Raw genomic sequence first — 106,592 nt, 5'->3', positions numbered from 1 at the left:
CAATACTCTCCCTCAAAATGAAACTCATTATTTCTCAGACACGGTGGATTTTAAATATCATCTTTTGACCTGAGTGCAGCTCCTTACCAGAATCTAAGAGCTGTTAAATTACTGATGGGCTGCATGTAGGAGAAATATTCAAGCCCAGCTCAATTACTGTGTGAAAAGCAGTATGTGAAGAGGTGTTGGATATCCTACAGAGCACCTCAGGTTTGCTTTGCTTTAGGAAAACTGGAGAAAAGGCTTTGCTTTCCTCTGGCTGCTGCCTTACAGACCAGAATGGGACTTAAGTGATACCATGGACAGAAGCATCGCTTGCATCCCTCCCTGCTGGTGCCCCCTCCCAAAGGAACAGGATTTCTTATTTAGCTCCCAACACCTGCTGCTCAGGCGTTTTCATCCTGGAAGGGGAGATATTAGAAAATATGTAGGGGACCCCATGTCTTTATCAAAGTCAAACAATGAAACCAGAAGAGCAGGCAGGGAGGACATTTAGTCCAGGGAACAGCATTTTCCAGATTGTACCAGCCAAGAGACAGCTCAGGGAACAGAATGCTCTGGGAGAGCTGGAGCTATGTGACAATTCTGTGTTTTGATTTCTTAAGTGCTGTTCCTTTGCAAGTTCTCCTTAATGAAAAATTATTCAGCTATCCTGAAGTAATACCTTCCTTTTAATGTCAAAATTACTACCAATCTGTTGTCCAACTGCTGATCAGAAAAGGCAAATAACTTCTGAGGCTTATGCACAAATATTGCTATTTAGAAAATCAAATCACTGAGGGACTGCCCCCTTCCTTGCTCTGCTGGGAGCTGGGATGAGCATGACATGCAACACAAGGTTTAATATTACTTTTTCTGAAGAGATCAGTACATTAAGACAGCTCTGTAAATGGTGAGCGAGAGCCCTGCGTGATCAAAACCACTACATCAAAGAACTTGGAGCAATCAGATATTCTGAATAAAGGTAAAGATGGAATTAATTAAGACTACAGCTCCCACATTGAAGCAGCAATGAATATGAGGTCATTAAACCATCTGCATAATCAGTGAGCATGTGTTAAAAGCAAGAAGTAATTTCTGTAAGGGAGAAAAGTCTAGAAAAAAGCCATTTCTGATTGAAAAGTTGTAATTGTTCCCAAAAAAATTGCTTAGCACAACCATATTAATTTTGTAATAAACAGATTTCAAACATAATTTTGTTTCCTTTGTGAATCCAACAGTTCCTTGTCCAGTGTGTTGGAAGCTGGATAATCACACCCACTCTGGCTGTACATTCATGGGGTGTAAGTAGCCAAAATGGGCATTTTCACATCCTGCAATTAGTAGCTCACAGTAAAAAACAGCAGCTTGTTAAGAACTTTCCAGTCATGGTGAGTTATAGATGTATTGACACATATTTATATATATTTATATATGCATTTATACCTGTGTATGCACAAGCCATGTTTCATTTTCCTTATGAGCCCACACTTTGAATTAGTGGCTGACTATCCACAGAAAATCTGGAATTAACTGGGTTTTGCAGTCACATTTGTTCCTTGCACATATGAAAGTGGGTTTTGTTTGTGTTGTTTTAATGAGAATTTAAGCACCCTCAGTTCTGCTGCCTTACACCCAGCTAGTTTCAATTAAAATGTGGAAAACAAAGGAGATCCACACATTTACAAGGGTCGCTCAAAGACAAACTGGCACAAAGCAATTTATAATTTACTTAGGAAGATGAACACCGCCTGCTTCTGGAGAAGGCGAACTTCCAAAGGGACAGCATTTAAGAAAACTTCTGGAGGGAAGTTTAATCTCAATGGTTCTCTTCTAGATGCTCCATCAACTTAATCCAACCTTATGAATTTTATCTTATTTTGCAGAACTACAAAACACAGCTGGAGAAATTGGATGGAGAAATTAGAAAACGAAGACAACTCCTTTTTTTTAATTATTATTTTTCTCCCTTTTAATTTCTCTGGGTATTTAAAGACTTTTAAAGACATGCTGGGGCCAAATTTAAGGCTAAGAAAACTGGTATTGGATAAGGCTAAAAGAACTGGTATTGTTCAGCCTGGAGAAGAGAAGCTTTGGGGTGACCTCACTGTGGCCTTGCAGTGCCTGAAGGAGCTGCAGGAGAGATGGAAAGAGAGGATTTACAAGGGATGGAAGGACAGGACACAGGGAATGGCTTCAAGCTGACAGAGAGAAGACTTGGGTGGGATATTGGGAAGAAATTCCTCCCTGTGGGGTGGGCAGGCCCTGGCACAGGGTGCCCAGAGCAGCTGGGGCTGCCCCTGGATCCCTGGCAGTGCCCAAGGCCAGGCTGGACATTGGGGCTTGGAGCAGCCTGGGACAGTGGGAGGTGTCCCTGCCCGTGACACCCCAAAATGTGAAGTGCTGAGCACCCCTTGGGCAAGTCTGTCCAAAGTCTGATTCCAAATCTATCATAGCAGGTCAGCACTCCTGAACATTTCCCAGCAACATCCTATTTTGGAACAACAAATAAGGGAGAAGCCCTTCGAGGAGCTCGGCACTGCTCCCCAGCAGAGCCCAAGGTCAAATTAAACCAAGCAAATTTTGGCAGCCAGAGGATGCTGTGGCTTGGGGAGCTCACTCCATGTGCAGAAGGTTTGCACCTCTCAGCCCCAGGTTGGGGCCAATGGGGCCGTTTGCAGGTGGTCACCAGGGGCAGGTGGATGCTGCTCTGCCACCCCTGGAGCAGGAACAGGAGCAGGAGCAGGAGCAGGAACAGGAGCAGAAGCAGGAACAGGAGCAGGAGCAGGAGCAGGAACAGGAGCAGGAGCAGGAGAGGGAGCAGGAACAGGAGCAGGAACAGGAACAGGAGCAGGAGCAGCAACAGGAGCAGGAGCAGGAATAGGTACAGGAGCAGGAACAGGAACAGGAGCAGGAACAGGAACAGGAACAGGAGCAGGAGCAGGAGCAGGAACAGGAGCAGGAACAGGAATAGGTACAGGAACAGGAACAGGAGCAGGAGCAGGAACAGGAACAGGAACAGGAACAGGAGCAGGAGCAGGAACAGGAGCAGGAACAGGAACAGGAGCAGGAACAGGAACAGGAACAGGAACAGGAGCAGGAGCAGGAGCAGGAACAGGAGCAGGAACAGGAACAGGAGCAGGAACAGGAATAGGTACAGGAACAGGAACAGGAGCAGGAGCAGGAACAGGAACAGGAACAGGAACAGGAACAGGAGCAGGAGCAGGAACAGGAGCAGGAACAGGAGCAGGAACAGGAACAGGAGCAGGAGCAGGAACAGGAACAGGAACAGGAACAGGAGCAGGAGCAGGAACAGGAGCAGGAACAGGAACAGGAGCAGGAGCAGAAGCAGGAGCAGGAACAGGAGCAGCAACAGGAACAGGAACAGGAACAGGAACAGGAGCAGCAACAGGAGCAGGAACAGGAACAGGAGCAGGAGCAGGAGCAGGAACAGGAATAGGTGCAGGAGCAGGAGCAGGAACAGGAACAGGAGCAGCAACAGGAGCAGGAACTGGAGCAGGAGCAGGAACAGGAGCAGGAGCAGAAGCAGGAATAGGTACAGGAGCAGGAACAGGAGCAGGAACAGGAGCAGGAACAGGAACAGGAACAGGAGCAGAAACAGGAGCAGGAGCAGGAGCAGGAGCAGGAATTGGTGCAGGAGCAGGAATATGTACAGGAGCAGGAGCAGGAATAGGTACAGGAACAGGAGCAGGAACAGGAACAGGAGCAGGAACAGGAACAGGAGCAGGAGCAGGAGCAGGAACAGGAATAGGTGCAGGAGCAGGAGCAGGAACAGGAACAGGAGCAGGAACAGGAGCAGGAGCAGGAGCAGGAACAGGAGCAGGAACAGGAGCAGGAACAGGAACAGGAGCAGGAGCAGGAATAGGAGCAGGAGCAGGAACAGGAACAGGAGCAGGAGCAGGAATAGGTACAGGAACAGGAGCAGGAACAGGAGCAGGAGCAGGAGCAGGAACGGGAACAGGAGCAGGAGCAGGAACAGGAACAGGAGCAGGCACTCCACAAAAGTCCTGTCTGCAGGAGGGCCTGGATTTGAACAGATCTAATCAGCAGTTCAGGCAGGGCTGCCTTCCCCAGCTGGCCACAAGTGTTTATAGACACAAACAATGTGCCAGTGTTTCCCTGAGATCCATGCTGATAAACTCTGGAAGGTAATCAGCATTAGGAAGCAGAACAACAAATAATTGCCATAGACGAGTACTGCAAAACAGCCAATTTGGCTGTGATTCAAATGAAAAATTACTATTACTCGGCCTTCATTTCCTATCTTCTTTATCAGAACCTGTTATTAATCATATTCGCAGTTCAGACTGCAGTAATAATACAGTTTAATACCCAGCAGGAAGTGTTCCATTGACATAATCACCAAGGTGTACATATTTTGGCTGAGTAATTGCTTTCTTTCGAAGGAGGAAGATTATGGCCCATCACAAATCTTGCTTTGACAAAAAACTTCCTTTTAAACAGACACCATTATGGGAAGAGTCACTCAAGTGGAAAAATATAAGCACTGGATTGAACAGTGCACATTAAATGGCAATTAGAGAAATTCCTTATTAAAAGCCAAACCCAAACCAAACCACAAACCCAAGACAAATTACAAATCAATTACCTCTTACTGTCAAGCACATGATAATTAAAGCTTGCTTGATGCCACACTGTGAGAGACTGGCAGGGGGTTTCTAGTCTGAAAAATGCTGCAAACCCTGACTTGTTACACTGGCCCACTTCAGTAACAAAAATACTTAAGGATGTCACTTAAACTCCAAAAACTGCTCCCAAAATCTGTCAGAGGGCTTCCCAGAGGGCTCAGTCTGCTGCTGGAAGCCTCACTGGGAGAAGAACCCTGACCAATGGGACTGGGAGCAGCTACAAAGCCACAACAGCAACACACGTGGCCCATTTCCCTATAGTCTGGCTGCTAAAATTCAGATGTTTACAACTCCAAATTCTCCATTTACATTCTCCAAATAAAATTAAGCTGCCAGCAGCTGATGGCCACGGACGTTGAAGGAAGTGTCCACGGAGAATGAATGAAAGGAAAGACATTTCCAATGTATCAGCATTTCTTATACTCATCAGTGATTCTTTTCATGCTGCTTTGATTGTCTTGGGTGATGCCAATTGTACCCTCCCTGTGCTTCCCTCAGGAAGCAGATTTGTGCATTGGTTGTGTGCTGGCTGCTCTCGTTTGTGACATGCTGCCATAATTCCAGATCCGTGCCTCTCATTCTCCTGTTCTTGTTAGAAAGTGCGGTACTTTTGGGCAATAGATGATTGTCCTCTCTCTGGAGGGCTCCTGCAAAGCAAAAAAAAACCCAGCTGTGAGGCTCACAGTGGTGTTTCTGAACAATAGCAAGAGGTCATCTAAGCTCACTCCAATTTACTCTGGCTGTGCCAACCTGATAACATTTTCACCTCAGACATGCTGCCACTTGAAACTTGCCATAGTGCACTGGAAAGGGATGGTTTTTTCTCCTCCAGATAACAGAAGGAAGGAAGACTGGAAAGATCCTGCTACTTCTGTAATCAAAAGCAGGCTTCATACACATTTTCCCAAAATTCATGCCACTTTTCAAAATGAACAACACAGGAGGGTTGTGATTACTGCTCCCAGCACTGCGTCTGAGAACAGTGTTAGATAAGGTAACAGGGGAAGGCTTGTGCCACACATGGTAAATATTTCATGCTGAATTTATCTAAGAGACCTCTTTTCCTCAGTATCTTGTTCCAGCTGGCCATTTTCCATACAGGTTCGAAGCAGCTCACGTGAAGTGCAGCTGCAGGAGAATTTCTGTTATTAGAGCAAGTGGAGAGGCCCAAAGCAAGAGGCCTCTTCAGCCCCTTCAGAAAATGCAGAATCAACCATTTTCCTACCACTTCCCAAGGCTTTTGATTGTTTTTGATGTTTACAAGTGGACTTGGCAATGTCAGGTTTACAGTTGGACTCCACGTTCTTAAGGGTCTTTTCCAACCTCAGTAATTCCCTGACTCCATGAACAGCTGTTCCAAAGGGTTACATCCTCTTTGGAAAGCACAACTGCTCCTAATCCATCCCTGATGGTGCAGCTCATGCCAAAGATCAGCAGCTCTGTATCAGGACTGGGAAGAGTTATAACAGAGATAAGGGACAGTTGAAGGCTACAGATCATAAAAGCACACCTTCCCTCTTTTAGCAGACTTCTTAATGCTTCCCTCTCTTCTCACTCAGTTTCCTTCTCCCCAGGAGATGAATTCATGTTTTATGAAGATATTTCTATGCTGCTGGGATAAGGGTGCAACTACAGACTAGAACAGTCAGGAGACACCAAAAGTTCAAAGAACCATGAACACTCGGTCCTTTTCTTTCCTAGGGCCTACTGACACAAAATTATGGAGTGGTTTTTTTTTCATTTTCTCACCTCTACTATCTGTGGCAAAGATCTTCCTCACAGCAGTTTCAGCAGGAGGAGATAATTGAAGGACATAACACAGAACTGTTTTCAAGACATTCATCGTGGTTGTGCTGACACAGCCAGGCAGGCACAGCCCTCCAGCAGGGACTGTTCTGCTCACTGACAGCTGCTGGAGCTGCTTTTATCATCTTTGAATATATAAATCACAAGCAAATATTTCTGGTTTGCTGCAGTCACAGAAAATCTTCTCAGTGTCCACCTGGTGCTGGTTACACACTCCAGGACCAGCATGCAGGAAACAGAAAGGAGTAAAGGCAAACAGTTCCTGTAGATTGTTTTTCATTATGGTGAAAATGTGATTCTGGATGGAAGATTCAAGCCGAGCACTACTTGGGTAATCATGGAAAAATTAAAGCTGGGGAAATATTTGCAGCCATTCAGTTCTGCAGCCCAGCACAAGAAATTCACCTCCACAAGAAAACCAGGTGAGTCCTTGCGGTGCCAAGTGTGGGTAAAATGTGTTGCAGACACTGCAGCCTGAGCAGCTTGGGATGAGCTCAGTTTTGGTGGAGCTTTGGGATATATCCAGGCCTTTTGCAGGCTCGATCACGGCAGCCTGTAAGTCACCCCTTCCCAGGCAAAGGAGAGCTGGTTACGTGTCTCTGATTGCCCTGCAAATCCTCCAGCTTCTCTCCCATCAGCACAGGCCTCAAGAAAGAAATAGCTTGCTGGCCTTGCCACTGATGAGTTCCCTCCTTCGAGAGGCAACAAGGAGTCCTTGTCCTTGTTCCTCGTCCTTGCTTCCAGTGACAAGCACCCTCACCATGCAGGGACAATGTGGTGTATCCCTTTGCTGCGTCAAGACATGGTGCTTCAACATTAACCACCAAAACGGAGGAATTTCTGTTGTTTTGCTCAGGCTTTTTACTGTCAAATCTACAATCCTTAACTGTAAATTTACAGCTTTCAGAAATCTTCCACAATCACAAATACATGCTAAGAAAACTCTTGTTTGCTTGTTTGTTTGTGGCACCTAAAGATAGAAGAATTTTTCATGCAAAAGTCAAGTGTTAATCCTTCCCCATGTCTTTTAGATGAACCTTATTCTATCTTCCAGTACCTAAAAGGGCTTTGAGAGAGCTGGAGAGTGACTTTTACAAGGACATGGAGTGACAGGGGATGGCTTCAAGCTGACAGAGGGCAGATTGGGATTAATTACAAGAAAGAAATTCTTTACTTACTCAGAGGGTGGGCAGGCCCTGGCACAGGGTGCCCAGAGCAGCTGGGGCTGCCCCTGGATCCCTGGCAGTGTCCAAGGCCAGGCTGGACATTGGGGCTTGGAGCAGCCTGAGACAGTGGGAGGTGTCCCTGCCATGGCAGGGGGTGGAGATGTTCTTTAAGCTCCCTCTCAAACCAAATCATTCTATGAATGGAAATGTTCCAGACAATACCATTTTCTGTTTCCTGTGCTGGTGACGTGGATGTTATGGCACACTGCACTCTAAGCACTTGCAGCAACCATTTAATGCTTTCATTTTTTTCATTATATGTAATTTGGGACCTCTGGACAAGGAAGTGGGGAGTACATGGACAACCAAAATAGCTAAAAGCTTTCAATTAGCTTGGTACATATTTCAGTGCAATTAACTTTAGAATGAGCTTGGATTTATAGTTTTTTAGGCCAGTTTATGAAACAGCTGCAGTACTTAACTTTTACAATCATTTCAGCATCACAATAATCTCAGAAGTCCTGCTGCAACAACGAAACTGAAGTAGGTTTCTTTCCACTAAAATCAGTGCAATTATGGTTGCCATAATGATGCCCCAAGCAGAGAGACAATGTGGAGAGAATGTGGGCATTTTATTTTCTGCCCAAGATCAAGTTAGAGGCCATTTCTCCCTCTAAAAGCCTCAGGGAATCAGGAAGTTTTATGAGAGAAGTAAAGTAACAAAATGGAGACTTGTTCAATCTCTGATCCACCATCCTGTGCCACACACAGACATAAAAGTCTTTAAAAGAGAAGAATTAATCCACGCCAAGGTGGAAGACATGTACACATCTCTGGGCACTCCCACCCGAGCTCTCCTTGAGGATGGCTCTGCACTCAGGGTGCTGGGTGCTGCTGGCAGGGTACCTAAGCTATTTGTACAACCTGGGGGAAATCAGATCCTTAAAACAGAACTGTAGATTGTCCTACAGGAGCCCTGCAGCTTCAAAACTGTGTGACATGACCAGACCAAGCTTTTTCTCTCACTGAGAGTCACCAGCCCCGCTTTGAGCAATACAAACTACCAGCAAAGCCTCTAAAAACACTCCTACACGCTGTTTAAATATTTTGCATTATTAATGAGGAAAAAAATCACAGTTTCATTAAATGTCAAGGCCCAATTAGACAGACAAAGCAATGCACAAAGGCACAACACTTGCACTGCTTTTTTTTAATGAGCTGCAAAATAATGAGGTGAGTCCTGATTCTGAGCATAACGTGGGATCCTTGAGTTTACCCAAACTGCCTTTTTTCCAGCTGGATCTGTTATTCCTTTCGCAATATAACTGATCATTGAGCTGCGGAGGATGCTCTGCTTTTATGTGCTCTCATCTGGCTGCTGCAGACTCCACTTTCCCCCCAGAGCATCCTTAATTAAAGTTACTCTGCATTGTATCCAGCCTGCCAAGGGACACAGGGATAGTGCACAGCTTGCATTCAAGCTCAGAGAGAGCCAGAAACAAAGACAGGAATGGGAATGGGAACGGGAATGGGAATGGGAATAGGAATAGGAATAGGAATAGGAATAGGAATAGGAATAGGAATAGGAATAGGAATAGGAATAGGAATGGGTCTTCCTGTGGGAGGAGACAGCCTGCAACCCCACAATGCCTGACCATAACCACCCTGGCAGCAGCATTGGGCTCAAGATATCCAAAACCCAAAAAACTCTTTGGTAATCTGAAGCATTTATTTTTTTTCGTGTACAAGCAATGCAGTGTTTAATCCATTAATTGGTTTAATTAACGAGTTATCGTGGCTGGGACTTTGCCCTCGTGGTAATGGTTCACTGAGAATGGAGAAGTCAATGGCACAAACACACGGGTCGGACACAGGGTGTGGAAGGGAAGCTGTGGTGGCTGGGTCACTTTTCTGTAGCTCGTGGCTACTCTGGATGTCACAGCCAGAAAGAAGAGAGCTCTGGCAAAGCTCAGCAGTATCTGAAGAATTTCGTTGGTGTTACAGAATCACGAAATCACTGAGGTTGGCAAAGACCTCCAAGAGTCCAACCTGTGCCGGATCCCACCTTGTTCCCCCAGCCCAGAGCACTGCGTCCACGTCCAGGTGTTCCTTGGACACCTCCGGGGCTGGAAAAAGCAGAGTGGCACCAACCCAGTACAACCAAAACATGTAAAGCCACAGCCCTCAAGTGACCAATGAGCTCCAATGCTCTGACACAATTGCCAGCATTCCCAATTTGTTCCTTAATTGCTGTGCTTCCATTTTTACACCGTAAACCAAGTGCTAACGAGCCTTGTCAATGGATGAGGAAATGAAAAGCTGTGTCACTTCTTTAGATAAGACAAACACTGCCTGTTGGATTGGAGACTCTCCTGGCACTCAGCTTCATTCTTTGCTCCCTCCTGATTCCATGGAGCTCCATTGACGCGACGGGGAGAGGATAAGAACAGGCAGGAGTGCCTTGTCAGCCTCGGCACTGAGAGCTCTTGTTAATCATCAAGGGACTTGTACAATCTTTGCCATTATTTAGGGAATAGCCTCATGAATGTGTCAGGTGCCTCCTCCAGGAGAGAGAGCGATTTTAGCAACTGGCAGAGCATCAGGCTCGGGAAATGACACAGGAATGGAAAACAAAGATCCTAGGAAAAGGATTTTTCCAGACCTGGTAAGGGCCTGCTGGAAAAAGGCAGCTGATCAGGGTGACTGTTAGCACAAGCAAGTTCAAATCTGCTGCTTCAACCTATTTATTGGGCTGTTTGGATGCAAAACTGAACTAATTTGCATTGATTTGTAATAATTTGCCCAAACTCACTCAGAAAGTCCAGTACTATGACCTAAAATATCCTTATGGATGGAGAATGTCCCGTTCTCTTCCTCCTCCCAGTTTCCAGTAACTCTGTCCTGGGAAGAACAGAACTGTATTGCTCGAGTTTTAGTGGGAGGCTACTCAGACTGGGGCAGCTGTGCAGATTTCAAAGGTTTCTGAATGAAATGAATCAGGAGATAAATGAGAATGAACTAACTCATCAGCATAATCAAAACAATGATTTAGTCACATTACAATTCAGACAGAAACAATGCCCAAAATGGGAAGCAGGATATAATTAGTCCTACTTTCAAGCAGTATTGATGCTCCTAACAGTCTGGTTAACATAACTGCTTAGCAATTGATGTATGCAAATTCAATGTTTCTATTGCCATTAATGAAGTTTGAGAGGAAAAGAGAAAATATATTCAAATTAATGCTATACAAGGTGAAAGGCAGAGCACTGACTGCTCTTTTAGCAGTCTGAATCCCAGCAGACACTGATTCAACTCCCACATCTCAGGAACAGCTGTAGGACTCTGGCCCGACCTGGGAAATGGATGAGTTTGGCCCTCATTTCCACTGAGTGGAGTCTGAACTACCTGTTAATGGTTAAAGCTTCTGCTAAATGCTCAAGAGGGTCAGGATTTCACATCCATCGAGCATTGCTGGTTTTCAGGGGAGATGGAATTAGATGTACAGAATCTGATGTTTACCAAGGGCGTTCTGAAAAAGCAATAAAAGCAATCCTGTATATTTTCTAAGAGCAGGGTTGAACAGGGGAGAAGTGAATTCATCAGACCACAGATGAATTTACTACACAGATAAAATACATGTCACTACCTGATCATCACATAAGATTCATCACAATGAAAAAAAAAGCCAAACCCAAACATAATTAAGCCAGTGCGCATATCAGATTCTGAATCGAGCAATTTGGCTGCACTGAGCCTAGAATTGAAATGATCTTGTCTGTGGATGACTAAAGGTTACTGCTCTCACAATTCAAATGGAAAAATGTGTTCATCAAAAACATATCTATTAGCTTCACAATAGTAAGCACTCTGTGAATACAAAGAAGTTTCTTAGGAATAGGTAATGCTGAAGGCTTACCCAGAAACCAGGGAGCTGCCAATTTTCAGAAACAATTACTCAATTTGCCAGCAAACATATTTTCCTTCCGAGCTCTGGAAGGAGAGGCCTGGTTGTACTCACACACTAATGCCTATGTTTGCAGCTCTATATACTTCGGTATTTTTAATTTTCTGGTAACTTGTCTTGCTATAATTTTAGAGATGCTACTAAATATTTTATAGAGCAGCCCATTGTAAATCAATCTGTGACATAATGTACCATTATTTCCCATAGATCATTTTCTACAGCTCAAAAGCATTTCAATAAAGCTCTAAAAGCCCTGGCAATGACAACACACCGTGTTGTGCATTGCCATGGCAATGCTTCAGAAAACAGCTCTGATTTGGGGTTGGAAAGATCAAACATTATATTAGACTGAAAGTACAGAGTTCATCTTGATACAACCTGAAACTATCATGTCCTAACTGTCGTGTTCTCAGCTGCTGAGACTGGAGGCAAGATTGAGGCAAGAGGAATCCTGCTGGATGCTGAAGAGATTCAGACCTTCAGTCAACAGGACACAGTCAGAAAGTTTAGGAGTATGTTTAAGGTCCAGTTTCCCAGAGCCAGGAATTCAAAGTTTGAGCCAGCCTATATCAAAAGGCAGGATTTCAGAAGAATTCATAAGAATTCAGAAGAAGAAATTATTCTGGATCATCTGTTGTGTACCATTTAAGCTTTCACTTAATCCTGAAATTATGCAGCTGGGCTGCCCTAAGGGGGTGTGAAGGGATGCTTTAGCCTTGGGTGTGAAAGAGAAAATAACGTGGTACATTGGAAACTTCTGTTGCTCCGTTGTCACCCCTCTCTGGATAACCCCTGGCTGTGACAAACAGCCCTGCTGTGGCCTGGATGTGGTTTCTGGTCCCCTGAGTGCAGATTCCAGGCCAAACTCTTCTGCAATTCATCCCTCCAAACTCCCAAGCCCACACAGAGCTCCCCCAAGATGGCAGTTGCACTGTTAATCTCAGGCCTAGAAAAGCATAACAGCAAGAAAACAACTTTTTTTACTGGAGGGGGTTGGTTGAGAAGATTTCTATGTTGTTTTGTCGTGGGTTGTTTGTCTGGGTTTTTTTAAACCACAGGTACTTTCTGAAAGTACAAAAAAAATCCCTGTTCGTGGGGTCAAGGTGGGTGCAAGAAACCCACAGATTATTTCTTCTTTCCTCCTCATCTCTTAGGGTAACTTCACATCTTGATTCAAAGAAACAGCCGTCCTTTCAAGTGGAGTGGATTCCTTCCTGCCCTCTGCCATGGAATAGTCTCTCCTCATGGCAAGGATCCCTCTTCAAAACCTCCTCTCATTCTCTCCTGCCACATCCAGGGCACTGAACCTCGGGGTGTTCCAGCACTCAGAGGCTGCTGCTCTGTGCAGGCAGAAAGTAATCAAGGGGTCAGTAGCAGGAACTTCTCTTTAGTCACACAAGGGATTTCTAAGGACTCTTCCAGAACCGGCAACTTGCAGAGGTCAGTCCGTCACCCCAGGGTACAAAACTGCAGGAGCACAGAAAATGGCAGAAGGGAACAGAAAATGGATGTGGAGGAGGCAGGGAGTTATCATGGGACCGTTACATCCCAGTTTGTGTGTGTGATATGGCTGCTTAAATTAAAAATGGCAAATACAAGAAGGGAGAAAAATCCTCTGTTTGTGTTAGTTTGGAAGCTGGGGTAGCCACCCTAGAGAGCTTGTGCAAGGTTTCATCAATGCAAGATGAAAATCAAACACAACAGACAAAGAAACAAATGACCTATGAGTGATACAGGGGAGAATTCATCAGTAATACTTAACTTAAGACAGGGTGACTCACATCCTGGATATATAAAAGAGAGATGTCAAGTCCTGGATAAACAAAACAAAAATTTAAAATACTCGCTGGTTCTTCCAGAAAGTTATCCCATCAATGTACTCTTTTATAAATACAAAAATAACTAAAATGCTAAGCATTCCCTTAGGCACTAAAGCCATGTTTAAGAGCACTTTCCAGGCTACATTCTCATCCAGGTACATCAAACGAGACATGGAACTGCTCATCCATTAATGTCAGCTTTGTAAAACCAAGAGATGATTTATTTACTTATTAATAATCTGCCAGACTATGACTTCTGCATGGAAAAGCCAGGACTTAATATGAGCTTTGCTGTCAACAGAGTTGCAGGATCAGGCACTCAACCCCTTTCCTCCCTCGGGATATTTTGGATGTACAGAATATCCGTGTGTAAACCTCTTCTTTGCCTTACTCAGAATCCCAGAATCCCAGAAAGACCATTTAAACCCGTGGGAAATCAGATTTCCTTCAGCTTTGCTTCCACTGAGCAGTCCAAAGCAAGCCAGAGTTTCTTAATTTTGAGAGCATTCTGTTAACTTAAAATTCTTTGCTCATTTCTATGGGCAGCTCTCTGTTAAAGGAGATGAGGTTTTTGTCTTTAACTCCCCGGATTTAAATCACTTCAGCCAAGGGCAGATTTCCTGATAATAGATGAATCACCTCTAGGTCATTAGCAGCTGCACCTTCTGAAGCTGACACTGAACTCCAAGGGAAATTTAAAGGAATTGGATGTTTTTCTCCTTCACCTTCTGAGCCTGGTGGTAACAAGAGTGTGACTGAGCTGAGCCAGGAGCTCAGGAGATAAAGCCCAGCGTGACAGTGGCAGCCTGAAGGTGCAGCCAGGCTGCTGAGGCTCAGGCACTGCCAGATCATTAATTAATCCTTCATTAAAGTTCGGGATCTGCATATGGGATTAATGCTCGGAAGCAGCTGGCCAGCAAGGAGCTGTCCCACATCGCCATGTGCAGCCAGCAGGGTGACAGAACTCAGCACCAGAAACAGCCCACAGCGCTCATTATAAAGCACATTAAAAAAATAAAATTTCATATGAATGTGGAAGCAGCTACGTTCAAACTGTTTTACAACAGACAAGCATTGTTTGGGTTTTTTTACAGGGCCCCAGATATGGCTTTAAAGTATTTGCTCACCACCAGAATTCTTTTTATCTTATGTGTCTTAAGAAGTCTTCAAGAATTCTTCTGAGGTACAATTAAATCTGAGCGTGAGAGCTCACAGTAGTCTTACACTGTGGTTTGAGAAAGAAAGTGAAGACAAAATCTGAATTATTTGGAAACCAAAACACAAATCTGTTAATCAGACTTTTTCCCATGCTCACACACCCCAAAAAAACCCAAAGCAAAACCAGTATTCATTACAAGTTATTAATCTGGGTTTGTGTTCTAGTTGTCAATCTTTGAGGATTCAAAAGTGCAACCTTTGGGTTCTTTTGTATTAACAAAGATATGGGAAGGTGACAAGTTCTGTAATCTTTATTAAATGTACAACTGCATGTTTAGAAGAAAACTGTGTATTAAGAAAAGAAAAACAGTTGGTAGTGTTCCATGATCTTCAAAAATTGTCCAGAAAATTGAATATTGGACATTCTTGACCTTTCTAATATACAAATGCTCCAGCTACAGAAGAAAAAATATAAAGTCAGCCCCTGGTATTCTACAGCAGGAAATAAAAAGCTGGACAAAGTAAGGATTTTTAAGTTAACATTAGAAATTTTTTTTCCTAAAAATAAAGGACCCTCCATTCATTTGGAGCATTTCTAACAATAAAAATAAAAGCATGCAATATGTACCCTAATTTGTGAGCACATATGGCTGCTGCCTTAGAAATTCAATTCAGATGTTGAAAACAACTAGTTAAACACAATGTAGGTCCCTGAGGAAATTACTCCAAATTTTATCTTCAGTCCACTCCATTTAAAGTTTTCAGGAAATTATTTTAAGCATTTTTTGAAAGCTCTAGTGGCTTATGCAAGAACCCCTGTTGTTAACGTAGATGGAAAACACTTTCCTAGCTGGCATTTCACCTCATTTAAAAAAAGATAAATCTACTGCTAAGCATGAAATTAAAATTTCAACTGGATTGGTATTGTCCACTGAAGTATTTCCTGTGAACTAATTGTCTCCTCATTCCTTCAACTAAAAATCCGAAGAGTCCCAAGGTTTTTCAAGCATTTCTTGCATTACACCATGATTTGCTACAAGGTCAGGCCCTACTCGGCTGTGTTTGGCAACGTGGGCAGAGGCAAATGTTGCCACGTGCTTCCAGGGTCACATTTTATATCTGTTCCAGCCTAAAAGGGAAACTTTCTGATAGGAGGGAAATTCCAGCTCCAGGCTGCTGGTGCTGTTCAGTGCAGAGCAGTTCAGAGGAGCAGGTGGGAGATGCTGCCTGAGTGGCACGAGGGAGCCAGGGCTGCGCCTCTGCATCTGGGGAGAACATCTGGTTCCAAGAGAAACAGCTGTGGGAGAATGGAGAAAAGAACTGCACCAGATGAGCCACTGTGGCCCCTCTCAACCTCCCCCATTCTGTGACTCCAGGGTAGCACAAGCTCAAGATTATTTCTTCCCAATTTCACATGTGTAAACTCGTTGTAGGTGACTCAGGAGCTGCATTATGTAAGTTATTGATCTGGGGTCTATCAGCTGCTAAAAATTCCTGTCTGCCAGTGGTGTGTGAGAAAATCTACTCAGGCATCACAGCTGGAGGACACTGTCACTAACAGTTGAGGACAGCTGACCTAGCTCTTAATTAACATTCCCAGTTTCTATTAATTTCATCATATCCAGCCCCGATGGTGATATCACACTGGAGCAACAGTGACCCAATTCCAAGTGACACTGCCCAGGCAGTTTCAGTCTTGTTGCATTAATAACAGACATTTTCTGTAGCCACTATCCCCTGGCAGCTGTACTGGGATTCTGCTTCTCAAATCGCTTCTGCCCCCATTCCCACCCTCTTCTCCCCTTTCCTACCCCCTGCAGTTAGCCAGGAAAAGGCAGAGGTGCTCAGCAGAGGGGATTTTCCAGGCTTTCCCTCCCTTTTTTCACTGTCTGTTTACAGGCTGGGTTATTATTCTGGGGTCTCTATGAGTGCTGAATGCTCTGGTTTGTCACTTCAGTGCCATCTCCTCAACTTCAAAATAGACCAAAGAGTTCATCATTTCCTCCTAAATTCTTGAGTTTATTCTGAAAACTAAAAAGAAGGAATCTGAACTAAGCCCGAGCCCTTTCTGCTCACTGAGAATGAAATCCTGATATTAAATACTGGCTTACAAAAGACTGCCATGGTCATCAGCACAGTTCCTCTGCAAGTAACGTGAAGATAAAACAGAATTATAAATGTTCATGTAACTTCTGTCTGCACAGTGCTTTCCTGTCACAAACATTTAGAAACACTTCACCCCTCACAAAACCAAAATTAAACAGCTCTGGGCCCTGTTGCGTCAGTGTGTGAACTGCTTCACACCAGCTTTTAGAATCAATTATTTTGGTGTAAAAATCCATAAAAGATGTGTACATTGTTCTTCCATTCTTTAAACGGCTTTTAATGTTATTTCCATGGAAACCACTTACAAGCACATGCCCAATGTTTGTGGGTTCAAGGGTCATCCAGGAACTCCAAATCCCAAGGCTGCATCACTAAGCTGAACTCCTAAGGTCTATTCCCAGCAGTTGATAACACTGATGTTTATTTACCTCACAAGCCAGCAGAAAACAAAGGTGCTTAACCCAGAGAAGTTTAAAGCAGACAGTGTCTATTTTAGGCCTTTTTCTCCAGTACAATTACTTTGCCTTCAGAACTGTCAGAGGCAGCTGAAGGCTTCTCAAACAACAGGCAAAATTGAGTTTTGTAGCCCCAAAATGAGGAATTCTTTCTTTTCAGGCCAGCAAAATTAATTCCCACACTGGCAGCAGCAGAACTTCTCCCAAACCAAAGTCTCTTGGTTAGCTGTGGTGAATGTCACATCCATTAAAAACCTGATTGTTCCACAAACAACTCAGAACAAAGCAGGTAGCACCAGAGAAAGCTGAGGGTTTCTGATTATCAGCAAAACCTTCAGTTTTTCAAGGGTTTAATACATCTGACACCCAATTAGAAGCAAAATATTCTCCCAATTTATTATTTTTCTTAATTATCTCGAAAGCGTTTCTAGAAGGCAAGTGACCAATTAGTCTGCGGGGTGATACACCACAGAAACCACTTGGGGTTTCCACAGGACTGGATCTGCTGTTGTGGCAGACTGGTAATTAAGGCACAGATCACTCTGATTTACATCCATTTTATAATTGCAACACTGTTCATGCCACTGAGCTGCATCCAGCTAAACTCAGAGTGTTTTCAGGTTGAGTTTTTTTAGGAGCTTTTGGAATCGGGTTATTTTTTAAAACTTATCCAGGCTTCTGGAAAAAGCAGATCTGTTCACAGACAGCTTTTCTTCTAACCTTCCCCTTCCAGTATTTCTGGTTTTTCTTCACTTTTTATGCTTCTTAAACTTTGTACAACATTCAAGATCCTTAAAGATTTCAAATTTTCAGCTCTCCTTTCTGATTTCCCTTTTAAATTCGCATTTCTCTGTCCTCTTGCTCTTCTCTCCCATTTTACCAACTCTGGGGTCACAACAGTGTAATTAAGAATTTGCCTCAGCAAGCTCAAGTGAGAACTAGTCTGTGACAAACCAATAAAATAACTAAATCCATGAATAATAAGTGAATTCTCATGCGCCATCCCATAGGATAACAAATAATGAAGAATGTAGCACTCGCTATTAATAAGAAATAAAGAATAATGGGATGTTGGGAAGGAATTCCCCCCTGTGAGGGTGGGGAGGCCCTGGCACAGGGTGCCCAGAGCAGCTGGGGCTGCCCCTGGATCCCTGGCAGTGCCCAAGGCCAGGTTGGACAGGGCTTGGAGCAGCCTGGGACAGTGGGAGGTGTCCCTGCCATGGCAGGGGGGGGAATGGGATGAGATTGAAGGTCCCTTACAGCCCAAACCAATCCATGATTCTCTGATGTGATTCCATGATATTCCCAGCAGATCTGCTAGTGCTTGGCAGTGGCTCCAGGCTGAGCCCAAGCAGGCTGAGCCCAAGCAGGCTGAGCTCCAAGAGCCCCTCTCTTGTCTGTGCACGCACAGCTGAGGCACAGCAAGCCGTGCTCCCAACGAGAACTGGGGAGTGAGGGCTGGCTGGGGGCCCAGTCACATCCCCGGACAGACCCCCAAGGCCTCTGCTCCACCCCTGCTCCAGGGAATCTGGCTGCTACTGAAGTAACCCCTTCCCACCAGCGTGCTTTTAAACTGAGCAATGAGTCATGAATGCGCTTCACAAGGCAGCTCGCAAACAAGCCCGGCTGTGAAAAGCCAGCAGTGCCATCCATTGACTGAAGGACGTATGGCATGTGCCTGGCAGGGGAGAAACATCCATCAGCAGGCAGGGAATATCCCTCCACTCTGCCCTCCTGCTAGTGCAGGTAGTTTGGCAAAGTCTTCCTGCGTTGGAGTCCGGTCCCAAACAAGTTCCTGCAATGCCTGTTCTCAAGCATCAGCTGCCAGGCTATTTAAAGGATTTCACTGATACAGACAGAACATCTCTGTTCGTACCCATCGTGAGGGATGGGCGCCTGTGCCAGTGTCACACAGAGAACACAGCAAGCCACAGGGTGGTCACACTCCCAGAGCCACAGAACAGGCTCTTTCCTCCTCCTGAGTACATTTAATAAGCACCACCATAAAGCAAGATCGGAACCAGGCACTCACGGCACTATAACACAGCTGGTAATAGGGCATCACATGCCCAGAGGCTCAGGAAAGGTTCCTTATTTTGTAAGATCTCAAAGCTGACAACCTCAGATGCAATGACTCTATTTATAATGGTTCTACTTCACCAATTCCCACTTGAAAATATGACAAAAATCTTTTATAAAGGATAGGTTATATGCTTTAAAAAATGTTCCCCATTGTTAAATGTTAGAAAGATCAGCAGACCAAAAAGCTGCTTATAGCTGTGGCTGTAATGGACATTGTTCCCTAGCTATGGGCTCATTATATTCTCACACCTATGAAATGCCTGTATAGATGCAATATATTATCACTATTTAAAGTTTGGTCATTCAAGTAGCTACAATTGTTGGTGTATCTCAAGTTCTGGCTGAAAAGAAGAGCAGAAGAAGACACCAGAAGAAGGCACCTCTCCTGCTGGTCTCAGGATACTTAGAATCAGAGAAATAGGGAATGGTTTGGGTTGTAAGGGACCTTAAACCACCCCCTGCCATGGGCAGGGACAACTTTCACTATCTCAGGCTGCTCCAAGCCCCGTCCAACCTGGCCTTGGGCACTGCCAGGGATCCAGGGGCAGCCACAGCTGCTCTGGGCACCCTGTGCCAGGGCCTCCCCACCCTCACAGGGAAGAATTTCTTCCCAGTATCCCACCTAACCCTGCCCTCTGTCAGATGCAAGAACACAGATAAGGTACAAGCATGGGGACCTCCCCTTCTGCAAAACACACTTGCTGTTTGTTCTCCTGAGTGTAGAACTGGCAGGATTTGAGGAGCCCTTGGTCCCTTTCTCCTGCTTTAGGGAAGTTCACAGGTGGATTTTTCCTTATGGCCAGTCCCACCAGAAGGTGTTCTGCAAAGCAGAGGTGTCTGTCCCAGGGCTCCAGGCACAGTCCCTCCCCGCGCTGGGAGCGCAGAGCGTGTGCGTCACTCCCCCGAAGGCCGCGTCCCAGCGCAGCAGCAGCACAGCCACCTGCAAGATGTGGCAACAATTTCCAGTAACCTCGGACAAACAGGGGCTAATCACCGTGCCCAGTAATTCCCAGCAGCCTTTCTGAGTACGTGGCAGATTGAATATTGCATTGCACTGAAGCGTTTGACCAGAATCTCATTATGGCATTATGCAGTGAGAGGTGGAAAAGAGGGGATCTGGCCTTGGCTGTTACTTGTTCCATCTAAATGGACTGACAATTGGCTTTGGAGCAATATTGGTAAGGAGCAAAGGGCAGGAAAATCTGCCCTTGGCAATGTGACTTATGGGCTGCTACAAGAGGACGTTATCAACTATTTACACAGCTTTTAAGCCTGAAGGGGAGGAGGACAACTGGCTTTTATACTGTGAAAACAATTTGAAATTGCTGAACATTTAGAAAAACATAAACCACGTAGAATGATTTGGGTTGGAGGGGACTTTCAAGATCATCCAGTTCTACCCCCTGCCATGGGCAGGGACACCTTCCACTATTCCAGGCTGCTCCAACCCAGCCTTGGACAATCTGTTCCCTAATTGCCTGGAACATCTCTTGCCTAATTTTTCTTAAATTCTCATGAAGCTAAATTATCATCAGTAGTGAGAGGCATCAAAAATTAAATATAAATAAGAAGTTTTTAAATCTAAAGAAGAATCTCTCTGCAAATTTGAAATTCCATGGGAATCAGATGAGGTGTGAAACACCTTGAGGAGGCAAAGCAGTTTAAACACTCAGCTTCCAAATTTGGCCCCATCATTTTTCACTTCACAAAATACCATTTTGCCCATTTTAGTGGCACCAGAAGTTAAACAGGACTCAGCAAACAGCATCATTTGCATGCCTCTCCGTGTTTAGTATTCAGCACAAGACACTGCACTTTTGCTGGGCTACTTGACTTCATCTGATTTAGAAGTTTGAAAGCTCTTTTCCAGAGGTGCAGGTCTAGAGCAGACACCTCTCCTTAGAGTGGGCTGCACTGAATGATAAATAAATAACCTTCAAAAATCATCTCCAAATGCCAAACCCCAGGTACTGGAGTGACTGTTTGCACTTCACTGCAACATAAATATCAATCTAAGGGTAGAAGATGATCAATTCTTCACAGACATGAGTTATGGAAACTTCGCTGGGTACCCAAAGAAATGAGTTATATGTTAAAGCCTGCGTTCCAGTGGGGAATGGGTCCATGACAAACACAGCTCACAGAACCAGCAGTGGGTACAGCAATTATTGCTCCTCCAGCGTAACCCAGGTGAATGCTTACACCAAGGTGAGAGCTGCCAGTGCTTCTGTGAGGGGAGTTTTGTGTGTCCTCAGTGCTCCAAGAGACAGGGCAAAAGGAGCTGTTTGGACGTGGAGCTGAGCCACCCCGTTAGGGTGACACACAGGGGGTGCCAAGGAAGAGGCTTCTGCTGTCACTCCCTGCAGTTCAGCTGCTCTGGGAGAAAACAACGTCCCTGCTTTGCTGGGGCTATCAATCCCACACCTGGCAGGATGTGATTTGCACTTACACACATCCAGAAGGCTGCACATCACACCAGCCAAATGGAAAAACATCTCATCAGAGGATCACTGGGGAGGATCTTGTGGAGAGGAGAATTAATGCTGCTGGCTTGTGTCAACCAAGGGACAAAGATGCCAAAAGAATTCTGCTTCCTCCATGGGAAAAGGGGCGAGCCACACTGCTCAGCAGCACCAGTCTGCTCCCTCACACACACGCACAGGGAATCAGCAGCAGTTCCCACCAACATGAGCAATGTGGATATTCTCACTTCTATTTTCTTCTGGTTTTACTTTACACCCGTTTTTGCCCAACCAGCCTAAGGGGTTAAAGAGCAAGACCTGCTGAGTAGGGGACATTCACCTTTGTGCAGAGGCTCCCACAAGTCATCACATAAATTGCCTGATTAAGTGGGATTTGGGTTGAAGCCACAGTTCCCCTTGCTTGGACAACCACGGATTCCCACACATCTCCAGGACAGGCCCACACAGCCCCATTCTTCAAGGATTTCCAGGTAAATTAAGCAAGTAATTCCTTCTTTGCTCTCCTGTTTAGAAATTTTTCTTGCCCTCAAGTCCTCTCAAAGATGAAAATACCTGGGCTGGCTTTCCTTGGATTTAGCAATCCTAGCACTGCAGTCTTCTCCCATTCAAAGAAAAGACACCAAGATTTAATGACTTTTTACTGGTTTTGCTTGAGAAGAAAGATGTCCCTGAAAGCTGATTGTTTGTACTCAAGGATTCATGATACAGAACTTCCCTAATAAATATGTTTATCATTTGCATATGGATACTCCTTTCCTGGTATCATTTTAATTCTTATTCAACTTATCAACTAGCCCCATTATCTCATCTTCATGATTCAAACACTCTTGGAACATGATGTGAAAAAGCCAATGTACTAAAGAACAGGGCCACTTAAAACTAGTTCACATGCCATGCCCTAAGTTTACTATAATATGAAAAAATTTACCTTTGGTTCTGTTCTAAATGAAAGTCATGATCAGTTGCCAGCTCCTCTCATTGTATTTATATATGCATGACATTACTACATTTGTAATGATGATAAATGACACAGCTTCCAGCACGAAGAAGAAATTGCCTCCCACTCTCGCACAGGAACCAATTCCTACACGTCCACTAGAAGGCATTAAATTTTGGTACCGGCACATTCACAATCCCTGAATTATTTGTAGATTAAATGATCTGCAAAACGTGTAATGAATCTGCTCTCATGCAATTTAGAAAACTTAGCAGACTTCTAAGATTTCTTCATCATCAAAACATCCTTGTAGATTGGCTAAGACATTCTCACAAGCTATTACTGAATTACTGATCTCATTTATCCCTGTAAATGGATTTAACTCCTGAACCAGCTCACTGCAGAGTCCCACAGGCATCAGTGGCTGTGTTTAGCTGGGACACTCAGCAAACCAGAGATGGAACAACTCTGCATCCTGGATTTCTGGTTACAGAAATTGCACATTAGAGCACACTTCAGTTTTGTCACTCTTCCTACAGCACTGTCAAACCAAGAGAGATTTTGACTTCAGAAAGTCAAATTATGGAAGGGAAATTGTTATCTAAGAGCTTTATAATAGGTACCTTGATAAAGAGTACCTCCTATGTTACTACATTATACACATTCTGATGAAAACATGACAAACCTTTCTGACAAATTACAGAGAATGGTCATTATGGAAAAGTCTTTGCCTCACAGGAATTCAAATGCATCTCCTGGTGACATTATACCTACTGCCTCTTCAATAGCTCTCAGCTCAATTCCCAGCTTTCCTCTTACTGATGATAAACAGTGACTGCAATAACACAAATAACACAAAACCAGAGCAGCAGTCTCTGGCTGTTGGAAAATTGCAAATGGAAAATAAGAGTAAATATAGATAGAGACAGGCTGAGAGATGGAACAGGAGTTCAGACAGAGCACAAATAAATGCAGTAGATAAAGTGCATTAATAATTTTGGTTTATTTTTAAATAACAGATCCATGAGCCATCTGGATTTGGGGTTCACATCTCCACACCCTACGCTCTTGTTTCAGGACTGCACAACACACTGTTGAGATCTGTGTATTTTTTAGCATTTTGTAGCACCCCTTTTTTCAGTTTATCTTATATTTAGTGTAGGCACCAAAACATTTTGAGATGTGTTTGTAAATATGTGTGTCTATGCAGAAGCATTTTCTTGAGCTGTTTCTGAAAGCTGTACCGTGTCCCCTTTATCTTAGTTACAATGAGCAGGACAGAGCTAATGTCTTTTTCCCTGCACTTATAAACCATCTTCACATTAAGCTGTCTCCAGCCTGGGTGTTTGCTCCTTTTTCACTGAGCATATATCACTGGGTGTTTATCACATTGTTCCTTCCTGCTTCCAAGCTAAACCTCCCACTGAGATTTGGAGGCAGCAGACAGCCAGGCTGTGCATATACAGCTGCCAGCCCTAATGCTTTCATGCCTCATTAAGTGACCTCCTGCTCTTTTCTGCACTTGCCCAGGATTTTTGGATGTCCAGCAGCAGCAACACATCTGTCACAGGAGAGCAGCTCCGTGGTCTCTGTCCCACAGCAGCTCTGATGGATCTGCCAGACAAACACAGGGAAGTACCCAGTGTCCCTGTGCAGAGCCCAGAGCTGCCACTGACATCTCCTTTATTGAGACCAGAGTTAACTCCTGAGATTTTTTTATTATTCAGAAAGAAAAGGGACAAAACTGTAGTGTGCTCTGCTCAGAGCACTGCCATGCCAATATCATGTCTGCTCTGGTGGTGCAGGTGTGTGTCACAGAAAACACACAGCAAATTGCTTTGGAGCAGTAATAAACATTGAAATTGTATTCTGAGAAACCATTCTTCTCAAAGCATTCAGAGAGGGGCTGGATTTATGAAGCAAGAACTAAAGGCTGGAACTGGCAGTGCTGTTAAGACAGAACAGACCATTTCAATGCAAGCAAAGCTCTCTCCCTCTCTTCCCCTGAGATCCTCCTTGAAACCCATCTGTTCTGTGGTGCCTCGCACTTAACAACAGCCGCCCACCAGCCCTGCACCACCCCGTGCTGTCCTGTGCAGCTCCACTTTGTGCTCCTGAGCTGCAAGTTCTTTCCGGAGGGAACCCGTCCTATTTATCCGACACAGTTCTCCCATTGTCCCCAGCCCTGTGTGCTCACATGGCTGCGGAAACACAGCCATGAAGAGAAAAGGCTTTGCCGCTGGCAGAGGGTGGGATTTTACTGCTCGGGCTCGGCCCTGGGATGCAGTTTCAGGGATATTCACCCTTCACCCTGCCATGAGCAGCCGTGTCTGCGATGGCGCGGAGCCCTTTCGGAAAAATGCAGCTTTAAAACCCTTGTGATCCCAGTTATGAGGGCACCCTCTGACAGTTTGCTGACAGCTCCCAGCTGTGCAGGGTAGTCACGCACTGGAGGAATGGGATGGCATCCAGAGGGACCTGGAAAATCTTCAGAGGTGGAACTGTGTGAACCTCATGAAGTTCAGCAAGGCCAAGTGCAAGGTGCTGCCCTTGTGCTAGGACCCAGGGAACGGCTGGAGCTGTGCCAGGGCAGGGTCAGGTTGGATATTGGGAAAGGTTCCTTCCTCAGAGGATGCTGGGGCACTGACCAGGCTCCCCAAGGAATGGGCACAGCCCCAAGGCTGGCAGAGCTCCAGGAGCATTTGGACACCACTCCCAGGGATGCCCAGGGTGGGATTGCTGGGGTGTGAATTTCCCCTCTCTCTGTTTAGAAGTGCTTCCCCCTTGCTGCATCACTCCAGTTCCTGAGGAAGAGTCCTTCTCCTTTGCTGGGGATTGCTGGGCTGTCCTGTGCTGAACATGATTCTGGCAGGTCCCTTCCAACCTAGAACAATCTGTGACTCTTGGGGCTATTTACAAGTGCCTGGAGTGACATGACATGGGGATAAAACTTCAAAATGAAAGAGATTATTAGACTGGATATTAAGACGAAATTCTTGGCTGTGAGTGTGGGGAGGCCCTAGCACAGGTTGCCCAGAGAAGCCGTGGCTGCCGCATCCCTGGAAGTGTCCAAGGCCAGGTAGCACAGAGCCTTGGACAGAACACATCCCTTCCTCACGGCCGGGACCGCTGCGGCTTTAAGGAGGCGGTCGGGGCGTGTGCCCGGCCCATCGTGCGCGCTGGGGAGGCCGGGCCGGTGCCGCCCCGGTGCCGCCCCGCTGCCGTGTGCCGGCGGTGCCGCCATGTATCGCGTGTGCCGCCTGTCCCCGCTGCTGTCCCCGCTGCTGGCCCCGCTGCTGGCCCCCGTCCCCCCGCGCTGCGCCCCCCGCCCCGCCTGGGCCGCGCTCCCGCCGGGGCCGGGCCCGCGCCGCGCCGCCGCCAAGGTACGTGTGAGGGCTGAGGGGCCGCCTGCCGCGGGGCTGCGCGGAACGGCACAAAATGCCCTCATCTGAAAGTGTTCCTCAATTTTGGAGGTGTCTTTAAGTTTTTTGGAGGTGTCTTCACCTCCACCCCCTCGCATCCCCATGGGATCAGTAAAAAATCGTGTTTATCCCGGGTTTCTGTGGGAGCTGGTTTGCACCTGCTGGTGGTCACATTGTCAGTGTGAGCTTTCCGGGATGCCTCGTCTACAGTTTAATTTCTACGGTTTAATTTGCGGCGTGGTTTCTGCTGCCTCGTTGCGAAGCATCACGGGGTGGTTTAGATATGTTTTCATGCTTTAAATCGCATGAATGATGCGAATAAAATCGGCTTTTTAGCTGAAATATTGTAGCAGAATGACATGGAAATAGGCAGCAGCTTTACTTGCTAAGCTGTACATTATTCCGTACATGACTCCCCTGGGTACTCCAAATAGTATCTGTTGAAGTGGTTCTTTTTTAACGTTTTGCTTCAATACCGTTCCTGGTGTGTGAGCCTGGGAACATGGGTGAATTGGAATGGACTTGGAAGATCAGAACAAGCAGGTTTTCAGTCCTTATGATCCATCCATAAGACCCAGAGCTCATGAGTCACAAAAGAAAAATCTAAAATTATCCATTATGCTTGAAAAATTTAGATACAAGAATCAGGAGATGTTTTATTCCTGTTAGTATTTCTTCTCTGGCGAGCATGGGGGGTTTCCAAGGGCTGCCTCATTGCTACCCTCCGCTAATGTCTTTTCAGATTGCTTTGGCATATAGTTTAGTGTGAAGTTCTGCGCTTGAAATGTACTCAAATAAAAATCTGTCAATGACTTCTACTGTGACAAACATTTTCAGTGCAGTTGGACTCTTGACACCAGCCCTGGCATGTCCCTGCAGTTGTTGTCTATGCCGTGGCAACAGAGTTGCTTGTTCCTGTCATCACTTGCAGTTCCCGGTTCTTCCTTTTATCAGCTCATCCATTAAGAATGATTTATAGGAATTTAAACGTTGGATCTCTTCCATCAGGGAGCTGTTACTAAGTGGTACCGGGTGGGCTTCCAGTGCCACTGGCTGCTTAGTCCTGGAACAAAAAGCTGTGCTCCAAGGAGTCGCTGGGTAAAGCTGAGCAGTGGGTGGAAGCAAATAGCTCTGACACCTCAGTCTCGTGTCTCAAGCAGCTGTGTGGGTGTGCCTTGGCACACATTTGGATCAAATAATCTGGTTTTAATTATGAAACTTGAATTGTGTAAGAATTTATGCCAAGCTCAGTGCATCCCTTTGACAGGAATAGTTGGGAGAAGGGAGCTTGCCTGGGCTCTGCCACAGCATCTGCTGTGCTGATGTGGAAGAGCAGAAGTGAGTTACTGTCTTCCCAAATCACTGTGTGCAAGACAGTTCTTTCATTATTTCAGACTGGTTCAACTAACTGGAATATGATCTTGTGCATAATGCTGATAAATACTTTTAATGGTTTTCTTTCTAGGATGCACATGAACCCCTCAAAAAGACAGCCACTGATCCCAGTGCTGAAAACAAGAAACTCAACAAATCCCAGCAGCTGAAACAAGTTTTTAAAGAATATGGTGCTGTAGGAGTTTCCTTCCATGTTGGAATTTCATTAGTATCTCTGGGAATCTTCTACTTGGCTGTGTCAAGGTGAGGTTTGTACAGCTGTCTGCCACCTCTGGGTAATGGTAAAAGTAAAATACATTTACCATTGTGCTTGCCTCTGGCAGGAGACAGGCACCTTATGCCTGCTAGATCTATAGTCACCTCCTGAATTTTGAGTATGGATGGGTCCATAAATGGACCTGATCTCCCATCAGGCATGAGACGAGAGCTGTACAAGGTCTTTTTGCACAGGTTCATCAGCAGTGAAAACAGCAGACACAGCACCAACATAACTCACTGGGCAGAGAATGTATTTGTTTTGCAGATATCTTTTGTTCTTGCTTGGTCTGGAGAGATAGAGCCATGCAAAAGTGCTGGGGCTTAGAGATAAACTTTTTTTTCTGGGTGTTGAACACAGTTTGTGCAGTGGAACTGCAGAAAACAGCAGCCACTAGAACAGAATTACAGTGAGAATGTAACAGAACTGCACGGGAGTCAGGTGGGGAATTTTGTGTGTGGCTTTGTGGGAATGCATCAGTTACATGAGGTGTTCCAGCTGAGGAGACAGGGGAATGTGTTGTTTTTCCAAACATTCCCTGCTGCTTATTCCTGACTCCAGTGGGGAATATGTGAATGCCTGATTTCTCCTGTTCACTACATCGTGGGACAGGGTAATAACATTTTTTTTTCCTTAAGGTATGGTTAAATCCCTGATGAAATCTGCTATGTCTATATTAATGAATTTGGTGGATAATGCTCATTTGAGATCTGTAACACTTCCTTCACTTGCTAGATTTTACATAATTTGTCATTTTAACAGCTTTGTACTCCTGTGTTAGAACACTAAGCCTAACAACAGGTACCTCGTTTGGTTTGCATTGGTCTGTGCTTAGGTGATAAATTTCCCCAAGACACAGAATAGAATTGAACGTAAAATTGGGGAAGATGAAGTTCCAATACAAATTCACAGTAACATTTTGAGAATCACTATGCAGAGAAATTTTATCTCTAAAGGCTGAGTTGCAAGCACGATACATTAAATTCCCTGAACGAAAAACAAGCGCTTTATCTTTTCTATCTTAAACTAAAGCCCTCTTCCCTCTTCCCGCAGCGGTGTGGACATGAGCGCAGTTCTGCTCAAGCTGGGCTTCACTGAGGCCTCGCTGCAGTCCCGGATGGCAGCTGGCACCAGCACCTTCGTGCTGGCCTATGCTGTGCACAAGCTCTTTGCCCCAGTGCGCATCAGCATCACCGTGGTGTCCGTGCCCTTCATCGTCCGCTACTGCCGCAAGGTCGGCTTCTTCAAACCCCCTGCCTCCAACCCCTGAGCCCTGCCTGGCTTTTTGTTTTCCAGTGCTCCACATCCACGTAGCTCTTCAGGTGCAAAGTTTAAAGGACTTATTTGGGTTCAGGTTGACCTCGTTTTGCGTTTCTTACTTGGTCTTTCAGGTAATTGTGAGAAGTGCTGTCCTTGTCTCCTTTCCCTTTTGCCACTTACTCTTTGGAAAAACCTGTTCAAATGGGATCTGGTTTGCACTTCAAGTGGGAATGTAAATGCTTGACAATGAGCACAGTTCTGGGTCTTTATAATCCACCTTTTTGAACCTTTTTTTTCTTTTTCAAAACAGTCATAGCACTCATTTATTACTGTGTAGCTGAGAAACAGTGAGATTCTCTTTCCAGTAGAATAAACAATATCTCACTACAGGGGTAGTTCTCTTGAAAAGGGTATATATTGGAATCTAAAGTGGCAGGTGGGTGGTTTTTTGTTAGGAGAGGCTTTTATTATAGCCTCTCTTGCAGTATAACACAGGCACTGAACTCACTTAAGTAGGAATACCCATATGATGGATTATTGCACAGTCCTAATTGGTTTAGTCACCAATAGGTGATGCACTGTTCTGAAACTACGTGTAGTGCTTCCATATTCCAAGATTTTATTGTCTGAAAATGTGCTGGCTAGGAGCCAGCCTTACTAAAGTCCTTTTTTTTTTTTCTCCTAACGTCTATAGACTCAGAAGAAATCCTGAGTCTATTGAAGTCACTGTAACCAGAATTACCTCTGTGAACATACTCCAAAGAGCATCAAGGCAGAGATAAGCTGGTGAAGGTTTAGCATTTTGAGATCTGACTTTGTACTGGAAACACTTTTTTTTTTTTTTTTTTAAAGTAAGCCCAGCAGCTCTCTGCTCCTGTGGGTGAAACTCAAATCTGCACGTGAAGTCCAAACATTCCAACTTGCAGCATCCCAGGAAGAATTCCTGTGCTTTGGGTGGAGAGTATAGCAATGAGGGGGTTTTGCCATTCGTTATGGGGACACTGTTGTGTTGGAATGTATCATCCACATTCCACCTTCCAGTTAACCCAAAGACTGATCCCAAAACATAAATGAGTGTAACACTGGGCTAAGCCTGGGTTTGGGGCTCAGGCCTGTGCTGCTGTGAGTTTGAGCCAGATCTGGGGGTGTTTGGGACCTGCTGTCTGCTCTTTTCACATTATCTTTGTGCTTGCACTTACCCCAAGGTGGCTCTGATACATCTGTTCATACAGAGCTGTGATTTAAGTAAAATAGCAGGAAGATAGCCTGATGCTTTTGATTTTTGCTAAAATTTAGTGAATTAAATTGCACCTTAACTCCTTCCGTCCCAGGAAGGCCCAGCTTTCCTGTGTACCAAGGATAAGAATTCCTAAATAACTCTTGAGGCAGCCTTGTGTACTTCAGAATCATTTCTGAGAAGTTTTGTCTTAAACTGGATAGAGAAGGTATATTCAGAGCTTCTTTTTCAAAATCCTGTGTAAAGCTGAACTCCTTCAAAATAAATGTACCTAAGTCAGTAGAAGGCACCAGCACTCAACTAGAGATTTCGTGCTGTAAAGAAACAGCTTCAGATAAATTATGGCCAGACTTCTGATTAGTTAAGGTAAATAGGGTTGTATAAACTACTGGCAGTTTGTTTAGATGAATTTTTTTGCAAAGTATATTTTAAATTAATTCAAGAATATATTTTGAATTCTGGAATCCTTACTTGTAGAAGGATCATTTTTTAAAATTGTTTATAAAATAGCCAAGTCTTATAGTGAAAAGACAATAAATTGCTTTCTCTTAGTTTGCTTGAAGTGTTTTACTGGAAAAGAGTTGGTCTCTTTATTTTGGTGGCAAGGGGCCTGACCCTTGGTCCAGTTTAAGGAATGTCTTACAACATCTGGTGTTGTTAGTTCCTGTTACACCACATCTGAAAGTACTTCTGAGAGAAAGGGCTGGAAGATATCAGATGGGAGATGTTTGAATAAATTCCTTGGAAAAAGGACAGAGCAGGCCAAGCTCTCAATAAACCAACCAGGTTAAGTAGTAACACATTTGGTACTTACTGGTAATCCTAAACTGGGATTGTGGGATAGTAAATGAGTGTGTGAGCTTCCTTTTTGACAGGTGGGAATTACACTTGTGGGAATTCACCTCTGGCACCAGGAGTAGTTCAGCTGTGCTAGTGCCAACCAGTGCCCACCCACAAGGAACCTCACCCTGCTGGGTGCAGTATAGGAAGTCTTTATTTTACAAATTGAGTGCTCACATTTAAAACTAGAGACAAAAGCAATTGCCACATCATTTCTAGAACACTTGAAAAAGGCATTCACCTCGCTCAGTTTCAGGTTACACCACAGGTAGGAGACCCTGAGCAGCCCAGGGAGGGAGGAGCAGGCATGGCCAGGATATTGCACTGTTCAATAAGCCAGAACAACAACTTCTCTTGGTGGAACAACGCATCATTTTCAGCACAGACCACAGCACAGGAGCCTGCAACAGCTTTACATCAACAAACCTGGCCCACATGGAACTGGATTTCAAGTACATTAAATATTCCCCAAGCTCTAGCTAGAAGTCAAATAATTTGATGCTGCAATTCAAGTGTAAGACATCAGCCAACCCAAGGATTTGCATCCCAATTGCCACTAGATTCCAAGACCTGCTTTTCCTATTGTAAGTATTACAGTAGTCACAGTACAAGGCTCCTCTTGTTAATCCCACAAGTCACCCTCCTAAAACTATGTTTTGGATGGGGCAGCACCATCACTCTTCTTGCTGCTGGGAATCTTCGTAGAGTTTGCTGTGATCCAGGGATGGAGAAGGACATCCTTCAGGGGCAGGCGATGGAAGGGGTTATGCTTCAGGAGCTTGGAAATTAAATCCCTCGCACCTTCTGTTACAAATGGAGGAAACTTGAATTCCACCTAAGGAGAAAGGACATTAAAAATTACACAAAAGTTCTTTAGCAATAACCAAACTATAGAACCAAAGGGCTCTAATCAACGTCCAAGTTACACCTTGAAAGCTTTGCCAGCCTTGCAGGCTGTGCATCTTCTGCCTATTAAGAAGACACCAAATCATTTCATCATAATCCTGGTTCATCATAATTCACAGGTTGTAGAAGTATTTGTGTATTATTGTGTTTGTTTTCTTCATGCTTCAAACTTAAACCTTTCTAGAACTAAAAGCACAACCCAGATAAGCACTGGCACTTACCCTGGAAATAGCTCTGTAGGTTTCCTGATAGGTTGCTGCTTCAAAAGGTGGTTTCCCTACAAGGAATTCATAGCACAAAACGCCAAGGCTCCAAACATCCACCTTTTCATCATGTGTTCTTCCCTCAATCATTTCAGGAGGCAGGTAGTCAAGTGTCCCACAGAGAGTTGTTCTCCTGAAGAAAAATCCAAATTAATCATTGATGAAGATAATTATAGGATCTATTTCAAGAGCCAGATAAAGACTAATGCTGGCAATCATCTGCACCTCAGTGCACCCACCTGAATGGGCTCAGCAGCACAACAGCTGGGAAAGAAAAGCCAGCAAGACATTTTCTACTTCTCCTGCAACTAGTCTTAGCTCCTTTCTTCACCCCTTCAACACCTTCTTCAACTTGCTAGAACAAATCTGTTCCTCTCTTGTCGGGTGCAATGTCACACTCTCTAAGAAATAACCAAACTGGCAGTGTAATGTTTGAGTGCAAGTGCTGGTTTGTCATCTCAAGGACCATGGTAAGCCTGCAGTAACCTACATCTCTTTCAAGGTCAGCAAGGTTTGCCCTAAAAATCAGGATAACAACACTCCCACACCAGTTGACTGTTAGGACCTCTGTTGTACCAGCATTTTTCACCAGTATTTTAAGAAGTTCACATATAACCTCCCTTCCACAACTGTGACACAAAAACTAACACTGACTACAGGAGTTCACTGCACAAGAGACTGAATTCTCACCTAGAAGATGGAGCATGCACAGACCACCCAAAGTCAGCAATTTTTAACTCTCCATTTGATCCAAGCAGCAGGTTCTCTGGCTTGATGTCTCTGTGGATCACACTCTTGGAGTGACAGTACGAGAGGGCATCTGCAAGTTCTGTGATGTACTGGGTGCAGAAAGAACAATCTTTAAGCCACAATGGCATTGTCACCTGAGTTTATCTGGCTGCAGCACAGCCTTTTTGAGGCATAATTATAGTTTTAAGTTAAAGCAATTATTCCTTAACCCTTGAAGTCTGGCAATACAGGCTGTGCCTTGCAATATTAAACAATTCTGAACATAAATTCCTGCACAGCACTAAGTCTTCCCAGTTACTCCCTGTCCCTATGCCAGCTAGCAGCTAAGGAATCTTAGTTTCTCCAGCAGAACACAGAACGTGATCTGAAGAGCTGGCACTATCCCACAGATATCCCAGATACACAGAGTAATGATAGGAAGCTGGAACAACCTACAGTAGCAGTTCTTGGCTCATCAAACTTGGTGAGCTTCTGAAGTTCCCTGTAGACTTCTCCACGAGGTGCATGCTCCAGGATCAGGTAGACTCTTGTCACATCATGGAAGTAGCCATATAATCTGAGAATGTTGGGGTGCCTGCAAAGAGATTTCAATGTTCTTCTGAACCAGGTGTTTGTCCAAAACCTTTAATTTCCCTGTCCTGCTCCCCCCTTTCAAGGCAAGCATGGGAATTTCATCCCGTAAGTGTTCCTTCACCTCACAACAAGGAAATCTTACCATAAAGGGAAAACCTTATCATAATCAAGGTTACTTTATTTGGATGCAAACAAAGCAAAGTATTTAGTCACTAAATTTTACCGAAGATGAGACTGTATTTCCACTTCTCTTCGTAGTTGATGTTCTACGCCAGCTTCCTCAAGTTGTGTTTTAAAGAGCACTTTCAGTGCAAGAATAAATTTGCTCTGTTTTTCACGCGCCAGGTACACATTCCCAAATTTTCCTTTCCCCAGAGGACGACCAATTTCAAAATCATCAAGAGACCATTGCCTTCTGCAAGAGGAAAGTTAAAAGCTGGATAGTTGTGTTGGCTTTGACTCAAATTTATAGTTTGTAACATTCCTGTTCAAAAGATGCTAGGGCTCTAAACTAGACTTTAGTCTGTAAGAAAACACCAAGAGAATCAAGTAGGCATTGACATTTTTCAAAAGGAAGTTCTGAAAGCTATTTTCTTTGTTCCTGAAGCTTTTGCAGACACTACCCCAACCACACTACTACAAAATGAAATTGTGTTTGCCAAGCTGGGCTCCTTTAGATACTCTTAACCCAGCCACATCACTAGGGCATGGCAAAACAATTTAAAGTTGCCATAAACAAATCCAATTTCATCCCACATTAGACTCCAGCCTCCTGCCCCAATGAGGGAGGCTTTGTTTTCAGGAGTACCTCTCATGACTGGGGCAGCAGCTATCAGTGTTCTCCCATGGGAAGAGCTACTCTGCATTTACCAAAGCTTTCTTTAGATTACAGCAAGTCCTTGTTCCTGACAAATTGCCAGGTCCAAGGCAGCTTTCCTTGTGTTGTGCCTGCAAAGTGTGAGGGTCACCAGGCTCCACAACCAAGGGAACTCCAGCAGGGCTCAGAATTTAGGCATAAAACTTACTTTTTAGTCTCTTCACTTTTCTTTTTAGGCTCTTCAGTTTTCTTCTTAGCAGGCTCTTCAGTTTTCTGTTCAGAGGTGCTCTCAGCTTCAGGGTTTTTTGCTGTGTACAGAGAAATAAATCAGTTTATGAACCAGACCCACAAACACAACACAGACACACACATAGGAGCAAATCAACCCCTGTGCATCATCTGAAGCAGCTTTTAGAATATATTCAATGATATTTTATGCAACCTACCATAACTGACTGCTAGGAAAGGAACAGCACTGGCAAAATGTAATTTTAAAAGCTTTCTGAAAATAAAAACCCATTAATTCTCCCCCCAGAAAAAAGTATTCTTGTACATGAATCTCAGAAAAACCTGTAAGGTCTGAGTGCCAGTTATACTAACTCCCAGCTGGCTGCTGAGCACCTGGAAGTTTTTAACAGCATATTGGCTCTAAGTAGTTAATTTAGAGATAAATTCACAAGGATGGTGCAGTGACACGGGAGGTGAATCATGTGCTGCTCTTCTGTTTGGGGGCACAACCAGGAACTTCCCTCCAGGCCTGTTGCCAGCCCAGCAGCAGCTTTAGGGAATGTCCTGAGTGTCACAGCTGCACACACATGTAAATCATCCTCAGAATTACCAGGTCCTGCAGCCTGGGGAGGTTTTTCACTACTCTTGCTTGCAGCCTGAGGCCTCACAGGGGCTTGCTGGGGCAGTTTGGGTCGGAGCTGCTGCACTGTTTGGTTACTGGACAGTTTTTGGGTTGACAGTACAGGTTTTTGGGATTGCACAGGAACTCGCCGGGCAAAGTTTGCAGGACACAGAACACGTTGTGCTGGAGCTCCACTGGTCAGTAACCGGCTCTGGGCTGAATGCTGGGACACAGGGACACGTTTGGGGCCATCCCCAATGGGATTTGCAACCTTCAAAGAGAAATGATGACGTGTTAATTGTACAATAGCACACCAGAATCTTTACAGCCCCATTCAGGATAGCAAAAACCACACAAAGCATATTAACAGAAACACTAAAAATCATGTATTAATAGATTAATTAAAAAGAAGTTTTGTTTTTACTGTTCTAAAACCTTACTAAGTCTACTTGATTTTATGTTAAAACATTGAGAAAGCACCTCTGTTTCTAAATAGAAAAAGATATGTAATCAGGGTGATCTTGGACACTGCTGCACATGTGTATCAATAGTGACATTGACACAGTCCTCGGTTTTAAAACCTGTATCTGAAATAATTTGACTATACACACTTGCTTACTCTTTAAATGATCTTAAGTACTTAAATTATAAGGAGGCCTTCCCCATTTAATAAGACATACTAATATTAATAATAGTAAATAAAGAAAGTCAGCTCTGGGCACTGTTTTGTCCAGGAGAAAGCTACTGAAAGATAAATTACTAATTTGAAACCTGTAGCGAATGTGCGATAGGAGAAACGCAAAAACCGCCACTCCCTGAACAGACCAGACCTACAGAATTTTAATGGCGAACTCCCAGGCATCGAGACCAACGATCCAGTAGAGGAAACTGCTCAGGAAGACGAACATAAACCGCGCATTTCAGGCCTTTACCTTGGCAGCGCGGCTGGGGTACGCGGCGTGGTTCTCTTTCATGTTCCTGTCCATAGCGCCCGAGCGGGAGCGGCACGCACGGCTCTGCCTGCGGGCGAGAGGGAGCCAACGGCGGTCAGTGACCGGAGTACAGGAGGTCTCGGGCTCTTTATCAATCACCAGCCCTTATTGATAGCAATCCCTTACTAACACCCCCCTGCCCGCACCCCCATCGAACCGGGCCAGGCCGCGCCGCTCACCCCGGGCCCGCCACCTCAGGGCCGCTGGAGCTGTTTGAATTCAAACCGCCGCGCCTTAAGTACCCCTTTAAACCCCCGCCGCCCGCCATTGGCCGCCCTCGCGCGGTCCGCGCACGCTGATTGGCTCCTCCTGCGGGCGGCCCGCCCGCCCATTGGCTGCCGAGCGCGCTCCGCCGCGCCGCGAGGGGCGCACGCGCCGCGCCCGCCCGTCCGCCGGCGTTGTCGCCGCGCGGCGCGTTACGCACTTTGCGTAGCGCCGCGCCCCCCGGCGCGCGCCGCCCGCGCACTTCCCGCCGGCCGAGCCGCCGCTTCCGCTACGCAAATCGCGTAACGCGCCGCGCTCCCACCTGTGGCCGCCGCCGCCTCCGCTCCGCCCCGCACCCGGGAGCGCCGCCAGGTCAGTCCCGCTCCCGCCAGACCCCCCCCCCGAGACACCCCCATCCACCCCCGGGCAAGGCCGGGGAGCGGCGGTGCTGCCACCGCGCGTGGGGCCGAGAGCGAGCGGGGCCATTGTGTGGGTGCCCCCCCGGACGGGCCGAGTAGGGCCGGAGCCTCCCGGTGCGTCCCGGCCGAGCGGCCCCGGGCAGCGCCACGTGCCGCCAGCGCTTGAGGGCGAGTGCGAAGTGCGAAGGCACCGCCCGGCCTGGCCCGAGCGACGCGCGGACCCCTCGTGTCGCAGCCCCCGACAGCGCCCAGACCCGCGCGGCTCCCGAGGAGACGCCGGGACAGCGGGAGCGCGGCCGGTCAGCGAACGCGGCCCGTGAGTAGCGCAGTGAGCGCGGCGTGAGGCGCTGCTGCCCCGCAGCCCGGAGCCCCCGGGTCCCTGCGAGGCGCCGCGGAGCGAGGAAACTCCAGTCGGCACTTGGGGCTTGTGAAGAACTGCGATCCAAGGCAACTTTTCACTGTCTCCGCGGTGCTGAAAACAAGAGCGAAGGAGACCCTGGTTGTGTGTGTTGGTGTTTACAAGTGGTTCAGGATAGGTAAAAAGAAGATGTCGGGTCGCCGTGTCGCTGCAGCGTGTGACAGACGACAGCTGCCCCGGGGCATGGGGAGCATGGCAGCCCCGCTGCTCGACCCGCGCCCGCTCCGGCTGCCCTTTCTCGAGGCTGACGTGAGTAGGACTCGGGGAGGGGACGGTTTGCGCTGGGGACGGGGCCGGGCCCGCCCGCAGCGCTGGACAGCAGCGCCAGCAACTTAATTCCCAGCCCGTTCACGTCGCCGTGTTTGGGATCCGGGGTCTGGCGGAAGCGGCGCTTCGGAGCTTTGCGGCTGCGACACAAAAGAACCCCCGGGCTCCCCCCGCGCCCGGTGGCGGCCGGGCCCGCGCCGCTGCCCCGCCCGCGATCCCGCCCCGAGCGCGGCTCTGCGGCCTCCGCCAAGGCCCTGCTGCTCCGGGAAGGGGGAATGGGAATGGGGAGAGGGATCCCCGGAAGGGGGAACGGGAGGATGGGCCCTCGGGATCCCCGGAAGGGGAGGAATGGGGAGAGCGACCCCCGGGATCCCTGAAAGGGAGAATGGGGAGCGGGACCCCTGGAAGGGGAGGAATGGGGAGAGCAACCTGCGGGATCCCTGGAAGGGAGAATGGGGAGCGGGACGCCCAGAAGGGGAGGAATGGCGAAGAGGGACCCCCTGAAGGGGGGACGGGGAGAAGGACCCCGGGATCCCCAGAAGGGGGGGAAAGGGGAGCGGGGCGCCGGGACCCCCTGAAGCGGGGATGGGGCTCGGGACCCCCGCCATGGGGGGGTGAGGGGGGGGGGGGTGACTCCCGCCTCCCCGTCACGTGATGCGCGGGGTGTGGCGGTCACGTGACGCCGCCCCGTTGTGTCGCCCCCCTCCTCCCCCCCAAGAGCCGCCTCCCATCGATGTGCGGGCGCTCGATGCAGCAGCCTTCGCGGAGGAGCGTCCTGCGGGCCCGGCCGCCCCCGCCGCTGCCGCCGCCGCCGCTCGATGCGCTCCGCGCTCCCGCCGCCATCTTAGGGGCAGAGCGCGGGCGGCAGAAGGAAGGCTCGGTACGTACCGGCACCGACGGGGCCGCGCCGCCCGCGGCTCCGCCAGCGCCCGCCACGGGGCTGCGGGCCGCCCGCGGCCGGCGGGAGGGCGGGGAGGGCGCGGGGCCCCCTCAGGGAGGGCGGCGGGGCCGGCGCGGTGCTGTCCTGCGCGCCCCGTGCATCCATCCATCGGAGCCCGGGCCCGCCGGCAGCACCGGCTGGGTCGTTTCGCTCGTGCCGCGGCTCCGCTGCCGGCTCTGGTGCTGCTTAGCACAGTCCGGGGCGGTTTATGGCGGAGATTTTCATTTACATAGCCAGCAAGCGCAACAGGTTTTTCCTCCCCTTTTCCTTCCCTTTCCCCTCTCTTTTCCTCCCCCGTTCTCTCTTCTTTTCCTCTCTTTTCTGCCCTCTTTTCCTTTCCTTTTCTTCCCCTTTCTCTTGCCCTTTCCTCCCCTTTCTCCTCTCTTTTCCTTCCCTTTTCCCCCCCCCTTTCTCCTGCGTTTTCCTCCCCTTTTCCTCCCCTTTCTCCTGCCTCTTCCTGCCCCTTCTCCCTTTTCCTCTCTTTTCTCCTACCTTTTCCTCCCTGTTTCCTCCCCTTTCTCTCCCCTTTTCCTCCTCTGTCCCCCCCAGTTTCCTCCCTCCATCTCTGCTTTTCACCAAAACCACAGCAACATTTGGTGCCTGCACTGAGATTTGTTCCAAGGTGCTGGTGGTTTCATGCAACTCTCTTGTATGTGATTTTTGTTCTTCATTCCAGGCCCCCCCAAGGCAGTCCCTGCTCACAATGTATAGGACAAAAGTCAGTTTGAAAGACCGTCAGCAACTTTACAAACTGATAATTAGTCAGCTGCTCTATGATGGATACATCAACATTGCCAATGGCTTGATAAATGAGATCAAACCACAGTCTGTCTGTGCACCCTCTGAACAACTGCTGCACCTAATTAAGTTAGGTAAGCCGGAATCAAAAGCTGACATAAAAGTCTAGTTTCTAAATCCCCAGTGAATTAAGAGTTGGTGTCACTGGAAAGACACCTTTGATGCAAAGGTGGTGTCTGGTAATAGCACAACACTTGTACATTTGGGTACGGCCTTTGCTTCTGTGGGGTTTTTTGAAGGGCATTCCTGTTTCTTTAGAAACAAACCAGATCCCTGAGTGTTGCCCAAATCTGCTTGAACTCCTCTAAGGACACTCAGCATCCTGGGTGAGTGGTAGCTTTCTCAAAATATCCCAGTAAATGGGAACACTGAGCCCACAGATCGAGGGAAAACGTCACCTTCACAGTTCTGCTGACTTTAAAAGTAATTATTTCTATCTGGTTGTTCCTGACAGTGTTGGAAAGGGAGCAGGTCCTTCCATTGGCAATCTTTGCTGGCTTTTATATATCAGTCCCCAGGAAAGAGCTTCACAGTCTGGGGCCTCAGCAGGGCTGTCACCTGTTCTCTCCCTGTACTCCCTCTGGAAGTGCCACAGCGTAGGGAAATCAGGGAAAACCCCTGAGCTGCTGTTGGAACAAGCTGACCAAGTCCTGGAAGAGCTCTGGCCATGACACTGTGTGTAACTCAACTGGTTCTGCTGCCTGAACAAGCTGAGTGCTGAGGGTATAAATCTGTGAAGCCTTGTGTCTGTTTGAAATATAAATTTTAGACTTGAAATGAGCAGATGAAAGCAGCAAAAACATCAGCACTGGGCTGAAAACTCTTTGTGTCTGCCCTGTTGCCACTTCCAGTGCTGAACTCTCTGGTCTGTGGCTGCATCCTGGAAATAAAGATAAAAATCTCTAAAGTGGGTTTGAAGAACAGTAACATTTTTCCCTTGCAATGCTGGGATAGTTTGGCTTCAGTGCCATAAAATAGGAAAAGAATCAGTAATTGCCTTTGGGTTTTTTGCTTTAAAACTCAAGTAATGATGTTGGGGCTTGTTATTCCCCTGTGAAAAGCTGACCAGAGGCCTGTCCACAGCCAGTGACTGATTCTCAGTGCATTTATCAGCACTTTCCAGTCTCACTGGGGTATTCCCACAGTTAAGGAGGAGCTGTGCCTGCCCCAGCGCAGCCCAGCTCCCATTCATTCCTCCCCAGTGCTGTGTGACCAAACCTGCTCTGCCAGCTCAGCTTCACCCTCTGGGCTGCCTTTCCCAGAACCTTCCCCGGAGCCGTGGCAGGGGCTGAGGAGAAGGGTCCCTGCCCTGAGGGCGTGCCCTGTGTGTCCCCAGGCATGGAGAACGACGACAGCGCCGTCCAGTACGCCATCGGCCGCTCGGACACCGTGGCACCGGGCACCGGCATCGACCTCGAGTTCGACGCCGACGTGCAGACCATGTCCCCCGAGGCGTCCGAGTACGAGACCTGCTACGTGACATCCCACAAAGGGCCCTGCCGGGTGGCCACCTACAGCAGGGATGGACAGTTAATAGCCACAGGGTCAGCTGATGCCTCCATCAAAATCCTGGACACCGAGAGGATGCTGGCCAAGAGTGCCATGCCCATTGAGGTAAGGGATTGGAACCACTCTGGGAGTTGTGTTCATGGCATGCCCAGCAAGGTAAGGGATTGTCATACTGGGAATTCTGTCCATGCCATGCCCATTGGGATAACTCGGGAAATGTAACCACTCTGGGAGTTCTCTCCATACCATGCCTGTACCTTGTGGCTGCCTCAGTGGGTTGGACTAAATACCTGTCTCAACATATTCCCTACTCCAGCAGCTGCTTGTAAAGTCCTGTTGAAGGAAGAATAACCAGGGCAGGGACACTGGTGTCACTCCTGGCAGCAGGGAGAGAACTGAGCCAGAAGTGGCTTCTGCTGGGTGCTGATCATGGCTGTATTGTCTGACCAGAGTTCATGCTGAACCCACCTGTGGCCTCTGCAGCCCCCACGGCCACCCATGTTTCCACTGGGTATTTCAGAGCTGTTTCACACACTGATTTGCTTCATCTTTCTCCAAGGCAGTTAGCAGGTGGCAACGAAAAGTGGGATTTTTTTTGCTCAGAGCACACACCAAATGGTCAGCAAAGAGCTGCAGTTTTGGTGCAGCTTCTCTCGATTCTTCCAGCAGTCAGTGTTTTGCTTTGGGCCCTTTATGAAGGTGATGTTTTCTTGCACCAGTTCTCTGCCACTGAAACTGCTTTGTCCTTGAGCCAAGTAGTTTTGACCTTCATAAAGACACAGGGATCTTACTTGTTGACATGTAAAGGGCCTTCAGATAATGAAGGGAACAGACTCAGTGCCTGGTCGTGTCAGAAAGGAGCTGCTGTTCATTCACTCTGGCAAGCCTAAAACCTACTTTTCTTGTCAAAAACCTGCTCTATTTTCCAACAGCAAGATGTTAAATGTTCTTTGTAGGTCATGATGAATGAGACAGCCCAGCAGAACATGGAAAACCACCCGGTGATCCGGACTCTGTACGATCACGTGGATGAAGTGACGTGTTTGGCTTTCCACCCAACAGAACAGATCCTGGCATCTGGGTCGAGGGACTACACACTTAAATTGTTTGATTATTCAAAACCTTCTGCCAAAAGAGCCTTCAAGTATATCCAGGTGAGATACTGTTCAGAGCAGCCACAGCTCAGATGTTTGAGTGCTGAGGTGTTGTGAGCTGACCTGTGCCTCAGGGTTTCGGGGTGCAGGGGGACACAGGTGCAACACTGGCAGACATTACAGACATTGTGTCTTGAGTTTGTGCATCATGGACACCTGTATTTAAATGAGTGCCAGTCAGCTTTTTGTTCATTAGACCAACTCTAATATGAATAACTTGGAAGTTAATTTTATTATCTTTGTTTTGGAGGAGCATTTGGGATTAGGTGCTGGTGGGCTGGGGCGATGTGATATCCCAAAAATGAGGAGGCACTGCAGGCTGCTCTAGGACAAAAGCTACAATGCAGCCACAGGCAGCCTGTCCCTTCAATCCCATTATTTGTGCTGATAATTTCAGTAGTATTTTAGCATTTTAACACCACCAGCACTAACCCTCCCATTTCAGATTTTTTCCTTCCTCACCCCACTGTGCATATTTAATCCAACAGGAAGCAGAGATGTTACGCTCCATTTCTTTCCACCCTTCTGGGGATTTCATCCTGGTGGGGACCCAGCACCCAACATTACGCCTGTATGACATCAACACCTTCCAGTGCTTCGTGTCCTGCAACCCCCAGGACCAGCACACGGACGCCATCTGCTCCGTCAGCTACAACGCCAGCGCCAACATGTACGTGACGGGCAGCAAGGACGGCTGCATCAAACTCTGGGATGGGGTCTCCAACCGCTGCATCACCACCTTTGAGAAGGCACACGATGGAGCTGAAGTCTGCTCTGCCATTTTTTCCAAAAATTCCAAGTATATCTTGTCCAGTGGGAAAGACTCTGTAGCTAAGCTCTGGGAGATATCCACTGGTCGGACGCTGGTGAAATACACAGGTACGTAGCAGGTGACCTTCCAGCCTCCTTCTTTTCCAGGTGCTGAGCCATGGCAGGGCTGGAAATACTGTCAGAACAATAATGATTCCTAAAGGCAATGGAGAAACTGCTGCTTTGAGGATAAATTACCCCAGATTTTTGAAAACACTTCCTGTAGACTTAATTCCAGAAGAGAAGCTGTGCTTGTGTGTGTCAGTGTAAACGTATTTAGTCAGAGTAGATCTGGAGAAGTTTCTGACATCGTTACTCCATTGTTTTGGAGGGAAGTTACCACTGAATTAGGGAAAAATAAGAAACACTGAACCTACTTCAGGGCAGTTGATTTAACCATTAACTCTTGTGGCTCTATAGCCATTGCAATACTCTGAAATGTACCTACAAGCTTCAAGTTTGCAGTTGTGTGCGAGGTAGTCATCCTTGGAGCATGCTTGGATCTCAGCAGGATTTAGGGAATAAGGAAGGCTGTGGAAGCTTTGCATGTGACAGCAACTGTGGAGAGCCTTTGGGGTCAAGCATTGATGTGCTTAAGCAGTAGGAGCACAAAAGATGCCGAAGATTGGTGTGTGTCAGCTTTGGGGTTTGTAGCTCTCTTTGCGCTCCTGCTCCCGGCCAGCAGGGAGCAGCACTTTCCCGGGAAACCTGTGCGGGATCCCAGGTAGGATTTGGTGTGTGCGGTGCGCTGTCAGTGTCTGTATAAGAAGCACATTTTATCTGAGGGTATGGCCAAGACAGGTCATACAACGTGTGCCATGTGATAAATACACTGGAAATTCCTCAAGGATCACCAGAGTCTGTGGGTTCTCCTCTCTGTGCTCTTTCCCCTTCGTCACAGCTGAAAGCCTCAGGCAAAAATACTCTTAAAGGTAAAGGCTTGGACTTGGCACAGCTGCAGTAGGTAGTTTTAGAATATATACATGGACACCAGGAGGAATTTCCCCATGCAGAAGGTGGTCAGGCCTTAGCAGGAGCTGCCCAGGGATGTTTGGAGTCCCCGTCCCTGGAGGTGTCCAAGGAGGGGCTGGATGTGGCACTCAGTGCTCTGGGCTGGGTGATGAGGTGGGGATGGGTCACAGGTTGGACTCAAATCTTCCTGGTCCTGTAACTACAAAAGAATATTCATCCCTGCATCACTGTTGCTTGTGGAAGTGGTTGGACAGCAGAGAAAATACAGCTCCTTTGTAGAAAGTTGATACTTACAGAAAATTATTCTTAGGCATTGCAAATTTCCTAAAAGTCACTATTTTGCTGCCTGTATTTAGGTGCTGGTTTGAGTGGCCGCCAAGTACACAGGACTCAGGCTGTGTTCAACCACACAGAAGATTACGTGCTGCTCCCAGATGAAAGGACCATAAGTCTGTGCTGCTGGGATTCCAGAACTGCCGAGCGCAGGAACCTCCTGTCCCTGGGGCACAACAGCATCGTGCGCTGCATCGTGCACTCGCCCACCAACCCCGGCTTCATGACCTGCAGTGACGACTACAGGGCCAGGTTCTGGTACAGGAGGTCCACGACAGACTAAAGGAGAGCTTTGCAAGCAGAGCTGCTGCCGCCCTGTGGGATTGTACTGCCAACAGCTGCCTGCGGGGAAGCCGCGCTGGGCCCGGGCTGAATTCTGTCAGATGTGGCAGGAGATAACAAAATACTGACGCTCTTCACCCCACACTAATTTTTTTATTAGTGTGCGTGGTTTAATTTTTTAAGTCATCTCTAATTGTACTGAAGGGAGGGGGGTGGAGAATAAAATGATCCTGGCAGGAAGGGCTAAGCTTGTTCCCCTGCCTTTCTGAATCATACAAGGGATAATGGGACTGTGTCTTGCTCAAACTGGGCAGAAGGAGCCAGTTCTGCTCTGAGTTGTGTTTGTGCAATCCCACTGAACTGTGGTAGAGAAGAGATCACACAAAGAGCAGCAAAACTTGGTGTAGATGTGTTAATGAAGCCTTAAGCTGCCTTCAGCCACAATTCATTGTTTGTAAAGCTCTGGTTTGTATCTTTCAGTCTGGGGTTTTGGTGAATTCTTTTTTGTGTTTTTTGTTTATTGGCCAAGTGGTCCTTCAGTTCGGAGTTGTGCCATAAGAATTCAAACAGGATTTTAAACTGTTCAGATGAATTCAAGAAATGGTCTTCTAGTTCTGGTGTTAAAACTCAGATTTCATCTCATTTTGAATTTAGCTTAACAAGTGGGACCTCAAAGTGAATTTCTAATCGTTTTAAGGAATATCCACATTGCAACTAAAATGTGACAGTGCTGCTGCAGGTGAAAATGACAATAATTTTGCCTTAGAGACCTTTAGTATCCTCTCAAAGAAAGAAACTTGTGCACCTGAATTTTTGTGTATGTACCTCAGAAATGTCACTGTTCCATTTGACCGAGAAACCTTCATCTATATCTGTTACACAGCACTTGAATTACATTCTTTTTTAATTAGTCACAAACCCAGTGCCCATCGTTAAGAAACTGTGCTTAAAACTTCTCTAAGTTGGAAAATTCATTACTTGTTCTCCCAGAGATCTGCCTGAGCAGAGCCTTAAACTTGTTCTTGGAGGCCTCCTCGTGCAGAGCTTTTGGGCATCACAGGTGGGAGCTCCTTTGCTCAGAGCTCAGCACTTGCCTTCATGAGGGAATTTCGATGTGAGGTGGTTCTTGCTGCTGGATTAACTTCCCATCACACTGAGGAATTGTCAAGGGCTGGTGAGGGTACAGGTTTTGTCTGTATTTAAATAAAGATTGCTTTTTAAAAAGCTCTTTGATACATAAAAGAGGGATTGTATTTGTTTTCTATATAACAAAAGAGAAGTGGATCAAATATGGGAGGCTGGGGCTTTGGGGACTTGGGAATGATGAATTTGTTGTGTTACACCTGAATCAGGTGCAATTATAGACTCCAAGTGGAGAATGTGGGATGTTCTTTTTAAAAGAATGAAATTTCATTTTCTCTTGAAAAGCTCCCTGTATGCAAAACATTTCTGAGGCTCAGTCCTCTTTGCTCCTCTGCCTCTGAGTTTCTGACTCTTCAGAAGCAGTGGTGGCAAGAGATAGTGATGCTGGTGGCTTTTTTGCTGGAGAAACAAGGAGAAGCAGAGCTGGGGGAGGGAAAAGGGAAGTCCTGACACAGTCACTGAGGGTGATGTGGGGTGGGTGACAGCAGTGGCTTTTTTTTTTTTTTTTGGTGCCACCTTTTTTAATTCTGCTGAAGCACCTGTCCATAATTAATGCACTTGTTCTTGGTGTTTGGAATCTACTTTTAGAACTCTCTTGGTGGTTTACATGTTCAAGCACCGCTGTGGTTGTGAACAATGTGTGAGCTCTCACCTCGGGCTTCCTCAGTTCTGTGGGCTGTAACTTGCAGTGCAAGTGCAGAAAGTTCCTTTGTTAGCACAAAACCATCCTGCCCTTGGCACCCTGCTGCCTTTCCATGTCCTGGACATCTTCTGAGGCCAGAAGGTCGGTGGGTTTCTGTTGGAGAAAGAAGGGCTGGGAAAAACTGAACTCGTCCTATTGAGGGAGGAAATGCAACCCTGGGGTGAAATTTAATGTCCAAGGGCAGGTTGGAGGGGGCTTGGAGCAACCTGGTCTGGTGGAAGGTGTCCCTGCCCATGGAATGAGGTGGTCCCTAAGGTCCCTTCCAACCCAAACCATTCCATGCCTCTCTGGAATCACCTTTCCCTGTGGAAGTCTGGAGGTGCCTTGAGTGCCCATTCTTGATGGGCTCCTGCTTCCTGCTGCCCTCAGGGCCATGAAAGCTGAGACCACTTGGAAAGCCAGGAAAACCTGGCTGCGAAATCCTGTGGCAGCAGTGTCTTATCAAGCCTGTGCAGCTCCTTGTTGTGCCATAGCCTTGAGCTCACTGCTGCAAAAGAGGAAACACAGGAGCATGAGCAGAGGGCTCAGACTTCCCACTGCTTCACTGCAACAAGTTGGTGGCACGCAGACCAAGGAAAATCCCGCTTGCGCACATTTTTCTTACTTCTAGTCGCCAAAAGGGTTTTTTTTTTGGGTTTTATTCTGTCCTCTCATCTTCTGTTGTCACAGATATTATCTTGCATGATACCTTGTTTGCAAGTTGTCGGTGCTGTTAGGGGCAGAGCTGTCAGATGGACTTTGCTGAGGCGGAGTTCCCAACACGCGGTGCCTGTGCAAGGCTGAAGTGTCCCCATCCCACTGTGATTCTCTGTCTTACTCCGAGTGGGGAATGACAGCAATGGATGCAAAGCCAAGGAGCAACACAACTGCACAGGTAGGTCTGGTTTTTTGGGTAGGGAAGGGTTTGATGCTTTAATTCAGTGGGATTCTTGGTGATGTTGGAAGTAGCACTGATGAGGCTCTTCCAGTTCTGGCCCTTCATGCCAAGAGAGACCTTGAGGGGCTGGAGCGTGTCCAGGGCAGGGAACGGAGCTGGGAAGGCAACGGAGCCCCAGGAGCAGCTGAGGGAGCTGGAAAGGGGCTGAGCCTGGAGCAAAGGAGGCTCAGGGGGGACCTTGTGGCTCTGCACAAGTCCCTGGCAGGAGGGGGCAGCCGGGGGGGTCGGGCTCTGCTGCCAGGGAACAGGGACAGGAGGAGAGGGAACGGCCTCAGGCTGGGCCAGGGGAGGCTCAGGGTGGACAGCAGCAGGAATTTCCCCATGGAAAGGGTGCTCAGGCCTTGGCAGGGGCTGCCCAGGGAGGTTTGGAGGTGGCACTCAGTGCTCTGGGTTGAGGACAAGGTGGGGATGGGGCACGGCTTGGATTCAGTGCTCGCAGAGCTCTTTCCCAGCCTCAGTGGTTCTGTGACTCTGTGAAGTGTTTGGGGGACAGAAGGCTCTTGTACCTCATGTCCCCCTGTGCTTTTCATTGTGACAAAACCACTGACTGGGGAAAATGTCTTCCTGGGGTAGATCCTGAATAAAGCGGGATTCAAAATGAACAGGCATCTGGAAATGACCACATTTGTGAAATTATAAAGATAAAATGTCAAGGTTCCACCTTACTGCTATGCTGCAGTGACATTAGAGACACAGATCCTTTGCCAGAGACTTTCAGTGGCAGCCCTGGTGACCTCTTCCATGACATAATTCCTTTGTTACATGCAAACCAGAAAGCCTTTTGAAACACTATGTATTCCTATTTTGAAAGACTTGAACCAGAGTATAAGGTTTGTTACATTTATTTCTGTATTCATATTCCATCTAGATTAATTTTATACGGATAAGAGGCCCTGCTGCAGCTGTAAGGGTTGGAGCATGCTGAAATCTTGATTCAAAGTCAGTGCCTTGCCGTCCTGCTGTCTGCAAGTCTAATAAATGTAATGGAATTAAGATTTTCATCCTGGATTATGATCTCAGTGTTTACCATAAATAAACTGCCTCCTGGAAATCTGATAGAAAATGTGGGGAGAAACCTTAACAGGACTTCAATGAGTCATTGTTTTACACTCAAAATTTTCCATCGAGGCTTGTAAAGATTAGGGGGCTACTTTTCACACTGAGTCATCAGTAATTGAGGCAGGACATTTTTCATCTCTGTATAGAGGAATTTTCTATTTCTAGATATATTTCCAGTTCTCTTCAGTGGATTGTCAATAAATCAATGTAATGGTAGCAAACCCATTCCCTGTTCTGCTGTGAGCATTTTAGACATAGCCAGAGCAACCCAGTCAACTTCAGCTGAGTAATAAAAAGCCAAACTTATTTCTGCAACATCATTTCTGAACTGTTTATAAGGCCCCTGCTGGCCTGGCAGTATCATATATTTGAATAATATAAAAATACAAAGGGGTTTTTTTGTACTCTCTGCACTCCTTGAGGCACCAGCCCTCGGCAGCGTTACTGTGATGGGAAATGCTCTGCAATTATCCCTGTGCCCCAACTATTGCACCTGCACAGGGAAAACACTTCCGAACATGATTTCAGTTTGAGTTTAGCCAGAAAATGGTGTTGTTTGTTTGTTGTTGCGTATCCAGTGGCAGCACAGGAAGCGTTGCACCCCTTGGTGCAATTTCAAACCCCGTGAGCTCCACGGGCTCCTGCTGTGTAACAGCTTTGGCTGAGCTGCTGCCCCAGGAAAACAGGAGTGTGTTTGGATGTGCATAAAGTGGATGTGGAGTTTATCTCTCCTAAAATGCCCAGTTCACATCTTCCCTTCTCACCCACAAACATGAGTGGGGAATGACAGAGATTCTGCCCCTGTGTCCCACTCAGGTGAGATCCCACCTGCAGAGCTGCCCCAGCCCTGGGGCCAACAGCAGAAGGACGTGGAACTGCTGGAGAGAGGCCAAAGGAGGCACCAGGATGAGCAGAGGGATGGAGCAGCTCTGCTGGGAGGAAAGGCTGGGAGAGCTGAGATTGTTCAGCCTGGAGAGGAGAAGCTCTGGGGTGACCTCACTGTGGCCTTGCAGGACCTGAAGGAGCTGCAGGAGAGATGGAGAGAGAGGATTTCCAAGGGCTGGAGGGACAGGACACAGGGAATGGCTTCAAACTAAAAGAGAGGAGGTTTAGATTGGATATTAGGAAAAAATCATTCCCTGTGAAGGTGGGGAGACCCTGGCACAGGGTGCCCAGAGCAGCTGGGGCTGCCTCTGGATCCCTGGCAGTGCCCAAGGCCAGGCTGGATGGGGCTTGGAGCAGCCTGGGACAGTGGGAGGTGTCCCTGCATAGCAGGAATTCCCTCTGGGGTTCCTTCATGGGAACGTTTAATTGTATTTGAAAGTAGTTCTGTCCCCACTAGATGTGGGTTTGTTGCTGATATTTCTCCATCTTTTCAAATGCTGGAGCACCTGAAAAACTCCAGGGTAGCAAGGGAATGGCTCTTTATCACCTGCATGAAGTGTCTGAGGGGGTCAAACTGCTGCTTCTAATGTTAAAAAAAGAAAGAAGAGAAAGAGCACGCAGGCATTGAAATGGGCTGCTTTTGCCAGGAATCCTTTCTCCTTTGGACAGCAGCTGGTTTGCTCCCAGCCCAGAGCTGTAGATTCTGTTGAGGAAGCTTTTCAATTCAGCATTTTCTAGTCAAGACACTCAAGGCTTTTCTAGCTACATGATTGTGGCTTTGGGAGCCAGTGTCTAATTTAATCTTGAAGCTGCTGTGGAAAGAGGAAGGAAGAAGCTTTTACCAGAGAAAAGCCAGCACATACAAAGGCAAAACCAGTAAAAATTTGCAAATGCCAAGATACCACAAATCCAAAGTGGTAAAACCTGTGCACCAGCATGACCTGGACTCAGCTGGGCAAATAGCAACCATGATTAATTTAAATAACACTATAGCTTAATAACATTCAAGGATTTTTTAGATTAGCCCAAGAAACAAAACCCTTCCGCTGCAGGTCATATTTGGCTTTCCTCCTCGGGTTTTCTGCCTCTGCAGGGTTTTGCAGGGGGTTAATAACCACAAAGGAGATCTGTTCAGTTTTCAAGAGACAGGTTGAAAGTGTATCCAACCTCAAACTAGTGTTAATCAAAACAAAACAAAACAACAAACCAGGAGTAAAAATTGCTGCTGCAAAAATGTTTCTAAATCCAATCCTTTTCCTGGTCCAGCCCTGCTGCCCTGGCTGTTCTGTTCAGAGCAGGGCAGACACTCCCTGCAGGGGGGTCTGTGTGTCCTGCACATCACCAGCTGCAGCCCAGTGGCTCCCTGGAGAGAATTCTGCTATGTAATGAGCTCCCCCCATTCCCAAAGCTGCTTTCCTGGGGCTCCCAGCGAGCAGGAGGTGGCAGAGGCTGAGCCTTCCCTCTCCAGCTTCCAGCCAGACCCTCCAGAGCTGCCTGATCCGCTGACAGGGCTGGGGAGATCCTCCTCCTCCTCCTCCTCAGGCGATGGACTGACAGGGAAACAGGCAGCAAAATGAAGGTCAGTGTAAATACTGGGTTTTTTCTTTCTGCTGCAGTTAATTCGATGACTTTCCTGATTTCATTTGTAGTGTTCAGAGGGTAAAATCTGCATCTGGCAGGGTCCCTTTGCAGTGTGTGTGCTCAGCTGATTTGCACATCACTAACAGAGCACGTGGTGCCGATTTTTAAAATATAATCCAAATGAATCCTTTCTCAAGAACAGCAGTGTGGCTGAGGAGGGTGAGGGTCGGTTCTGTGGGTTCTGTGTACATTGAGTAATAACAAGCTTATTAAAAACGATCATGAGTGACCCAGACGGGTCACTTCCACATTGTCTTGGAAAAAATGAGCTTAACAGTTGAGCTGTATATTACCTCAAAAAAGATGTTTTTGCATTGATTCCTAGAAATGGGAAATGGAAATGTTGAAAGAATTGAGGTCACTCTGTGATGAGGAAAATGCCAAGTAATTTCAGTCCGAGTTCTGCGAGCCTGGGAAAGCCTTTGCACTCCAGGGTAAGGACTGGCCCCATCCTGCAGAGCCGTCTGCAAGGAGAACTGAGGCTCAGAAGAGGAAAGGAGTGCTCTTTTTCAGGAAATACAGTTTTCTCTGCTGGTGGAGGGGAATCCGTGATGGATCAAATCCATTTTCCAGCCGCTTGTCACTGTTTCTGCCCCCAGCCCCCAGGCTGGGCTTTGTGCTGAGCAGGGGGCTTTGGCTGTGACACAAGTGAGTGGCTCGGCGGGTCCCAGCTGATCCCTGGCAGCCGGGCAGGGCAGGCTGTGCTCTCACCATGTGTCCTGGGCTAATGACAGGGAAGGAGCAGTGTCCAGCTGCTGCCTGCACGCGGGGATTCACGCCACTGATTAGGGCAGGTGGAAAACCCACTTAGCCCAGAGAAATGTTACAGTTTCGGTGATATTTATTCAGAAACCATCCATTTGTCAATTTATTCCATGCATTTAATTCATTTGCTCAGAAGCACGAGCTTTGCAGGGCTGTCCAGAGGGCAGGGTTAAAACAAGAGCTGTTTGTGGGGGCTGATAAGAGCAGCCAGAGAGCCCCAGGAAGCCGCAGCTTTGGGAGTTTTGTGGTGCTGCTGCTGATTCACTGTGAATCAAAAACCCCCACCCTGACCTCGGCCTCTCCACTGCTGCCACAGCCATGGAGAAAGGGCACGGCCGCAGGGACAGCACCCGGCCACCTCCAGCAGCAGGAACCCACGGCAGGAATTCCTGCCGAGGAAAAACGTGCCTTTTGCTCCTGCCGAGGAAAAATGTGCCTTTTGCTCCTGCCGAGGAAAAATGTGCATTTTGCTCCCCTGCCCAGCTGCCCTGGCAGTGTTTCACCTGATGCACAGGCAGGGAGAGCAGGGAAGGTGAGGACCCTGCTCTGAGGAGGACACTTGCACTCATCAGGACTTTCAGTATCTGTAAAACCACGTTTAGAAATGAACGTGCTCAGATGTAATTAAGATCCTAAAAGGTTTAAAAAAGTCAAAAGAAACCTAAAGTGATTGGATGCATATGGGGAAAAGAAGTTTGAGGACCCAAGCCCCAGGAATGCAGCCAGGGTGAGAGGTTGGAACAGCAGGAAGTGGCGGCTTTATCTTCCCTTGAACGTGGGCATGAGAGCACTCGTGTAAAAGTGAACTGAGTGGCGTGAAATCCTGGCTGCACTTGCCACTTCTGGAGATTTTAACACAGCTAGGATTTGATTAACTTTATTTGTGGAGAAAAGAGCGTTTGGGGAAAATGAACACAACTCCAGCTTGTAATTCCCACCTCTGCAGCACGGCCTTGTGTGAAGCTGCAGGAGTTGTAAGCTTGAATTTTTAAAGTGGTGATTCTGTATTTGATCAAAACTGATCTGACCATTTAGAATTCAAAACCTGCTGGTCAGCACCTGCTTCCACCCCCACAAATCAATTAAAGCAATAAAAGCAAGTCCTGATGTTCATTCCTCCTTGAAGCTCACAAAACTTCTGTATGAGCTGAACATTTCCAAAATACATAAAACAACACAAAAAAATTGCAGAAGGACCTTCTGCAAGTCACAGGAAATGTTGCACATGCAGGTAGAGAATGATTTGAGCTTTCAAGGTAAATTCTCCTTTTCCCTGTGGATGTTGATATGAACTCTCTACAATTAACTGGGCAAAATTTAAGTGACTCAGCGTGGTCTAGGGTTTAGAAGGGAATTCTCATGGCAGCCTGTTCCCAGCTAATGGATGATGGAGAATGTTTATTTCTCCAGCTATGTTGGGAGGTGAAGAGATTAACTGGAAGCTGCTCTGTAAACATGTCAGAGGTGCCACTGATGCATGAGCAGCACTGTTTAGCAAACACAGGACACTGCTGTATCTCTTCCTCCTCAAATATTTTAAGTCCCACTTTCCTGCAGTAAAATGATTACACGTGTATTGATGTGCAACAAGAGAAATATTTCTCTTGATCCACGAAAACTCCCAGGATTTAAACTGTCTCTTTATTTACATGATGTCAGTAGGAGTTTTTAAGAAGCAAATTGAAGACAATAAATGAAAAAATATCTTTTTTATTTGAAATGCTGTGAAATAGTGCAGTACCCATTCACATGAAATAATACAAGGGTAGTAAATTGAGATTTCCAAACACAAACTGAGTGGGAAGGGGGCGTTGAGAAATTATTTTGTGAGGCTTGTGGGCAAGATGCTCAAATTGTCACGTGCTGTAAATCACTGGGTATCACCTGGATTTTTCTAGCAATGTTTGTGTATATTTTATAAGGTTATTTTTTCCTCTTGCATAGTCCTGTAGGCTGAGGATAAGGCTTGGCATAGGAGAGGTATCAGGAGATTTTAGTAACAGTGGGATGTTTTTTCCTTAGCATCAGTATCTATTGTGTACACAGAGCACAGATGTCAGTCTGAGGGTGTAGAATTTGACATTATAGAACTGTGCCCTCATCAGCTTTACTGCTCTTAATTACAATTTCTCCATTAATAAACATGAGGTAGCAGCTTTCATTCCTATGACTCCCAAGGGCTGTCAGGTTTTATAGAGGGACCAGTGCAAACAACAAAGATGTGAAAAGTCCAGTTTGGGGGGGAATTACTCTCTCCACATCTGAGCCACAATCCAGTAAAGGAGATGCACTTCCAGCTACACGAGAGCTTTTGAAGTGAAGCTGTTCCGGAGACCCTGCTCTGTAAATCCCTTCAGTGTGTGACCCACTTGCTTTGCCCTCGGGTGGCTGTGGGCTCGGGGGTCCCGGTGCCTCGGGGAGGGGCTGCAGGGGACACTTTTTTCCTCTTTTCTAGGTCCATGCTCTGTCACCAGCTCGTTAAAACCCTCTCAGTGAGAGCAGAGTCCCAGCACTGCCTCTCAAGGTGCTTTTTTTTGGGCTTTTAGGATGTTCTTTATCTTAGGAAAAGTTTTACAAGGCTGCTGATGGGGATGAAGCAGCAAGCAAATAAGGAAAATCACTTTGACCTCGCCTGTGTTGCTTTAGTGCTTTTTACACGTTTGTTATTTAAGGGCACAACACACAAAGCACCAGAGAGCTCCACAAGCCCTGGCCGGGGAGGACACACTGGACAGCCAGAAATGCAGCTCCCACTGCCCTCCCAGCACAGCCCCCTCCTCGCCGAGCATCCCTCAGGGCTCTGCCATCCTGGGAATGCAGCGCTTGTTTACAGTCACGGGCAGGTCAGGGAGGCTTCTGCTCACAGAGGGGAAGGGGCTGCCACAGCGATCCCTCACACACGCCCCGGGGAGCCGGGAGTGCAGCCAGGGCCTGCCTCTGGCACACAGCCCCACGCTGGGTGATGCAGAGCCTGCACTGCAGATAACCTCACCCTGCAGACAGACGTGGTGGGAGCAGGCACCCACCTCCTGCAGCTTCTGCCTGTGTGCTGTGCACTCTGCTGAAATACTGAAATACCAGGAGTGGATGGCAAAGATGTGCTCTCCAACTCCAGAGTATTGGCTCTTTGTCCTGAAACATGGAATTTAATTAAGCCCTGCCTTAGCTGGGAAAACCTTTGGGGTTTGGGGTTTTTTTATTTTTCTTTTTAACCTCTTCTTTTTGACAGCTCCACTGACCCTGCTTGTCAGAGGTCTGACAATCTCTCAGTTCATTCATGTTCTACTGGAATTTGGAGCTTGTTTCCATCACTTCTCTACTCAAAGTCTTCATTTTTCCATTCCAGCCCTCTGGATGGGATGTGAGATGATCCATGAACAGATCTGTTTTCTAGCTAGGTCAGGTTCTCCAGAATGCCCTATGAATTAATTGATTAATTCATTAATCTATCTCCTGCTTGGCTTGATTTGGGATGATTTTAGAGGTCCCTGGGTTCGTGTTGATCACATACTCCAGTGTGAGCTCTAGAAATGCAAAATCTGAGGCACCATGTTCTGCCTTGGCCTGGCCTCTGGCTGGGGGCTGCTGGCCCTGGGATTTGCACACCTTTACTGGCCAAACCCAAGGAATGTGTGTTGTGCCCTGAGTGAGGGACCCCTCTGATGGAAAGGTTTGTGTCTCTGGTTATAAAATTAGGCTCAGCAGCATCTTGAGTGTGCTGCTGCCACAGGAAAAACTTGTCTGGGGAAGCGTCAATATTGAGATGCCTTCTAAAACCACAGTGTGAACCAAATGTTCCTCTCAGCTGTGTGGGTGTGAGTAGGAAGGGCAGCCTTGCTGTGTGTGCCCCAGCCAGGCTCAGATCCTCCCTGCAGGCTTCCTGGCCTTTCACCCACTTCCTGCATGTGCCTGGATAAGGCTCTTCATGTTGGAAAAGGGGGAGAGTCTTCCTCTGCCCACCCTCCTCAGGGCTGAAGAAGAGGCTCTGTCCTTCAGAAGCGTGTCTGTGCAGCATCCAAACCCAAGGATCAAGCAGGATTGATGACTAACAGGAAAAGTTGGCTGTTCTCCCTTTTTTTTTTTAATATGTGGAGCCCAGGCCTGCCCCAGGGTGGGATTCCTGGCTCCAACATTTGGCATTGTCCAAATCAGAAGTGGACTCCCATGTTCAAGGCAAAAGCCAGGTTGGGCCATGAGGCCAGAGGGGCTGTTGTCCACCCCTGGCAGCTGCCCTTGTCCCACAGAAAAGCCATTGTTCACGGCCACCCCGACCACGAAACGCCTGCAGCCAACAGTGGGCCCTTGTCACCAGCTGAGCTGACAAATTGGGTTTCTTCTGCTGCAGCTTCAAGCCAGCTGCTGCTTCACAGCAAATGCTCTGGACAAAAATACAAGGCATCACGTTTCCTATTTGGGTGCTATCTCTCTGGACATTAGTTGCACTTTCTGGTAAGAAATTCATGCTGAGACACAGCCAGTGTCCCACTGACTGGGAAGCAGACGGTCCCATTTTGAAGCTGAAAGCAAAATCTATCTGGTACTGAAAAAACCCTACAAACTGCCTCCACAGCTTTCTCTACCCTTTGCACAAACACCTGGGGTGACTAGAGCTACCTGCAGGCTCTGGCTGCCCCATCCCTGGAAGCATCCAAGACCCGGTTGGATGGGACTTGGAGCAACCTGGGATAGTGGAAGGTGTCCCTGCCCGTTGCAGGGGTGGGATGAGATGATCTTTAAAGTCCTTTCCCACCCAAACCATTCCATGATTCTATGATCTTGTAATGAGTAAGTATGAGATGAAGAATTCACAGGACAACAATGGGAAAGCCACCTATTTTTCATATAGGGATGTTCATAAGTAATCACAGAATCATTAGGATTGAAAAGGACCTCTGGACACCACTCAGTCCAACCCTACTGCTTAGGCAGGGCCATCTGGAGCAGGTGACACGGGAATGCATCCAGGTGGGTTTGGGATGTCTCCAGAGAGGGAGACTCTACACCCTCCCTGGGCAGCTGTTCCAGGGCTCTGCCACCCCCATGGAAAGAGGTTCTTCCTCATGCTGACATGGGACTTCTTGTGTTTTAGCTCATAAATCTAATATAATGAATCTAAATAATGAACATTAGCAATGCTCTTCAAGAGCCTTGGGGGAAAAGGTGAAGAAATAGATCACAGTAATATTTTTATTATTATCTATTGCTTTAGTGCACTGAATGCAGCAGACATAAAGCGCAACAGTTTAACTCTGGCATCGATGCTCCAGAGAGGTTGTTCAGTGTGAAAAGGGGTGGGTGAATTAAATGGAGCTCGAGGTGGAAAGTGGATCTCAGCAAGGTGGAAACACCAAGCTGGAAAGTAAAGAGCCCTTGTGCGGGTGTGACAATGTCGGTGTCCTCGTGTCCCCAGCACAGCCTGGCCAAGGCGCTGTACGACAACAAGGCCGAGTGCTCGGACGAGCTGGCGTTCCGCAGGGGGGACATCCTGACGGTGCTGGAGCAGCACGTGCTGGGCAGCGAGGGCTGGTGGCGGTGCTCCCTGCACGGCCGCCACGGCCTGGCCCCCGCTAACCGCCTGCAGCTCCTGCCGGCCACCCCGGCCCAGAGTGACCAGCCCACGGAGCCGCCAGCGGGACACAACATCTACCAGGTGCCCTCCGTGCCCAAGGCCGCGGTGCTGTCGGCCACCTACGAGAAGATGGAGGGCTGGGTGCAGGCCCCGGCCAGAGGCTCGGCCGCTGCAGCCCAGGCCGTGTACCAGGTGCCGGCCCTGGCGGCGCAGCTGCTCAGCGAGAGGACCAAGCGCTCCGTACACCAGGTGAGAATAAAAACAGCTCTGCAAACAACAGATGTTGTTGTTAAAACAATCGTTGGGAGTGGGAAATGAGAAAGCTTGAGATTTACAGTGGAATTTGCAGCAAAAGAATGATGGTGTTTAGGAAACTGCCATCAATTTATAGCATCATGTGGGAAATGCTGCTCTGGGCAACAGATGACAGCGTCTATATTCTGTAGTCCCTCACCTTTCTGGCAGCTTAAAAAGGCTGTAAAATAGGGCAGGAAGTAAAGAATATACCATTTGTCTGGGAGAATCTATAAATGATTTACAAAGTTAAAGTAACAAGACAGAACTTTCTCCTCTGATGGGTCACAGCACGCGGCCATCCACAGTCCTCTGGGCACATGTGGGGTCTTTGCATCCATCTGCACAGGAACACGATTCATAATTTTTTTTAATCACCCTTTGGTGTGTGATTGCTGGGTTTGGTCTGGTTTTTAGTGTCTCCAGCAGCTCAGCAAGCTCAGAGTGCTGCTGCCTCTCTCTTGTGCTGCTCGAGGCAGTCACTAGGCTTGCACAAAATAGCAGCCCCTGTCAGACACGCAGGACACAAAGTTTTGCTGTGTGCCCTCAACCAGTTTCTCTCCCAGCCCGTTTTTGCTGCTGCTGAGACGGTGACCAGGGTGTGCAGGATGAGAGCAGCCACCAGTGCCCCCAGTCACAGAGGAGAACAACCCGATTTTCCAGGGTTTCATTACAGCTCCCTGGCCCGGCTCTTCTTTCTCCCAGTTCCTCGTGTTTGACATTCAAATGGAACACGTACATGGAACATTTTGATTACATGTTGCATCAAGTGTCTTAAGATCAAAACCTTGTGCTTTCTTCAGGAAAAAATGAATGGGGAATGTTTCATAATGAAAGGGAAATAGAGCAGGTGGGGATGGAGTTCAAGTGCAAGGTTTTGTTGAGTTCCGTGAGCTCTCCAGCCCTGCATGGCTCTTTATTCTGTGTACAGAAATCACATTAGAAATTCTAATTGGAAAAGGAAAAGGAAGAAAATTCAGCTTTCCAGTGTTTTAGGCTGGTTTAATGATCATTTGATTTATGGGGCTCACTCAGCCACCTTTCCTCCTGCTGTGCAGAAGGCGAATCATGGAAACCTTGCTGCTGCTTCCTGCTGGGTGGCAGGTGGGTGCTGGAAAACAACAAACTCAGGGCATCCCTGGTGACCAAAACCTCATTTTCAGCTCTGCAGCTGCAGTGCACAGCCATAACTCAAACTGAGTACAGCTACAAGACTCCTGCACTTGCTGTGAACTGATTTCGCCACATTCCTGACACTAAAGGAGCCATTTGCAAACTGAATCAGAGATTGGCATGAATTTTCCATGTTCTGCCAGCAAATCAGGTGGAAAATGTCATCTATTCATTATGTGGATGAGTGGTCTGGCAGAAGAGCTCCTTGGCTCTCCCTGTCTCATTTCATGAATTTATCCACCTGTGTCTAGTCTAAGACCGAAAAAGAAATGTCCCAGCCTCTGATTATTATCCAGAAGTTCAGAGCGGGGCTGCCTGTGGCACAGTGTCCCAGCTGTCCCCACACCAGCTGCACCCTGGTGGTCACCAGCCGTCCCCAGGCAGGGGAGCTCAGGGAGCACAGAACGATCCAGACCATCCCACAGAGATCCTGTGGCACAACTGGCAAAGCTCCTGGCATACTCAGCTGTCCTCTGAGCAGCTGGGAAAAGCCACTCCGAGTCTTTGAGGGAGCTGATTGAAAGCAATGAAACAAAAAGAAATCCCTCAGAGCCTGGGTGTTTTCACCCCACAGAGAAGCCCCCTCTTCTGCCTCACACACAGGGCACCTTCTGGTTCTACTGTCACTGAAAGGACTTCAAAAAGGAGTAAGATGTGATATCCAGTGAGTTTCCTTCTTGCTATATTCTCAGATTTGTCCATCTGGAAGCAGACCTGGGCTAAGAATGGCTTTCCTGACACCTTTTATGTTTTGCCCTTTCACTCAGGGAAGTTGTGCCTGTGTTGGCAAGTAAGATGCTCGTATTCAGGCACAGGTTGCCCAGGTTGCCCCATCCCTGGAAGTGTTCCAGGCCAGGTTGAACGGGCTTTGGAGCAACCTGCTCTAATGGAAGGTGTCCCTGCCCATGGCAGGGGGTGGAACTCATGGTCTTTAAGATCCCTCCCAACCCAAACCATTTTGTGATTCTGTGATTCTTTATCACAGAGCGCTAAGGGGATTTGTCTTCACTCCTCATTCCCTGTTTTCAGATGAGAGCTGAAGCAGGCAGAGTGAAGCTGCAGTCTTCCTCCTCTACCATATTTCCCCTAACTTTAGTTGCTGCAGGACTTACATGATGGAAATCACTCCCTGCAGTCTGAAATCATTTTGTGCAATATCTCACCCCAGCATTGTTTCTGGAGGTCAGTGGTTTGCAATGGCCCATTTATAAATTAGCTGAGGGCAGCCAGGCTAAAGACAGGCTGGATGAAGAAAATTCCATGTTTTGGTGGTTGATTTTAAAAAAGAAAAGTCCTAACCCAGCATTCATACTTTGTGACATTAATTAACTGTTCCACAGATCTGGTCACGGCTGCTCAAATTATGTTTTAATCAAACAAGAGAATCTGACTGCAGATGAAAATATAATGCCCATATTGGACTCCCCTGCTTATGGAGCTGGACAGGACATCAAGGTTTACTCCTTCTAAATGAGTCAGTCTTTCATAACTACAGAATAATGCTCAGCCTGCACATTTTTGCTGCTCTTACATTAAATTGGCTTGACCCAATGACTCTGTGGGCTTGGAGAAGTCGAAATTTCCCCACTTCCTTTTTTAAGTGGTTCTGCTTTTTGGCAGTCTAAAGATTTCAGTGATAACTGCAGCTGGATTTTCTCCAAATCTTTTCTGTCCCACAGTTAGTAAGGCAGATTGTCTTTGATATGCATGTCCCAGTAATGATCTTATCTAAAATGTAGCAGAAATGCTGGCAAAGGAGAATTATTTGGGAATAAACATCCTATTGCTTGTAAGGTCACTTTCTGTCTCTCACCTTCAGTGAAGAGCTGAAGGTTTTTACCACTTAAGAGTGATACTCCAACAGTGGATTATCCAGCTACATGACTTTTCAGAGCTGTCCTGAGCTTCCTGCCAATGCAGTTTTATGATAATTGTTTTTGCTCCCCTCCAAGCACCTGTTCACTCTGCCGAGAGCCTGCCGGGCTTCAGCCCCAAACATCAGGGGTGAGGTGTACGATGTCCCCTCCGCACAGCGCCGTGGGTCCCTGCTCACACAGGTGAGTCCTGCCCCGCTCCCTCCCTGCAGCTGGCACCCCAGAGCACCTCCAAATAGATCTGGAGGTCAATTCTACTGCCACCCTGTTAGCTTTTTGTAAAATTGGGAAGAAAATCATCTATTTTTTAGCTCAAAACCTCAGTTCTCCTGAGTTTCTTAGAAATTTAGAGCAATGTGTCTTAAATCTGGTCCGTTTCCCATAAACATTTCCATTTCTTCTGTTAGTAAGGCATTTCCCCGTGGACTCCAAGGCAGAGAGGTTGACAGTACTGATGTCTTACTGAATTCTCAGAATTAGAGTGCAAACCTCTCTGCCTTGGAATCCACGAGGAAATGTGGGGTGTCATTTGGTCGGGGTGATTTGGGGATGTTTAGAGAAGAGTCACAAGTGCACGTTCAACAAGAAATTAAATGTCACCCCCACCACCCACCTCCTGGGAAAAACATGCCCTGGATTTGGTCATGTCACCATGACGTGTCCTGTTACACAATCTTGCCCTCGGTACTGTCCCACTCCCCTGGGAACAGTGCATGTCACATTTTCTCCACCCCTCAGCCTGTGCAGGTCACCAGGATGGGACAGGGCGGTGAATGTCACATTTCCTCCACTTCTGAGCCTGTGTAGGTCACCAGGATGGGGCAGGCACCAGCCCCCAGCCCTGTGCTGTCACCTCCCACACAAAGGTGTGCGTGGCACTGGAGCATGTCCAGGAAGCCTCCCCACACCGCTGCTGCTCCCTGGCAGTGCAGGGTTGAGCCCAGTCCATTATTATCAAGTTATCCACAGATTTCCTGGAGTCACCTGCCTTGTGTGAGGGGCCGATCCCTGCTCAGACCCAAACCTACTCAAGTATGGCCCAAAGCCTTTCATCCCACTCAAGGCCCCAGTGGGCTCTAAAAAGGATCCAAATAAACCTTTTTTTTCCTCTCTGAGCAGAGCAGTGCCACTCCCCCCAGCACACAGAAGGGCTCCGTGCTGGGCAGATCCACTGAGAGCTTCCAGGAGGAGCAGAAGCAGCTTTACAACATCCCATCCAACCCAGAAAAAGCAGGAGCTGGCAGCCAGAAGGACTCAGCAGCAGGCAATGTGAGTAAGGCTTGGTGGACACAGGAGAATAATCTGTCACTGCTGGCATGCCTGGCTTGGAGCAGGGGCAGGTTTCCCATCCCTTCCCCACTGTTTCTTATACAACAAATGGTCCTGAACTTTCCTTTTCCAGCTTGGACTCCAGCTGTACACACATAGATCTGTATCAAGCCAAAATTTAAATTCATTGAAGGTGTTTGAGCAGAGTCAGTGGTGTCTGTTGGTGATTTATTGTTTGCCAGGGTGTGCATGTGAATGGGAAAAAAACAAGTGTCTACAGTTTTCACTGGCTGGGGACTTTGCTGTATGATCTAATCACCTGTGCTCCAAATATTTTACCTTTCATATGTGCAGATTGTGCATTTTAGAAAATAAAAAACAGTGTGCTGTTCCATTGACATCAGGGGAGTTGCACACATTTAAGTGCTCTGAGAACTGAGTTCTGTTTCTCATTCTTGTTTAAAAAGATGGTTTCTAAGCCCTCTGTGCTCTGTTGCAGTTATATGACGTCCCTCCCAAAAGAGAACTCAATGACTCAGAAAATAAATCTCAGAAAAAGTGCCGGGGCCATTACAACACTTTGCCAAACCCTCGGAAATCCGAATGGATCTACGATATTCCGGTATCCCCTGAAAATTCTGGATTCAAAGCAAACCCTCCTGGCCAGTCTGTGGAGAAGCAGGTGCTGTATGACATACCCCCAGCCAGGTACAAGGCTCCAGCCACAACCACGGAAGCCAAGGCTGGAAATCCACAGTTATACAACATTCCACCGAGCCAGCGGAAATTAACCCTTCCAGAAATCCCCCTTTACGACGTTCCATCCTCACGGGATGCGCTCCCCTTGCCACAGAACGGCAGCTGTGAGGTGCCCCTGAGTCTCCTGGCCCCCAAGGCTGAGAATCAGATCTCTGGGGAGAATGTTTATGACATTCCCAAAGGTTTGCCCAGCGCTGGGCACCCCAAGAAAGAGATGGAAAACAACAGCGATGGCTCTGGAGACCAAGCACGCGGCGCTTCTCCACAGCTCTCTGGGGACACCAAGTCAGAAAATGACCCTTTTTGTGTCTCTAGTGTGGACAGCAGAAGCAGCACTCTCTCCTCATCCTCCAGCTCTTCTGCTGAGTCGTTTTCTACTCTGTCAGCATTGCCAGAGCCTGTCCAAGAAATTAAACTGGAGCTGGAAGAAGCCATCGAGACCCTGACTCGGCTGCAGCACGGAGTGTCCAGCTCCATTGCCAGCTTAATGATCTTTGTGAGCAGCAAGTGGAGGTTGCAGGAGCACCTGGAGAAAAGCCTGGAGGAGATCCACAGAGCAGTGGACCACATAAAGGTGTCACTGGGAGAGTTCCTGGCCTTTGCTCAAGGCCTGAAGGGAAATGCCTCCAACCTCACTGATAACAACCTGCAGGCCAGGATTAAAAAACAGCTTGAAATCCTCATGAACTCCTACAAAATATTGACAGAAACAAGGGAAGCTCTCAACAACTGCAGCTGGTCCCTGGAGGCTTTGGTGCTCAGGAAGCCCCAGAGCAACCCTGATGACCTGGATCGCTTCGTTATGGTGGCCCGGACAATTCCAGACGATATCAAGAGGTTTGTGTCCATCATCATCGCCAACGGGAAGCTGCTCTTCAGGAAGAGTGAGAAGGAGCAAGAAACGAAGCAACCAAAAGTGAACCCAGAATGCAAAATGGCAAAACAAATCCCAGTGCCAAGAAGAGTAGAAATAGAGTCACTCCAGAGAAATGCTCCTGATAAAACCATCCAAAGCCAGGTCCCTTTGGAGAAACCAGAAGAAAATTCCACTGAGGATTGTGATTATGTCCAGTTACAGGTCAGTGAAACTGGGATTTGCCCTCTGTATTCTTCACCCTGTGCAGATATTAGGCTGTGAACTACCAGCACTCTTTTACCTTTGCACCAGTGCCACGTTCAGTCTGCACTATGTCCCGTTTTCCAGACTTTACATGGATCCAGCATTTTGTGACAGTGCTGGATGGCACATGTACAATGAGCAGTAATTTTAATCAACAGAGAATATAAAACATTTTTATCATCTTGCCAGTTTAGATTCATTTGGGAAATAGGATTTATCTGGGAGTTAGCAAGTCCTCACTTCTCTTTTCCCTCACAGTTCTCTTCCTGCCACTACATTGTGTTTGGCTCTGGCACGACAAGAGATGTTCCTTCCTAACTTGAGGTGTCATGAAAATCCTGCTTGCATAGAACTCAAACTCTGTGAATTATCACATTTATTTGTTAGAATAATTCTGGGTGATTTTTAGAATCTCCTTAGAATTACTAAAATACCTACTAAGAATACCTCCCTTGGTTTCCCAAAGAAATGCTGGCTTGTCCTTAAAATTTAGGGTACGTTAAGTTGAAATGTTTTGTTGATGTTGGTTTCAGTCTTAAATCTTGCAGGATCGGGCACATTATTAGTAGGAAAAAAACTACATCTCCTTCTAATAAATTCACCATTGCTGTCTGTAACGTGAAGGCTGCAGAGCAAGTAGTTGTTTCCCCATGAAAGAAGAACACATTTATATTTAAATACTTTATGTAGTTGTTTCAACTTTGCTTTCATTTTAATTTGTAACAGGCACAGAAAGTCATTTCAGGTAAAGAAGTAGCAATGAAGAGTACAGAGTCAAACCTGAAGGTATTTTTGACTTTGAAAATATTATCTATGAGGGCTTTCAGTCCCTGATTTCTGTGCTTGCTAAAATTCAGAGTAATTTGCACTCAGACACACACCTCTACAAAGAGACCTATTTGCTTCTCAGAGATCATTTTCCCAGAATTGCTGCTGAAAACCTGTGAAAAACATTTATTTCCAAACAAACAACTCCAGTTTAAAGTCATACTGTTTATTTTATTGCCTTTCAGCATCATTTGGGATAAGGCTGTGAGAATCAGTATTTCAAAATATCTTGTCATGCACTGGCACAAAATTGCCTCTTGTTTTGTGCATTTTTATCATTCATAACCCTGATTAAGTCCATTAAAGATCAATGTTTTCTATTATTTTAAAGCTTCAAGCCCAGACCGTGTAAAGGATTGGTGTTTGGCTGCAGCACTTTGTGTGCTATCCATTATTAAAACTGTATTTAGGGGGAAAAAAGGCAATCAGGAGAATTTCCAACACTTTATGGAAAGACAAATTACTGTAAAGGCTCCAGGATGGGGCAATTTGGGGACCACAAGAATTTAGGGTAGAGTGACCAAAGAAACAACCAGCGTGTGACACCAGGCTGAATCTGTTTTAATTTTAACCCTTTCTCCAGGTTTTGCCATGTGCAAAAAAGACTCTGAATCCCAGCAGGCAGGACCTTGGCAGGAAAATCCCCCTCCCAGAGCACTGCAGGCTGTGCTTCGCTGCCCTGCACAAGGCGATCGGGGTGTTCACCACCAGCCTCCGCAACCAGCAGCCGCCCGAAATCTTCATCTCCCACAGCAAACTCATCATCATGGTGGGGCAGAAGCTGGTGGATTCTCTGTGCCAGGAGACCCAGGAGAGGGACGCCCGCAGCGACGTCCTGCACAGCAGCAGCCGCTTCTGCAGCCTGCTCAAGAACCTGGCCCTGGCCACCAAAACCGCAGCCCTCAAATATCCCAACGCAGAGGCCACCAGGGAGCTGTGGGAGCAGACGGAGGAGCTGGCCAAGTACACCCAGCAGTTCAGAGCCATGATGGACTGAGGGACCTGGTTTTGCTCCTCTGGACACCAATTTGCACTCAGAATTCCTGCCAGGAATTCACTGGGTGCTGGTGCACTGTTAGCAGGTGAAGATCCCCACAGCAGCTGGTGCAGAAAAATTCAATCTGCACTTTCTTCTCCACTGTTCACATCCCACCTGGAAATGTCATTGTCACAGTGACTGGGTGGGAATGTTTGCTGTGTATTGGAGCAAAAGTTGTTGATTATCGGACTGATTTCTTCTTTTTTTGTTCTCTATGTATGTCAGATAAATGTATTTTCCTTTTTTATTTCTTTTTCTATTCATGTAAAGTCTCTCTTTAAATGTAGCTGCACAATGTTTTGTAACTTATGATATCCCAGTATCGACTGTTTCCTGAGGACTTTACTCAAAATTTGTAATTACAGGGGTTTTTTACACAGCTGCAAAGCTAATTTTTGGGTTTAATATACAAATACAACACAGTACAAAATCTGGCCAAGGTGTCAATGCGAAATGCTCCAGGCTGGTATTTGAGCATAGAGGAAAACTTTGGGACAAGTCTTGACTCCTGATAAATCTACAGGGAGCACATCAGCCTCTGTCACAGCCCAGAGCTGCTGGAGCATTTCTCCAGCAGGGAAAATATTTATTTCAGTCACTAAATGTGCAGAGCCTTTGGACAAGCTCTTCCTACAGCAGGAAAGGTGATGATGTTACTCCCTGCTAGAATCCCAGCAAGTTACACCCAGCGCTGGGGAGGCTCCCAAGGCTCCATCCCAGCCCTTGCTGCCTTGGGCAGCGCAGCTTTTGAACTTTATCCCCCAATTTTCTAGATGTGAAAATTTCTGGGTGTGACAAAGACCCTGCGGCGGCACGGGCAGGGCCCGGCTACATCCGTGTCAATTGTAGCTCTCTTCATTAATTTAATTCACGGTTTGCACGCGAAAGGCCAAGGCGATGTTCGCCCTCAGAAGGGACAAAGAACGCCCTGAGCAGCCGCGGGGCCCCGCTCCCCTCTCAGCATCCCCTCGCTGCAGTTTTCCTCGTCACCCCCGTGTTTCTGGCGTGATTTATCGCCCACATGAGTCCCTGTTACTATCGCTGTTCGCACACTCAGTGCAGCGTTTGCATCCCGGCTGAATTTGTGTGTGTGGATTAAACTCGCTCCCGGTACCACCCATGTCCGTGACATTGCTGAGGGCGGGACGCGCCCTCTCAGCGCCCCCGCCAGCCCGAACCGCCTCGGCAGCGCCTCGTTTGGCCGTAAATCCTCCCGAAATGGGTGTCCCGAGGAACTTTCTCATGAAAACAAGGAATAAACCTGCGGGAAAGGGGCGGGAAGGGCGCTGAGAAATCCCCCTGGCCTCCCCCCTCGTGCTCGCTTGGTACGTTCCGACCGCCCCCGCTCCCGGCGCGATGGAATCGCCCGGCGCGCCCGGTGCCGGTGGCCGCGCCCCCAGCTCCCGTTGCTAACCAACAGTGATGTCGTCATTGCGGTGCGCCGGAAGTGGAGCGGCGCAGCCGGAAGTACGCCGGAGGAGAACCCGGAAGCGCGATGGGGTGCGATGGCGGCACCATCCCCAAGCGGCACGAGCTGGTCAAGGGGCCCCGCAAAGTCGAGAAGGTGCGAAGGGGCTCCGTGTGTGGGGGGCTGCGAGGAGAGAGAGAGAGCCCCGGCCCGGCCCGCGGTGCTGCGAGCCGGACATGGCGCTCCTGGCGCTGCAGCGTCGGGGCAGCGGCGGGGCCCGGCCTGCTGGGCTCTGTGTGCGCTGTGGCGCTGGTGGCGGCTGCAGTGCGGGTTCTTTGTCTTGTGGAGGAGTTTGGACATGAGCTTCAGCAATTCCAAGGGCCGGGTCCTGCACTGCGGTCACAACAGCTCCGGGCTGGGGAAGGAGGGGCTGGGAAGCCGGGAATGGAGCCGGGGGTGCCGGTGACAGCGGCGGGACGGGAGGCCAGCGGGACAGGAGGCCAGCGGGACGGGAGGCCAGGGGGACCCGACCTGTCCCAGCCGTGGTGTGGCAGCAGGAGCAGTGAGCGTCCCTTATACTGGCCCTGCTGAGGGACCTCGAATGCTGTGTCCAGTTCTGGCCTTTGCTACAAGAAGGGCACGGAGGGGCTGGAGCGTGTCCAGGGCAGGGAACGGAGCTGGGAAGGCTCTGGAGCCCCAGGAGTGGCTGAGGGAGCTGGAAAGGGGCTCAGCCTGGAGCAAAGGAGGCTCCGGGGGGACCCTGTGGCTCTGCACAAGTCCCTGACAGGAGGGGGCAGCCGGGGGGGTCGGGCTCTGCTGCCAGGGAACAGGGACAGGAGGAGAGGGAACGGCCTCAGGCTGGGCCAGGGGAGGCTCAGGGTGGACAGCAGCAGGAATTTCCCCATGGAAAGGGTGCTCAGGCCTTGGCAGGGGCTGCCCAGGGAGATGGTAGAGAACTGATCATGAATTTTGCCAAAAACTTTAGGTGAAGTTATTTTATGAATTAACTTTGAGTGCGGGAATCAGGTTTGGTAAGAAACCTGGGGATTTGATGAATGCTTCAAGTATGATGGGATTTTATGCTTAAATAATTTACAAATATTTTAAAGTAATGAGGGTTTCTTCCCTTCCAGGTTGACAAAGTTGCAGAATTGGTGGCCAGGTGGTTCTACTGTGCCCTGAGCCAGGAGAAGCTACGTCGGCCCATCGTGGCCTGTGAGCTGGGCAGGTGGGAATGTTTCCACAGACACCTCAGGAGTAAAAATAAATTATAAATACAGAACATTATGGCAATCCAGTGTAACCACTGCAACTTTCGTGTTACAGGTTGTACAACAAAGATGCCATCATTGAATTTTTGTTGGACAAATCCCCTGATAAAACCCCCATGGAATCTGCATCCCATATCAAGAGCATTAAGGTAACCAGGTTGTGTCTAACATGAAAAGTTAAAATAAAAGGTTAAAATCGTGAGTGGAAGTTCAGTCATGCTGTAAAATCTCCATTTCCTTGTGCTCTCACTACGTATTAAAAGGTTTAAAACAGCAAAACACAATCAAAATCAGTGGGGCAAAAAGCTTAAGGTTTGCATTCTTATTTTTCAGAATGTGACCGAGCTGAACCTGGTGGATAACCCAGCCTGGAGTGGGGACAAGGAGAGCATCAAGGGGGACAAGTACGATGACCTGCAGTGTGCACGGTTCATCTGCCCCGTGGTGGGGCTGGAGATGAACGGCAGGCACAGGTCAGCCTTGCAGCCTGGAAAGTGGCCCCTGGGCAAACTGAGCACACAGCAGGGCAAATTGAGTGGGTAATGGTGTCAATCAGGTGCTAACCCAGGCCTTGGTGGGGCATCTCTGTGTCTGTCTGCAGGGAGTTCAAGGGACTTCTGGGTGTCCTTTCACGTTATATTCAAGAGGAAAGATAAAAGTTAACCTTTTCTTGAATGAGTTTAGATGTATAATAAAGGAGTAGACAGAGGGCAATGTTGGTAGAAAAAAAGTGATTAAATGTTGTTTGGGGGCTGAACCACAGGAGATGGGATGTGAGCTCCCTGTGAGTCACATCGAGCAGTTGGAATCATGGAATGGTTGGGTGGGAAGGGACCTTAAAGCCCCTTCAGTGCCACCCCTGCCATGGGCAGGGACACCTCCCACTGTCCCAGGCTGCTCCAAGCCCCAATGTCCAGCCTGGCCTTGGGCACTGCCAGGGATCCAGGGGCAGCCCCAGCTGCTCTGGGCACCCTGTGCCAGGGCCTCAGCACCCTCACAGGGAGGAATTTTGTCATAATATCCCATCCATCCCTGCCCTCTGGCAGTGGGAAGCCATTCCCTGTGTCCTGTCCTTCCATTCTTTGTAAATATTCTCTCTCCATCTTTCCTGCAGCTCCTTCAGGCACTGCAAGGCCACAATGAGGTCATTCCAAAGCTTCCCTTCTCCAAGCTGAACAATCCCAGCTCTTTCAGCCTCTCCTCACATTGTAACCCCTCCCTGTGTTAGGATCAGAATGGAGATGGGCTGCCTGTTCCAACCCTGCAATATCTCTCCATTTTGTTGCTCTGGGGCAGGGAATTTCCTCACACCCAGGTTACTTCTTTGTCTGTCACCTGAGGGATGAGAAGAGGATGAGTTCACAGCTGAATGGTTCACAGCCATTTCTTCCTCCAGAGAGGGATTAGGCAGGAGATACTCAAGATAAAAAACCAAAATGCATGTTGTGCTTTAATGTACTCAATATTTTTCATTGAATTCTTACACTGTGCAGTTTAATAATTAATTAATTAATTACCTATTTTAATGTGCTGATAGTTTGATTAAGGGCAAGAACTGTAAAGAAAGTGAGCTGTGACCTGCCAGCCCAGTCAGCACTGCACAGATCTCTCTGAGTTTTCTTAAAATCATTGTGTGTTTTATCTTTTCTTTGAAGGTTTTGCTTCCTGAGAAACTGTGGCTGTGTGTTCTCTGAGCGTGCTCTCAAAGAAATCAAATCAGAAGTTTGTCACAAGGTGAGTTTTTCCAGCTGCAGAAGCAGTGGGGCCATGTGTGTGTAGATACAATTGCAGTCGCTGCTCTGAAGAGGGAGTTTTAATCTGAATGTGCAGATTGAAATGGAACTTGTAAAAGTTCTGTTCTGTGATGGCCTCAAGTACTTCTACATGGCCTTTTTTTAATAACACAATGTTTTTAAATAATTGTAAAAATAAGTATTTTTGTTCTTAGAGTTGGATTTTGCTGTCACTACTTTAGAATTTCCATTTTTTTCCCAATATTTGGTTCTAATTTCAGTTTTTAAAACAGTGATTGCTTTGGTTGTGGGGTTTTTGTTTGATTGGTTATTTTTGATTCCTGAATCCATATGGCTTGTGTCTTACCAGTGTCTGTTCTGTGTTTAAACTGGCTGTATTTTCAGGATATGTTTTGACCCCTGAATTTTTAAAGGACATTGGGTGCTGCTTTTTTACATTTTTCAGTGGGGCAAACTTTGTAGAATTCTCAGCAGTTCCATGATTTATTGTAGAAAATACAGACTTCATTTCACATTGCTGATCTCATTGTGCAGGTTTCTAAGGACAATGATGAAATTAGCAAATACTCTTTTTTCCTATCACTGCTTTCATTATCAGCAAGATTTGTGCTGGAGTTGCCACACTTGAGCAGTTATTTTTCTGTGAACACCCTGATGTTGGATGAAATATGGAATATATTTATATTAAACAAGACCTGTGAAGGGAAAACTTGTGTTGGTAAATTGTTGGCTATTGGATAGAAGGTTTATTCTCATGTTGCTGCTTGCAGTGCTCATTCTGTTCTGTCCTAATGGCTTCGTTTCCTCTTGGCAGATACTCATTTATTTTTAATGAGGTGTTTTTTGGTTGGTTTTTTTTGGGGTTTTTTTTGCATCCAAATTTTTGTTGATGGATGGGTGTAACCAGAGCAGTAGATGCAGGAATGAGATATTTTGTCCATGGTTTGGCCAGACTGATAATCTTATAAAAACCAAATGAATCCCACATGGTTTTCAGTATTTAGCTTTTTTCAGTATTTAGCACAGCCACATTTCCATGAAGCTGGTTTCACCTACATGGGAATTCTTCACAATATTCAGAAAGATTCTTCTAGAAATAATTAAAGGGATATAATATTTAGTCTGTCATCTTCTCATTAGTGGATTTTGATGCACAAAGACAATGTTATCCAGCTGAGAGAACACATTGATTAAGGTCAAAGAGTGATTTGGTCGATTTTTGGGTGTATTCTGATACTGTTCTCCTTCAGAATCAAGGAGAGTAGAACTCTTCTAAACAGGATCAGAGAGAAGTGGTTGCTGTGCTTTGTGGCATCTAACAATTGGTTTATATCCAAAGCACTAATTAGCAGCACATTCTGCATTTATGCAGCAATGGGACATACAGGAAAATGAACCAGAACTAATGATGAAGGAAAAGTGAAGTGTTGTGCACTGTATATGCTCAGATTAGAACCTGTTACCAGTTAATACAGTCCACTTCTGATACATGCTAAAAGAATTTAAAGTACAGAATGTTAGAATGTTATGGGTTGTCTCATAGACGTTCTGCTGCTGTTAACTGTTGTGTTTTAAGAGTTGCAATGGTTTTGGAGCAAAATGCAGCCTACGTGAGCCACAGCATTTTCTTTTTCCTGGCCTTGCCACTGTCTGTGTTCAGCCTGTGCCCATCTCACTTGTGTGTGCCGAGAGTGACATGAGGAAGGTTCAAAAAGGATAATTCTGTCTCGCTGTGGGACTCTGTATTCAGTTCTCAGCCAGCAGAATCTGTGTTTTGGCCTCATCCCGGAGGTTTGCAATGGGTGTAAAACTGGAGAAATGTCAGTGCTGGAGCTCTGTGGCCATTCCCATCCCCACAAGTGTGGAATTCAGGAGAGCTCTTCCAAAACTCTCAAGGAGCTCTTTCAAAGCTCTTTTCTGGGTGTGCCCTTCTCCTGTGAGCCCCCAGAGCAGCCTCCCCAGTCTGCTCCCTCGTAAACAGCAGTGATTTCCCACAGGACTTTGGACAGAGATGCTGTAAGGATACACTGAAAACATTCCAAACTGAATGCAGGTATCCAGCAGACCTCTCACTGCTCAGTTTTGAGCTCAGTTTTTACTGTGGCAGCTCACACATGAAACAGAGAAATCCTTTTGCCCAGTGGTGTGCAGGTCACCAAATAAGTGTTCAGGACAAACAGGATGCACGTGCAGATTTTTGTCTGATCCAAGGAAATGGGAAACACCAAGACGATGAAGGATTGAGCATTCCTTGGCTTCTCTCAACAGCCTTTGCCACAGTACTGGATTTGAAGGAGTTTATGGAGTCTAGGGAGGAGGAACCAGGCTTTCAGAGTTCTCTTTCTTTTGCCTCAAAGAAACTTTACATGAAGAGCTGGCAATATGAAATACATGCATTATCTGCTCTACTGGAATTGTTAAAAAGACTGTAGTGGTAGCAGAGGAAAGCACAGAAATGGGAGAGGAAACTGTCATGGGTGGGGGCCCATTAGTAAAGCAACTGTAATAAATGCGTGAGACCATTCTTGAAGTGCTTTACCTTGAAAAGAAGCTGTTCTTTCTTCACATCTTAAGTAGCATTTTGAAGGATTCACCTAAAAACTAACATTCAAATGTGAAAACTCTAAGCCAAAGGACCAGTCAGACACTGGAGCAGTGTTGAGAAAGATTGTCTCTCATTGCCTGCAGGGTAAATGCTTTGAACTGTCTTGCCAAGATATAAAACTTCATGGGTTTGAAAGATTTGTTGAAAGAGCAATGAGAATTTTTTAGTGCTGGTTTAAGTTGGAGAGCAGGCTCGGTAGATGAAATGCTTGGGACAAATTTTATAGCTTCTACTTAGGTTTAAAAGAGTTGGAAAAGAGCTTTTGTCTGAAACAGAGCAACTTAGGAGTGCAAATACATCTTGTAATACATTTTTACACAGAAGTGGATTTTGTTTGAGCCATATTTTTGAGCTTTTGATCAGTAAGAAGGGAAAATTAAAACTCTTAACACTGTCACATGCTAAAATGTGACTTAGTCACATTTCAGTCAGCAGGAAGAGAAATAACTTTGCTTCCAGATGTGGATTCTGTAGCAGCAGCTCTGCAGATTGGGATTACTGCTGCCTCCTGCTTCCTGTTCCTCAGGAAGAATTATTTGTGATGGAATCTGCCAGTTTAAAATTTGCACTTTGGAGCAAGCTGGTTAATTCACCAACAGCCTAAAATCAAAAGAACAAGCAAGACTGTCTCTGCTCCCTCTTTTTGTATCTGATGGGATGTTGGAGATTTCAAGTTTGTAGTGATCTGTGGATTTTGGTGGTGCCCAAATATTTTGGAATTTTTGTGTCTCCCAGGTTCTTGCATGGGCAGTTTTTGGTGCCTGCTAACTGGAAGTCTGCTATTTGACAGAAATTATGCTTTAATCTGGAAGCTGGCTCTCTTAAGAAGTTCCTATGGATCTAAAAGTATGCTAGAAGTGGTTTGGAGACAGGACAGAGGTCATGGAATTGGTGGTGGAAGTCCTGGGAGTCACTTTGAAAGTTAAGGACAAGATTACATTTAAAATGTACTTTCTTGGATCACTTCAAAGTTTATTTTGGACTTGTTTTCAGAGTCAACTAAATACACACTTGAAATGGTGCCCTAACTACGAAGCTCTGTGCCATATCAAACACTTCATGCCATGTTTAATTTAGATAGAAAGCTTTTTAAAACAGAATTTACGCACGTGGCTGTCAGATCCAGAGCTGTGTGTGCAGCAGTGGTTCCTGGAACCAGGGTCACTTTGGCACTTTCTGCTCTTAGGGCACCAAAATTAGCAAACATTTGCTGAGGTCTAAAAGTTGTGATTGATCTACTCTTAATAACACAGAATTCATGAAGGCTTTTCATGTGTGTTTCAAGGAGGTAATGTGGTCATGGTAATCACAATACTGAGTTGAATACTATTTCTTACTGATTGAGAATGGTTCGACGATGATTTCCCTAAAATTTTGTTTCAAGTACAAAATCCTTTAAGCAAAGAGGGTCATGCTGCAGAGATTTTCCTAGATTGATATGGGTAAAGTCATACCAAAATGGTCTTTTAAGAGGCCTTCTTGTGTAGGGTTTTTGCCTGGTTCAATTTCTGCAAAAGGAGCCTGTGATATATAGTGCCTGGCTATTGAATATTTAATTTTAATTCAATTTGGAAGTGATGCACAGTTGTTCTGTGTGGTGGTGCCAGGGTGAAAGCTGGGGACTGGATTTGCTGCAATGATGGCAATAAGGAACGTTCCATTCCCGTTTTAAAAGACATCATGGAGTGGATAAATGCTGGCAGTGCCCTTGAGTGGACTGGAGAGAAATTAATTATGAATATTGCTATGATTAATACATGCCAGAGACCCATTAGCTTCAGTAATGGTTTGGAGAGAGACTCTCAACAAGCTCAGCGTGAACATGTGCGTGCCTTTTATTTTCCTTTTCTTTTTTAGCTTTATTTCCCTCCATAAAAAGCATCTCCAGCAATATTTAGCCACAAGATAAGTCCTGGATTATCCATGGAACTGAGCACACGCCTTTGGGTTGAGTTTGTAAATAAATAGGGACCAGATGGCCTTTCTTTAGGTTAAAGTTCATTTGCAAGAAATGATGTTTCCAATAAACTTGTGTGGGAAAATGAGGAGTAAAGGCCCGGCAACCTGGGAATAAGTTTGTAACAAGAAACTTTCATGTCCTGTTGTTGGGTCATTTGATTTTTCTGGGAATAGGCTCGATCTGTAGCCAGTTTTCTTGTAAAAACTCAGCGATGTTTTGGGTGCATATTGAAGATTACATTGAAATTGCTCCTTTTTAAAATGTATTTGCATTTATTTATTTTATTTTTATTTATGATTTGTAGTTCTTAATCAAGTGAGTTTTCCTGGTCCCTGCCATGTGTTACTGCACTTGCTGCAGGCTCTCTGCTTCCCTCAGTCAGGTACACTGAGATGGAAAAATGATTGAAAAATGGCTTTTTGCTCAGTTTTCCTGCAATCCTTGGCCTCAGATTTTCCCTGTCTCCTTGCCCTAAACTCCTGCAGAGACTCAGAACAGTGACTTTAAGACAAACATGCATTGCAGGATCCCTCTGTTGTTGGGAGCAAAGCCTGGGAAGGGCAGCAGTGATGTTGCCATGCTACAAAATGAAATTAGGGATGCAGCTGGCCATGGGAAATAAAAACAAACCCACACCCCCCCGGTGGCATGGGCTGTGTCAGAAACTGGTTGTCACTTATGTACAAGCTCGGAAGTTTTAGCATCGTTTAGCAGCTTCGTTATTCAAAACACTTCATAAGACATTCACTGGCCGTGACTTTAATTTGTTATTTCTCCATATTTTGTCTTTGTTCAGTCACTGCTTCCATTTTATTACTTTCATGCCAGTTAGTCATGCTTTGGCTGTGAACATGAGGAACATTGACTTTTCCAGCTAAAGAAGTCATTTAATGGATTATGAACTTCCCCCCTGGTCTTCAGCATAGATTCAGACATTCTTTGGGAATGAACCCACCGCTACTGGAATAAAGAAAACCTGTTTATTTCTCTGGGAGTACAGCACTGTGCTTTACCCTTCGAGCGAAGCCTGTGGCTATAAATGTCCGTGTTTTCTGCCAGGATGCTGCACATTAAGTTTGGGAGTGGGTTAAGCTCCCCCATCCAGCTGCATGTTGAAGTGGCTGTGCTCCTGCAGGCGCCAGTGCTCCTCGATGGGCGCCTGAGCCTGGCGCAGCGCCTTGAGCCGCAGCCGCCTCTCCAGGCACTCCATCGCCAGCGGGTTCCGTGCAGGCTCGAATTTGTTGGCAAACAAATGAGGGGACTCAATAATCCACTGCAGGTCCCCCAGGCCGTAGATGCAGATGTCTCTGACGTAATGACCTGCAGAGACAAACGGGAGGGAGGTGGCAGCAGCAGGAAGATGAACTGAAGCATTTTTTTTAGAAAGAGTTTTTTCGCCTTTTGATTTCTGCTAGAGCATCATGGAAATGGAGCTGGAGGATAATGCTACAGTATTATAAAGACAAGGGTTTGGGTTTATGTTTGTTATGTTTGTTACCTCCAGCTGCTTCCCTGCCATGTTGCTCTGCTTAATAAAATCTTGTAGTTGGGCATCAGATGCTCTGATCTCCTTATTGGGATTCCCTGCACAATCACACCTGTGCTCAGCTTGCACACTTAGAGATTTTAATTATTTCTGCATGCTTTCCATGTGCTCAGCACTATTCTTTTTTATTGTTGTTCAAATTGAAGGGATTTAACCCAATGTTGATGGAAGTACCTGACAAACATCCTTGTCAGGTAAAGCCCCTCCACTGACAACTGCTCAGTCAAATCAGTGCCCTGGTAATTAGGGGCTGCAGGAAGGGTTGTCAGTGTATGGCTACTGTGTTCATCTCCAAATATATAAAATATCAGTAATATTTTATTATAGAAAATACGTAACTAAGATATTAATATAATGTATATCTCCTTCAATGGATACGGTGCAGTAATTTATAGGGTGCCTTGTTTTATTCAATACTTCCAAAATAAATTATATATGACCACTGAGGCACATTTAATAGCTGGTTTAAATAGTATGTAATCACCAATTAATGCTCATCAGTGAATCAAACTTGAGTTCACGATCAAAATTCACATCACCTTTGCAGCCCTTGTGTGAGGCTCCTTCTTGATCTTTCCATTTAATGGCTCTTAGGTCTCCTTGCCAGCCTGCATTGGGTGTAGCCCCTGGAGCATCTTTAAAAACAAAAGGCTCTGATAAGTTCTTTTTTACTTATTATAGGGGAAATTTTCATTGCTGAAGACATTTAACTGTAGTGAGATTATGGCTTTATTTGCAGATATTTATGTTGTAACAACAGACATCATTGTCAGTATTACTGCTCTTTTTATTCCTTGAGAGCAAAAGCTTTCATGCAGCAAAGAAACTTTTTAGCCAGCATTTTTCTAGCTCATGGTCTGCACTGCAGCAGCACTTCCCTGCAATCAAGCTTTGTTTCTCAGCCACCAGATGCGACTTTTCAAAAGGGCAGCACCAAAGCTGAAGAAATGACTTTATTTCTGCAATTCAGCGCTGTTAAGCTCCGAGTTGGAGCTCAAAGCCTCTCCCTGCCAGAGGCCTTGCCCTGCTGGGGTTATTTGTGGCAGAAATGACAAACTCTTACCAGGTAAACGATTGAGGGTGACCCAGTAGTGCTCATCAGGGCTGTAGGTGTCCCTTGACCACTCCAGCAGAGCTTTTGCCCGGGCATCACTCAGTGTGAACTCCACAAAGTCTTTAGTGAGGATGTAATAGGCACTGCCAAAATATATTGTCAGGTTATGAGGAGGTTGAGCTTTCCTGATCTTTGCTGGATACACGTATGGCACTCCAGAATGGATGTATTCCCTGTAGCTGACCTCTGTCCTGTGTTTTATGTGAAGTGGTTGGACTATCCCAGGAGTGATATTTTTACCATTCCACTTACTTTTTATGTATTGTATAATTTCTTTATTTGTTTTCAGGGGGTAATCTTGACCACACAGGTTAATAACGTAATTCCACTGAACTTTGGAGTTAACGAGGTCTCTCATGCAGTTAATATCAGCTTGTAATCTTGAAAACCCTGCATAAACAACATGTTCTCTTTTTGAGGAAATAAAAATATTTTCGAAGCAGTTAACAATGTTCTGTACAGCAATTTTATAATCTCTGGGCGACTTTTCATCAATATGGATGCAGTAAATATTCTGAGGCATATAAATAGCTCTTAGCAGCCTCACAAACATTTCCAGCTCCTTGTGAATTGTAATAATGTACGCCAAGGAGAAATTTCCTTCTTCATCTGACAGGGGTCTGGTGATAAAATGCAGAGTCTTCAGGACTGTGGAGCAGCTGCAGGAAGTGTGAATGCAGCTGAGTGGTTTGGACTGGTAGGACTTCTGACAAAAGTTTCCAATTCTAAAGGCTGCAGGTTTCCCCACAAAAAGAGCTGAGCAAAGTTCATCTGGGTAAAAACCACACTCCGCTTTTTTGACTTGGAATTTTTGGTCATTTGGCTCTTCATAAAGTGGAACCTTTAGGTAGAAGAAGGTGTAGATGAATGTACAGACAGCAACGCACACTAAAAATCTTGATTTCTTTGCATGAAGTGGGTTCATCTTTTATTTCCAGATCCTGTCTTCTTATCATAGTCCAATTAAACATTCAGATCATCTGCAAGGAAAAGTGAGATAGAGCGAGCAAGAGAACCTTTCTGTTTATTGTTTTAAATGGATGCCATGTTAGTGCTGCATTTTTAAATGCTGGGATTACTACCAGGAGCATCTGTGTGTGCCCATGCTAAGTGCACTCAGCCTCTGGGAATGCACAGCCATGAGGTAGGAATTTTGTCTTTCCAGGACAAAACTATCTCAAAATGATAGAAAAGAACCCAAAATGGCTTTGAATTCTTCACTGCTTGCCCAAGGCAGGGCTCAGCCCATCAGGTGGGAGTTTTCTGTGCTCCGAGGTCTGGGTGAGCCCAGGGCCCCAGGGAAGAAGTGAGCTCTGAGTGCTGAGGAACAGCTGCTGCTGAGATTTCCTCAAGGCCTGGGAAACCTGAAGTTCCGCCAGAGGATCAGAATTCAGTAAATTAAATCAACAGAAAACTTATTAAATAAACAGAAGGAAGAGACTAAAACGTAATCCACAAAATACACTGGGTTTTATCCTTATAAAGTCAGCAAATGTTTCTGACTCTGAGATTTTTTTTTTTTTCCCTCTGACATCTTTGTGTTAGTGCTTTGGAAAACTGAACATGGGGACAACGCTCATTTCTTATTTTTGGCATATGTGCATAGCCTGAGCTAAGGACACAACTGCCAGTACTGGCATTCAGAAATAACCAATTTACAGCATATTGGCACAGGAGTTTTTCCATTGTGGTTTTTTCCTTACTTTTACCTTGCTGAACAGTCAGAAGAATAAGAGTGCAGCAGTCCTGAATCCCACAGCAATTACATGAAGTCTTTGTCCTTGAAGCATTTGGTATCAAAATTCCTAGAGAAAAATACCAAAGAGAAGGTCTATCGACTGCCATTAAGCTTAATAGTTAAATTCTAACAGATTTTCATTTTATTTTAAAGGTAATTAATTTTCTCTTCTTTTAATCAATGATTTTTTTAAACAAAATTCTCATTTCACCTTGAAATATTTTACATTTTGCAGCTGTCAAAATCATGTAGTATTTGGCTTTACATGGGAACAGAGAAACATGGATTTTTATAAAGATAGTTCATTAAAGGAATGCTGCTGTGGTTAGAAGCCTCAAGGTTTTCATTAGAAGGAGGTGGAAAATACTTCTTTTTATTAAAAAATCAGTATCTCCCTTAAAAGCTTGAAAATAAAGAGGGCATTGTAGTTAAAGTAGCAACAAGACATAAAATTTCAAAAGCTTTAAGAACACAAATTGAACCAAGAGAAGGGATACTCCATATTCCCACATTTTTAAGATCCTTTTAGGCTTATGGGAAAGAATGTATTTATCTTTTGGTCCATACTGGTATGCACTGGATTTCATGCTGGAATGGTGCCTCTTTTCCACTGAGCATTCCAGAAAGGGGAGTTGTATGTTAGGTGGAGGACTCGTCCATTTTCCTGGGATGTTCTGTCAGCAGCTCAAAGAAAAACATGAGGAAATCAGCTCCCAGGAGAATATTTTTGCCTTCAAGCTCCTCAGGGATCCATCTACTGGGTAAACAACCTTGATGGGAGCGTTCCATCCATCTGAACAAAAAGCTGCAGCAAATCCAGTCCGTGTCAACCTTTCGATGCTGTGCAGAAAGCAGGAGAACAGGGATGCCACTGCAAGGTGAAAAGCAGGATTTTTGCAGTAAAAATGAAATACATCCTGTGCTTCAGCCCAGAGGGGGTTTCCAGGAGGACCATTACGTACCCAGGGGCTGGAATTGGGGAAACACTGATTTCTGTGGAGCTGGACTCGGACAAACTCTTTATTCTGAGGGAATAATTGCAGGAGGAACATTGAGATTCCTGAATTAGTGAATGTCACGAGATCTCTGGGATGTCACAGGGAAGGTTCATTCTGAATATAAGAATTACACTAAAGACAGTAATATTTCTAGCTGTAGAAATATTTGGGGTTTTATACCTGCTAAAATATAAAACATCTTAACACCAAGATTGTGGGTTCAGTCCCTGTACAGATCATTGACTTGAGAGTTGGACTCAGTGATCCTTGTGGGTGCTTTCCAACTCGGAATATTCTCTGAATCTGTCCAGAACGAGGGTGCTTGGCAGGTTTTTTCCTTAAATACAGGTTGCAAAGTGTAGTTCTAGGGAGCCAAGCTGGAACCTGCTTGTTTCATACACTTGAATTTTTATTACCCTTCAAGTAATAGCTTCTGGGGCTGTTTCGGGCTGTTAAGTGTTTACTATGGATTTTTTCCTACTGGACTGTGTGACAGCTAGAAATTGTATTTTTATGGCAGCATAAAAGTACACAAACACCCCATAATCAGGTAAGAGGTAGCAATTCCTCTGCAGTGTGAACATGTTTATGGAGAACGGCTGAATGATGAAGCCTGGCCTGCAAGAACAGAATTTGACATCTTTCAGCCTCAGGGGATATTATGGAATGAAAGCAGTGGTGTTTTGGTAGTGTTTTACCAGATTTAGAGCTGGAGTTGCAGCTCTCAGTGCCACTGGATATGAAATTTGTTGTTTAGCAGGATCCTCTCACCCCTGTCTGCTGGCAAGGATTATTCTCCCAGGTTTCCTCCTGCCCTTGAGGAGCAAGAGATCCCGTTGGGAATGTCCACTGTCCCTAACCCAGTCTGGGACTATCTTGCCCTTGAGTCTTATTATGCAAGAGTGCCATGATAGGTATTTTATGTTAGCAGAATGTCTTTGAAACTCAGCATTTCTTATGTTACGCACAGGTTTTCTAAACCTGGAGGATGAAGTTGTATGAATTTTTTTTAAGAAATAGGGATTTTCGAGCACCTTCGGGGATGCTTTTAAGGATATTACTTAACAGAAAATTGTTGTAAGCCTAAGATAGTCCATCTCAATTAACAAAGTAAACTCCAGAGGAAAGGGGAATTATGATGATGCCTGGAAAAAGCCTGTGAAATGTCAGCTCAGCTCACTGAGACCCCATTAGCACATACTTGGCTGTGCATTTTGTTGTAACAACTCGTTTTGCTTTTTGCTGTTTCTTCCTGCCATTACATTTAGGACTGCATCACTGCACCTCTAAACGTTCTGTTTTCTCTGTGCTCTTTGCATTTGCTTAATATTAAAGTTTAGATAAAGTTTGTTTTGTATGACCTCGTGATTTAGTGAGACAAATGACTTGGGAATGCTTCATCTTCTAATAATATGCTGAAAAAGCATTAAATACTTAATTCAACTTTTTTTTTTTTTTTTTGTTTGAAAGGTATTTATGCAGTCACTAATGTAGACATTTTATAAACGGGGAGGACTGATTCAGTCCTTAAAAAATGTTAAAATAAATGTTTTTAAGTGCTTTTTCCATTGTTTTGTTTTTTGTTTAAACGGGTGTCAGGATACAGAGTCTGCTTCTGGGTTTTGAGATGCATTGAGTAAAAACATTTCTCCATCAAACCCAGTTATTTAAACCATTCTGATTTTAAAACACTGCATTAGAATTGACATATTCAACAAATTTATGGAGTTTTAGTGTTCATGTTTGCTATTTTTCCTGTTACGTTTTTCTTTTTCCTTGTGTATTTGACCTCATAGTAATTTAAAACAAACACTATGAAAGCTGTTTAAACCCTTAAGTTACAGGGCTGTAAAAAAATTAAGTTGCATAAATACTGTGAGTTTTAGAATACAAACAATTAGAAGTAATGATCTCCATCCTTTTGTGCATCCGTGACAAGGTGAAGAAGGGAAAAAACATTAACCTTACTGCAGATTTGGGTATTTTCTAAGAAAAATTGCCACTTTACATAAGGAAAAAGCAAAAACCGAAATGCTGCGATGCAACTGATGCAGCCTTACCTCGTCCAGAATTAGCCAGGAGACGGCAGCATAATAAAGATAAATCCAGGGTCTCATTGTCCTTCAGCAGGAGCCGGTGTCCCTCATCCCGATCCCAGTTAACCATTAAACGGGAATGTTTTCACCCCGCCTTCCCTGCAATGTTTAGCATATTTATCCCGCAGGAATTCTCGGTAGCTTCAGGAAGCGGGGAAACTTCTCCGGCCGAGGCAGCCTGGAAAGGGCTGGAATCAGACGGGTGGATGCGGAGGAGGAGTATTGCCGAGGAGCAGGAATAATTGCTGTGCCCCCGAGCCTTTAACCTGTGCCCCTGGGCTGTGACAGCTGAGCCCGCTGGCTGGGAAAACTGGGAACCCGCCTCCTCCTCTTCCTCCTCCTCCTCCTCCTCCTCCTCCTCCTCCTCCTCCTCCGCCTGCCCTTAACTGTTCGCCTGCCGAAACTTTCCAGTTCGGAGCCAAGAATTCCAGCAGGGAATTGCTGCTGCCGGGCATTTGCAGTGGCTGGAGGCTGAAATGAGAATAAATGGAAGGTCTCCTTGAAACACAGACCTCGCTTGGGATAAGCACCTTAGCGTAAGTTAGCGAAAGAATTGAAGGTGTAAGTTAGCGAAAGAATTAAGGGTGAGTGCCTCTATAAATGTAACCACTTCTGCAAAACAGGGATGAAGCCCTGAGTGGGCTAAGGAGGTAAAAAAGGAAGGGGTTGAATGTAAGTGCTGCCACTTCTGCAAAACAGGGTCTAACCCTGGTGGGGTAAGGAGACAGGGAGGAGGCTTAAGTGTGACTGCTCTGTCTATAAACGCTTCTGTGAGCAAAGGTCCAGCCCTGCTGGGCCAGGAAAATAAGAAAGGGAACTGATACAAAAGGCTAGAAAAACAAATTGTGTTGTAATGGATAGGAAATGGAATATAATCAATAAAGCATAGGTACATACAGAATAAAAGTCTTCTAACAGTAAAGTTAGGTGTGTGTGATGAATCTCTGTGATAGGACCATGTGCCGTGTTTGTAACCCTGAGATAAAGAAACCACAAGTTGTGTAAGACCCCAGCCCTTACGGCTCTTAACTTTTAGGTAAGCAAACAAGGCACATGCCAGAATTGTAAAATTATAAAAGTCTGTGTAAAATGAACCACAGGCAGACACGAACATGGAGGTGTTGAGCCCTGCATGTTCTCTGGTGCCAATAAAGGTGTGCTTTACTTTACTTTACAGTCCCTGCTATGGAGCAGCAGATTGCTTTGGATCATCCTTCACACACAGAGGGTTTGCTGTTACAGCCTTTTAAATGTTCTTAGGGGGTTTAATAAGTTGAAAGCTGAGCTTAAATGTACTGGGATTGGGAGGAAACTTTCTGATAAAAATACCATGTTGTTCAGAAATAAATGGAGAGAAAACCTCGAAGTAAGTTACAGCACAGCTGCAGGTTTGACAGGTACAAAATTATCAGTGATTTTAAGAGAAACTCTGTAAATTGAGGCTTTTTCTTGGACTGGTTTTGAAGTAGATGCTGCAGCTGCTGAGCGGAAGTTCATGTTCTGTGAATCAGTAGGTGGGAAATTTCCACTGCTCCCAGGTTGTCCTTTACTCTCTGACCCCTTGCATGTCTGGGTAGGGTGACAATGTAAAAAACCATGTTCTGCAAATCTGACACTACTGAACTTTTAATGGCTAAACCTCTGGAAAATTCTTTCTCTTAAAACTTGTTTAGTTAACTGTGGCAAGCAACAATAATCTTTAATACACAAGTTTGTGTGGCTGGGAGATGAACAGTGAGATGATCTGTGATGTTCAGTCCTTTTGCTAAATACCTGCCCTGTTTAAAGAGGGACAGTCAGGTTTTGGCCATCCATGTCCCATATCCTGGTGGGAATTGTGCATTTCCTAGTAATGGTCATGTTCAGGAGCGCTGCAGGAACTCAGTGTTTAAAATTTGGGAAAGAGTCTTTAGGTTTCTCTGAAGACATTAAACTGTAGCACTGGTGTAAACATTTAGATATGAAAACGTATTTGCCTGTTGTTTATTTGTATTATATTAAGACTGGAGTAGTCATGCATAGAACTACATTTTAGATGCTATAAAAAAATCAGTGTGTCAATGTAATTTACACAAAGAAATAGTATACAACTCTTGTCTTAGGCAGCCGAAACTGTAAACTCTAGAATTCAGGAAGTCATCTTAAATAAAGAGTTCATTATTTCTTAAAAAATTCCGTGTTTTATACTTTAAGAAAGATAAGAACTATCTCATTTAGGAATGTCCTCTATTCAAGGTGCTAAGAACTATAGCAAGTACCTTCATATATGTTTAAAGTCCCAAAATAAACAACAGCAAAGGAGACGCTGTGATATCATAAAACAAACATCTACCCCAGGACCTTAATTAATCTGAAAGAGCAAACATCTGAATTTGCAAAACAGAAATTTCTTTCTGCTTTTTATCTCATTATTAAAACACTAAGATGTTTGGAAGGATATGGTCTCTGACATAATCCAGTGTTGTCATGGCAAAAAATTACCTGTTTCAGGGAATGGAAAGAGAACACTGTCTTTATTTCCCTGTTTCTTGTAAATACTTTTCAGTTTTGAACAATTCCACCTGTGTTTTCCAGATGGGAACCTGGATTTGGTTGCTCTTTCAAAATGCAACATTTAATAAAATTAGAATCTACTGACAAAATAGGTTTGAAAAATGCTGTATTAGGAAACACCCTAGAAAAGAAATTGTGGGCCTTCTAGAACTGAATTTGTGGGGTTTCTTGATTTTGTAGCCTTCTCACTCCCAAGTGTGTGATCACACCAGGCCAAGACTTCTCACTGAGTAGAAATGGAAAAATATTTGTTGTGTGTGACTTCTCTTCCTGCCTGCCCTCCTGTGCCTCTCTCTAACCCTTGCTTCTCCTCTCAATCTGACCACTTGGGTTCAGGTTCATTTTTGAAGCTGTGCTCAGCTTTTGAGCAAAGTCCTGCCCATATGTCCTTTCATTTGTTTAATTCCTACTGCAAATACAGGAGTAACCTTTCGAAACCTTTGTTTAGAAAAAGAAGAAGAGTAATAGCAGAGGCAGGATTATAAATTAATCTTGCAGATTAGCAGAAAGCTTCTGCATTTAACAAAATAACCCAAACACCCCCCCCCCCCCAAAACCAACCAAATAACCAAAAAAAAAAAAAAGAAAAAAAACCCAACCAAAAAAACAAGCAAATTGAGATCTTGGACAAGAAAACATCATGGTCAAATGTGCTCATACATCAAATGATTGCAAATGTGCACAGGGAAACATCTGTGCCTTCAACCATGAAATAAATGTGGAAGTACACAGAGCACATTACAGCCATTATCCAGATTAATTTATGAAAGTAGTTGGAAACTTGGGAGTGTTTGATAAATCAGATAAGGGTCTGCTCTCTGTGGTACAATCCAATGAGACAGCAAGGCAAGGGTAATGAATTATTCTGCTTTTGTGACCCCTTTTTATCCCCACAGTATAGAAATAATAATAATAATAATAATAAGTATAGTACAACACCTTCACGTTTTCCTGTCTACCAGCTGAAGAGAAAAACTTGCAGTCTGTTCCACATGTAGAGGAATAACACCAAAGGTGGTGTCCCTGGTCAGTGTAAAGGAACTTCTCCCATCAGTTTTTGTTTCTTATCTCACTAAGCTGAAAGACAAATTCTAGAGCAGAATGGCATCAAGGTCTTAAATGCATTCATGACTGAAAATCAGAAAGTGCTTTTGGGTTTTAGCTGTGAGGTTCAGAAAATGGAGTAGATTCTAATTAGGAGTACTTTTAAGTACATTTGTGCCAGTAATGCAAGGAACCCATGAACAGAAAATACACTAAGGGACCTTATTTTTCATGAAAAAAAGAATTAGTGCAGAGTGTTGTTTATAGGAGACAGAAAAATAAATATGCAATTTTGTCCTTTTTTTTCATCAAGTGTGGTGTTCCCTTTCAAGAGGAAGATGTGATTATCCTTAATGGTAATAAAGAAGATGTGGAAATCCTGAAGAAGAGGATGGAGGCGAGAAGACTTAAAAGTAAATTAGAAAAGGTAAGATTTTTATACATTATTTATTACAGAATTGGAAGAATTCTTGTCTGCAATGAATCTGCTCTTAGATTTGCTGATCTTTATGCAGATGGAGGAATTTACTCTGTGAGCTGTGTTGTATTTAAGCACTACTTTGAAAAGCAGTGGGGTTTTTTGTGTGTATTTTGCCAAGAACATCTTGAAGTTGTACATCCTCAACTTTCTTCTGCCCAGCAGGCAATGCCCTGTGCTCTCAAAATGAACAAAATGGACTCTGTGCCAGCAATACTCCAGGGTTTCCTTGAAATGAATTACCTCCAGTAATGAGCTACGTCATCCCTGTAGTTCTTGTGGCAGTTCCTGATGATGGCATCAGTTTTTTGATCTTATAAAATAAGATGTCTTTTATTGGCCTCTGCCAGAAACAGGATGTTGGGATCTGTGCATTCCTGGGCCGATGATGTAAGTGTGGAAATTTATCATGTTTTGTGGTTTTCCCAGGCAGTGCAGCAGAGCTGCAAGGACTTGATTCCCACCTAATTCCCACCATGCTGTTGAGGCCTTTGCATTTTTTTATCTGACCAGGTAAAATGAGGTGGAAATCAAGTCCTTGCAGCTCTGCTGCACTGCCCTGTGAGGTGGGAGCTGTTCCGTGGTGCTGAGCTGTCAGATGACACTTCTGCATGTGGGAATTTTTTCAGCACTGCTGTTTTTCCCTGAACTGCTTCCTGGAGGATGCCAAAGCAAGCAAACCTTTAGTGCTGACTCAGGCCAGGGTGCTCAGACTTAGCTGGATCTCAGGAACGTGAGCCATTGTCTGATGCTTTCAGCATCTGAGACTTGAGATGGAGGTTTCATCCCTTGATTTTGCCATGCAAATATTTCCCTAGTTTGTTTTAAAACAAATCCTTGTTTCCTTGCCAGGGAGCATATGATTCCTGCTCCTCACAGGGCCTTTATTCATCTGGGCCAGTACAGCATTGCTGGGCCTGGGCAATACATCCAAAGGATGGTTTTCCATAAAAATCCTGCTGTTCTGTTTCCTGTTTTTCATAGTCTCTGCATATCATGTCTTATAGCTTCTGGCATAAGAATGATAATCTCATGGTGTCTATTCAGGTGGGTTTTCTTTTTTTTCCCCCCCTCAGTACTCAGTAGTTAAAAGTTTTGGAAGAAAATTTTTTTAATTTGATGCTAGACTATTGCAGATCTTGGCAGATGAGTGCTCAGCCCCAAAAGCAGTGGTTGGTTGCACTTGGTTTGCTTTAGGAACAGGGTCCTAGCAAAGCACCTGTAGCTTTGGGTCAAATAATTTTGAATAATCTGAAAGTTGATGCTGTCCCCAACTTCTGCTCAGCAGAGAAGTACCTGAATGTCCAAGGCAGTTGTGGCTTTTAGGGTGACAGCACAAAAGGACACCGTGCCCTGGTCTTGGGGCTCTGTGCTGTGGGGGAACATGCAAATGGGATTTGTTTGGTTAGATGAGAATTTCAGGACAGGATTTGCAAATCTCTCAGCAGCCTCAGGTGGTGACCTTGGTGCCCCAGCTGGTCCCTGCAGCTGGAACCAGCCCCTGCTGTCACTGGCACCATCTGAGACCTGGGAGCTCCATCCCAGTGTCAACACAATTCCCAGTTTGTTATTTCCTCCTCAGTTCCTTCTGAGCAGGCTCAGTGGACTTGCTGTGTTTGGAGCAGGAAGCACAAACTCCTTTTCTTGATCCCCATGAGACAAATCATCAGGAAGATGCAGCTGGCATTAATACGAAAATTTATTCAAGCTCAGCTCTGCCACTGTGCCCATAGTGAAACACCTCTATGAATACACACATCCATAGAGCTATAGACGTCTGGGATGGGACTTCTCCTTGGAAATCCACCCGTAACAAAAGGTGGAAATCCCCTGCACTGAGGTTTTCCAGGTACCTGAAGGCCAGGCTGGATGGGAATGGTCTATGGAAGGTGTGTGTGCCCGTGGCAGGGGTGGAATGGGGAGCTTTAAGGTCCTGCCAACCCAGAACCATTGAGTGGATTTCTCACACCAGGAGAGCGACGTTTGCAGGCAGAGCCGTGATCCTCTGCCACCACCTCCTGGCTCAGCTTTGCAGCAACATTTGCTGGGGCATTTTTTCCCTCGAGCATTAATCCTTTGCTTCACAGCAGGGATTCTCCTGAGTTTTAGAACAGAATTAAATATATTTATTTTCTTTGAGGTTGTGCAGCTGTCTTAAAACATGTTCACAATTCAGAATGTATCCAGTGAGAGTAATGCTAATGACTGTTGTAATACATCTTTCTTTTTCAGCTTGGCATTTATGTAATCAAAGCCAGTAATGGGATTCTTCTTGGTTTTTTCTGTGTTTTTTAATCTGTACAAACATAAATTAATTTGGAAAATCTGCTGCACAGATGCTTTTAAAAACTTTAGATTAACTACATGCATCCTGTCTTCCCAAGCAATGCTACAACAGAGGGTCCAGTTATTGGCTGGTACCCAGGAGAAATTTTTTTATGGACCAAACAAAATTTAGTGAATACGAGATTCAGGATTCTCCTGAAATTTTTCTTGAAAAACATCTTTATTGGTTACAATTAATTGTGTCTTATTAATGTACAATTTGCTGCCCTGCTGTGTGGGTTCAGATTATCAGTTAATGATAATAACACGCCCACCTTTCAAAGTATGCAAAGCAAAATATTAAATCCAGACAAATCCAGTTTTGTCCTGTAGTTTTCTTTAATGTAACTGCAGGGTTCCCAAGAGTATTAATTTTTCCATGTAGAAATAATACAAAAAATGTGGAAAGAAAAGCTCCACTGGGTAAGAGATAAAAATGTACTGAATTCAATTGTGTGTTTATCAAATATGAGTTGGGAGTTTTATCGCCTTTCAGTCCCTTACCAGGCTTCTGCTTGTGTTGTTTCAGAAATCAAAGAAATCTAAGTCAGCAGGAGCAGCTTCTCAGCAAGAGACCTCTGCAGGTAATACAGCTCCCAATTCTGTGTCACCTTCTGAGTCTTGAAGCTGATTCAGGATTTCATTTTTTTGGCTTTTTTTATTCTTTTAGATTCTCCAGGTCCCTCAAAAGCTAAGAATGGAAAGGATTGTGTCAATTCCAGCTCTGGGGAAAACAGGCAGATTGTCTTCACCAAAAGTTCAGGTTGGTGGTTAATCTTAATGTGAAAAATGGGACCAGATCTGCTTGGTTTTGTCATTCTAATACTGCTTTAGTTTGGGAACTTGAATGGATGAGCTTAGAAATTCTTATTTGCACGGTCCAGGGTTTGGCATGTCTGTTTTGTTGGCTGCGAGGTGGTGGAGGAGAATTTGCAGTTTCCTGATGTATAGCTGGTCAAAAACTATGTTATGGCACTTTATTTGGATGAACTGTGTTAAAAATCCCTGATTATTTAACTTTTAGTCCTCGTTTTATCTGCTAATTTGCTATGTGTCCTTGGGAGCACTGGAACAGAACTTCAGGATGCACTGATGAACCTACAGCAGCCTTGAAGCTTGGAGTAAACTTGGCCGCCCTTAAACCCAAGGGATGGTGCCCTCTCTTTATTTAATATTTTTCTGCTATTTAATGTCCCCATACTGATACTTTCACACAGAATGGGTACATTTTTAAGGTCAGTCTGAGGTTTCTGTGAGAAGTATTAAATCTTCTATGTTAAAAAAATCAGAATAATTTGAAGAATCTGACAGTGATGATCCATAGATAAACTGGGAGAAGCTGAAATTCTGTCAACAATGCCTGACCTGCCCTCTGCTGTCTGCTTTTATACAGGAGAGACTTTTAAAAATACTTCATCCCAGATGATGATAATTGCTCCTGGATGTTGAGCAGCCTCATATTTGTAATAATGAAAATGAATTCGTTATTTTCTGAGGGTGTAAAAGAAAAAAAAAAGTGCCTTTTGAAACTGCTGTTTCTGGCTGCTGTTATAGTGACCAGCAAGAGATTAAAAAGAGGAGAGAGAGGAAAATAAAGGAAAATCCATGAAGAATGGCAGTAGCATGGGAGTCAATTTGTGAACACGGCACCCTGAGGTTTCTGGGCTTGTATTCTTCCAAATCCAGGGTTTGGCAGCGCTTTCCAGACGACTGTTGGTGGCATTGCAAACATTCTGCAAAGCTGAACAGGATCTGGTCTGTGAGGATTTGGGGTTGCACACACAATTCTGTGAGGATTTGGGGTTGCACACACAATTCTGTGAGGATTTGGGGTTGCACACACAATTGTGAGGATTTGGGTTTGCACACACAATTCTGTGAGGATTTGGGATTGCACACACAATTGTGAGGATTTGGGTTTGCACACACAATTCCATGAGGATTTGGGATTGCACACACAATTCCGTGAGGATTTGGGGTTGCACACACAATTCCATGAGGATTTGGGGTTGCACACACAATTCCATGAGGATTTGGGATTGCACACACAATTCTGGGAGCCCCTGTGCCTGAGTTTCACTCAAGATGTCGAGTTTCTGTGTTTATTTCTTTGCACCAGACTTGGCTTTTTCAAATACCCTTCTGCAGCTTGGGAGATGAAATAGTCAAAAAAAAACCCCTTTTTTTTTTAATGTAGCAGTAGATAAAATACACTGAGAAAAACGGTATCAGAAACAGAGGATGGGCATTTCCCTACTACGAATATAAAATGATGCAGACCTTTGTTGTTGGTCATAACTTTGCAAAGAATAAGGGGAGCAGAGGGATTCCCTGGGGAAGGTGTGGCACAAGTTCTGCTTTTGGCATTTGATAGCTGATTTCTAAACAATACTGCAGGCTGCTGGGGGCTTTCATGTTGCTTCAGACCAGAGCTCAGAGCCGATTTTCACACAGAGGAATAAATGTTGTCAGTACTGAATTGCAGCTCAAGGGATTTACAGAATTCCTCTCTCAAGATTTCTAAATGTATTTTGAGTATGAATTCTAAAGGCTGTTGAGTCCAGTTATGGGAGCTATTTATGAGAGACCTGAAAAATGTGTATGTTTTAATTTTCAAACACTGTTTTTCATCTTTGTTTAAATACCTTTGTACACTGTAAGCTGTCATGCTTCATTCTATTCCTTCTTCCCCTCAGAGAATGGAAATCCATCAGTCCCAGGAAAAGTCAATAAAGCTTCTTCCACCACCACCAAGAGATCCATTGCAGACAGCGAGGACAAGTCTGAGGCTTACAAATCTATTTTTACAACTCACAGCTCAGCAAAACGTTCCAAGGAGGAGTGTTCCAACTGGGTTACTCACACAGCTTACTATTTCTGAAACCATGAGGAGCCTCAGTGGAGCAGCCCCTGCTCTTCTCCTCCCCCAGGGCTCTCTGTCCAACTCTGATACAGAACTTTCGTGGTGGTCTCATCCTATCTGGAGTTACTCTCTTTGTAAGTTGTTTGTAAACCTGTTCACAGCTGATGAACCTGTGTTAGCTGGATGGCTAACACATTCTGTTAAATAAGAAGTAGACCAGCAGAATCCATGTTGTAGCAGCAGATCTCATTCTGAAATGTTGGATTTTTTGCACAAAAATTCTCTTTTCTCCTCTCAGTTGGATGTTGTGATCCTCAGTCACAGGGCTGTGTCCTCAGGAGGAGCAAGGAGGGGGAAGTTCCTGCTCTCCTGTTGATTTGTGCCACCACTGTAATTACAGTTTTCAATGTATAACTACAGAATTCAAACCCTCTGAAACTTTCTGACAGCAAAAAGATAAATAATGCTTTTTTTTGTCAAGCCAACTGGGCCCTCAGTAGAACTATATGCTTCTGAAAGGTCTGTAGGTATTTTCAAATAATTTACCTTTTGACAGAATAGATGAGGGCACAGTCATGAAAATGTTTGTGCAACATTCTTGTCCATATTGCTGTAGCCTGTTTTTAACAGCAGAATATTCCCTTGTCAATGCTTGAATCCCATAATACCTACATGGAATGACCAGAGGGAAGGTTGGAAGTTTTTCACTTTCCTCCCTCTTTTAAAATTGAAATCTGCTTTTTAAATCTTGGCACAAACTAACCAGAGGAGAAATGCAGAAAGGAGGAGGCTTTTAAAACCACTGCATGAAGTTACCTTGTTACCTTTGTGTGTGAAAATGATTCATTATCCTTGTAATTTATTTTTTAAAGTGTCCCCATTTATAATTGGCAGTAGTTACCTGGAGATTCAAATGCTGTGTTGATATTTGCATAGGTGGTCTCCATGATTCAAAGAGGTTGAATGAAACTGCTTGGATTTTATTATTATTTTGATGGGTATAATTAAAAATTGGCTTGCTGTAGAATTTGTGTAGTGGTAAGAATTTTTGTTTTCCAGAGATGTCAGCACATCAAACAGTTTGAGGTTTGCTGGAGCTTCCAGGAAGCATTCAGGCACATTTTGTATGCATAGCTAGGAATCAACTTTGTTCTCCTTGTTCTGTATTCTTTTCCATATTATCCTTTATTATTTGTTGCTTACAGATAATGAATTTCTGCACTAGAGGTGTCCCATAGTAAGGCTTTTATTTGCAGTCTAATTCTGTTTGACAATACATGTTAAAATCCTATTAGTGTTTTATAGGACTGCACTTTTCTTCTACTTACAGCAGTTATAAATCCTAAAGGGAATTAATTTAAAGCTTTTGATTTAGTTTTTACTTTGCTAAAAAATACACAGGGAAACACAATATTTAGTTTTGCTTCTCTTTTCTTAGTGATATCAGGCAGAGTCCAAGCTGTTGGTCCCAGGTTTTCCTGCCCACTGGGCCATAATAGTGACTCCTTTTCTGAGTCTGATCTGCTCATCTATTAAAACAAATTCCTGGCTAATAAGTTGGTTAATGTGTAGATTCTTCCTGTACCCCTGCGTTTATCAGCTCATGCTCTGCCTCTTTGCCATGGTTGTGTCCAATATTCCTCCATCCCCACGTGGGGGATGGAGCTCTTCAAACACTTCTGGGTTATGGAAGTGTTTTCAGTGGGGACTTCTCCTTCCCTTTCCAAAACTCCAGCTGTGAAGGAATGTGATGTATTGTTGGCATGTGAAACACTGTTGGAATGTGAAATATTTCTGGCCTGTGGTGCAGTTCTTGCCACAGCTGGCGTCGAACAGGAGCGCAAAGTGCCACTTGTGCTGTTGGCAGCCCGGGATGGGCAGCGGGCACTGGAACGTTGACTTGGCAACTTTTAATGGATTCAAGGGAATAGTTTGCTGGAGGATGTTTGCTTTGTTGTGGTTTGCTTTTTGTTGGAGAGGGCAATTTAATTTTCTTTTAATGTAGGTGAATTTGAATGCTGGTGAAAGTTGAAAACTGCGGAAGTCTTGGAATCTGAAATCTGGGGTTTTGAGATGCCACATGAGTCTCCTGCAGCACTGCGTCCATGGGGCTGTTCTGGGGAATTCATGGGACAGTTAGTTTTGTTTCCATGCTGTTCAAGCCTTGGCCTCTCTTCTGAAAAGCTCAAAAAAGCATCCAGTTAGTGCCAGTTGTATAATAGGGGGCTGTTTTTGTGGTGTGGAACCTGCGCTCTGGGGACTGCACTGAAATGCAGCAACTTCCCCACACACTGGTGGTGAAACCTGGCCCAGGCGTGCACGAGTGGAAAAGGCCTGGAAGGTTCTGTGTCCTAAATCACCGTCCTGGGAGCTGCCTGGTTGTCTGCACACGGGAACAGGTTCAGTCCTTTCCATATTGGTGCCTCTGAATCCCAAAACCTAAGGGTGTTCCCACATCCAGACCTGCAGAGCTCAGCCCGCTCTCAGTGGTCAGAACTGCAGCTTCATTTGGTCTCCAGCTGCCACACCATGAGATCATCACATGCCACTCAAATTGGCCAAAAAGGCTGGAAGTTCCCTTTAAAACATGATGCTTGTTAGATTAAAATATTTCTTACTCATATCCTATTCTTAGCTAAACTGAACAAACAGAGTTGTCTGTGAGTGTCCTGCCTTGCTGTGCAGCCCAGACCCCTGTGCAGTTGGGAGATTTTACTCTAGATTCAGACCCTGCCAAATAGTTTCTTGGTTGCATTTAAAAATAAAAGGGCTGTTTAGACATTACAATCCACAGAGGGTCTGAAATCAGTGTGTCCTAAGCTGAATACAAATCACAGACAAAAAGTGTTTTGTTGGGAGGGTCACAAATGGAACTGATTACTGCTAGACTGTGGATTTCCTTCTGGAGGATGGAGCTGATAGAATTCCTTCCTGACAGTTAGAAATTATAATTGAGTTGGGGTTTTGCTGTGCTTCAAATTTAACCAAGCTTCAAAATGAGTAAGAGGGATGGAATCCAAATCCATCTGCAGTTCTGCCTATAAACCAGGATTTTCATCTAAATATCCATCCAAGTGCCCAGTTCCTGGGGAGGTGCTGCTGCCGGTGTCGGAGTTGTGGCTTTGTCAGGAATTGAGCTTCATGTGGATTCAAGTATCTCTTACAGGTCAGTGACAGAATTCAATTTACAGACAGACCACAGATCCCATTTGGGAAAGAACCGGTTTCATTATGGCTTTGAGTAAAATGAAATTCTCTTTTGAAAATGTTTCCCTGCCAGCTCTTTCTGACACATCCAGCACAACCCAACCTTTGTGGGGTATCTGTGAGAGGTTTTCTCAAAAGCCAAGGGCTCGCTGGTGAAGAGCAACCCCTCCCCTTGCAGAAGTGTTCAGCTCTGACTGCACTGCTACTTCTTCCACAAAGTTGTTCCCTTGTTTCCTCTCGTTTGCCTCTTTCTTTCTGCTGCCTACAGAAATTTCCTCAATGATAGAGGATGGCAGGGAGTGGGGAATGATGAGGGTGATGATGCTCTGGTTTTTCAGCCCCTTTGCTCTTCTGGGGCTGATCTGCATTTGTGCTGCAGCCAAGACGGGGAATTTTCTCCTTCTTCCAGGCCTTGTCTTAAATGTGACATCAGTTGGAGTCAGGATAGACTTGGAGTTTGTCACTTCTTGATCAGGAGAAATTCCTTGCTGGAAAGGGTGCTCAGGCCTTGGCAGGGGCTGCCCAGGGAGGTTTGGAGTCCCCATCCCTGGAGGTGCCCAAGGAAGGCCTGAACATGGCACTCAGTGCTCTGGGCTGGGACAAGGTGGGGATTGGGCACAGCTGGGACTCCATGATCCTGGAGGTCTTTTCCAACCATAATGATTCCATAATTCTATGCAAGGCTGACCTGACTCTAAATTCTATGTTGTTTGCTTAAAATAGAAACAATATAACAGTGTAAGTTTTCCTAACAGTCATGAATATCACATTTGTGCCATGAGTTTCCTCTTCTGGTTTTTTTGTGTTTGTTTTTTTTTTTTTTTTTTTTTAATTAAAAGCAAATTTTTTTTAATTAAAACTAATTCCAAGGAATGCCTTAGTCTCAGTGATAAGTGAGGTTTGCCCTGCCTTGGAAGGGCTTCTGTGCTGGCCGGGATGGGTGTAGCTTTCTGCAGCTTGCCTACAAAGCTAAAGAAATGCAAAGCAGCTTATTGCTCAATTCTGCTGACTTTAGCAACTAGGGAGGACAAATTAAAAAAAGAAAAAGGGAATATCTAGTCTCAACCTGGGCATTTAATGGGTCCCAAAATGTGCTGAACTCTTTAGTCTAAATGGGCTCTTTAGTGTGGTGTCAAATAAGTTAAAAAGCGAGGGAGCTTTACAAAGCTGCCTTCATTGTTTAAACTTGTTTCACTCATATTAAGGCTAATGTACATTTATTCAGACTGACAAAGTGCTGAATTTACACAACAGGGATAGTAATAATTAGGTCAGATACTTTTCAAATGGCAGCGGGGGGTGGGAATACTTGGCTCTTTCATGCTTATGAATGGCAATGATTATTAGCGCTGGCCAGGCCAACCACAATACCTGCAAATGCTCCTCTCACCCCATGGATTCCCCTGCCCGGCCAGTGCCACCTCCCAGCTCCCTCCCTGTCTGCTTCAGCTGCCAGCCAGCCTCTGCAGAACGTGGAACTGGTGAGAATGTGGCACTCCTTATGGGAGTACATAGATTTTTAGTGAGCCAAGAGCTGTCCTTTGAAGCTGGGCTCCTCTTCCCTGCTGGGATCTGACTGGGACCAATAAATTATATTAACAAAATTGAAAACTCGGCCATTAAATTGCATTGTCTGCTCAACTGTATGACGTTGAGCTCTAATCTTTCACTTTAGACTACCCAGTTCTTATATATTTATCGTGGTGCCCTTAACCATTCACACCCCTGCGGTCCCTGGGGAGATGCGGTGTCCGTACCTCGCACCTTTCTCAGGTATTTGGTGCTGGTGACTCCCAGGACAGAACGCCGGATTAGTCACTCCGAGGAGCTCATCCAGCACAGCAGGAATTGTTTCTCCAAGAGCTTTTTTTCCTTGTCTTCCCTAATATATGAACAAGCGCTGTTGTTTAATTCAGTGCCGCCCAATCTGCTCGCATTTGAATTGCGGTCAGCAGGGCTGTGCTGGGCTGCTCGGATCCACTAAGCTGGAGCCATTTACTCCCCCATTGAGATTTAAGCTACTCCAAGCTCATTTGGTTTGCATGTTCCCATTCCTTAAGGAATCATTAAACAGCTCCCAGCGCTCCGGTCCCCCTTGGATGCAGTGAGGAGGCTCCATGGGCACCGCCAGCCCGGCGCTCCGGTGGGCAAAATCCGCAAAATGAGCTGGAATTTCACTGAACGGGCGAAGTCTCAGTGTCCCATACACCTTTCCCCCCAACTCCCTGCGAACGAGCATCTGTAAATGAGTGAGGTGCGCTCCTGGGGATTCACCAGGATGCATCCCGGGGAATGCGGGATCCACAGCGGGGAGCGGGCGCGGGGGCGTCTGGAGCATCCCGAAAATGCTGTGAAATGCATCGATCCCGAAGGGAATGGCTGGGCTGGAGCCGCCGCAGGCCGGGGCCTGGGCGGGATTGAGTCTCTTAACGACTTGTTCTTTTTTTTTTTTTTTTTTTTTTTTTGCTTTTTTTAAGGAATTTGGAGCCAAATGCCCGCGGCCTGAGGCCGGGCTGCGCTTCCTGCGGGCGGCCAGGAGGGGGCGGCAGCCGCCCGGGCACGGCCAGGGGGAGCGCCCCGCGCTGGGGACAGAGGGGACAGAGAGGGACAGAGGGGACAGGAGGGGACAGGGGGGGACAGAGAGGGACAGAGGGGACAGAGGGGGACAGAGAGGGACAGAGGGGACAGAGGGGACAGAGAGGGGACAGAGAGGGACAGAGGGGACAGAGGGGACAGAGGGGACAGGGGGGGACAGAGGGGGACAGAGGGGGACAGAGGGGACAGAGGGGGACAGAGGGGACAGGGGGGGACAGAGGGGACAGAGGGGACAGGGGGGGACAGAGAGGGACAGAGGGGACAGAGGGGACAGAGGGGACGGGGGGGACGGGGGGGACAGGGGGGGACAGAGGGGACAGAGGGGACGGGGGGGACAGAGGGGACAGAGGGGACAGAGAGGGACAGGGGGGACAGAGGGGACAGAGGGGACGGGGGGACAGAGGGGGACAGAGGGGACAGAGGGGACAGAGAGGGACAGGGGGGACAGGGGGGACAGGGGGGACAGAGGGGACAGAGGGGACAGAGGGGACAGGGGGGGACGGGGGGGAAAGAGGGGACAGAGGGGGACAGGAGGGACAGAGGGGACAGGGGGGACAGAGGGGACAGGGGGGGACAGGGGGGACAGGGGGGACAGGGGGGGACAGGGGGGGACGGGGGGGAAAGAGGGGACAGAGGGGGACAGGAGGGACGGGGGGGACAGAGGGGACAGAGAGGGACACGAGGGACAGAGGGGACGGGGGGGACAGGGGGGGACAGAGGGGGACAGAGGGGGACAGAGAGGGGACAGAGGGGGACAATGGGGACAGGGGGGGACAGAGGGGACAGAGGGGACAGGGGGGACAGAGAGGGACAGAGGGGACAGAGGGGACAGGAGGGGACGGGGGGGACAGAGGGGACAGAGAGGGACAGGAGGGGACGGAGAGGGACAGAGAGGGACAGGAGGGGACGGGGGGGACAGAGAGGGACAGAGAGGGACAGAGGGGACAGAGGGGGGACAGAGGGGACAGAGAGGGACAGGAGGGGACGGGGGGGACAGAGAGGGACAGAGAGGGACAGAGAGGGACAGGGGGGGACAGAGGGGGACGGGGGGGACAGAGAGGGACGGGGGCGACAGAGAGGGACAGAGGGGGACAGAGGGGACAGCGGGGACAGAGAGGGGACAGAGAGGGACAGAGAGGGACAGAGAGGGGACAGAGAGGGACAGAGGGACAGAGAGGGGACAGAGGGGACAGAGGGGGACAGAGAGGGACAGAGGGGGGACGGGGGGGACAGGGGGGACAGGGGGGGACAGGAGGGACAGAGGGGGACAGGAGGGGACGGGGGGGGACAGAGTGGGACAGAGGGGGACAGGTGGGACGGGGGGGACAGAGGGGGACGGGAGGGACAGAGGGGGACAGGAGGGGACGGGGGGGGACAGAGTGGGACAGAGGGGGACAGGTGGGACGGGGGGGACAGGAGGGACAGAGAGGGATGGGGGGACAGAGAGGGACAGGAGGGGACGGGGGGGAAGGGGGGGACAAGGGGGAAACAGGGAGGGGACAGAGCGAGCACATCCCAGCGGGACCCCCCGCAAACCCAAAGCCCAACTCCGACCCTTCCAAAAGACTCTTTGCTGCCCGAAGTGCCCCAAACTCCCCGAGCGCGCTGTAAATCATCGCCGTTTTCCAGCGTAATGAAAGCCCCGCGTACCCAGAGCGGTGCCAAAGCTGCCCCTCCAGAACCTGCCCCGTGCCCCGCGGGTCCCTGCGAGGATGAAGGTGGCGAGGATGCCGCAGCATCCGCGGGGTCCGCAGCGCTGCAGGAGCCGCTGTGTGTCCTCTGCCACAGAGCCTCGCTGGGGCGTCTGCCCTGGGAAATGCGGGATTTCAGGATAAATCTGTCGTCTCTGCCGTCCTTTCCTGCTGTCTCCGTTGTTTGCATGCATGTGATGTTTGTATACACTTAAAACCGAGGAATTCATCGTAATTGTGAGTGGGGGAGCATTAACAGTGATAAAGAGAAGGGCTGCAAAGAGGGAGAGGCTGTGCCCGACTTTTCATGGGATGACTCCCAAGTGAGAACAGCAGGATTTATTTGACAGTTCATACACTGATTTTTCAAAGCGAGTTGGTCAGAAAATAGAGGGTTTGTTACACAGAAAATTCCAGTGTTTTGGGGCTTGTTTCCATCCCAGATCCGAATGAAAAGCACAAACTACTCCCCCAAGAAATGTCCTGTTAGATGTTGATTTGGGAGAGTTGTTCCAGCAATGTTCAAATATTTCCTTAATAAAAACAAGCTACTCAGAGAATTAACATTGCATATATCTTAAATTTGAAACAAAATCAAATATTTGGCTCTGTCACCCCCTAAAAACAGTGCAAATAGCTGCATGCTTGGGATTTAAATCCTATTTTCTGGCATCTGTATTAATATGGAACATTTTCTCCTTGCAGTGTTTAGTGCTCCACGTTTGATTTGGAGAGATCCCGGAGTCAAGTTGGAATTTCAAAAACAAAAGAGGGAAAGAAAAACTTGTCTTCTATTTTAGGGTCCTGCAGTACTGGAAATGCAAAGGCTGCAGAGTGAATATTTAACAAGCGCATGAGAATCTAAAAAAGTGTAAAGCAAATGCCAGGCAGCAGTCGCCTTGCCTTGTTCAACTAGAGCAGCATTAAGACATTAAAAATAGATTTACAGATTTCATAATGCGATTGCAACATTCACACAGGTTGGGATTTTTAATTTAACTTTGAACTGGATCATGCAGATTGCAGGGAGACCAGAATGGACTATATTCTAATGGGGGAATTTGCCTTACGCAGGATTAACATATCAAAGGCAGGGCAGGATTTTTGGAGAAGATGGCACAATGATCTGGCTGCTTGTGGGGTTGGCACCTACCAGAGCTGTTGGCACTGGAGGAGGGTTTCAGACCATGAATCAGGGAGGCACTAGCTCTGCTCTTGTCGTGTTCCTTGTGTTGCCCACCGGGCTTGGTACAGGCTGCTAAATTTTGCTTCAATCTTCCCTTGGTGTTTGAGGTCTGGTCAAACAGAGGTGGCAGCGTCCTGGTTTAAAAAAAATAACTAAAGCACTAAGAAAAGGCCTTGCTGGCTGGGTGAGTTAAGAGATGCAATCCCCTCCTGCTTCCTCCCTCCCAGGGGCCATCACACCCTCACTGAGGTGTAGTTGATGATGTCGGCTTCAACACCAGCCTAAATAATATTGCCAGGAAAGGACTTCAAGGCAGGCAGGGATTCCCAGAGTTTGTATCCCTAACAAGGGTGGACAGTTGCAGCATTTTGGAGGTGCAGTGGAAAAGGTGAAGAGCAGAAAGGACACAGGCAGGGCCTGACTCCAGCATGGTAGAGGGCATCCATGCTGCTCTGTTTTCCTTTGATCCTTCCCTTGGGAATACACCTGCAGCTGTGCTGCAGATAACTGCTCCCCTTCAGACAGCCAGAATAACGGAATCCTTCACTGTTCCACTCCAGAAGGATCCAACAAACTCTCCCCACCTGCACAGAGAAAGGCAGGACACCCCTCTGAGCCTCCTGCATGTGCCAAGGTGTCATTTTGTGTCTGTCACACTTTGTCACCACTTTGTACCCCAACACGAGAACATCGGATGCCATCACACCACCTGCCACCTCTGAAGGGAGGATATCCATTGGCCCAGTAGCAGCCTGGTGAAATTCCACCTCTTTGGCCAGAGGTTCTCCTCAACAGCTGAATTCCCAGTGGCACATTAGTGAGCTTTTTCCTGGCAGGGTGGAAGAAAACTCTGCTTCCACTTAGCCCTTGCTGCTGTGGTGAATTCTGTGTGCTCTGCTGGGCTGGTGGCATGTCATGATCACAGGGATTATCCCTGTTTTCCAGTCAGAAAATGGTCCATATGAAAACAACTGAGTGATGGGATGAACAAAAGGAATTATGAAAACTATATAATTTTGTCTGAGAACTCTGGTGCCTTCTGGGAAGCATCACAGAATCCCCAGCACAAAACATCCCCTCAGACACGGACAGCACAGACAAGGAGTGGTGTTGAGCAAGAAGCTTGACCAGAGCAACGATTATTGATTTCAAAACATCCCAGAGCTGTGTGGCCACAACAATCTGGGGCAAAATTGGAGGAGTCAGAGTGAATCAAAGTGGGGCAAACTTGCTGCTCACACGACTGTTGGAGATCACTTCGTGCAGATATGCAACACCTGCAACAAGTTTCGTGCAGGGACTTGCCTTTATATTGAATTGAAGTGTAGGCATGGGTTCTCACAGGGGAAGGAATGCTGGCTGAGAGGAACAGGGAGCCTTCTGCATCTGGAATCCAGAATTCCTGCTGGATTTGAGCTCCTGAAGGAGAGGTGCCCAGTTTTGGTGCAGCAGCTTGGGCTGGGGGTCAGAAATGGAAAATGAAGTTGGTTGTGAGCTTGTGGTGCTGCTGCCTGTGAGAGAGCTGTCCTGAGAATAAGGATGCTGCATTTTGCCAGAGCCCAAATTAAGCTCTTGCTTTAACATTTGGCCTTTTTTGAAATCTCCACTTCCCAGCCAGCTACAGCAGCTGGGGGCTTCATGGGCCTGTTCCAAACAACCTGTGCACGGTAGCAGAGAAAAATAAACTTTTATTCACTGTGTGGTGATCCCTCACATGCACTGGGGAGAGCCTGGGGATCACGGAAGGGGAGCATGCTGAGAACTGGCCTCGATTAGCAGTTAGTCAGAAACAGCAAACCCAGCAGAGCCCTGTGTGCACCTGAAGGGCAAAGACACTGCCCCAGCATGATCATTTTTTACACCAAAATGTTGGATTTTGATGGTGCAGCAAAACTGCCAAGAAGGAGATCATGCCACACAAGATACCCAAAGTGTCCCTCTGAAAGTCACTGTGCTTTTCTGTGATCTTTTTACATGATCTCTTTGCTTTGTTTCCTCTAAAGCAGAAACCACCTGCCTGAGGAGTCCGGTCTGTCTCAGGGGCTGAGATCCATCCTCAGTGTTGGGTAAAATTCATGGTAAAATTTGCAACTGGATTTGCTGATTTTATAGGTTCTTCTTTTCAGGTTCCTCTGTATTTAATGAGAGGTGTTTATTTTTTTTTTTTTTTAATGAAATTTCAGATTTATCTGAAGCAAAGCAGCAAGTGCTTGTGAAATGGGTTCATTCCTCCCCAACAGAGCTGGGTTCCAGGTTTAGAGATGATTGAAACTGTTTTCACTTATTCAGCTTGGAGCATTCCCGTAGGATTTTTAACCTCTGAGCATGTTTCCTTTCATCAGCAGGGATTGCAGTAGTCTGCAATGACTTCTTCTCCTTTGGCTCAAAAGTTAAATATGAATTTATAGCGTGATTGCATTGAGATTTCAGAACTGTGCTGCAGAAATCGATGTTGCTGTGATCTTACCTGCCTGGAGATTACAGACCAATAACCTTGATAAACACCCCGTACCTTGGATGATATATTGAGCTCCAGAGTATTTTTATTAAGCTGCTCTGAAATTATTCTCAAAGGATGCAAACCCCGTCTTAGCTACAGCTGTTACCCATAGTCTTTAAAGAACATTCTGCAACCTTTTTGCTAAACAATCTGCTCAGCTGTTACCAAGTTTTACCCAATATTCAAATGCACTTATTCCTTTTCAACCCTTGCCAAGCTTAGGTTATTAAGAAAGAGATACAAATTAAAAGGATTAAAAATGCAACTCTAATTAAACACATATGAGCAGTTAAAAGTCGGCTCTGCCCTGGTTATCTGTGCACACAGAAATATCACACACAACTTAAAACAGCCAAAGTCTCCATTAAGAGCTTGCTGAAGGCACCACCAGTGTAATAACACACTGTGCCTTCTCTGGAGCTTCTTCTGCGTAGGTCTTGAAATACTTTTAAAAATGAGATGAGCCAGTGCTCTCCCCACTTGCAAAGAAGAAGCAGCTGAGGCTGAGAGGAAGGAGAGGAGATTCTGCACTTGAATCTTCCATGAACATGAACTACATGACCTCATCCATGGAGAAGAGCTCTGGTTGTCCCCAAAAGCTGTCGCAGTGGCATGGGATGGGGGTGACTTGCCTTTCCAAGCAGACCTGGGGTTTCTTTTCAGAAGAATGTGCAACAAAAACATATCAAGCCACGGTTGGCTCTCTGTGACAAAAGTGAGTTGGTATCTCTTAAATAAGTATCCAAACAAGCCCTTGAGGACACATAATCACCCAACAGCATCTGTGATCACAGCTCTGCGTTTTAAAGGATTAGGGGGGGATTAGGACGTTTGTAAATTCCTCACCAACCTTTTGTAGAGGCAGGATGGAATATTTTTTAAAGAATTCACAGACTGTCTGTTAAAAGCCTTTATTCCCTGATTTGCGCTGGGTGTGGGCCGCTTTGTGATTTTTTAAAAGGTAGCCTAACATGGCTCATCAATCTAGGCTGCATATAAATCCTGCTTTGTATGATTCCTAATAAGCTTCGAGGGCTTTCTGCTCCTCATGAAGAATGGGAAAACAACCTTGCACTGGAGAATAACAGCTCCTTTCATTCTGCCACTGGTGCTGCTGGTTTAACACCCCCACCCAAGGGAATGATATCACCCGGGGAAAAAACTGAGTGGGGTTTGATCCCCAAGAAGTGTTCCAGAAAAGCCTCTCATGTTCTGGTACTTCTGGGGCCAAACATACCATGATTGGCTTGAACATTCACAGGAAATAATCAGGGTTCACCAGGCAGGATAACAGGACTTTCCTGCTTTTTCTGGGGATGGGAGATGAAGCTGGACAGGGAAGGAGAGGAACACCCTGACTCGTGCCTGCATCCAGGTGAGAAGAGCTGACATCATTTGGATACAGTGAGTATTAGACAGGGATGTTCAAAGCATCCCTTGGGCAAAAGGAATAGGAAATACTACATTAAAAGAAATCAGTTTGCTTGAATGGGTTAATTCTTCAATATTGTTTTTGGCTGCAGTCATCTTCTCCCCAAAGCTACTGAGGGTGGAATTCCTGTGCTGCCCAGCTCTACCTGTAGGTCCCAGCAAGGGCAGCAATCCTGTTTGCAGATATGCCAAAGATAGGGTGACACAAACAGGCTGCAAACTTTGGGCTGAGCTTTTAGCTAATTTTACTTTTCAAAAAAAAGTCTGAATGTTTAAAGCTCTGCACCTGACATTTCCTCTGTAATTTCACCACTGTTTCTTTAGCCAAGGGCTAATCTTGACCATGAAATCTGCTTCTTGTGTATGATCATTCACTCCTGCTTGTCTGGAGACATCTCTGAGCCGTGATTCTGGAGGTGCTTGGGAACTGGTCAATGTTTCTGGACACCTCCATAGGTGAGACAAAAGCTGCCTTTGACAATTCTACACCTTCTCATCGACTTTTCTGATTTCTCTTATTTTTACTGTTTTTACCAAGGTACAACCATAAGGAATTGAAAAGATAGATAGATAGATAGATAGATAGATAGATAGATAGATAGATAAATACATCCCTGGAAGTGTCCAAAGCCAGCTTGGATGGGCTTGGAGCAACCTGGTCTATGGAAGGTGCCCCTGCCCATGGCAGGGGGTGGAATGAGATGAGCTTTAAGGTCCCTTCCAACCAAACCATTCTGTGATTCCATGATTTAGGGGAGTGAGGGAGGGTCCCCTCCGTGTCAGCCTTCTGGCCCTGTGCTGTTGTCTGAGCTGGGGACTCAGATAAAAATCCGAGCACCTGCATCCTCCCCGCCAGGAAAAGAGGGGGTCCCATCCCGGTCTGACAGGTTCTTTGCTCCCTTCTGGCTCTCTTTTGCTTGTATTTAGAGCAGTGTGCATTTGCCAGGCTCTGTGTGGGGAATTAGGGCATGGGGATGTTAATTTTTGTTGCTGCTTGTCCCTCAGACATGGCCCGTGAGTTCTGGCCCGGGGCCAGCCTGAAGAGCTCTGTGTCTCTCTAACCAGAGGTGCTCCTCTGCAGAAACACAACCACGGGGTTTCGTAGGGTCACCCCTGAGGACAGGCAGTAATTCACAGTTTAATTAACCTGCTGAAGCCATTGCAGCCGCCTGTGCAGAGGGCAGAGCCAGCACTGGGGTGAAACGGGAGAAATGTCCCAATTTGAAACCAGAGGAGTAGGTGTAAATCTTCCCTTTAGAAGTGGGGAGGGATCAATACACACAGGCCCAGCTTAGTGCTAATTACAGCTTCACCTTTTAGCTATATATTAAAAAAAGAGCTAATCCTTGAATATTTAAAGTCCTGTTTCTTCATGACCACAGAGATTAATTGGGAAATGGGAGTAACTGGAGAAGAGGGGCAGAAACCAGAGCAGCACTGGGCAGCCTGGGCCAGGGTTTGGTGCCTGCCCTCCCTCCCTGCTGGGCAGGGCAATGGAGGAGCACTTGAAAAAGTGAGGGTTTTGCTCTTTTTGGTCTGCTTCTCTCCTCCTCCATGCTTTAGTAATTCCTGGGTGACTGAAAACAACCTTCCAGATAAGGAGTCTCCAGTTAACAGCCGGGATGTGCCCTTCCCATCGGTCATTATTGCCTAATTAGCAATTTGCAATATTTCGCAATCGATGACAATGACACGAGGTGCCATTTGCAAGGGTGGGGGCTGCAGAGCGATTGGCAGCATTTTCCTGGGAAAGCCGGGCAGGAGAACGCAGAGCTGAGGACATGCCTGGGGTCAGGAGAGGTGCCTCCAGTCCCAGTTATGCCAGGAGAAGGGTTTTTCCCAAATCCAGTGCCTGGGAATGGCGCTGCTCTCTCTACCTGGCAAGGAAAGTGGCGGGAGAGGGAAGTGTATTTTAATGTCCTGGGGGGCTGACCTGGAAAAGCAAAGCAGAAGCTGCCAAGGAGGAAGGAGGCTTTGAAGGCTGGAGCTCCCTGCCGGGCATCTGGTCCCCATGAGAGTCCTCTGGAGGCCACTTTAACTCACTAAGGCAGCAGAAGACTCACACAGCAGAAGCAATGCATGGAGTGATCCAATGAGTGCCAGGAGCTGGATCCTGCTGCTGAGAGAGCTCAAAAAAGGAAGGAAGAGAAAAAGTCCCCTGCTCCCTTTTTGGCTGGCACTGCTGAGCTGTTGGTGCTCCACAAAAGAGCAGCCTGAGGCCACATGCAGTGCCAGTGAATCGGGACACTGCTGCCCCATGCAGCACCCCAGGAGAGCAGGGACACATTTATTTATCCCTGCTGAGATGGGGACACGGTGTGACACCAGCACAATGCTCTGCCCTGCTCTAGCACCCATCCCACCACCAGCCCAGCCAGTTCACCACTTAAAAACCATCATAACATTGAACCAGTTCTCTTCAATGTGGCCACGGAATGGCTCATCTGGCCCTGGATGCCTCCAGACGGGATTTGGCATCTCCTGGCAGCACAGTCTGACCCAGGGTGTTACTCTGGAGCAGCCAACTCCCTCTGCAGGCCCTGAGTGTTTGGTGGGGCAGAGAGGTGCCTAAGGAATGAATGCAGAGTGCACAGCTGCTCCTGGAGAAGCTGTGCTGGAGGGACCAGAGCAGAGGAGCCTGGCCTGAGAGCTCCTTTCCTGTCAGGATCCTTGCAGGGAAGGATCATGAGGTGTGGAAATGCTCTCCCATGTTAAATCACCAAATTAAAGGTGTCAAGCCAAACACAAATACACCTGAAATCGTATTTACTACTATAAATGATACAGAAAATTAATATGGATGGAATTCTGCTGAACCCTTTTTAAAGGCACTTTGCTGGTTGCAGTCGTTCACTGGAGGTCCTTGGGCTGCAGC

The 106,592-nt window shown here is 46.3% G+C and overlaps 6 protein-coding genes across 11 annotated transcripts; 4 read left to right on the top strand and 2 right to left on the bottom strand.

The window, feature by feature from the left end:
• The first annotated feature begins 25,830 nt into the window (after nucleotides 1-25,830).
• Nucleotides 25,831-30,750, top strand: FAM210B (family with sequence similarity 210 member B). The gene is made up of 3 exons (XM_032127096.1): nucleotides 25,831-26,012; nucleotides 27,517-27,689; nucleotides 28,756-30,750. The coding sequence occupies exons 1-3, from the start codon at nucleotides 25,872-25,874 to the stop codon at nucleotides 28,970-28,972; spliced, it is 531 nt and encodes a 176-aa protein (XP_031982987.1). The 5' UTR covers nucleotides 25,831-25,871; the 3' UTR covers nucleotides 28,973-30,750.
• Nucleotides 30,751-31,175: 425 nt separating this feature from the next.
• AURKA (aurora kinase A) lies at nucleotides 31,176-36,444 on the bottom strand. Of its 2 annotated transcripts, none has more exons than XM_032127095.1 (9): nucleotides 36,370-36,444; nucleotides 36,131-36,218; nucleotides 35,187-35,469; nucleotides 34,557-34,656; nucleotides 33,755-33,946; nucleotides 33,394-33,532; nucleotides 32,899-33,047; nucleotides 32,167-32,341; nucleotides 31,176-31,874 (listed from the first exon to the last, which is right to left on the bottom strand). In XM_032127095.1, exons 2-9 carry the CDS (start codon nucleotides 36,182-36,184, stop codon nucleotides 31,689-31,691), a joined length of 1,278 nt encoding a protein of 425 aa, XP_031982986.1. In that variant the 5' UTR covers nucleotides 36,185-36,218; nucleotides 36,370-36,444; the 3' UTR covers nucleotides 31,176-31,688. The 2 variants fall into 2 exon arrangements, with proteins under 2 accessions (XP_031982986.1, XP_031982985.1); XM_032127094.1 differs by lacking the exon at nucleotides 36,370-36,444 and adding an exon at nucleotides 36,348-36,365.
• A 241-nt stretch (nucleotides 36,445-36,685) lies between these two features.
• CSTF1 (cleavage stimulation factor subunit 1) lies at nucleotides 36,686-45,524 on the top strand. The gene is made up of 7 exons (XM_032127437.1): nucleotides 36,686-37,480; nucleotides 38,217-38,378; nucleotides 39,115-39,310; nucleotides 40,573-40,850; nucleotides 41,702-41,899; nucleotides 42,388-42,778; nucleotides 44,038-45,524. Exons 1-7 carry the CDS (start codon nucleotides 37,361-37,363, stop codon nucleotides 44,295-44,297), a joined length of 1,605 nt encoding a protein of 534 aa, XP_031983328.1. The 5' UTR covers nucleotides 36,686-37,360; the 3' UTR covers nucleotides 44,298-45,524.
• Nucleotides 45,525-46,858: 1,334 nt separating this feature from the next.
• CASS4 (Cas scaffold protein family member 4) lies at nucleotides 46,859-65,728 on the top strand. 2 transcript variants are annotated; one of them, XM_032127434.1, is made up of 7 exons: nucleotides 46,859-47,016; nucleotides 56,840-57,247; nucleotides 60,418-60,522; nucleotides 61,459-61,608; nucleotides 62,108-63,445; nucleotides 64,214-64,273; nucleotides 64,899-65,728. In XM_032127434.1, the coding sequence occupies exons 1-7, from the start codon at nucleotides 46,972-46,974 to the stop codon at nucleotides 65,310-65,312; spliced, it is 2,520 nt and encodes an 839-aa protein (XP_031983325.1). In that variant the 5' UTR covers nucleotides 46,859-46,971; the 3' UTR covers nucleotides 65,313-65,728. The 2 variants fall into 2 exon arrangements, with proteins under 2 accessions (XP_031983325.1, XP_031983326.1); XM_032127435.1 differs by lacking the exon at nucleotides 46,859-47,016 and adding an exon at nucleotides 49,393-50,602.
• A 1,081-nt stretch (nucleotides 65,729-66,809) lies between these two features.
• RTF2 (replication termination factor 2) lies at nucleotides 66,810-92,663 on the top strand. The gene is made up of 9 exons (XM_032127442.1): nucleotides 66,810-66,918; nucleotides 67,896-67,990; nucleotides 68,089-68,182; nucleotides 68,367-68,506; nucleotides 69,689-69,767; nucleotides 85,755-85,868; nucleotides 88,774-88,828; nucleotides 88,915-89,007; nucleotides 90,941-92,663. The coding sequence occupies exons 1-9, from the start codon at nucleotides 66,850-66,852 to the stop codon at nucleotides 91,123-91,125; spliced, it is 924 nt and encodes a 307-aa protein (XP_031983333.1). The 5' UTR covers nucleotides 66,810-66,849; the 3' UTR covers nucleotides 91,126-92,663.
• Nucleotides 74,204-82,171, bottom strand: LOC116452749 (beta-1,3-galactosyl-O-glycosyl-glycoprotein beta-1,6-N-acetylglucosaminyltransferase 7-like). Of its 4 annotated transcripts, none has more exons than XM_032127441.1 (6): nucleotides 81,809-82,171; nucleotides 79,318-79,621; nucleotides 78,716-78,817; nucleotides 76,962-77,992; nucleotides 76,438-76,533; nucleotides 74,204-75,672 (listed from the first exon to the last, which is right to left on the bottom strand). In XM_032127441.1, the coding sequence occupies exons 4-6, from the start codon at nucleotides 77,935-77,937 to the stop codon at nucleotides 75,440-75,442; spliced, it is 1,305 nt and encodes a 434-aa protein (XP_031983332.1). In that variant the 5' UTR covers nucleotides 77,938-77,992; nucleotides 78,716-78,817; nucleotides 79,318-79,621; nucleotides 81,809-82,171; the 3' UTR covers nucleotides 74,204-75,439. The 4 variants fall into 4 exon arrangements, with proteins under 4 accessions (XP_031983332.1, XP_031983329.1, XP_031983331.1 ...); XM_032127438.1 differs by having other exon boundaries at nucleotides 78,722-78,817; XM_032127440.1 differs by having other exon boundaries at nucleotides 78,722-78,817; nucleotides 79,521-79,621.
• Nucleotides 92,664-106,592: the final 13,929 nt, after the last annotated feature.

Source organism: Corvus moneduloides, chromosome 17 (genome assembly GCF_009650955.1).
Source record: "Corvus moneduloides isolate bCorMon1 chromosome 17, bCorMon1.pri, whole genome shotgun sequence".
Taxonomy (NCBI): domain Eukaryota; kingdom Metazoa; phylum Chordata; class Aves; order Passeriformes; family Corvidae; genus Corvus; species Corvus moneduloides.
The sequence above is the reverse complement of the archived record's forward strand: the minus strand, read 5'-3'. Positions and strand labels throughout refer to the sequence as shown.

Excerpts from the sequence above, each read along its gene's own strand:
- FAM210B (XM_032127096.1), top strand. The coding sequence starts at position 25,872 with ATGTATCGCGTGTGCCGCCTGTCCCCGCTGCTGTCCCCGCTGCTGGCC. Across the intron at positions 26,013-27,516 it reads CGCGCCGCGCCGCCGCCAAG|GATGCACATGAACCCCTCAA; the intron begins GTACGTGTGAGG and ends TTTTCTTTCTAG. Across the intron at positions 27,690-28,755 it reads TTCTACTTGGCTGTGTCAAG|CGGTGTGGACATGAGCGCAG; the intron begins GTGAGGTTTGTA and ends CTCTTCCCGCAG.
- LOC116452749 (XM_032127441.1), bottom strand. The coding sequence starts at position 77,937 with ATGAACCCACTTCATGCAAAGAAATCAAGATTTTTAGTGTGCGTTGCT. Across the intron at positions 76,534-76,961 it reads CACCCTCAATCGTTTACCTG|ATGCTCCAGGGGCTACACCC; the intron begins GTAAGAGTTTGT and ends TTGTTTTTAAAG. Across the intron at positions 75,673-76,437 it reads CTCACACAAGGGCTGCAAAG|GTCATTACGTCAGAGACATC; the intron begins GTGATGTGAATT and ends TTGTCTCTGCAG.
- CSTF1 (XM_032127437.1), top strand. The coding sequence starts at position 37,361 with ATGTCGGGTCGCCGTGTCGCTGCAGCGTGTGACAGACGACAGCTGCCC. Across the intron at positions 38,379-39,114 it reads GGCGGCAGAAGGAAGGCTCG|GCCCCCCCAAGGCAGTCCCT; the intron begins GTACGTACCGGC and ends TCTTCATTCCAG. Across the intron at positions 40,851-41,701 it reads AGAGTGCCATGCCCATTGAG|GTCATGATGAATGAGACAGC; the intron begins GTAAGGGATTGG and ends TGTTCTTTGTAG.
- CASS4 (XM_032127434.1), top strand. The coding sequence starts at position 46,972 with ATGACAGCAATGGATGCAAAGCCAAGGAGCAACACAACTGCACAG. Across the intron at positions 57,248-60,417 it reads CCAAGCGCTCCGTACACCAG|CACCTGTTCACTCTGCCGAG; the intron begins GTGAGAATAAAA and ends CTCCCCTCCAAG. Across the intron at positions 61,609-62,107 it reads AGGACTCAGCAGCAGGCAAT|TTATATGACGTCCCTCCCAA; the intron begins GTGAGTAAGGCT and ends GCTCTGTTGCAG.
- AURKA (XM_032127095.1), bottom strand. The coding sequence starts at position 36,184 with ATGGACAGGAACATGAAAGAGAACCACGCCGCGTACCCCAGCCGCGCT. Across the intron at positions 35,470-36,130 it reads ACCCCAGCCGCGCTGCCAAG|GTTGCAAATCCCATTGGGGA; the intron begins GTAAAGGCCTGA and ends TTCTCTTTGAAG. Across the intron at positions 31,875-32,166 it reads CCTACAGAGCTATTTCCAGG|GTGGAATTCAAGTTTCCTCC; the intron begins GTAAGTGCCAGT and ends CTTTCTCCTTAG.
- RTF2 (XM_032127442.1), top strand. The coding sequence starts at position 66,850 with ATGGGGTGCGATGGCGGCACCATCCCCAAGCGGCACGAGCTGGTCAAG. Across the intron at positions 66,919-67,895 it reads GGCCCCGCAAAGTCGAGAAG|GTTGACAAAGTTGCAGAATT; the intron begins GTGCGAAGGGGC and ends CTTCCCTTCCAG. Across the intron at positions 69,768-85,754 it reads AATCAGAAGTTTGTCACAAG|TGTGGTGTTCCCTTTCAAGA; the intron begins GTGAGTTTTTCC and ends TTTTTCATCAAG.